Source organism: Musa acuminata, chromosome BXJ1-2 (assembly GCF_036884655.1).
Source record: "Musa acuminata AAA Group cultivar baxijiao chromosome BXJ1-2, Cavendish_Baxijiao_AAA, whole genome shotgun sequence".
Taxonomy (NCBI): domain Eukaryota; kingdom Viridiplantae; phylum Streptophyta; class Magnoliopsida; order Zingiberales; family Musaceae; genus Musa; species Musa acuminata.
This window is the reverse complement of record NC_088328.1, coordinates 4,538,710-4,682,888: the sequence shown is the minus strand read 5'-3', so window position 1 is coordinate 4,682,888 and position 144,179 is coordinate 4,538,710. Positions and strand designations below refer to the sequence as shown.

Sequence of the window (144,179 nt, the reverse complement as noted above, 5' to 3'; positions counted from 1 at the left end):
AATTGATTTTTCTTTCATCTTTCGAAACTCCCTTATATTCATTTAGTGTATATCTCATCACCCAATTAATTTTTGATATTTTTCATGTGATGATATGAATGCATGAAATACTCATGATATTGTGTTGATGTTCTAAAATGATATAAATTTGCTATATCATTTATGATATGATAATTGATTTATTTTTAGTATCATGCATAGAGTAAGGATGATATGTAATGTTTTAAAATTGTGCATGTCGTAAATTGAAAATGTAATGATGCACAAAAATATTAAAATAATGATTGGAATATTGATGTAATTATAAATGATGATTTGGCATTATGCATGTAATACTTTAACTTATGATAATGATGCATGCAATGATGAAATATTCATGATGAAAATTTGTTTTAACATTCATGACTTGATTTTTCATCTTTGATTATTCATCATTTGTCATGATTTGAAAATTATTGTAAAGAAAAAAATAGATACAAGATTGTATTCTTTCCTTCATTTTGACAATAACAAAGGGGGTGATAGCTAGCTTGCTAGTTAGCTTACACAAGTCAAGAAGATGCAAAAACTTGCTTGCTTGCTTGCACATCTAAAGAGAAGATGCAAACGTACTTCATGTAGCTTGCTTCATGTAAAACATTGTATCTTGCTAGCTTGTTATATTATTTTTTAAAAACTTGCTAGCCTTCATACTACAAAGAAAAGTAACACTTGCCAAATTGCTAGCTTGATTGTTATAAAATAATGTAAAATTTTGCTAGCTTGCACTTTGCCAAGGAAGCAAAAATGACACTTTTCAAAAGAGAAGAAAGAGCTTGCTATCTTGAACATCACTATCTTGCCAATCTCAAGAAGCAAAACTTGCAACTTGCACATTGCAATAGGAAGCAAGAATCGCTAGCTTACACACCTCAACAAGAAAGCTATCTTGCATTTGCTTTCGAAATTTTTGTTAGCTTGTATGTTGTAAACTTGCTATCTTACTACCTTGCATATCTAAAACTTGATAGCTTGCATGATGTAACACTTGCTAAATTTTATAGCTTACAAATTGCATGATGATAAAACTTGATATTATGTTTTTCATGCAATGATTTGAACTTATATCTCAAACACTTGATAGTTGGAACTTCTCCTTTTTGTTGATGACAAATGGGGAGAAGTATGATCATATTATGTATGATGACATGTTGCAAATATTCATGATGAAATTTGCAACGACTTGAATTTAGCTTGAATTCAAGGTTCTATCAATATGGCATATTGATAGAAGGAGTTTGTTTAAACTCCGGGAGTTACGGTTAACTCCGTCATCAATTAGTTGTCATCATAAAAAAGGGGGAGATTGTTGAATCTTGGATTTTGATGATGAAATGTTAGAACCCTTGCAGATTCTAAACTTGGGGTTGATCTCTTTAGGGGATCGGCCTCCTTGGAACTCTATAGGGGTTCCTCCCTCCAAGTTGCTACTCAAAGGCTGCAGAAAAGATTCATCTATTGCTTATCAAAAGAGGAGGAATACATGACTATTTATAGGGCTTCTAAACCCTAACTCCTAATAGGACTCCTACTCAAGACTCTTACTCCTAACCAACTCCTAATAGGACTCCTACTCAAGACTCCTATTCCTTTACAACTCCTTATTCTTCTCTAAGAAACAACCTCCTAACCCTAGCCGGCCTCTTCACCTCTTTAATAGGGGTCAGCTTAGGTAGGTTTTACATGAATGTCCCTCTCAATTAGGACTCTCCAAGCTAGAGTCCTAACATGAAACCAATTGATAGTATTTATGATTTGATCTGCATTTTGAGTGACGCAGGATGCTTCAATCAGGGAGAGACAATTAAAGCAGGAAGAATCATGTTGGGCTGGAGGAAAACATGTCAGAAGATTAGACGTGGGGCCGGAGGATCAGTCAACGTATCGATAGAAGGCTTCGGGCCATGGATTCGGGCATCGGGCCAAGAAGAGCGGATATTGCGCCAAGGATATCGGAGTTGCGGAGATCAATTGGCCGATTATGCAATAGGCCGCAAGATCGGACTATGCGCCGAAGAATCGGACGAAGCGTCCAATGACATGCCGGACAACATGATTCATGCTTAGTAATAATTGTTTAGATCGAAGTGTGTTTTTGTGTATGCAGGATTAACTACGATAGCAAGACATAAAGCAAAATGAAGTCCCGGAGTCAAGAATGTGATTTCGTGGGAGTTCGAGAGTTCGTCGGAAGTTCGGATGTTCGTCGAAAGTTCTACTGGAACCAACCGAGAAGTCCTAGATCTTGCCAAAGATGTTCGTCGGAACTCGCCAAGAAGATTATCATGAAGTCTAGGAGCTTGCCAGGAGACCTCCGGAACATTGCCGAGAGATCGTTGTAAGTTCCCCGGAAGATCGTAGGAAGCTCGCCGGAAGAAACCGGACTTGTCTTGCTTAGATTATGTCTTAAGAATCGTAGTTAGCACATAATTGGAGTTGGGATTGGGAGGTAATCCCATCAACTCTGTTAGGGTTCAATTGGGCCCGAAGTTGGGCTGGTTTGGGCCAGATTCAAGGCCCGACAAGGGTGCTGAAACCCTGACCGGCGGTGGCACCGCTAGGGCCAGCGGTGGCATCGCCTAGGAAACAGCACCCCATGTATTCTGAGCAGTGATATCGCCTAGGCTGGGTGGTGGTACCATCGGCAGTAATGCTACCAACGGTGGTACCACCCCTATCAGGCGGTGGTACTGCCTAATAGTAGATCCTGCGGCGATAGTACCGCCCAGGAACGACGGTGGTACCGGCAATACCCAGGAAACCTGGGATGAGACCTTTTTAGGCTCCGAGTTTGAATCAACTTGGAGCCTATAAATACCCATCTCATCCTTGGTTAATACACATAAGTATAGAGAGTTTAAAAGTGAGAAAACGCTGTAGAAATCTCTTGAGAAATCCCCTCCTCTAGCTTAAACTTAGAATTCTGTTTAGAGAAGAGTGTGTGCATATAATAGTTGTCTCCTAAACTTATGAACATGAGAAGAGGAATGTAAAAAGGAAGTTAATCTTCGCCTATTAAAGGAAGATCGATAGTGGATGCTGATGGCCTCAATGAAAGAGGAATTGGTGGAGTGGATGTAGGTCACGATAACCGAACCACTATAAAAATTTGGTTTGCTTTTCTTTTGTGCAACTTACCTTACTGCAAACCTCCTTACTTGCTTACTGCTTTCAACATGTTTACGAATACGCTTTTAAGTTGAGCAAGTTTCCGAAATCGGTTTTATGGTACGAAACGAAAGAAATTTTCAGAACCGACGTAATTTTACCGCTGCACTAATTCATCCCCCCTCCCCTCTTAGTGCTGACTCGTTCCTAACAAATCTCTTGAGCATTAGTCAATTATGTGATAAAGGATACATCATTAGATTTGAATCCAATGCTTGCATCATTGAAAAACCATACAAAAACACATCCATGATTGCCCTAAAACAAAATAATATATATACTATTGACATTGATGATCTTTATAATGAAATGTGTTTTTCGATTTTGAATGACGATGCTTGGCTTTGGCATAGGAGATTAAGTCATGATAGCATGAAACTAATCTCTCAAATCTCATCTAAAGAATTTGTAAGAGGTATATCTAACTTCGTTAAAGACAATGTGTGTAATGCATGTCAATTAGGAAAACAAATAAAAGGTAGTTTCAAACTAAAGAATCAAATAAGCACCTCTAGACCATTGCAATTGATTCATATGGATTTATTTGGACCAATTAATACATCAAGCCTAGGAGTTAACAAATACGCTTTTGTCATTGTAGACGATTATAGTAGATACACTTGGACATACTTCTCGTCACACAAAAGTGATTGCTTTAGGTATTTTTCTAAGTTTTGTAAACTTGTTCAAAATGAAAAAAAGCTTTATGATTTCATCAATTCGAAGTGATCACGGTGGCAAATTTCAAAACCGTGAATTCCAAAATTTTTGTGAATCTAATGGATACAACCATAATTTATCTACTCCAAGAAATCCTCAACAAAATGGAGTAGTAGAAAGAAAAAAAAAAAACTTACAAGAAATGACAAGAACCATGTTAAACGAACATAGCCTACCCAAATATTTTTGGGTTGAAGTCGTTAATATGACATGCTATGTCATGAATAGGGTTCTAGTAAGACCATCACTTTCCAAAACTCCATATGAATTGTGGAATAACAAAAAATCTAATATTTCATATTTTAAAGTTTTCAGTTGTAAATGTTTTTATCTTGAATGAAAAAGATGTCTTAGGAAAGTTTGATGCAAAATCTGATGAAGGAATTTTTCTTAGCTATTCTTCTATTTCTAAAGCATTTCATATTTTTAAAAAAAGAACTTTGGTTATAGAAGGGTCTATTCATATTTTATTTAATGAAATTTTCGATCTTAAGAAAAATGAGCTTGATGATGATCTTAATTTTGATGCTTTGAATTTAAATGAACCTTCTCCTTCAACTAGCAATTTGGAGGCATCTTATTCCGAAACATCCTTACCCAAGGAATGGAAGTACGTAGATGCTCATCTTAAGGAGCTAATAATAGGAGACACATCAAAAGGGGTTCAAACTCGTTCTTCTCTTAAAAATTTTTGTGTCGCTGCTTTTCTTTCTCAAATTGAACCTAAATGCATTAACGATGCCTTGAAAGATGATTCATGGGTTATCGCAATGCAAGAAGAGTTGAATCAATTTGAGAGGAATGAGGTGTGGAAACTTGTTCCTAGGCCAAATGACCATTTAGCTATTAGTACTAAATGAGTCTTTAGAAACAAGCAAGATGAATTTGGTATCTTGGTTCGAAATATGTATAGATTAGTGGCTAAGGGTTTCAACCAAGAAGAAGGTATCGATTATAAAGAAACCTTCGCTCTTGTGACACAATTAGAAGTCATAAGGATGCTCCTTACCTATGCTAGTAGTAATAATTTTAAGTTATTTCAAATGGATGTCAAAAGTGTTTTTCTTAATAGCTTTATTTCCGAAGAAGTATATGTTGAACAACCTTTCGGATTTGAGAATGATAATTTCCCTAATCATGTGTTTAAATTAACTAAAGCTCTCTATGGATTGAAACAAGCCCCAAGGGCTTGGTATGAGAGACTTAGCTCATTTCTGATTCAAAATAATTTTTAAGACAAAGTCGATACCACATTATTTATTAAAAATTTTGAAAATAATTTTTTTAATATTTAAATTTATGTTAATAATATTATTTTTGGTTCTACAAATGAATCTTTGTGCGAATCATTTGCCAAAAGTATGAGCCAAGAGTTTGAAATGAGTTTAATGGGCGCACTAACCTTCTTTTTAGGATTATAAATCAAACAACTTAATGATGACATTTTTGACTTGCTAAAATGGTTTAAAATAGATAGTTCAAAGGCTATCAATACACTTATGAGTACCTCCATTAAGTTAGACATTGACGAAAGTGGAGAAAACTTTGATAAAAAAACTTATAGGGGTATGATAAGTAGTTTACTATACCCCACCGCAACTAGACCAGACATCATGTTTAATGTAGGACTTTGTGCTAGGTTTCAATCTAATCCTAAGCTATCTTATCTTAAAGCAGTTAAAAAAATTCTTAGATATTTTAAAGAAATCACTAATCTAGGATTATGGTATCCAAAATCTGAGAACTTTGAACTAATTACATCCACTTCTAGCTTCCTCCACCGACGAGGTCATCGACGTCCACTAAAGGCCTTCCTTCAATAGGCGAAGGCCAACCACCCTTTTACAGTTTCACTCCTTTTGACGGGTTTAGGAGACAACCCTTATAGAATTTTCTCTCCACTCTTGAAAGATCAGAACTTGGAAGAAAAGAGGGAGAATAACTTTTGGCCTTTACAACACTTTTGAGCTCTAAAAATCACAAAATAAGATCAGAATTTCGGTGTCTTTGGGTTACCTTTTCATTGCTGAAAGGGTGGGGTATTTATAGGCCCCAACCCAATTTGAATTTCGAGCTCAAAACTATCATCTTCCGGAATTCCGGGGTCTGGCGGTTGCACCGCCTGACTAGGGCGGTTGCAACGCCTAGCAGAGCTTGAAGATTGAGCCTCTAGGCGGTGCCACCTCTTGTCAGGGGCGGTTGCACCTCCTGCCAGAGCTCAGAGACCGAGCTCAGGCGGTTGCACCTTTGTCAGAGGCGTTGCAACCACCCAGCCAGAGCTCGAAGACTGAGCCCTGGGCGGTGCCACCGCCGACCCAAGCGGTGCCACCTCTGGCCAAGAAATCTGGGTCCGAATGGGCTGATCCATTCGGCCCAATTTGGGTCTGTCAAGGGCCCAATTGCCCCAAGATTAAGTTAATGGGATCACCTCCCATTTCTAACTTAATCATCGTGCTAACTACGAATTTCTTAAGACATTTACTATAGCTTGCTCCGGTGCGTCAATCGCTTCTTTCGGCGAGCTTCCGGCGAACTTCCAGTGAACATCCGATGAACCTCCGGCGATGCTTCGGCGGACTTCCGGTAAGCTCCTGGACTTCTCGGATTTGTTCCCGCAGAACCTCCGATGACCATCCGGACTTCCGTTGAACTCTCGAACTCCCAATGTGATCATAGTCTTAACTCCGGCGTAACTCCTACTGCATGTCTTACTTTCATCGTAGTTAATCCTGCACATGTAAAACAAAACTTCGATCGAGACAATTAATCCTAAGCAATTAACCAAGTTGTCCGGTATGTCATTGGTCCCTCGACGCTTCATCGGATTCTTCGGCGCATCGTCCTCTCTTGCGGTCTATTGCCCAATCGGTCAGTTGACTCCGTAACTCCGATATCCTTGGCACAATACCTGCTCTTCTTGGCCCGATGCTTGAGTCCATGACCCGAAGCCTTCTGTCGATACGTCGACCGATCCACCGGCCCGACGTCCAATCTTCTGACATGTTCCTCCGGCACAACATGATTTTTCCTGCTTTAATTGTCTCATCCTGATCGGAGCATCCTGCGTCACTCAAAACACAGATTAAAACATAAACACATATCAAGTGGTTTCATCATCAAAATACGAGATCAACAATCTTCCCCTTTTTGATGATGACAACTACTTGATGATGGAGTTATCCTTAACTCCCGGAGTTTAAACAAACTCCCCCTATCAATATGTCATATTGATAGAACTTTGAATTCAAACTGAATTCAAGTCATTGCAATATTCATCATGAATACTTGCAATACGTCATCATGAACTTATGCATAAACTTATGCATAACATCATACTTCTCCCCCTTTGTCATCAACAAAAAGGAGAAGTCCAACTATTCTTGTGTTTGGAATATAAGTTTAACTCACTGCATGAAAAATAGAATATCAAGTTTTATCATCATGCAGTTTTGAAGCTAGAAAATTTAGCAAGTGTTACATCATGCTTAGAACATTCAAGCTATCAAGTTTTAGATATGCAAGTTGTACAACATACAAGATAGCAAATTCAAAGATATGCAAGTTGGCATATTTGCTTTTCTTTGCGATATGTAAGATAACACTTTTGCTTCTAGAAATATGCAAGTTAGCAGTCTTTGCTTCTCTTTTGAGATGAGCAATTTTTTGCTTCCTTTGCAAAGTTTAAGCTATCAATTTTGCTTCCGTTGCAAAGTGCAAGTTAGCATGTTTTGCATCTTGAGATAGGCAAGATAGCACATTTTTGCATTTTCTTGAGATTTCAAGTTAGCAATTCATGTTCAAGATAGCAATTTCTTCTCTTTTGAGAAGTGCAATTTTTGTTTTCTTCTTGAATTGTGCAAGCTAGCTATCTCCCCCTTTGTCATTGTCAAAAAGAAGGGAAGACCCTTTATGTCAATTTCTAAATCATGACAAAGGTGAGTAATCATTCTTATTTCAAAATTTCATAATTGAGATAAACCTTGAATTCAAATTAAGGCAATTTTAATCATCATTTACATCATATGCAATACATCACATACATCATAAAAAACATAAGTATTGCATGCATCATTTTAGCAACAAATCATAGCATTTCATCACATGGCAAGATATCAGCAAGTAAAATTACGATGCAAGTTATTGATATCTTAACATGATTCAAACATTTCAAGTATTTAGCAATCATAGCATTTCATCTATTTCTCATTCAAATAGAGCACTCATAGTATCATTTCATATTTTTCTCCCCCTTTGTCATCAACAAAAAGGAGAACGATATAAGCAAGTTTTAAACGTAAGTGCGGTAATGATTCATGCCATAACTAGGTTTATGTTATTTTTCAATAATGAGTAATAGGATATCAATTATACAAACACCTTAAGAAAAACATGACATGGAGATAGCTTTCATTACTTTTTCCTCTTTATTTGTTATTATCTTTTTTGCATGAAGGAGGAAAGTCACTAGTGAGCTTACTTGAATGAAGTTAAAATTGATAGGATATTAAAGCACACTTCATTTTTACAAGGATCAAGATATGTGTGTGAATCAAATCCTTGCACGTAAAACTATCTCTAAAGATATAAGAAGGAATCATCAAATCCATTTCTCGAAAGATATTTTTCACAAGATAAGTCTATGAGAGATGCATTTGCTAGTTGATTCCATATGTCAAAAATCAATGATATGAATCAAACTCGATATGACATATGTTTATTAAGTCCGAAAGAGAATAATATATCGAGAAAATCCAAAAATATCAATTGTTAGGATCAAGAAAAATGAAATTTAACACTTTCATGCATTCGGACATGGTTTTGCTATAGATTTTCAAACACAATCATGAAGATAAAACATGCTCATGATCATGAAAATTTTTGTATCCAAAACACATAATTTCCAACATGTTATTAAAGCATGTAATAGTGTAGAGTTCTCATTATAGCAATTTAGTGAGTGAACTAAGGACGTCCAAAAAAATGATTTTAATACGTTCATGCATTCGGACACATTTTTGCCATATGTTTTTCAAATACATTCATGAAAATAACATATGCTTATCATTATGTATAACTTAAAATTTCACGCATAAAATTATCAATCATAGTATCAAAATATTTAATATTACATCATTATGCATTTCTTCAAGCATGATTTTATTTAATCAAAATCAAGAAATAATAATAAAAATCAACATGATACACATTATTACTTCTTAACCACATATATCATGATATTAAACTTCTTAATATTTTCATTAAGACATTAAGCATGGTTTTAATCAAAATCAGAAATAATCAAAATACACATTTTTTCTTCTTAAGAAAAACATACATATGATCATTAGATTTAAATCTAACATTTTATTTCATTAACATGAAACATGTAATTTTCATTATTATTTTCAAATTATAAGCATGATCATATTCTTGTATTTTCAAAAAAAAAATTTAATATGCAATTTTTAAAAATAATTATTCTGAAAAAAGAAAATGCATCATGAAAAACATCAAGTAATTTCAAAATAAATTAAGGGGGTTTCGATTACCTCATCGTTGAATGCCGTTAAGGCGTAGTTTGCCACCTCGCCTTTCTTGATTTTCTCCTCGTCTTCGGAGGAGCTCGATTCATCCCACTTTGTGTTCTTCTTCTTGCGTTCAAAGCAAGTAGTTTCGTTCTTTTTACTTTTTAATTTTTGTTTCATTTGTAGTTTAAGTTCACCATCACTTGAGCTTATGCTCGAGTGGTCTTCAAATGTTCTATGTCCAAAATCCTTCCTATTCTTTAGAAGGTTGTTTTGTTCATCCTGTTCATCATGTGCATTGTGCACCATTTCATATGTCATTAATGAACCGATAAGTTCTTCAAGTGGAAAAATATTTAAATCTTTTGTTTCTTGTATTGTCGTTATTTTAGGATCCCACCTTTTTGAAAGGGATATTAAGATCTTGCTTACGAGATCAAAATTTGAAAAAGATTTACCAAGAACTCTTAGATTATTGACGACATCCGTGAAACGGGTGTACATGTCGCCTATAGTCTCGCTTGGTTGCATTCGAAAAAGCTCAAAATCATGCAATAAAATGTTAACTTTCGAGTCTTTGACTCTACTAGTTCCCTCGTGCGTGATTTCAAGTGTTCGCCAAATATCAAAAGCCGTTTCGCACATAGAAATCCGATTGAACTCATTTTTGTCCAAAGCGCAAAATAAGGCATTCATAGCCTTTGCGTTTAAAGAAAAATACTTCTTCTCCAAATCCGACCATTCGTTCATCAGTTTAGAGGGAAGTTGAAAACCGTTTTCAATAATATTCCATAAATCCAAATTCATAGAAATCAAGAAAACTCTCATTCGAGTTTTCCAATAAGTGTAGTCCAATCCGTTAAATAACGGTGGACGAACAACCGATAAGCCCTCTTGAAAGCCATGAAGAGCCATTTCTCTCGGGTGTAAATCCAAAATGAGAAATACCGAGCTCTGATACTAATTGTTAGGATCAGTAGCACTAAGAGGGGGGGGGGGGTGAATTAGTGCAGCGGAAAAACTTTCGACGATTAAAACTACGTTCGTACGATAAAAGCGATTTCGATAGAAAACCCGATTCGTAAATCGCTTTAACTTGTGATCAAGCGAGATGCAGTTAAAGCGAATATATGAAGGCAGTTTGCAGTTATGATGGAAATCAGAATGTAAGGGCAAACTGAAATATGATGTTTATACGATAAAACTGATTTACGTCTAAACACCGATTCAAAAAAATACTGAACTTTGAAACACGATCGTAAATGTGCAGAAGGCAGTAAGCTATTGAGGAGGTTTGCAGTAAAGATAATATGCTCAAAGTAAATGCAAACCAGAGAGCACCGCAATTTTAGAGTGGTTCGGTCAATCTTGACCTACATCCACTTTTGGCTTCCTCCACTAACGAGGTCACCGACGTCCACTAGAGGCCTTCCTTTAATAGGCGAAGTCCAACCACCCTTTTACAGTTTCACTCCTTTTGACGGGTTTAGGAGACAACCCTTACAGAATTTTCTCTCCTCTCTTGAAAGATCAGAACTTGGAAGAAAAGAGGGAGAAGAACTTTTGGCCTTTACAACACTTTTGAGCTCTAAAAATCACAGAATAAGATCAGGATTTCGGTCTCTTTGGGTTACCCTTTCATTGCTGAAAGGGTGGGGTATTTATATGTTGAATCTCGTATTTTGATGATGAAACCACTTGATATATGTTTATGATTTAATCTGCGTTTTGAGTGACGCAGGATGCTTCGATCAGGATGAGACAATTAAAGCAGGAAAAATCATGTTGTACCGGAGGAACATGTCAAAAGATTGGACGTCGGGCCGGTGGATCGGTCGACGTATCGATAGAAGGCTTCGGGCCGTGGACTCGGGCATCGGGCCAAGAAGAGCGGGTATTGTGCCAAGGATATCGGAGTTGTGGAGTCAACTGGCCGATTGGATAATAGGCCGCAGGAGAGGACGATACGCTGAAGAATCAGATGAAGCGTCGAGGGACCAATAACATGCCAAACAACTTGGTTAATTGCTTAGGATTAATTGTCTCGATCGAAGTTTTGTTTTACATGTACAGGATTAACTATGATGGAAGTAAGACATGCAGCAGGAGTTGCGTAGGAGTCAAGACTATGATCACGTTGGGAGTTCGAGAGTTCGACGGAAGTCCGTACGGTCATCGGAGGTTCTACGGGAACAAATCCGAGAAGTCCAGGAGCTTGCCAAAAGAATCTCGTCGGAACTCGCCAAGTGGATCATCGCAAGTCCAGGAGTTTGCCGGAAGTCCGCAGGAGCATCACCGAGGGTTCATCGGATGATCGATAGAAGCTCGTCGGAAGAAGCGATTGACGCACCGGAGCAAGTTGTAGTAAATGTCTTAAGAAATTCGTAGTTAGCACGATAATTAAGTTAGAAATGGGAGGTGATCCCATTAACTTAATCTTGGAGCAATTGGGCCATTGACAGACCCAAATTGGGCCGAATGGATCAGCCCATTCAGACCCAGATTAATTGGCCAGAGGTGGCACCGCCTGGGTCGGCGGTGGCACCGCTCAGGGCTCAGTCTCCGAGCTCTAGCTAGGCGGTGCAACCACCTCTGACAGAGGTGCAACCGCCTGAGCTCAGTCTCCGAGCTCTGGCAGGAGGTGCAACCGCCCCTGACAGGAGGTGGCATCGCCCAGAGGCTCAGTCTTCGAGCTCTGCCAAGCGGTGCAACCACCAAACCCCGGAATTCCGGGAATTGACAGGTTTGAGCTCGGAATTCAAACAGGGTTGGGGCCTATAAATACCCCACCCTTTCAGCAATGAAAGAGTAACCAAAAACCACCGAAATCCTGATCTTACTTTATGATTTTTAGAGCTCAAAAGTGTTGTATGAGTTAAAAGTTCTTCTCCCTCTTTTCTTCCAAGTTTTGATCTTTCAAGAGAGGAGAGAAAATTTTGTAAGGGTTGTCTCCTAAGCCCATCAAAAGGAGTGAAATTGTAAAAGGATGGTTGGCCTTCGCCTATTGAAGGAAGACCTCTAGTGGACGTCGGTGACCTCGTCGGTGGAGGAAGCCAGAAGTGGATGTAGGTCAAGATTGACCGAACCACTCTAAAATTGCGGTGCTCTTTGGTTTGCATTTACTTTGAGCATATTATCTTTACTGCAAACCTCCTTAATAGCTTACTGCCTTCTACGCATTTACGATCGTGTTTCAAAATTCAGTATTTTCCGAATCGGTGTTTAGACGTAAATCAGTTTTATCGTACGAACATCATATTTCAGTTTGCACTTACATTCTGATTTCTATCGTAACTGCAAACTGCCTTTGTAGATTCGCTTTAACTGCATCTCGCTTGATCACAAGTTAAAGTGATTTACGAATCAGGTTTTCTATCGAAATCACTTTTATCGTACGAACGTAGTTTTAATCATCGAAAGTTTTCCGCTGCACTAATTCACCCCCCCCCCTCTTAGTGCTCCTGATCCTAACAATTGGTATCAGAGCCCAGTTTTTCTCATTTCGGATTTACATCCGAGAGAAATGACTCTTCATGGCTTTCAAGAGGGCTTTTCGGTTGTTCGTCCACCGTTGTTTAACGAATTGTACTACACTTATTGGAAAACTCGAATGAGAGTTTTCATGATTTCTATGAATTTGGATTTATGGAATATTGTTGAAAATAGTTTTCAACTTCCCTCTAAACCTATGAACGAATGGTCGGATTTGGAGAAGAAGTATTTTTCTTTAAACGCAAAGGCTATGAATGCCTTATTTTGCGCTTTGGACAAAAATGAGTTCAATCGGATTTCTATGTGCGAAACAACTTTTGATATTTGGTGAACACTTGAAATCACGCATGAGGGAACTAGCAGAGTCAAAGACTCGAAAGTTAACATTTTATTGCATGATTTTGAGCTTTTTCGAATGCAACCAAGCGAGACTATAGGCGACATGTACACCCGTTTCACGGATGTCGTCAATAATCTAAGAGTTCTTGGTAAATCTTTTTCGAATTTTGATCTCGTAAGCAAGATCTTAAGATCCCTTCCAAAAAGGTGGGATCCTAAAATAACCGCAATACAAGAAACAAAAGATTTAAATATTTTTCCACTTGAAGAACTAATTGGTTCGTTGATGACATATGAAATGGTGCACAATGCACATGATGAACATGATGAACAAAATCACCTTCCAAAGAACAGGAAGGATTTGGGACATAGAACATTTGAAGACCACTCGAGCATAAGCTCAAGTGATGGTGAACAAGAACTACTCACTAAGAAATTTAAAAAATTAATGAAACGAGATTTGAAGAACAAAAGGAATAGAGCTACTTGCTTTGAACGCAAGAATAAGAACACAAAGTGGGATGAATCGAGCTCCTCCGAAGACGAGGAGAAAATCAAGAAAGGCGAGGTGACAAACTACGCCTTAACGACATTCAACGATGAGGTAATCGAAACCCCCTTAATTTATTTTGAAATTACTTGATGTTTTCCATGTTGCATTTTCTTTTTTAGAATAATTATGTTTCTTGAAAATTACATATTAAAAAAAATTGAAAATGCAAGAATATGATCACGCTCATAATTTTGAAAATAATAATAAAAATTACATGTTTTATGTTAATGGAATAAAATGTTAGATTTAAATCTAATGATCATATGTATGTTTTTCTTAAGAAGAAAAAATGTGTATCTTGATTATTTCTGATTTTGATTAAAACCATACTTGATGTCTTAATGAAAATATTAAGAAGTTTAATATCATGCTATATGTGATTAAGAAGTAATAATGTGTATTACATTGATTTCCATTGTTATTTCTCGATTTTGAATAAATAAAATCATGTTTGATTTGAAGAAATACATAATGATGTAATATTAAATATTTTGATTGATAATTTTTTGCATGAGATTTTAAGCTATACATGATGATAAGCATGTGTTATTTTCATGAGTGTATTTGAAAAACTATGGCAAAAATATGCCCGAATGCATGAACTTGTTAAGATTATTTTTCGGACCTTCTTGATTCAATGATCAAATCACTTAATTGCCATGATGATTTTACACTACTACATGCCTTAATAACATGTTGGAAATTATGTGTTTTGGATACAAAAATTTTCATGATCATGAGCATGTTTTATCTTCATGATTGAACTTGAAAATCTATAGCAAAACCTTGTCCGAATGCATGAAAGTGTTAAATTTCATTTTCGAATTTTCTTGATCATAACAATTCATTTTTTAGAATCTATTGACCTTGATGGTTTTATGATGAAATTCATTTTTCGATCCTAAACATTGATGCATGTTTTTATTTAACATAAATGAAAAGGTATGCTAACATGAAATCAATCACTTAAAATAAAATACTTAAAAAAAAAGGAGGAAAATATATTATCAATGAAATCATGAATCTACCTGTGTTATGAATTTTGTGAACCATAAAAGTGATTTTGATGATTTGAATTTGAAATGAGTTTTATCAAAATCATGATATTGATTTCTTGGAATAACATGAGATTACCTTTGATGATCATTTTGATTTATGGAATTTTAGATTCATGACTTGGTCTTACATTTGTTTATGATATGGTTGAAATCTTTGTACCTTTGAATTATTCCCTTCTCCTTTTAAACTTTGAATTTATGCATGTTATATGTCAAACATTTGAAACAATGTTTTGGTATCATGCATATCTAAGAAATGTTGATTTGATAAATTGAATGAGTTGAAAATGAATGATGATTTTTCTCTTGAATATAACTTGTGATATTTTTTATATAAATCATCATTTTGAATTCTCGACATTCGATACATGAGATTTTATTATGAATCAAAATTTCCCATTAATCGATCTCCTACTATTCTACTTGATATTTTCATTAGAGGAGATTTTCTATATGAAACATGATTTTTCCTTGTGAGTTCTTAGATTTATTACTTGATTTTCTTTTAAAACAAGATCTCTTCTTTGTACTCCTATGATTTTTCTTGATATTTTATTTAAAGAATATATTTACTATATGAATCATATCTTTTGGTATTCAAATGATTTATCCTTCATGACATGATTTCTTTATATTTATGGCTTGCATGGCTTGAAATGTTTTGGAATGATGCATGCAACACTATGATTTTTCCCTTAGATAAAAAGGCATGCAATACTTTGATTTTTTTTTTGAAATAATATGAAAATCAATAATTATCATTTTCTGATAGAATGATGATTTGGAATCATGCATGTAATGATGATGTTATATTCTATATACATGATGATTTGGCATTATGCATGCAATACTTATGTCTTTTATTATGATGTATGTAATGTATTACATATGATGTGAATCATGATTAAAATTACCTTAATTTGAATTCAAGATTTATCTCAATTATAGAATTTTTAAATAAGAATGATTACTCACCTTTGTCATGATTTAGAAATTGACGCAAAGGGTCTTCCCTTCTTTTTGACATTGACAAAGGGGGAGAAATATCGCTAGCTCATCTTGCAAAATTTAGAAACATGCACTTTGCAAAGGAAGCAAATATTTGCTAGCTTACATATTGCAAGGAAAAGAACTTGATATCTTGAACATCACAAAAATTTGCTACCATGCATGATGTAAAATTTGCTAGAATTGCTAGCTTGTGATCTAAAGAGAAGCAAAAAGTTGCTGTCTCAAAAGAGCCAAACTAGCTAGCTTGCACAATTCAAGACGAAAGCAAAAATTGCACTTCTCAAAAGAGAAGAAATTGCTATCTTGAACATGTTGAATCTCATATTTTGATGATGAAACTAATTGATTGTGTTTAGATGTTTAACTGCATTTTGAGTGATGCAGGTCTACTCGATCAGGATTAGACAGTTAACACAGGAGGAATTGACGTTGCGCCGGAGGAGATCACGTTACGATATTGGATGGCAGAAGGCTTCGGACGTCGAGCATCAGGCCAAGAGCGGAATTGCGCAAAGGATATCGGGGTTACGGAGGTCAACCGTCGATTGGGCAACAAGCCGCAAGAGAGGACGATGCGTTGAAGAATCGGACAAAGCGCCAACCAATGACGTGCCGGGCAACAGAATGTCAATTTGCGTTGTAATAATTGTCTAGATCGGAGTATAGTTTTGGCTTGTGTGTGCAGGATTAACTACGATAACAATGAAGACATAAAGCAAAACAAAGTGTCGGAGTCAAGCGCGAAGGATTTGTTGCAAGTTCGAGTGTTCGACGGAGGTCCGAAGGTTTGTCGGGAATGCTGCCGGAACTAGCCGAGAATGAGTAGGGAGCTTGCCGAAGGGTTTTTCGGAAGCTCGCCGGAATGTTCGTTGGAAGTTCGCGGAGCTCGCAGAGAAAGATCGGAGCTTGCCGACGAAGCTCGTTGGAACTCGCCAAGATCAAATCATGAAGTCTAGGAGCTTGCCGGGAGTCTGCAGAATGGTTTCCGAGAGTTCGTCGGAAGACCGTCGGAAGTTTGCCGAAAGCTCGCCGGAAAAAGTCTTGACTTGCGGACTTTGTAATAGATTAGGAAATGTTTTTAAATTCGTAGTTAGCACGTTAATTAGGGTTAGGATTAGATGTTAATCCTATAACCCAAGTAGGGGCCAATTGGGCCCGAGTTCGGACTGGTTTGGGCCAAGTTTGGAGCCCAACCAGTGAGCTGAAATAGTGTAGGCGGTGGCACCGCCAGATTAGGTGGTGGCACCGCCTAGAACCCGAGAGCCAGGCGGTGGCACCGCCCAGCACCCGAGAGCCAGGCGGTGGCACCGCTTGGCTGGGCGGTGGCACCGCCAATCCACTGTCAATGTCAGACACTGACAGGTGGTGGCACCGCCACTGACAAGCGGTGGCACCGCCAGCATCGGGAACCAAAGAGAATTCAAATTTTGGAGCCCAAATTTGAATCCTCTTGAGGCCTATAAATACCCTTCAATTCTCAGTTGAGATTACAACTTTTTGTGAAGCAATTGATTGAGAGAAGGGTCTTAGAAAAGTCTTAGCAAGTCTTGTTTTCAATTTGTTAGAGTGTTCACCCCCTTCTTTCTTGCTGAAAATTTGTAAGAGTGTGAACCACTTGTAAAAAGTTGTAAGAGGGGTATTTTCCCTTCCCCTTCAAGAGATTTGCTAGTGGAAGGTGGGAGCCTCATCGAAGAGGGCCTCGCAAGTGGATGTAGGTCATTTGACCGCACCACTTTAAAATCGGCGTGATCTCTGATTTGCATTTTATTATCGCTATTTACATTACTACAAACCTTCTTACGTGCTTTATTTCCTTATTACCTTTGCTACACACCTTTACGAACACGCGTTCAAGTTAAGCTTTTCAAGTTCGGTTTTTATTGTATGAAAGATTTGTCGAAACCAACGTTTTAATCCGCTGCACTAATTCACCCCCCCCCCCCCTCTTAGTGCCGCTCCGATCCTAACAATTGGTATCAGAGCCCGATATTTCTCATTTCGGATTTACACCCGAGAGAAATGACTCTTTATGGCTTTCAAGAGGGCTTATCAGTTGTTCATCTACCGTTGTTTAACAGATTGGACTACACTTATTGGAAAACTCGAATGAGAGTTTTCTTGATTTCTATGAATTTGGATTTATGGAATATCGTTGAAAACGGTTTTCAACTTCCCTCAAAACCGATGAACGAATGGTCGGATTTGGAGAAGAAGTATTTTTCTTTAAACGCAAAGGCTATGAATGCCTTATTTTGCACTTTGGACAAAAATGAGTTCAATCGGATTTCAACGTGCGAAACGGCTTTTGATATTTGTCGAACACTTGAAATCACGCACGAGGGAACTAGTAGAGTCAAAGACTCGAAAGTTAACATTTTATTGCATGATTTTGAGCTTTTTCGAATGCAACCAAGCGAGACTATAGGCGACATGTACACCCATTTCACAGATGTCGTCAATAATCTAAGAGTTCTTGGTAAATCTTTTTCGAATTTTGATCTTGTAAGCAAGATCTTAAGATCCCTTCCAAAAAGGTGGGATCCTAAAATAACCGCAATACAAGAAACAAAAGATTTAAATATTTTTCCACTTGAAGAACTAATTAGTTCATTAATGACATATGAAATGGTGCACAATGCACATGATGAACATGATGAACGAAATCACCTTCCAAAGAATAGGAAGGATTTGGAACTCCGAACAAATGAATACCACTTGAGCGATGACTCAAGTGATGAGGACAATGATGAACTTAAACTTCGAACACTAAATCTTAATAAGTTTATTAAACATAAATCTAAAATAAACAATGAACTTGAACGGAGGAAGAGGCCAAAAAAGAGGAAGGCAACCAAGGATGAATCAAGAACTTCCAAAGGTGAAATAGCGAATTGGGCTTTGACGGGCTTCGACTACAAGGTAAGTAACTCAACTCTCTTGAATTATTTTGAAATTACTTGAAGTCTTTCATGAGTGCTTAATTTAGAATAGGAAATAAAAAATTGTTTTTCAAAAATTATATCATGTTTTTCTTTTTTGCATCTTTGAAAAATTTAAAATTTGATCATGAAAAGTATATTGCTAAGGTTTCATACATGTTATGTTTTGAAATGTTGAATGATGTATGCAACATTAGGGATGATAATTATACGATATGTGATAGTGCTTAGGATTAATCCGTGCATGTGTATCTTGATGATTCTACACTATTACATGCCTTAATAACATGTTAGAAATTATGTGTTTTGGATATAAAAATATCCATGATCATGAGCATTTTTAACTTCATGATTGAATTTAAAAATCTATAGCAAAACCATGTCCGAATGTATGAAAGTGTTAAATTTTATTTTCGGATTTTCTTGATCCTAACAATTCATTTTTGAGAATCTATTGATCTTGATGGTTTTATGATGAAATTCATTTTTCGATCCTAAACATCGATGCATGTTTTTATTTAACATAAATGAAAAAGCATGCTAACATGAAATCAATCACTTAAAATGAAATACCTAAAAAAGGGAAAATATATTATTAATGAAATCATGAATCTACTTAAGTTACGAATTTTGTGAACCATAAAAATGATTTTTGGTGATTTGAATTTGAATGAGTTTTATCCAAAATCATGATCTTGATTCTGTGATATTTACAAATTAAGATTTATTATGAATCAAGATTATTTCATTAATCGATCTCCTAAGATTTTCTTTTGATTAATTATGAGTAGGTTTTTTTCAAAAAGAAATCATGTCTTTTGGTATTCACATGTTCTAATCTTTCATGATATGATTTTTATGTAATTCCTTGTATTCATTAAATGTTTATCGCATCACCCAATTACTTTCTTCTTGATATTCCTTATGTGGTGATATAAAATTATGCATGAAATACTCTTGATATTATTTTGATGCATACAAATGAAAAGTTATGATTACGAATGGTACGATGAAATTTGACAAGTTAATACCATCATGATTTGAAACATTTATGATTTGAAATTATGCATGCAATTGCTTTTTATTATGATGATATATTCAATATGAAAAATGGTATCAAACATGAAAATAGTGATAAATATTTTGAAAATAAATGTTTGTATCATGTTAGATGATTTTACATTTTGTGCATGATGAGTTATAGTGATGATTGAAACAATGATTGAAATGATATGAATGATGATTTGGAATCATGCATATAATGATGAGTTTATATGTTTTGAAAATATATATGATGATTTGGTATTATGCATGCAATAATGATGCACGCAGTGATGAAATATTCATGATAAAATTATTATTTTGATATTCATAACTTGAATCTTCCTTTCTTTTTGCCAATGACAAAGGGAGAGAAAGAGTTGCTAATATGCTATCTTGAATTGATGTAAAGGGTCATCTCAAAGAGAAATTAGCTACCTTGCACAAGTCAAGAAAATACAAAAACTTGCTTACTTTCTTGCACATCTAAAGAAAAGATACAAATGTAACACTTGCCAAATTGTTTGCTTGCCTCATGTAAAACATGGTCCCTTGCTAGTTTGGTATTTTGCTAAGGAAGCAAAAATGACACTTCTCAAAAGAGAAGAAAGAGCTTGCTTTCTTGAACATCTTTAATTTGCTAGCTAGCATGATGTACGATTTGCTATCTTGAACATTACAAATAAATACTATCATGCACATTGCAAAGAAAAGCAAATATGCCAACTTGCACATCTTTAAATTTGCTAGCTTCTATATAGTAAAACTTGCATATCGTAAAAGTTGCTAGCTTGTAGAGAAGCAAAGAATTGCTATCTCGAAAGAAGCAAAAAATGCAAAACTTAGAAAAATTACAATATAATTGCTCTTGCCGTGCTTTGTATCAAAAATAGGTTGACATCCTTAAAAGCATCGCATTAATTTTTTTAGTATCGCAATGTATCACATGTTTCGCAAATTGAAATTTTTGAGACTATTATCATATCATGTTTAACAATTGATGTCTTTCATGACATGATTTCTTTGCATTTTTGTCTTGTATATATCATGTGATGATTGAAATATTGATTGATGCAAATTCATAATTTATGTAAAAGTCTAAATCATTGGTTCCTCTCCTTCATTTCGGCAATGACATAGGGGGAGAAAGATTGCTAGCTCAAGGCAAATGCTGGCTAGCTTGTACTCTTCCCTTCTTTTCGACAAAACCAAAGGGGAGAAAGCTTTTGCTAGTTAGAACATGCAAAGAAAAGCAAAGTGCAATCTTGCACAAGAAGCAAGTGTTGAATTGCCATGATTGAACTTAAGAATCTTGCTATGCTTTTATGTTTATATGTTGTGATGAAAATCTAGCTTCATGTTGCAAAAATTTGCATATCTTTTAAAATAGCTAGAACTACTTCTCCTTTTTGTTGATGACATAGGGGGAGAAGTATATTGATGACTTCATGCATTGAATTGAATATTTTATATATATCTGCATGATGGTTTAAATATTTTTCATAACATGTGATGAATGTTACTTGGATTTGGGATAATCCAAGTGTTCTATCAATGACATATTGATAGGGGGAGTTTGGTTAAACTCCGGGGAGTTAAGGTTAACTCCGTTAGTCATCAATTAGTTGTCATAAAAAAAAAGGGGGAGATTGTTGAATCTCGGATTTTGATGATGAAACTAATTGATTGTGTTTAGATGTTTAATTGCATTTTGAGTGATGCAGGTCTACTCGATCAGGATTAGACAATTAATGCAGGAGGAATTGACGTTGCGTCGGAGGAGATCACGTTAGGATATTGGATGGCAGAAGGCTTCGGACGTCGGGCATTAGGCCAAGAGCTGAATTGCGCCAAGGATACCGGGGTTGCGGAGGTCAATCGCCGATTGGGCAACAAGCTGCAAGAGAGGACGATGCGCTGAAGAATCGGATGAAGCGCCAACCAATGACGTGCCGGGCAACAGAATGTCAATTCGCGTTGTAATAATTGTCTAGATCAGAGTAGAGTTTTGGCTTGTATGTGCAGGTTGAACTACGATAATGATGAAGACATAAAGCGAAACAAAGTGTCGGAGTCAAGCGCGAAGGATTTGTTGCGAGTTTGAGAGTTCGACGGAAGTCCGAAGGTTCGTCGGGAATGCTGTCGGAACTAGCCGAGAATGAGTAGGGAGCTTGCCGAAGGGTTTTTCGGAAGCTCGCCGGAAGGTTCGTTGGAAGTTCGCGGAGCTCGCCGAGAAAGATCGGAGCTTGCCGAAGAAGCTCGTTGGAACTCACCAAGATCAAATCATGAAGTCTAGGAGCTTACCGGGAGTCCGCAGAATGGTTTCCGAGAGTTCGTCGGAAGACCGTCGGAAGTTCGCCGAAAGCTCACCGGAAAAAGTCTTGACTTGCGGACTTTGTAATAGCTTAGGAAATATTTTTAAATTCGTAGTTAGCATGTTAATTAGGGTTAGGATTAGGTGTTAATCCTATAACCGAAGTAGGGGCCAATTGGGCCCGAGTTCGGACTGGTTTGGGCCAAGTTTGGAGCCCAACCAGTGAGCTGAAATAATGTAGGCGGTGGCACCGCCTAGAACCCGAGAGCCAGGCGGTGGCACCGCCTGGCTGGGCAGTGGCACTGCCCAGCACCCGAGAGCCAGACGGTGGCACCGCTTGGCTAGGCGGTGGCACCGCCAGTCCATTGTCAGTGTCAGACACTAACAAGCGGTGGCACCGCCACTGACAGGCGGTGGCACTGCCAGCATTGGGAACCAAAGAGAATTCAAATTTTGGACCCCAAATTTGAATCCTCTTGAGGCCTATAAATACCCCTCAATTCTCAGCTGGGATTACAACTTTTTGTGAAGCAATTGATTGAGAGAAAGGTCTTAGAAAAGTCTTAGCAAGTCTTGTTTTCAATTTGCTAGAGTGTTCACCTCCTTCTTTCTTGCTGAAAATTTGTAAGAGTGTGAACTGCTTGTAAAAAGTTGTAAGAGGGGTATTTGCCCTTCCCCTTCAAGAGATTTGCTAGTGGAAGGTGGGAGCCTCATCGAAGAGGGCCTCGCAAGTGGATGTAGGTCATTTGACCGAACCACTTTAAAATCGGCGTGATCTCTGGTTTGCATTTTATTATCGCTATTTACATTACTGCAAACCTTCTTACGTGCTTTATTTCCTCATTACCTTTGCTGCACACCTTTACGAACACGTGTTCAAGTTAAGCTTTTCAAGTTCGGTTTTTATTGTATGAAAGATTTGTCGAAACCAACGTTTTAATCTGCTGCACTAATTCACCCCCCCCCCCCCCTCTTAGTGCCGCTCCGATCCTAACAGAACATCACCGATAATTGCTAGCTTGAAATCTCAAGAAAATTCAAAAATGTTCTATCTTGCCTATCTCAGGATGCTAAACATGCTAAACTTGCACTTTGCAATGGAAACAAAATTGCGAGCTCAAACATTGCAAAGGAAGCAAAAATTTGCTAGCTTGCAAACTTGCCTATTTCAAGAAGCAAGAGTTGCTTTCTTGAACATCTCTAATTTGCTAGCTTGCATGTTCTAAAATGTTATAACATTGCTAGCTTGCGTGATGTAGAACTTGCTATCTTGAACATTACCAAAAGTGCTATCTTGTATGTTGTAAAACTTGTATATCTAAAACTTGATAGCTTGAATGTTCTAAGCATGATGTAACACCTGCTAAATTTTCTAGCTTCAAAACTGCATGATGATAAAACTTGATATTATGTTTTTCATGTAATGAGTTGAACTTATATCACAAACACAAGAATAGTTGTACTTCTCCTTTTTGTTGATGACAAAGGGGGAGAAGTATGTTGATGACTTGACATGTTATGCATAAGTTTATGATGACATGTTGCTTGGATTTTTGAATCCAAGAGTTTCTATCAATATGGCATATTGATAGGGGGAGTTTGTTTAAACTCCGGGAGTTAAGGTTAACTCCGTCATCAAGTGGTTGTCATCATCAAAAAGGGGGAGATTGCTGAATCTCGTATTTTGATGATGAAACCACTTGATATATGTTTATAATTTAATCTGTGTTTTGAGTGACGCAGGATGCTTCGATCAGGATGAGACAATTAAAGCAGGAAAAATCATGTTGTACCGGAGGAACATGTCAGAAGATTGGACGTCGGGCCGGTGGATCGGTCGACGTATCGACAGAAGGCTTCGGGCCATGGACTCGGGCATCGGGCCAAGAAGAGCGGGTATTGTGCCAAGGATATCGGAGTTGTGGAGCCAACTGGCCGATTTGGTAATAGGCCACAAGAGAGGACGATGCGTCGAAGAATCAGACGAAGCGTCAAGAGACCAATGATATGCCAGACAACTTGGTTAATTGCTTAGTCTTAATTGTCTCGATCGAAGTTTTGTTTTACATGTGCAGGATTAACTACGATGGGAGTAAGACATGCAGCAGGAGTTGCGCCGGAGTCAAGACTATGATCACGTTGGGAGTTCGAGAGTTCGACAGAAGTCCGGACGGTCATCGGAGTTTCTGCGGGAACAAATCTGAGAAGTCCAGGAGCTTGCCAAAAGAAGCTCGTCGGAACTCGCCAAGTGGATCGTTGCAAGTCCAGGAGTTTGCCGGAAGTCTGTAGGAGCATCACCGAGGGTTCATCGGATGATCGACGGAAGCTCGCCGGAAGAAGCGATTGACGCACCGGAGCAAGTTGCAGTAAATGTCTTAAGAAATTCGTAGTTAGTATGATAATTAAGTTAGAAATGGGAGGTGATCCCATTAACTTAATCTTGGGCAATTGGGCCCTTGACAAACCCAAATTGGGCCGAATGGATCAGCCCATTCGGACTCAGATTACTTGGCCATAGGTGGCACCGCCTGGGTCGGCGGTGGCACCACCCAGGGCTCAGTCTCCGAGCTCTGGCTGGGCAGTGCAACCACCTTTGACAGAGGTGCAACCGTGTTAGAACCCTTGCAGAATTCTAAACTTGGGGTTGATCTCTTTAGGGGATCGGCCTCCTTGGAACTCTATAGGGGTTCCTCCCTCCAAGTTGCTGCTCAAAGGCTGCAGAAAAGATTCATCTATTGCTTATGAAAAGAGAAGGAATACATGGCTATTTATAGGGCTTCTAAACCCTAACTCCTAATAGGACTCCTACTTAAGACTCGTACTTCTAACTAACTCCTAGTAGGACTCCTAGTCAAGACTCCTATTCCCTTACAACTCCTAATTCTTCTTTAAGAAAACACCTCCTACATGAATGCCCCTCTCAATTAGGACTCTCCTAGCTAGAGTCCTAACAGAATGTCCCTCTTAATTAGGACTCTCCTAGCTAGAGTCCTAACAGTTTTACATGAATGTCCCTCTCAATTAGGACTCTCCAAGCTAGAGTCCTAACAGACCCGCCCTCTTCAAATCAGCATTGTCCTCGAGGCTAATGATTCGTGAATTCTGGGAATTTGATCTTCAAGTCGTCATAGTTCTCCCAAGTGGCATCTTCTATTGGTAGGTTCGCCCACTGTATTAGCACTTCATTAGTGGGTCATCGTCGTCGAGTCACGATCCGTCGATCAATAATGACACTTGGCTGGGTTTGGAGTTCTCTTTGGGTAGTCATATTTGGTGGGTGGCTTTGGGCTGTCTCCAAGCACCTATTTAAAACTTTCGTCTGGCCGTCGGTTTGTGGGTGATATGTCATACTCCTTTTCAATTTAGTACCCTGCATATGGAATAACTTTGTCCAAAATCTGCTCGTGAAGATGCAAGTAGAATTTATCATAAGCACAATGCGTCCCTTATAGTGTAATTCTTTTGAGTCCCAATTGTAATGAGCCATGGGGCTTCCTCCAATTTTTTTATAATCTTACTAGTCTCTGAATCTTCCTGTCATTCCATCTTAATATCCTTAAGAAAGTTGTTGGTCGGAAGTGAAACGCCCGAAACTTCAACTTGCTCGGGTAGCTGCGAAAGCGCATATGCAAGAACATTCTCTTTCCCCTTTTTGTAAGTTATTTCATAATCAAATCCAAGAAGTTTTATTACCCTTTTTTGCTGCTCAGGGGATGATATTTTTCGCTCCAAAAAGTACTTGAGGCTTTTATGGTCGGTTTTAATTTGAAATCGTCGGCCAATCAAGTGGTGTCTCCACCTCGTTGCTGCACGCACAATGGCGAGCATCTCCTTATCATATGTTGACTTATTTTGATGGGAGGGAGATAATGCCTTGCTAGTGTATATGAGTGGTCGACCATCTTGCATGAGAATGGCTCCAATTCCGACTCCAGATGCGTCGGCCTCAATAATGAAGGGTCGGTTGAAATCTGGTAGTGTTAGCACCGGCGTCGTCGTCATGGCTGCCTTAAGTTTGTCGAAGGCAGCGGAGGCTCTATCCGACCATTGGAAGACATCTTTTTTCAGTATGGAAGTAAGTGGTGCACTGATCTCTCCATAGTTTTTCACGAACTTGTAGTAGTAGCCTGTTAAACCCAGAAAGCCATGTAGCAATTTTATGTTCCATGGGGTCAGCCAGTTTTGCATTGCTCCAATTTTGAAGGGGTCTACTGCCACACCTTCCTCTGATATGATATGCCCAAGATATTCCACCTTCTTATGAAGAAAGCAAAAATTTGTAGTGGTTGTTGTGTGTTCAAAAGGTGGTTTTCGGTATGTCTTCTTCGCATACTCGTATTTGATGATACCCAGATCGAAGGTTCAGCTTTGTGAAGATTTGTGCTCCCTTAGCAACTCATCTACTACTGGAATAGGGTATTTATCCTTGATGGTTATGCCATTGAGAGCTCGGTAATCAACACATAATCGCCATATTCCATCCTTCTTTCGTATGAGGAGCACTAGTGAAGAGTAGGGGCTGCAACTTAGCCGAATAACTCCTGTTTTGAGCATCTCTTTTACAATCCTTTCTATTTCATCCTTTTGGAGATGTGGATATTGATATGGCTGAGCATTTGCTGGAGATTTGCCTGGAAGAATCATTATACAATGATCATGCCGACGGGTAAGAGGTAGGTTGCACGGTTCGTCAAATATATCTGAAAATTCAGCAAGCAAAGGAAGTAGATTTAGATCTTTAAATTTTGTTGGCTCTCCCTTAGTTTGTTGCTCAAGTTGTACCAAAAAGCCGCTGCATGCTTTATGCAAAACCTTCTCCATTTGTTGTGTGCAAATCGTCGTTACGTCGCCCTCACGTTTCCCGTGCAGTATCACCTGTTTCTCCTTACTGTAAAATTTTATAATTAGTTGCATAAAATTCCAAGAAATATCACCTAATGTCATCAACCATTTAATTCTGAGTATGGCCTCATGATCATCAAGAGGGAGGAGGAAGAAATCTGCAATTATCTCTTGGTCCTGCAGCAACAGTTTCACCTGCGGGCACCTATGTTCACCCTTCAAAATCCGTCCGTTGGCGACCTTAACGACAAACCTACTGCAATTCTCAATAGGTAAGTTCATATGGACAGCAACCTTACTGTTTAGGAAGTTATTAGTGCTGCCCGTGTCGATGAGAACAGTGATCGGTTGTTGTTTGAGAAGGCCTCCAACTTTCATCGTTTGCGGGTTTGAGTAGCCAGCTAGTGTATGTACCGTAACTTCGGTCGGTTGTGGCTCTTCTTCTACATCTTTTTCTTCATGTTCAAGGCTCTCTTCTGAATGTTCAATGACCTCTTCTTCTATCGGTTCAATCATAAGAAGTCCCCCTTTACTACAGCGATGCTCACGGCTCCACGGCTCATCACAATGCCAACATAACCCCTTCGCATATCGCTCCCGAAGCTCTTCTCTTGTTAACCTCTTTGGTGTAGGGACTTGGTCGAAAGTAGGGGGGCTAAGGGCTTCAATATTACTGGTTGAGGAGTGACCCTAGTCCTCCGAGCTTCATGGTTCAATTGCTCCTCTTGATGTCGTGCGGAAGAGATGGCTGCCATAAGCGTATACGGTTGTCGCGCTTTAACTTCTCCTCGGATCTCCGGCTTCAAGCCCTCAATGAAGGTTCTCAATAGCTGTTTTTGAGACCAATCATGAGTTTGATTAGATAACCTTTCAAACCTGGTTTGGTACTCCTGAATGGTAGAGGTTTGTCGGATCTTTGCTAGTTGTCCGTCAATATTCTCATAATCGGTTGGTCTGAAGCGGATCAGCAGTCCTTCTTTGAATTATCGCCATGAAAGGACTCCATAAGTATGTTCAAACTAGTCAAACCACTGTATAGCATCCCCTTCAAGATATATAGCTGTAATTTTCACCATAGATGCATCCGTGATTTTATGGTACCGAAAATATCGCTCCGCGTGCGAGATCTAACCAATTGGGTCTCCTTCTTCCCATCTAGGGAAGTCCACTCTCATGCATGGATAGTTGGGGTTGGTCATAGAGCTTCCCCTCTCTTGGAAGTCATATCTTTGGGCTTGGTGTGATTGGGCAAAGCTCTCTCCTTGATATGATTTCTTCGGGCTTAGTGGTCGGCCCAATCTGAGTTCGGTAAAGAGCGTCCGAATCTTATCCTCCATTCGCGCCTCCAAGGCTTCGAATTTAGCATTGATTACCTCCTTAGATGCCATAGTATATGCCTCCAAATCTATGATGTTAAGATCTCTCTTTTGTTGTTTGGTTAAAGGCATGTATAGGTTGAGAGAAGTGATGATCGAAAGGGTTGGTGGATCGGTGGATGTAGGCTACGATTTAGGCTTGTTTTGTGGCAGTTTTGGGTGCAGTTTGAGGGTGTGGTTTAGTGGAGTTTTAGGGCTATGGATGTAAGTTTTGGATCTGTGGTAGATGGCAGCAAAGGTTTTATAGAAATCAGTGGAAGTTGCAGCAAGTATGTGCTGTCTTGTAAGAGTAGAATTGTTGTCGAAGAAACAATGGTTTCTCGATGTAATTTCTACCAAAAACTTAAGAGAATTGAGGAGGGAATTCATAGCAAAATCACATATTATATGACAGCAAGGATGTCTAATTTAATCAAGAGAATTTCAGCAGTATAACAGCAAGAAAATTGGTGCAAGTTGCGATAGCAGAATTGTCGTCGAAAAATTTCAGCGGGTTACGATGAAAATTTGCAGCAACACAAAATTATTTTTAGAGATGAATTCCTTAATATATCAATCTTAGATGGAAGCCAAGATGATCTATGAAGTGTATAAGAAATTTCATTCAAAAAAGATTACAAATAGATGGGTTAAGGCAACAATATGCGGCTGAAATTTTCTGCAGCACAGATTTTTAGGTATAGCAGATTGGACGTAAAAGATCAGTGGTTTATATTGAGACTTTTTTGATGAAACCAAAGGTAAATCCACTGTTAGGAAGTGTCAAAGCTATCATAAAAATTTCGTAGAGATTTGGATATAAATAATATAGTATCAAGATCAAACAAACAGTGCTATGCGGCTGAAATTTTACAGTGCAGATTTTCAAGTATAGCAGATTTGACGTAAAAGATCAATGGTTTATATTGAGAATTTTTTGAAAAAACTAAAGTGAAATCTGCTGTTAGGAAGTGTCAAAGATGTCATAAAAATTTCATAGAAATTTGGATAGAAAAAGCACAGTAGCAAGATCAAACAGATGGTGCTATGCGGCTGGAATTCTGCAATGTATCTTTCGTCGTAGAGATGAAAACTTTGTGACGAAAGGTTTATGCAGCAATATAGGAACAGTTTTTTTTTTTTTGTATTTTCGAATAAGGATAACTAAATTGCAGCGGCAGTAAGGTAAGAAACCAGAACCTGTTGCAATTCACGGGGAGATCAAAGGATGATCCACGGTGGTGGAGATGATGGCGGAATTCGGCGACGATCTTTTAAGCAATTGTGGGAATTGCTTTGGGAGGTTGTGGAGGGCTGATGGATGGCAATGGAAGGTCAACGAGATGCCAAGAACATTGCTCTGATACCAGGTGTTAGAACCCTTGCAGAATTCTAAACTTGGGGTTGATCTCTTTAGGGGATCGGCCTCCTTGGAACTCTATAGGGGTTCCTCCCTCCAAGTTGCTGCTCAAAGGCTGCAGAAAAGATTCATCTATTGATTATGAAAAGAGAAGGAATACATGGCTATTTATAGGGCTTCTAAACCCTAACTCCTAATAGGACTCCTACTTAAGACTCTTACTTCTAACCAACTCCTAGTAGGACTCCTAGTCAAGACTCCTATTCCCTTACAACTCCTAATTCTTCTTTAAGAAAACACCTCCTACATGAATGCCCCTCTCAATTAGGACTCTCCTAGCTAGAGTCCTAACAGAATGTCCCTCTTAATTAGGACTCTCCTAGCTAGAGTCCTAACAGTTTTACATGAATGTCCCTCTCAATTAGGACTCTCCAAGCTAGAGTCTTAACAAACCGCCCGAGTCAAGCGGTGGCACCGCCTGAGCTCGGTCTCCGAGCTCGGGCAGGAGGTGCAACCGCCCCTGACAGGAGGTGGCACCGCCCAGAGGCTCTGTCTTCGAGCTCTGCCAGGCGGTGCAACCGCCCCAGTCAGGCGGTGCAACCGTTAGACCCCGAAATTTCGGGAATTGACAGTTTTGAGCTCGGAATTCAAACTAGGTTGGGGCCTATAAATACCCCACCCTTTCAGCAATGAAAGAGTAACCAAAAACCACCGAAATCCTGATCTTACTCTTTGATTTTTAGAGCTCAAAAGTGTTGTATGAGTTAAAAGTTCTTCTCCCTCTTTTCTTCCAAGTTCTGATCTTTTAAGAGAGGAGAGAAAATTCTGTAAGGGTTGTCTCCTAAGCCCGTCAAAAGGAGTGAAACTATAAAAGGGTGGTTGGCCTTCGCCTATTGAAGGAAGGCCTCTAGTGGACGTCGGTGACCTCGTCGGTGGAGGAAGCCATAAGTGGATGTAGGTCAAGATTGACCGAACCACTCTAAAATTGCGGTGTTCTCTGGTTTGCATTTACTTTGAGCATATTATCTTTAATGCAAACCTCCTCAATAGCTCACTGCCTTCTGCGCATTTACGATCATGTTTCAAAGTTCAGTATTTTCCGAATCGGTGTTTAGACGTAAATCAGTTTTATCGTACGAACATCATATTTCAGTTTGCGCTTACATTCTGATTTCCATCATAACTGCAAACTACCTTTGTAGATTCGCTTTAACTGCATTTCGCTTGATCACAAGTTAAAGTGATTTACGAATCAGGTTTTCTATCGAAATCGCTTTTATCGTTCGAACGCAGATTTAATCATCGAAAGTTTTTCGCTGCACTAATTCACCCCCCCCCCCTCTTAGTGCTCCTGATCCTAACATTATAGGCCCCAACCCAATTTGAATTTCGAGCTCAAAACTGTCATCTCCCGGAATTCCGGGGTCTAGCGATTGCACCGCCTGACTGGTGCGGTTGCACCGCCTGACAGAGCTCGAAGACTGAGCCTCTAGGCGGTACCACCTCCTGTCAGGGGTGGTTGCACCTCCTGGCAGAGCTCGGAGACCGAGCTCAGGCGGTTGCACCTCTGTCAGAGGCTGTTGCACCGCCTAGCCAGAGTTCGGAGACTGAGCCCTGGGCGGTGCCACCGCCGACCCAAGCGGTGCCACCTCTGGCCAAGAAATCTGGGTCCGAATGGGCTAATCCATTCGGCCCAATTTGGGTCTGTCAAGGGCCCAATTGCTCCATGATTAAGTTAATGGGATCACCTCCCATTTCTAACTTAATCATCGTGCTAACTACGAATTTCTTAAGACATTTACTACAACTTGCTCCGGTGCGTCAATTGCTTCTTCCGACGAGCTTCCGGTGAACTTCCGACGAACATCCGACGAACCTCCGGCGATGCTCCAATGGACTTCCGGCAAGCTCCTGGACGTCTCGTATTTGTTCCCGCAGAACCTCCGACAACCGTTCGGACTTCCGTCGAACTCTCGAACTCCCAATGTGATCATAGTCTTGACTCCGGTGCAACTCCTACTGCATGTCTTACTTTCATCGTAGTTAATCCTGCACATGTAAAACAAAACTTCGATCGAGACAATTAATCCTAAGCAATTAACCAAGTTGTCCGGCATGTCATTGGTCCCTCGACGCTTCGTCCGATTCTTCGGCGCATCGTCTTCTCCTGCGGCCTATTGCCCAATCGGCTAGTTGACTCTGCAACTCCGATATCCTTGGCATAATACCCGCTCTTCTTGGCCCGAAGCCCGAGTCCACGACCCGAAGCCTTCTGTCGATATGTCGACCGATCCACCGGCCCGACGTCCAATCTTCTGACATGTTCCTCCGGCACAACATGATTTTTCCTGCTTTAATTGTCTCATCCTGATCGGAGCATCCTGCGTCACTCAAAACGCAGATTAAAACATAAACACATATCAAGTAGTTTCATCATTAAAATACGAGATTCAACATCTGGAACATGTCAATTCTTAGGTCATGCACTTATCTCTTGGTCTTTCAAGAAACGAAACTCGGTTGCACTATCTACAACCAAAGACGAATGCATAGCTTCAACTGCATGTTGTGCACAAGTTGTGTGGATGAAAAATACTTTAGAGGATTATAAGATTCACCTTAAGAACATTTAAAAAAAATGTGATAACACAAGTGCAATATGTTTAACAAAAAATCTCATTCAACACTCTAGAACTAAACATATTGACATTAGACATCATTTCATAAGAGATCATATTAATAACCATAACATATCTTTAGAGTTTATTGATACGAAACATCAATTAGCCGATATCTTTACAAAACCTTTAAATGAAGAGAGTTAGGGATGTTAAATTGTCCGAATGCATGATCGTTGATGTATATCTTTTTTGAACTTTCTCGTTTTCTTTTTGGGCTTTCATGAAATCCGAAATATAAAAAAACTTAATGATGTTTGATACATGGAATTCATTGACAAATGCATCCTTCACGGATTTAACTTTTGTGAATTTTTAATGAGAAATGGTTTTGAATTATGAAGTTTTATTTGTAAATTTCTTTTGATACTCCTCTCCCATGAATTCTTTCTTAATCTTCTTATGAAAGATGAATTTTATGAATTCCGATGAATATCTTGATCCTTGAAAGATGAATATTAGTGTGTGGTGATTACTTGCAAGAATGACGATTTGATTTCATATGATGTTTTGAATCAAATCATTTCACAAATTCAATTCTTAATGAATTCCCTCCTTACCTTCCTTCCTCTTCTTCATGCAAAGTCTTGATGACAAGGAGGAGAATCTATCTCTTTAATGTTGATAACTGTTGATGTTGCTGTGATCGCTTTAACGTTGATAACTTTTGATGTTAAGAACTTTTGAATGTTACCATGCAACGATGCAATATTGATTGGATAAATTAGTGTGAAACTTGCTTGAATTTTTATCATTGCATTGTTGAATTGTTCTCCTTTTTGTTGATGACAAAAGGGGAGAAATGATACTAAAATATGGAAAAATTGATGACTAATTGGCATTGGCATTGTAAATATATGCAATGTATCTTATCGTAAATATGCTTGTATCTTATCATAAATGCTTGAAATATGATTGGTATCGTCAAATACAAATATTTGAAAAATATCAAATATATCGTAATGTGGCATAATTACTTATGTGGCATGATTACTTTTAAATGTTTCATTCCTAGTATCATGCTTGATTTCGTATCAAATTGTTATGATGACGTATCATGAGCTTAACTTGCTATTTACAATTGATATCATGATGAATTTGTTAGGATCAAGAGCACTAAGAGGGGGGGGGGGAGTGAATTAGTGTAGCGAAAAACTTTCACTATTAAAATCGAAAGCTGCGTTCGTTTGATAAAAACGATTTCGATGTAAAAGTCGATTCTAAGATTACTTTAACTTAAGATTAAGCAAGATGACGTTAAAGTAAATCTACGAAGGCAATTTGCAGTTTATGATGAAAATCAGAATGCAAGCGCAAACTGAAATGCGACGTTCGTACGATAAAACCGGTTTACGTCTAAATGCCAATTTTGAGGATACTGAACTTTGAGATACGTTTTATAAATGCGCAGAAGGAAGTTTGCAGTTATGATTGAAATCAAAACGTAAACGTAAACTGAAATGTAATGATCGTACGAAAAAGCCGATTTACGTCTAAATGCAGATTCGGAAAGCTCTGAACTTAGAAACTCGTTTGTAAAAGCGCAGAAGCCAGTAGCTATTTAGGAGGTTTACAGTAAAGATAAAATGCTCAAAGTAAATGCAAACCGAGATTTAGAGTGGTTCGGTCAATCTTGACCTACTCCACTTTTGGCTTCCTCCACCGACGAGGTCACCGACGTCAACTAGAGGCCTTCCTTCAATAGGCAAAGGTCAACCACCCTTTTACAGTTTCACTCCTTTTGACGGGCTTAGGAGACAACCCTTACAGAATTTTCTCTCCTCTCTTTACAACTCAAAACTTGGAAGAAAAGAGGGAGAAGAACTTTTGGCCTTTACAACAATTTTGAGCTCTAAGAATCACAGAAAAAGATCAAGATTTCGGTGTATGTCTGTGTTCATTCAGTGCTGAATGGGTGGGGTATTTATAGGCCCCAACCCAGTTCAAATTTGGAGCTCAAAATTATCAATTCCCGGAATTCCGGGATCAGGCGGTTGCACCTCCTGACTGGAGCGGTTGCACCACCTGGCAGAGCTCGAAGACTGAGCCTCTCGGCGGTGCCACCTCCTGTCAGGGGCGGTTGCACCTCCTGCCAGAGCTCGAAGACTGAGCTCAAGCGGTTGCACCTCCTGACTGAGGCGGTTGCACTGCCTGCCAGAGCTCGAAGACTAAGCTCAGGCGGTGCCACCTCTTGTCAGGGGCGGTTGCACCGCCCAGTCTCGCTCGGAGACTGAGCCCAGGCGGTGCTACCTCCTGGCTGGGGCGGTTGCACCGCCCAGTCTTGCTCGGAGACTGCCTCCTGGGCGGTGCTACCTCCTACCCTGGCGGTGCTACCTCCTAGCACTATTTCAGGTCCGAATGGGTTGATTCATTCGGCCCAATTTGGGTCTTTCAGGGGCCCGATTGCCCCAAGATTAAGTTAATGGGATCACCTCCCATTTCTAACTTAATCATTGTGCTAACTACGATTATTTCCAAAGACATTTACTGTAACTTGCTCCGGTACGTCAATCGCTTCTTCCGGCGAGCTTCTGGCGAACTTCCGTCGATCATCCGATGAACCCTCGGTGTTGCTCCTGCGGACTTCCGGCAAACTCCTGGACTTGCGATGATCCACTTGGTGAGTTCCGACGAGCTTCTTTGGCAAGCTCCTGGACTTCTCGGATTTGTTCCCGCAGAACCTCCGACGACTGTCCGAACTTCCGTCAAACTCTCGAACTCCCAACGTGATCATTGTCTTGACTCCGGCGCAACTCCTGCTGCATGTCTTACTTCCATCGTAGTTAATCCTGAACACTTAAAACAAAACTTCGATCGAGATAATTAATCCTAAGCAATTAACCAAGTTGTCCGGCATGTCATTGGTCTCTCGACGCTTCGTCCGATTCTTCGGTGCATCGTCCTCTCCTGCAACCTATTGCCCAATCGGCCAGTTGACTCCGCAACTCCGATATCCTTGGCACAATACCCATTCTTCTTGGCCCGATGCCCGAGTCCACGGCCCAAAGCCTTCTGTCAATACGTCGACCGATCCACCGGCCCGACGTCCAATCTTCTGACATGTTCCTTCGGCACAACATGATTTTTCTACTTTAATTGTCTCATCCTGATCGAAGCATCCTGCGTCACTCAAAACGCAGATTAAATCATAAACATATATCAAGTGGTTTCATCATCAAAATACGAGATTCAACAATCTCCCCCTTTTTGATGATGACAACCACTTGATGACGGAGTTAAACTTAACTCCCGGAGTTTAAACAAACTCCCCCTATCAATATACCATATTGATAGAACCTTGAATTCAAACTGAATTCAAGTCATTGCAATATTCATCATGAATACTTGCAACATGAACTTATGCATAAACTTATGCATAAACTTATGCATAACATGTCATGTCATCAACATACTTCTCCCCCTTTGTCATCAACAAAAAGGAGAAGTACCACAATCAAGTGTTTGTGATATTGGTTCAACTCATTGCATGAAAAACATAATATCAAGTTTTATCATCATGCAGTTTTGAAGCCAGAAAATTTAGCAAATGTTACATCATGCTTAGAACATTCAAGCTATCAAGTTTTAGATATGCAAGTTTTACAGCATACAAGATAGCACTTTTATAACATGCAAGCTAGCAATGTTGCAATATTTTAGAACTTGCAAGCTAGCAATTTAGAGATGTTCAAGAAGGTAACTCTTGCTTCTTGAAATATGCAAGTTGCAAGCTAGCAAATTTTTACGATATGCAAGTTTTGCTTCTTGAGATAGGCAAGATAGCACTTTTGTAATTTTTGTTTGGCAAGCTTGTGATGTTCAAGATAACAAGCTCTTTCTTCTCTTTTGAGAAGTGTCATTTTTGCTTTCTTTGCAAAGTGCAAGCTAGCAAAATGCCAAACTAGCAAGAGATAATGTTTTACATGAGGCAAGCAAACAATTTGGCAAGTGTTACATTTGCATCTTCTCTTTAGATGTGCAAGAAAATAAACAAGTTTTTGCATTTTCTTGACATTTCAAGCTAGCAATTATCGGTGATGTTCAAGATAGCAATTTCTTCTCTTTTGTAATTTTTGCCTTTTTCTTGAATTGTGCTAGCAATCTATCTCCCCCTTTGTCATTGTCAAAAAGAAGGGAAAAACCCTTTACATCAATTTCTAAATCATGACAAAGGTAAGTAATCATTCTTATTTGTGCATCATTATAGTTTCAATGCACAAATTCATTAACATTACATTTCATTTTTTTTTTATGCATGATACCGAAAAATCAATCATCATCATGAGCATATCAAACATGATATTCAAGCATTCATGATATATCATTTTGGCAACATGATCATAGATATTCAAACGATGGTATCTAAATGTCAGAATTCATTACATCCTATTATGCATGATCATTAACTCCTCATTTGTATTTCATGCATTATTTCATTTCATCTCATAAGGAATATCAAGAAGAGTTATTGGATGATGAGATAAATATTTTATGAATACACGGAATATCATAAGTGTTTCATGTATTCATATTATCACATGAAGCATATTATCATTTTTAAGATTCATAACATGAATAACTTTATTACGATTTCATCAAAGTCAATTTCGAGATTCACACAATATCATGAAATCATTAATCTCGATAAGATGGGAAAAGCATTTTCTTTTTAAGTGATTCTTTTAACACATCATAAAAAAACTCATTCATAATTCAAGTGATTTACAAGATATCATAAATGAATTTATCACTTGTATTTCATCAAAATCGAGAACTCTAGAGATAGAAAATGATTGAAGCATTTAATCTGATTGAAGCATGATTCATATTTAAAGTGTATCTTATGTCGTAAATACGAATCAAGCATTTGTCAAATCTGAAATCATCCTTAAAATTACATTCAATAAATTCATATATGACAAGCATAGATTTATTGAAAAATCAATAAGATAGAGGATTACATTTCAAGTGTTCATCAATTGTAGCATTTCATCACATGGTAAGATATCAACGCGTAAAATTACGATACAAGTTCTTGATATCTTAACGCATGATACAAACATGGCATAATGCAAATTTGGCAATCATAGCATCAATTCATATATCTCTTGATGATGCAAGCATGGGATAATCATAGCATAGTGTTTATAGCATCAATTCATATATTTCTCCCCTTTTTTAAGTGTTTCATCTTAAGTGATCGATATCATGTTAGCATGCCTTTTCATTTATGTCAAATGAAAACATGCATCAACGTTTAGGATCGTAAAATGAATTTCATCATAAAACCATCAATCACAAAAATCATCATGTATAACTTTAAAATCTCATGCATAAAATCGTCAAATCATAGTATCAAAACTTTAATATTTTTATTGCAACATTAAGCAAGGTTTCATTGAACATAATTTTGAATGATTCTTATAAATGCCTAAAACTTCTTTAGTTTTAATTTATATGATTGACTTTATAATAGCATGCTCAAATCTTTATTCTTATGTCAAAACCATACATCATACTTAACAAACAAAGACAATGAAAAATATCAAGCCTTCCAGACAAAAGTCATGTATCGTCATTGAAAAGCAATATGAAAATCATCAAAATATACATTCTTGCTTCTCAAGCACATAAATAAGATTAATCTCACTAGGTGTACAATCATTAGATTTTTATCTTGCATTAACATAAGACATGCAATTTTCATTATCATTTTCAAAATTACAAGCATGATCATATTTTTGCATTTTCATTATTAAATTATTAAAAATGTAATTTTCAAGAAAATTTAAAGAAAAAGAAAAATGCATCATGAAAAGCATCATGTAATTTCGAAGTAAATTAAAGGCATTTTGATTACCTCAGCGTCGAAAGGCGTAAAGGCGTAGTTTGCCACCTCGCCTTTGTTGATTTTCTCCTCGTCTTCAGAGGAGCTCGATTCATCCCAATTTTTGTTCTTCTCCTCGTCTTCAGAGTAGTTCCATTCTTCTTACTTTTTAATTTTTGTTTCATTTGTAGTTTAAGTTCACCATCACTTGAGCTTATGCTCGACTGGTCTTCAAATGTTCTATGTCCCAAATCCTTCCTGTTTTTTGGAAGGTGGTTCTCAAGTTCTTCACGTGCATTGCACGTCATTTCATATGTGATCAAAGAACCAATTAGTTCTTCAAGTGGAAATTGGTTCAAGTTTTTCGATTCTTGAATAGCAGTTACTTTTGAATCCCAAAGTTTAGAAAGTGAGCGCAAAATCTTGTTTACGAGTTTAAAATCCGAAAAACATTTTCCAAGAGCTCTTAAACTATTGACGACATCCGTGAAACGGGTGTACATGTCGCCTATAGTCTCGCTTGGTTGCATTCGAAAAAGGTCAAAATCATGCAATAAAATGTTAACTTTCGAGTCTTTGACTCTACTAGTTCCCTCGTGCGTGATTTCAAGTGTTCGCCAAATGTCAAAAGTCGTTTCGCACGTAGAAATCCGATTGAACTCATTTTTGTCTAAAGCGCAAAATAAGGCATTCATAGCCTTCGCGTTTAAAGAAAAATACTTCTTCTCCAAATCCGACCATTCGTTCATCGGTTTAGAGGGAAGTTGAAAATCATTTTCAACGATATTCCATAAATCCAAATTCATAGAAGTCAAGAAAACTCTCATTCGAGTTTTCCAATAAGTGTAGTCCAATCCGTTAAACAACGGTGGACGAAAGACCGATAAGCCCTCTTGAAAACTATGAAGAGTCATTTCTCTCGGGTGTAAATCCGAAATGAGAAATACCGGGCTCTGATACCAATTGTTAGGATCAAGAGCACTAAGAGGGGGGGGGGTGAATTAGTGCAGCGGAAAACTTTCACTATTAAAATCGAAAGCTGCGTTCGTTTGATAAAAATGATTTCGATGTAAAAACCGATTCTAAGATTACTTTAACTTAAGATTAAGCAAGATGACGTTAAAGTAAATCTACGAAGGTAGTTTGCAGTTTATGATGAAAATCAGAATGCAAGCGCAAACTGAAATGCAACGTTCATACGATAAAACCGGTTTACGTCTAAATGCCAATTTTGAGGATACTGAACTTTGAGATACGTTTTATAAATGCGCAGAAGGCAGTTTGCAGTTATGATTGAAATCAAAACGTAAACGTAAACTGAAATGTAATGATCGTACGAAAAAGCTGATTTACGTCTAAACGCAGATTCGGAAAGCTCTGAACTTAGAAACTCATTTGTAAAAGCGCAGAAGGCAGTAGCTATTTAGGAGGTTTGCAGCAAAGATAAAATGCTCAAAGTAAATGCAAACCGAGATTTAGAGTGGTTCGGTCAATCTTGACCTACTCCACTTTTGGCTTCCTCCACCGACGAGGTCACCGACGTCAACTAGAGGCCTTCCTTCAATAGGCGAAGGCCAACCACCCTTTTACAGTTTCACTCCTTTTGACGGGCTTAGGAGACAACCCTTACAGAATTTTCTCTCCTCTCTTTACAACTCAAAACTTGGAAGAAAAGAGGGAGAAGAACTTTTGGCCTTTACAACAATTTTGAGCTCTAAGAATCACAGAAAAAGATCAAGATTTCGGTGTATGTCTGTGTTCATTCAGTGCTGAATGGGTAGGGTATTTATAGGTCCCAACCCAGTTCAAATTTGGAGTTCAAAACTGTCAATTCCCGGAATTCCAGGATCAGGCGGTTGCACCTCCTGACTGGAGCGATTGCACCGCTTGGTAGAGCTCGAAGACTGAGCCTCTAGGCGGTGCCACCTCCTGTCAGGGGCGGTTGCACCACTTGCCAAAGCTCGAAGACTGAGCTCAGGCGGTTGCACCTCCTGACTGAGGCGGTTGCACCGCCTGCCAGAGCTCGAAGACTGAGCTCAGGCGGTGCCACCTCTTGTCAGGGGCGGTTGCACCGCCCAGTCTCGCTCAGAAACTGAGCCCAGGCGGTGCTACCTCTTGGCTGGGACGGTTGCACCGCCCAGTCTCGCTCGGAGACTGCCTCCTGGGCGGTGCTACCTCCTACCCTGGCGGTGCTACCTCCTAGCACTATTTCAGGTCCGAATGGGTTGATTCATTCGGCCCAATTTGGGTCTTTCAGGGGCCCGATTGCCCCAAGATTAAGTTAATGGGATCACCTCCTATTTCTAACTTAATCATTGTGCTAACTACGATTATTTCCTAAGACATTTACTGCAACTTGCTCCGGTACGTCAATCGCTTCTTCCGGCGAACTTCCGTCGATCATCCGATGAACCCTCGGTGATGCTCCTGCGGACTTCCGGCAAACTCCTGGACTTGCGACTGTCCACTTGGCGAGTTCCGACGAGCTTCTTTGGCAAGCTCCTGGACTTCTCGGATTTGTTCCCGTAGAACCTCCGACGACTGTCCGAACTTCCATCGAACTCTCGAACTCCCAACGTGATCATTGTATTGACTCCGGCGCAACTCCTGCTGCATGTCTTACTTCCATCGTAGTTAATCCTGCACACTTAAAACAAAACTTCGATCGAGACAATTAATCCTAAGCAATTAACCAAGTTGTCCGGCATGTCATTGGTCTCTCGACGCTTCGTCCGATTCTTCGGCGCATCGTCCTCTCCTGCAGCCTATTGCCCAATCGGCCAGTTGACTCCGCAACTCCGATATCCTTGGCACAATACCCGCTCTTCTTGGTCCGATGCCCGAGTTCACGGCCCGAAGCCTTCTGTCGATACGTCGACCGATCCACCGGCCCGATGTCCAATCTTCTGACATGTTCCTTCGGCACAACATGATTTTTCTACTTTAATTGTCTCATCCTGATCGAAGCATCCTGCGTTACTCAAAACGCAGATTAAATCATAAACATATATCAAGTGGCTTCATCATCAAAATACGAGATTCAACAGAATTGTCATTAGTATCATCTTTTAAAATTTGAAATGGATACGTGGTATCATATTTTGAATCGGTGAATCATGATAAGTATCATGTTGTGCATGATTGAATAATAACTCATCAGTTTGATGCTTGAATTCAAAATCCTTGAATTTAAAAATGTCTTTTCTCAAAATATAATATATAGATAGGGGGAGTTAAGGTTAACTCCTTCACCAATTGGTTGCCATCATCAAAAAAGGAGAGATTGTTAAATCTCAGATTTTGATGATGAAATCAATTGGTCAATTGTTTGACCTAATCTATATGTTGAGATAAGTGTGTAGGATTAATTACGATAGCAGTAAGGCATAAAGCAGATGATGGCTAGAGTCAAAGATTCGGACGATGTGCCGGAAGTGTGTTGGGAGCTCGCCGAGAGTTCGTCGGAAGTTCGTTGGATGCTCGTCGGAAGATCGTCGAGAGTTCGTTGGAAGATCGCCGAGAGTTCGCTGGAATTTTCGCTGAAAGAAAAATCGACATACCGGACTAATTGCATGCCTTAATCATAGTTAGAAAATTAGTTGAGTTAGGATCGAGAGGTAATCCCACTAACTCGGTCAGGGGCCAACAGGGTCCTTAATAGGACTGAATTGGGTCGGATTAAACAGTCCATTCAGCACTTGAAATCATGGCCAGCGATGGCACAGCTAGAGCCGGTGGTGGCTGTTGAATCTCGGATTTTGATGATAAAATCAATTGATAGGTTAATTGATCTAATCCATATTATTAAGTTAAGTGTGCAGGATTAACTACGATAACCAGAAAACATAAAGCAAGAATATCGGAGTCAAGTTCGATGGACGTTTAAGAGTCCGAAGAATCGTCGGAGATGCTGCCGGAACCAACCGAGAAGAAATCAGGAACTTGTCGGAATTTTTGGAAGTTCGCTGAAGAGATCGTCGGAGGTTCGCGGAGATCACCGAGAAGGCTCGGCTACTCGTTGAAGTCGTTACAAGATCGGGAGCCTGCTGGGAGTCCGTCGGAAGAAATCCGAGGGCATATCGGAAGTCCGCCGGAAGTTCGTCAGAAAGCTCACCGGAACAAGACTCGACGTTCGCGGTTGAAAACTTGCTTGGGATGTTTTTAGTTATGTAGTTCATATGTAATTAGGATTAGGATTAAAAGAAAATCCTATATCCTGGTTAGGGGCCAATTGGGCCCAAAATTAGACTTGGTTTGGGCTGAACTTAAAGCCCAACCAGTGAACCGAAGGATCTGGCGGTGGCACCACTAGACTAGGCGGTGGCACCACCCAGCACCCGAGAGCCAGGCGATGGCACCGCTTGGCTGGGCGGTGGCACCACCAGTACACTGTCAGTGTCAGACACTGACAGGCGGTGGCACCGCCAGCATCGGGAACCAAAGAGAATTCAAATTTTGGAGCCCAAATTTGAATCCTCTTGAGGCCTATAAATACCCCTCAATTCTCAGCTGAGATTACAACTTTTTTAGAAGTAATTGATTGAGAGAAAGGTCTTAGAAAAGTCTTAGCAAGTCTTGTTTTCAATTTGCTAGAGTGTTCACCTCCTTCTTTCTTGCTAAAAATTTGTAAGAGTGTGAACCGCTTGTAAAAGGTTGTAAGAGGGGTATTTGTCCTTCCCCTTCAAGAGATTTGCTAGTGGAAGGTGGGAGCCTCATCGAAGAGGGCCTCGCAAGTGGATGTAGGTCATTTGACCGAACCACTTTAAAATTGGCGTGATCTCTGGTTTGCATTTTCTTATTGCTATTTATATTACTGCAAACCTTCTTACGTGCTTTATTTCCTCATTACCTTTGCTGCACGCCTTTATGAATACGCGTTCAAGTTAAGCTTTTCAAGTTCGGTTTTTATCGTATCAAAAGATTTGTCGAAACCAAAATTTTAATCTGCTGCACTAATTCACCCCCCCCCCCCCCCCCCCCCCCCCTCTTAGTGCCGCTCCGATCCTAACAATGGCATCGCCTGGCAGATCCGGTCTCCCAAGTGTTCTGGGCGATGGTACCGTCGGCAATTAATGCTACTAGTGGTGGTACCGCCCCTGTCAAGCAATGGTACCATTAGAGCTCGGTCTCCAAGCTCTGCCAGGCGGTCGTACCTCCCAGACTGGGCGGTGTTACTGCCTAGTAATGGCGGTGGTACCGCCAGTACCCTGGAAAACCGGGATGAGACACTTTTTGGCTCCAATTTTGAAGCCATTGGGGCCTATAAATACCCCACCCTTTTCTACATGAAAGGGCACGAAAGGCATAATCTTGAATCTTTGAAATGTTAAAGTGTTGTAAAAGTACTATAGTCCTCCTCCACCCTTTCTAAGTGTTGAGATCATTCAAAAGAGGTGTGAGACTTGTAAGGGTTATCTCCTAAACCCGTGAAAATGAGAAAGCACTGTAAAGAGGTGGTTGGTCTTCGCCTATTGAAGGAAGACCATTAGTGGATGCTAGTGACCTCGACGGAGGAGGAATCGGAAGTGGATGTAGGTCACAACGATCGAACCACTCAAATTCTGATTTGCTTTTCTATTTGTGTAATTTACATTACTGCAAACTTCCTTACCATTCTCTTTGCACTTTTACGAAAGCTTTCAAGTTCAATTTTTTTCTGAAATGGATTGAATCGAAACGAATATTTTTCGGAATCAACGCTTTTTTCGCTACACTTATTCACCCTCCTCCCCCCCCCCTACCTCTTCTTAGTGACACTCTTGATCCTAACAATCGAAACAATCCACCAAGCATACTCAATTTTAATATTAAAAATAAATAATTAAATAATTAAAAACTTATAAAATAATTAAAAGTCATCTTGGGATTTTAACCGGTGATAAGAATTTATTTTTCCAATATTGGGAAAGCTGATTGCGCAGAAAATTGAAGTCATAATATATTTTTGATCTCTAAAACATATCTCATAATTCAAGTCATAAAATTAATGTGAAATAAGTATTAAAAGTCTGATTTATTAAAAAACTAAGAAAATGACTATTTTGACTTCTTTTTATTCAGTGTTCGGAGACTCGTCGTCAATAATAAAAAATTCATGATAAAAATTCAGCTAATATGATCAAACATTATGAATTAAACAACATAATTTACAATTAAGTGGCTTAAATATATTTGGCGCACCGAAAGTAAGATATTTGTTTGTGTATTAAATGGTTAATTAGAAGGAAAAATAAATAATAATAAAAATAAGGCAGTTGGACTTGCACCAGCAGGGCTGTCATCGTCCCACCGGATTGATGAGCTGAGAGAACACTGCACTATTGGTTATATCATCCGAGTCCTCGCTCCCTACGCCGGTACTTCCGGACTGGTGGCTGCCACCACCATTCACCCCTGACGCAGCTCTGTCACTAACCTCCTCTGAGACCGGTTTCCCACTTTCGAAGTTGTCTTGCAGTTGCAGTGCGAACTCGAGGTTCCACAACACATCCCCCATGGAAGGCCTATCAACTCCATGATCCAACAGGCACTTCTCAGCCGTCTCTGCAGACTTCTTCAAGCACTCGGGGCTACTTTTTCCTTCCAGGTGAGGGTCGATGATGTCCGCCAGCACTCCCTTCTTCTAGCAGTGTAATGCCCAGTCGGCGAGGCTGACCTGCTCCTTTGGAAGATTTGGGCTCAGTGCTGCTCTTGCACACAACACCTCGAAAAGAACCACCCCGAACGAGTAGACATCGGACTTATCGGTCAACTGCTGCCGCCTGAAGTACTCCGGATCCAAGTAGCCGAAGCTTCCTTTGACCATGGTGCTCACATGGGTTTGATTCATCGTGGGACCGGTCTTGGATAGCCCGAAATCTGAAACCTTGGCCATCCATTTCTCGTCCAGTAGAATGTTGGTGGTCTTGACATCCCTGTGGATTATGGTGTACTTGGCACCGGTGTGGAGGTAGTGAAGCCCCCTGGCTGCTCCGATGCAGATCTCCAACCTTTGTTTCCATGACAATGGAGGATTGTTGGTCTTGTACAGATGCTCCCTGAGTGTGCCATACGCCATGTAGTCGTAGACCAAGATCATCTCACCGTTTTCTTCGCAGAAGCCGATGAGAGAGACCAAATGCTTGTGCCTCAGCTTTGAAAGCATCTCGATCTCCGTTTGGAATTCATTAACGCCTTGTTCCGAGGACGGATTGGATCTCTTGATTGCCACTTTGGTGCCCTCGTCGACCACTCCTTTGTAGACTTTCCCGAACCCTCCAACTCCAATGACCAGCGACTCGTCGAAGCTCTTAGTTGCCTTCTTTATCTCCGCAAACGAGAAATGCCTGCACATAGCCGTTAAATTCGACAGGTGGCTGCTCGCGCAACTCTTGCCGGAGATGGTTGAGCTGCTGGCCGAGGTATGAGAGTTCCCACCGTAGATAGGCAACCAAGCCGAGACACCGGTGGACTCGTTTCCAACCATCCTCTTCTTGCGCTGATACATCACAACGCAGAGGACGAAGGCTACGCTGGCAGCTACAACGCCACCTGCTGCACTGCCGATAAGTGTTGGGTCCAGCCCATATGTGGGCTTTGACAATTGGGCCTATTGAGCCCAAATCAACAAATGAAAAAAATTAAAAAGAGGAGAGAGAAGGTGAGAAAAAGAGAGCAGATTGCAGCGTGCAGCGGGTGCATAGGAAAGAGGAGAGAGAAATAGAGAGAGAAAGATTATGTTTCTGAGTTTTCTACTTGACGATCTGTGGCCAAACGTTGTCAGTTTCGGCCCAAATTTTATGTGGAGAATCTTTGCAGCAAACTCTATAATCCTAATGGTGTTGATCTGCAGTTTACCCTCTCTAAGGTACTTTCCTACGATATCCACTCTGTAAGATCTAGAATTCTCTTTTGAGGACATCCATCCTACATGATGAAGATATGCTGTTGTTGAGCCAAGATCTATATTCTTGATGTTATTCTGATCCTCTAGTTATTCTAGAAAAGACCTACTGTAAACCTGTTATCATTATTATTGATAGTGGAAGTTTGAGGTGGACTACGATCCCGTGGTTTTTCCCACATTGGGTTTTTCACGTTAAAAAGATTTGGTCTCACTGTGTGATTGATATCTGGTTGATATTTTCATTTGGATATCAAGTTGGTATTTTGATTAGGAACCTATTTTGATACACAAAAAGGGAAAGAATTATTCCGCTTTAATAGATTTTTCCCAACAAGTGGTATCAGAGCATCAGGTTGTTTGGTGCTAGTTTTTCTTGTGTGATTGAAATGGAGCAGTCAGATTGAATGATTAAATTGAACTCATCAAATTATTCCACTTGGAGGCGTCTGATGGAAGATTTGCTATATTGCAAACATTTGTATAAGCCTATCAAGGTTAAAGATAAACCTTCTACTATGGACGATAAAGAATGGGAAGTTCAACATAGAAAAGTCATTGCCTATATTAGAAGATGGATGGATATAAACTTGCATTAACATATTTCTGATGAAACCAGAGCTGATGTTGTTTGGCAAAGGTTAGAAAACCTCTTTGCGAAAAAGACAATGGGAAATAGAATTTCTCTCCTCAGAAGGCTTGTAAATTTGAAGTATAAAGATGGCGGTAACATTATTGAGCACATAAGCCTATTTCAGAGTCTTGCAAACAAGTTAGTTGCTATCAAAATGAATATAGATGATGAGATGCAGGAATTGTTACTTCTCAGCTCTTTACCAGAAAGTTGGAAAACGTATGTGGTGACTATTTGTAACTCCACGCCAGAGGGGACTCTAACTATTGATATGGTTAAAGACAGTTTGCTAAATGAAGATGCCAAAAGAAAAGAACAAGGTGAATCTTCTTCTAGTGCATTTGTTACTGAAAAACAAGAAAGACGTGGAAGAAGTCATAGTAGAAATCCACATGAATATAGAGGAAGATCTAAGTCTAGAAGAGATATCAAATGTTTTCACTGTAATAGGCCAGGTCACATGAAGAAAGAGTGTAGGTTTTGTAAGCGAGAACAGAATGAAATGAAGAAAAATGAGATAGAGACCAATACAGTTGCTGCTGAAGGTAATACCACTATTGTTTGTGATAAAGGTTGTGTTAGTCTTATAGCTCAGGAGGGTTATTGGGCAATTGACTCTGGTGCTTCATTTCATGTTACTTCTCATGGTGATTTCTTTAGATCTTACACTGTTGGTGATTTTGGTAATGTTAGAATGGGAAACAATAGTACATCTAAGATTGTGGGTATTGGAGATATTTGCTTAGAGACCAGTATTGAGAGCAAATTAATACTCAAAGATGTAAGGCATGTTCCAGATATTCGTCTTAACTTGATATCTACAGGTAGACTTGACGATGAGGGCTTTGCACATTATTTTGGTGAAAGCAAATGGAAACTCACTAAAGGTTCTCTGATTGTGGCAAAAGGAAAAAAGATTAACTCTTTTTATGTCATGGAAGCTAAGCTACACAAAGGAGAGATTAATCTTTGGCATAAGAGGCTTGGACATATCAGCGAGAAGGGACTTCAAACTCTTGCTAGAAAGCAGTTCTTACCTGAGTTGCAAGGTACATCTCTTAAATCTTGTGATCATTGCTTAGCTGGAAAAACACATAGAGTTGCATTTCAGACATATCCATCATCTAGAAGATCAGATGTTATTGATTTAGTTTATATTGATGTTTGTACTATGCAAACTAGAACTATTGGAGGTGCTCTTTATTTTGTTACTTTTATTGATGACCATTCTAGAAAAGTGTGGGCTTTTGCTTTGAAATCTAAAGACTAGGTACTCGATATTTTTAAGGAGTTTTATGTCAGTGTTGAAAGAGAAACTGGCAGAAAACTAAAGTGTATTCGATCAGATAATGGTGGTGAGTACAGGGGTCCTTTTGAGAATTATTACAGATTTCATGGAATCAGGCTTGAGAAAACAGTTCTTAAAACTCCTCAGCAGAACGGTGTAGCAGAAAGGATGAACAGAACCATTGAAGAATGGATTAGGTGTATGCTTTCCCACGCCAAGTTACCGAAGTCATTTTGGGGGGAGGCTATGAGAACTACAATTGACCTGATAAATCTTTCTCCATCAGTTCTCTGAAAGATGATGTTCTAGAGAGAGTATGGAGAGGAAAAGATATATCTTATAATCACTTAAAAGTCTTTGGGTGTAAAGAATTTGTTCATATTCCCAAAGATGAGAGGTCCAAGCTTGATAGTAAAGCCAAAGCATGTATCTTCTTGGGATATGGTCATGAAGAGTTTGGTTACAGATTATGGGATCCAGTGAACAAGAAGATTATTAGAAGCAGAGATGTTGTGTTTCTTGAAGATCAATTGTTTGATGATGGTGATAATGTTGAGAAGCCAGAAACCTCTGTTTATATTCCTTAGAGTTTGGGTCCAGTTCCTTCACTTGTAGTTCATGATGATCATGGGGGAGATGAACAAGAAAATTGTGGTGAGAATACCAGTGATGATACACCTAAGACCAATTGTTTGATGATGGTGATAATGTTGAGAAGCCAGAAACCTCTATTTATATTCCTTGGAGTTTAGGTCCAGTTCCTTCACCTGTAGTTCATGATGATAATGGGGGAGATGAACAAGAAGATTGTGGTGAGAATACCAGTGATGATACACCTATAGTTGATGATGCTGAACTAACTGAACAGCTACCTCCACCACCAGTTGAGATTTCATTGAGAAGATCCACTAGAGAGCGACAACCCTCTACCAGATATCCTCCACATGAGTATGTTATGCTTACTAACGGGGGAGAGCCAGAAACTTACCATGAAGCTATTCTACATGAGAATAAGAATGAGTGGGTTAAAGCCATGCAAGAAGCGATGAGATCCTTACTTGAGAATCACACCTATGACTTGGTAAAGTTGCCTAAAGAGAAGAAAGCTCTCAAGAATAAGTGGGTTTATAAATTGAAGACTGAAAATAATACCTCACAACAAAGATACAAGGCACGACTAGTTGTGAAAGGATTCAGTCAGAAGAAAGATATTGACTTTGAAGAAATATTTTCTCCAGTTGTGAAAATGTCCTCTATCCGAGTTGTTTTTGGTTTGGCTGTCCGCTTGAATTTAGAAGTTGAGCAACTTGATGTAAAAATAGCATTTCTTCATGGTGACTTAGAAGAAGAAATTTACATGGAGCAACCAGAATGTTTCAAAGTCAAGGGAAAAGAAAATCTGGTATGTAAGCTTAAGAAAAGCTTATATGGACTCAAACAGGCACCTAGACAGTGGTATAAGAAGTTTGATTCCTTTATGATGTGCCAAGGGTATGATAGAACCACATCTGATTATTATGTGTTTATAAAGAAATTTTCAGATGATGATTTTATTATTTTACTGCTATATGTTGATGATATGCTGATTGTTGGCCATGATATTGAAAAAAATTTGGAAAGCTTAAAAGAGAGCTAAGTCTTTTGCCATGAAAGACTTGGGATCGGTGAAACAAATATTTGGCATGAAGATTCTTCGTGATAAGAAGAAAAGGAAGATTTGGCTATCTCAGAAGACTTACATTGAAAAGGTTCTTGAAAGATTCAACATGAGTAAAGCCAAAACAGTTTGTTCCCCACTTGCAGGTCATTTCAAGCTTTATTCGAAATAATGTCCTACAAGTGAGAAAGAAATAGAAGAAATGTCCAGAGTGCCTTACTCATCTGCAGTAGGCAGTTTGATGTATGCTATGGTTTGTAGTAGGCCAGATATAGCTCATGTAGTTGGAGTTGTTAGCCGATTTCTCTCTAATCCTGAAAAGAAATATTGGGCAGCAGTGAAATGGATATTAAGATATCTAAGAGGTACTTTCAGGTTGTGTTTATGTTTTGGCAGTGATGAACCTGTGTTAGAAGGCTACACAGATGCATACATGGCAGGTGATACTGATTCCAGGAAGTCCACTTCGGGATTCTTGATGACATTTGCAGAAGGAGCAGTCTCTTGGCAGTCTAAGTTACAGAAGTGTGTTGCTCTATCAACCATAGAAGCATAATACATAACAGTTACTGAAGCCTGTAAGGAAACTTTATTGATGAAAAAGTTTCTACAGGAATTGGGCTTGAAACAGGAAGTATATACTGTTTACTGTGATAGTCAGAGCGTCATTCACCTCTCCAAGAATTCAACATACCATTCTAGATCCAAGCATATTGATGTGAGATATCACTGGATTCGTGAAGTGCTTGAGATGAAAGAATTATAATTGGAAAAAGTGCATACCAATGAGAATAGTTCAGATATATTAACAAAGTCTTTGCCTAAAGAGAAGCTTGAAGCATGTAGGCAAAGAGCGGGCTTGGTACAACCCACCATATGAGCTGGAGGGGAAGAATTGTTGGGTCCAGCCCATATGTGGGCTTGGACAATTAGGCCTTTTGAGTCCAAATCAGCAAATGAAAAAAATTAAAAAGAGGAGAGAGAAGGTGAGAAAAAGAGAGCATATTGCAGCGTGCGACGTGCATAGGAAAGAGGAGAGAGAAATAGAGAGAGAAAGATTAGGTTTCTGAGTTTTCTGCTTGACGATCGGTGGCCAAACGTTGTCAGTTTCGACCCAAATTTTATGTGGAGAATCCTTGCAGCAAACTCTACAATCCTAATGGTGTTGATCTGCAGTTTACCCTCTTTAAGGTACTTTCTTACGATATCTACTCTGTGAGATCTAGAATTCTCTTTTGAGGACATCCATCCTACATGATGAAGATATGCTATTGTTGAGCCAAGATCTATGTTTTTGATGTTATTATGATCCTCTAGTTATTCTAGAAAAGACATACTATAAACCTGTTATCATTATTATTGATAGTGGAAGTTTGAGGTGGACTACGGTCCCGTGATTTTTTTCACATTGTGTTTTCCACGTTAAAAAGATTTGGTCTCATTGTGTGATTGATTTTTGCTCTATTGTTTATGCTGTGCTGATTGATATTTTCATTTGGATATCAAGTTGGTATTTTGATGAGGAACCTATTTTGATACACAAAGAGGGAAAGAATTATTCCGCTTTAACATATTTTTCCCAACAATATGATGCACCTTGCTTTTGAATTCCGACGAGAAGCTAGGCTGCGTCGCGTCCAGTTCGGCTTCGGCAAGCATCGATTAAGGCTCGGGATTGGGTTCTGCCAGGTTCCCGGCAGTGTCATTCAGCTTAAAGATCTCCATACCATTAAGAACAAGTCGTAATATTCGGGCTTTGCGGCTGCCGAAGGATGCAGTGCCACAAACAGCTACTCATCACCAGGGCCATCAGTCACATACACGGCGTAGTCCTTGTAGACTGGCACGGCTTTGGAAGAAGTCCACGCGATGACATCTGCTTGAGCTTGCGCAGTTTGGATGTTGACAAAGATGTCGAAGACCCTCTGGTTGACCTTGGTAAGCTGGAGCTCGCAGAAATGGAGCCTGACAACGTAGGTGAAATTGGCATCGACTTGGAATATCCAGGTGAGATTGTAGTTCATGTTGACCTTCGGATCAGGGCCCATCGACCTCGTCGTTCGATAGACGTCGGTGGGTGCAATGTACTCCGGCGTCTCCTCCGGATAGTTGATCTTGAGCTTACTGCTCGCCGAGAAGGTGACGCCGAACCCAGCGCCGTAGAGGTAGGGGGAGTCATCGTATCACGACCTGGTAAGGCCGGAATCGTTGCTCGGCGGCAAGTACTGCCCTCCAACGTTGACCCTATACATCGTCAGCGACGCGGAGCTACCAACCTCAACGTTCTGGTCGGAGAAGCCGACCAGCAGTGCGGGCTCGCTGAAGATGTCGGGCATCGATATGATCTCGATACCATTGACAAAAGCGAAAGAACCGTTGTACTTATCTGACGGCGTGAAGGTGAGGCTTATACTTCCGCCGGAGGTGGGCAGGACCGAGAACTCTTTGACGATGTAGGCTTGTGTGAGGGCCTTGGCGGTGATGTAGGCGCCGAAGTTGCTGAGGAGGGTGATGCCGTCGGAAGTGGAGACGGAGAAATAAGAGGTATCCGGGGCGAGGCCGTTGTAGGTGGAGGGATAGAAGTGGAGGCGGACCCAGTGGCGTTCGCTCTTGTTGACGGCGAACTTGAAGGTAGATTCCGACGTGAAGACCCGCGCCGTCATGTAGGGGACAGCCGAGGGGAGAGACGGGTCCTGATACAGGGCGGTCGCAGGGGCCGAGTTCCTGGAGGAGAGGCTGGACTTTGAGGTCGTGTCCGCCAGCCATTTCCGGCCATCGGAGTCAGTAGCATCCGAGGAAGATCCGCAGTTCAGGAGGATCGAATCGGAGGGGACATAAGCGGCCTCCGAGGCGACGGAGGAGGAACAGCCAAGGATAAGAAGGGAGATGAGAAGAGATAGCAAACAGTGGCGACGGGAATTCATGGTGTCGAAGCTGCTTCAAACTGCTGTCGGATTGGGCAAATCTCCATGGAGATGCGAAGAGTGTTACGGAGATAACAGAGAGCAATTCCTTACTTCCTCAGCTTTCTCTCTGTTGGCATTCTTTGCCTTCTCTTCCTCCAATGTTTTCTTTGCCTGGGACAGGAATGAAAGGCGGAGGAATTCAGATACTGGTTTGTGGCGGGAGACAATGCTAATGTTGGAAAATGATGTCGTGTCAGTACATGCCAATGTTTGTACGTAGAATATGATAGCAGGAGTAATTCATACAGCTCATGGACAAAGTAGAATAGCAAATTGTAGAATACTGTTGCGTAGTTAATTGATGTAACGATCGAATCCATTTGAAGAATCTCTTGTCTTCGGTTTAGTGTAATTGAAAAAAATTAATTAGAAATAAAGTTTATATATGGCTTATATTTTTAATATAAAAATGGAGGTCTCCAACAGTTCCCATTGGAACGTTCATACAGGATATGAATCGTAACTAAAATAATGGCATAAATTTTAATATGCTTGAGCTTGAACTTAATAAATTACTTAAAACATAAATCCTGTTAGTTTTATATTTCTATATTAAAATTCATCCAAAGTCCAATTAAAAGTCATCCACACTTAAATTAAACAGATCAAATTAACACTAATATCTATAAATAGGTGATTTTTTTTCAATATTATTCACAAGTCATCTACTTCAAGTAGATTAATTTTATATTTAGAAAAAGAATGATAAAATTGCACATATGTAGTATATATAATACGTAAATAAAATATATATGTTACTAAGATTAATTTTAATAAATTCATTAGATGACACAACAATATGGAATCAACATCATAATTTCCTTGTTCCTAAAAACACTCCATAGAGGATTAAGAATTCGAATTTTTTCAACTCTCATCCCTGTTTCAAGTAGGGGTAATGTAAAAGTAAAAAACAATCATTTCTAGGGCTAGAAATCCATACATTCATCACTATACAGCTAGTTCAGCTATGGTTAAAAGAAATAATCTTTACGGTAGGATGATGGGATGGGATGGGATTGTCATTATCAAACAGCAGCCGTGAAGGTTTTTTTAAGCTCTTTGCTCACCCTTCAAGAAGTGATTAGTCTTATTAAAAATTTTATTAGTTAAAGTCGAAATATAAATATACCTGTTTGCATTCAAACCAACCAAAATATCAAGACTCGAAGGTTCGAAAATCAGTAATATGAGAGACTTAAAAATCAGTAAAAGATAAATATTAATCTTTCAATACTGCAAATCATATATAAATTTTTCAATGTTCGTCATGATCTCATATGTTTAGGGACTCTGTGTCTATTTGATTTGCATCTATATTATTCTTCCTGAGGAGGAACTGGTTATTCTTCCTAAGTCACCCTCGCACTCATCGTTAAAGGTACGGGAATGTGTGCTGCCCGCGAGGTGCCCTTGTTCTCAGTCGCTTCTTGCCTCCTATCGCAAGGGTCGCCTCCCTACCTCTTCTCTATATTATTCTTCCTAAGGAGGAACTATTAATTCTATAAGGATATAATGCTTGTTTTTTTCTCACTCACTGCTATCCCTCTAACGTTGTTTTTTATATTTACCCCCCTCTAAATCTGAGTCGAGCATTTATATCCTTATAGATATTCTCTTGTAGCTTAAAAATCCTTGACTGTTAGCACAATGACATCAAAGCTATATAGTTGATTTTAATTAATTAATATTCATCAAAATGATTTAGCTCCTCTGAGGACTGCGATATTCTTTTGTGATTGATGACGATCAAATTTAAACCTTCAATCCTTTTCAATTATTCAATGTGGTATGTTGCTATAAATTTAAGTTTATTCCTTCCTATCCTCTGCAGAACAGCTTCAAGCTTGCAATTGTCCAACCAAAACCACAAATTCCCATATATTGTCCTCCAAAATTGAGGGAAAAGTTAATCCGTCACCGGACAATGTTCAAGTAATCTTTGGCTTGCATAAGAAAGCAGTATTGGCTACGAAAGAAGAAGATTAACCCCACCATGACCTATTACATTGATCAATCATTTCTTTGCATGTAATAATAACATATTTTGCTTAAGAAATTGCATATGCCTGCTAACATTAACTCACCACTTAGGGTTGGCGTACCCCTGGCACACAATAAATGCTACTGTGAGAAGAAAGTAACCTTGCATATTTATAGAAATATTGCATCTGCATAGGTCATATACTTCCTCATAATAGTAGTTTCTACAGAGACAAGTATTGATTAAGACTATCTAGAAATAAAATTCCTAATGAATGCTATGCCTCTGCTAATTTAATTTTCTTATCAGAACAACTGGGCGCCTTCTTTTCTGTATATTAAACTAGTCTGAGCAACGTTTCAGAACCAAAGTTATAATAGTTGATGCCGTCCAAAATGCCTACACGAGCAACAGTGGTTACGAGAAGAGTATATGTTGTATGTGTCAGAGAGACCTTAACAGAAACGAAACAGGAAGAGAAGATGAATAAAAGCTAGGCGTGGCAAACCGAATCGGACGGTTATGATCGCATCAGCGCTACCCTTTTGCTTTTCTTCCACTTCTATAGGCAGAAGAAGCGGCGTTCACGTGGTCGACGGATACGGCTATTCCGACTGCGGGGATGGAGGCGGAGGGATAGACGTCCATGTGGACGGTGACGCCCCGACTGCGCCCGATGCGGCTGTGGTGGAGGAGGTCGGGCTGATGGCGTTGATGGAGATGTGCTTCCGCTTGGACCTCGGCCGCCCTTTCAAGATCTCGAAGTCAGCGGCCGGCGCGCTCCTCCCGCGCCTCTGATGGCGCTCTCTGCGTGGCGCGACGGATGGAAGGACGGCCGCTGGCGAGAAGCCACCGATTCCGTCGGCTGGGACCTCGAGCTCGTGCACGACCACGGCACCGGACCGAGGATCGAGAGTGAGGAGTGATCGGACATGGCACTCCTCCCAGCCGATGTCGGTGAGGTCGGCGACGACCTCGTCGGCCAACAAGAAGGCACGGGACGTGACGCTCTTCTCGAGGGTCTTCCTGGCCGGCGACATCGTTTCGATGGACTCCAAGCATTCGATGATATGCCTCTGCTCACACAACAACATATTTGCACCCAAACCCCTCATATCCCAAGAAAGAGATGAAACCGGGAGATTAAGAAAGACTACAACAAACATTATCATTATAAATCTTGTGTCATCAAAGCCAAACAGAGAAGGAGATGCAGAGAGAAGTTTACCTTGGGACAGTTATGGAGCTGGTTCAAACCGTGCATGGTGACGATCTGGGAAGGTGGAGAGTAATGAGAGAGAGAGAGAGAGAGATGAGGATAGAAGGGAAGAGGGTTCTTGAGCGGGACGGAGTACGAGCAGGGAAGAGGAAGAGGGGACACGCACCTGCTTGAGATGGGCGAGAGAGGCGTAGGAACGGCCTGGATCCAAGTAGAAGTGGACATATTGCTCCAGTTCTATCTTCCCTGCCTTCGCCTTCATCTTTTTCTTGGAGAGAGTGAGTGGTTTTGTTCCCACTCGTTCTACCTTCTTATACAGACAACTGCCGCGTTCCCTTCTGTGCGACGATATCATCCTCATTTCGTCCGAGAACTAACTGCACTTGTCCTCATTTCCTGTTACCACATCGTTTATGTAGAAGGTAAAGAGGTTGAGTAGTTAATTCACGGAGAAACTTAGATGTTTATTCCCTTTAAAACTTTTTAAGACAATATTAAATATCACAATAAATAATAAGGTATGATTTCACTAATAAGATCAATGGTAGTCTTTTGGTATGTATTAAAAAAAAAAAGGGATCTATTCGGACTGTTCAAAGCATTGGCTTCCAACGAAATCTTTAACTTTATGTGCAAATCAGTGTCGAGCATCCCAAAATTTTTCGTTTCTTCAACAAATATTTTGTAAATGAATTAATAGTATATTGCGCAAATTCTTTAAAACGCTTTTAAGTTTGAAAAATTTTCAAATAGCACCTCAAATTTAAAAATTATTCGTAAAACGCTTTTAATCATATAAAAAAAATTATTTTATCCCTGGTAAATTTAAAAAAATATTTTTTTCTCGAACCTGTCATTGTCTTTGTCTTGCATCGCCACACGCAACTCTTGTTGTGTCGCATGTAGCCCTCACATGAGAGAGGGTTGTCATCACTTATAACCCTAGCTACCCCTCTATGTCTCATGACTGATTGTCCCCCTCCACCCACAGCCCTCGTCAGAGGGCCCACTTTCATCTATTGGTCCAGCTCATATGTGGGCTTGGATAATTGGACATATTGAGTCCAAATCAGCAAATGAAAGAAATTAAAAAGAGAAGAGAGAAGGTGAGGAAAAAGATATCAGATTGCAGCGTGCGGCGTGCAGAGGAAAGAGGAGAGAGAAAAATTAGGTTTCTAAGTTTTCTGCTTGACGATCGGTGGTCAAAAGTAGTCAGTTTCAGCCCAAATTTTATGTGGAGAATCCTTGCAGCAAACTCTACAATCCTAACGGTGTTGATCTGCAGTTTACCCTCTCTAAGGAACTTTCCTACGATATCCGCTCTGTGAGACCTAGAATTCTCTTTTGAGGAGATTCATCCTACGTGATGAAGATATGCTATTGTTGAGCTAAGATCTATGTCCTCTAGTTATTCTAGAGAAGACATATTGTAAACATGTTATCATTATTATTGATAGTGGAAGTTTGAGGTGGACTACGGTCCCGTGGTTTTTCTCACATTGGGTTTTCCACGTTAAAAGATTTGGTCTCACTATGTGATTGAAGTTTTGATCTATTGTTTATGCTGTGCTAGTTGATATTTGCATTTGGATATCAAGTTGGTATTTTGATGAGGAACCTATTTTGATACTGATATGGCAAAAAATGGTAAACCCCACTCCCGGCGACGTCCCCCGCCCCAGGGAGAGCAACAAGGGCAACGGTCTGCGTACGGGCGTCAGCTTCACCGAGCCCACAGTCCCTCAGTTGACCCAGCACAGTGGGACGAGACAGGAGTAGGTAGCGGTTGAAGCTCGCCCATACCCTGCGATTCCCCATTCCGATACGCAAGGTTCTCGGCGATGTCGGACGCCATCAGAGATACGGCCCCGACCGACGGGAGGGCGCGCCCGATAGTGCCGAGTTCCTCCTATAAACGCCCTCAAGCCAGAGGGAAGGAGGTAGGCTGAAATCCCCGAACAACCGCCACAGCATCTCTCTAACTTAATCGTCGGAGGGGTCGGGTCAAGCCGACCCGACCTTTGTGCAGGTATCAAGCCGAGGACTCCCGTCTGGGACGCGCAACCAAGGAGTCCCCACCTGGAGGAAGTCACTGCATCGCCCCAGGGAGATCCCCGCCATTCGGACCCCCGAATGAGCCGAGACGACCTTTCGGGTCACGGCTAAGAAAAAGGTGTTTACACTAACATAATGGCGCTAGAAGGAGGGCCGGTCCGAATGTCAAGCGATCAACAGGCCCACTCTGACGAACCCCCAACCGTCCGGTCGCACCCGACCGACGCGGCGGAAGAACATCCCCAACAGGAGGGGGTTCGGGACGAGCGCCTCGCTATGATCTCGGAGCGCTATTGGCGATTGTTCAACGATCCGGGACTATCGCCGCCCATCGCCAATCCCGGTGGCCCGTCACCCGTGCCACCCGAAGCCTTCTACGACCTCACACACCAGGTCCGGGCTCTTACGGGAGTGATGCAGACCATCATCCCGCTGGTCTCTCCCCCGACGTCTTCACACTCAACCCTACCTCCACCACGGCAACGGCCCGCCGCTCAGAACCCCGCGCCGCTCCCCGAGTCTCCCGCTTCGCCTCCGGTCCAATCGACCCAACCCGGGAGCCGAGGAGCGGAGGAACCAGCGGCGCACCCGACGCCCGCAGCCCCGCTTTCAGATCCGGCCGAGGGCCTGTGGGCCCAGCTACGTCTCGTAGGCCGCCGACTAGACGAGGTGCAGCGTGAGGTTCGCCGAACCAGGGAAGACCCGAGGGCCGAACAATACCAAGGGTCCCCCTTCACCCCCGAGATTCAAGAGTAAGCAATCCCGCCGCATTTTCGGCTCCCTTCATTAGAGGCCTATGAGGGTGCCACTGATCCTGCGGACCACGTGGCCGCTTTCCGCGCCCAAATGGCGCTATACGGGACCTCCGACGCCCTGATGTGCAGGGCGTTCCCGACAACCCTGCGGGGCCCGGCCCGAGCGTGGTACAGCAATCTGAAGACCGCGACCATCGCCTCTTTCGACCAATTGGCCAGGGACTTTGAGCTCAACTTCCTGGCTTATGCCAAGCCGAAACCGTCGGTGGCGATGCTCCTCGGGCTCAACCAGAGGGAGGATGAGCCCCTTTCTCACTTTGTGAACCGCTTCACCGCACAAATCCGCGGGCTGTCTGATGCTCACCCTTCTTTGATGATGCAGGCATTTATGATGGGCCTGCGCCCCACCCAATTCTTTTGGTCTCTGGTGGAACGACCCCCCACTTCGGTCCCCGAAATGTTGCAGCGTGCGAACTAGTACATTGCGGCCGAGGCCTGGATGGTCGGGAAGCGCGACGAGCGCAAGAGGGTCAAGCCAGAGTAGTCCCAACAACAACCGCCTGCTACCTCCCGGCGCAGGGCCGGCGGCCTCAACGATGCGGTACCTAGGTCCCCTCCCCCGGGCCTGAACTCCTCTCGGACCGAAATATTTCTCCATATTAAGGAGAAAGGCCTTCTCAAAGACCCCTACCCGATGAGGAGCCCGCGCGAACTCGCGGACCGCTCTAAATACTGCCGTTTCCACCGGCAGCCCGGCCACGACACCGAGGAATGTCGAGAATTAAAAAGGCAAATTGAGGAGCTCATCCGCCGAGGGCACCTCGGCTCATACCTCCGACCAGATAAAGAGCTCTCGCCACGCCCGGAGGGCCCCATCGAGCGGCACATAGAGGTCATAACTGGCGGGCCGACGTCCGGAGGGAGCTCCATGGCGGGCGGAAGGGCGTACGCCAGGGCCTCCCGAGCTGAAGCTTCCAAACCCGCAAAGGGCCCCGAAGTCACCTTCCCGACCGGGGAACCTGAACCACCCGAACATGATGACGCGTTGGTGATATCAGCCAGAATAGCCAACGCGCAAGTGGGGAGGATCATGGTCGACACTGGGAGCTCGGCCGATATACTTTATTGGGACGCCTTCCAAAAGCTCGGCCTGGTAAAGGAGAACATGAAGCCGGTATGCTCAACACTCACGGGGTTCACCGGCGCCTCGATCTCGTCACTAGGGGTCATCACCCTGCCCCTAACTTTGGGAGTCTTCCCGAAGGCAAAAACGGTGATGACCTCCTTTCTGGTGGTCGACCTCCCCACGGCATACAACGCCATCCTAGGACGGCCAACCCTCAACAAGACCCGAGATGTCATCTCAACTTACTACCAAACCATCAAGTTCCCAACCCACGATGGGGTAGGGGAAGTGGCGGGGAACTCCTGGGAGTCCAGGCGCTGCTACTTGACCGCTGTGTCATTAAACAAGAGAGCGAGGGTCCAATCCCCGCTGGAAGACCCCCGGGAGGGAAAAAAACCGACCCCCCGCCCCGAGCCGAAGGAATCCACCATTGACCTGCCACTAATTGAAGGAAGGCCCGACCAAACAGTCAAAATCGGGTCGGGATTGCCCGAACAGGAACAACGGCAGCTCGTCGGCCTTCTGCAAGCCAACGCCGACATTTTCGCTTGGACCCCAGCTGACCTAGCGGGAGTCCACCCGGAGGTCGCGCTGCACCACCTGAACATCTCGTCCGACGCCCGCCCGGTGAAACAGAGGCCCAGGCGGCAGGCCCCGGATCGGCAACTGGCCATCCGAGAAGAAGTAAACCGGCTTCTGGCGACCGGTTTCATAGAAGAGGCAAGGTACCCACAGTGGCTCTCCAATGTAGTCCTTGTCAAAAAACCTAATGGAAGCTGGCGGATGTGCGTTGACTACACCAGTCTCAACAATGCTTGCCCAAAAGATTGCTACCCCCTGCCAAAGATCGACCAGCTAGTCGACGCCACGGCCGGCCATGCCCGGCTCTCGTTTATGGACGCCTTCTCCGGGTACAACCAAATCAGGATGGCACCCGAAGACCAAGAACACACCGCCTTCCTCACCGAGCAAGGGATATATTTTTACAAGGTTATGCCGTTCGGGTTAAAGAATGCCGGAGCAACCTACCAGAGGACAGTGAACAGGATGTTCGCCCACCAGATTGGACGAAACATGGAGGTATATGTCGACGACATGATCGTAAAGAGCCGAACGGCGGAGACTCATCCTTCCGACCTGGCTGAAACATTCGACACTCTGCGGAAGTTCGGCCTGCGTCTCAACCCCGCCAAGTGCGCCTTCGGCGTGACCTCGGAAAAATTCCTCGGATTCATCATACACGAGAGAGGGATTGACGCCAACCCGGAAAAGATACAGGCCATTATTAACATGCAGCCTCCTCGGACGATCAGAGACCTGCAGCGCCTTAACGGGAGGCTAGTCGCTTTATCACGTTTTCTCTCCCGATCGGGAGATCGATGCCACCCTTTCTTCCAGGCCCTGAAGGATCCGAAGAACTTCCGATGGACGGCGGAATGCGAAGGGGCCTTCGAACAGATGAAGCTACACCTGGCCAGCCTCCCTCGACTCGCCTCGGTCTCCCCGGGGGAGAAATTGAGTCTTTACCTTGCCGCCTCCCGGCACGCGGTCAGTTCGGTTCTAGTCAAAGAAAACTCTGGCGATCAACTGCCGGTCTACTACGTCAGCCACATGCTGAGCGGGCCAGAAGAACGCTACCCGCCGATCGAAAAGCTGGCGCTGGCACTCGTCCTGTCGGCGCGGAAGCTCCGCCCTTACTTTCAGGCCCACCCGATAGAGGTAATAACTGATCAGCCGCTTCGGCTTGTTCTGTCCAAATTCGACGTTGCAGGGCGTCTCCTCAAATGGGCAGTGGAGCTCGGCGAGCACGACATACAGTACATGCCTCGGACCGCCATCAAAGCCCAGTCCGTGGCAGACTTCATTGCGGAGCTGACCCCGAATACAGGCGAAGAACTCGAGCCACCGCGTGACACGTGGACCCTACACGTAGATGGCTCGGCCAACGCGAAAGGCGCCGGCGCAGGGCTGGTGCTGGTAACACCTGACGGCCGCTCGATTGAGCGCTCCCTCCGCTTCGGGTTCAGGGCCACCAACAACGAGGCAGAATACGAGGCTCTCCTGGCGGGGCTCCAGTTGGCACTGGAAATGCAGGTAACCGACATACGCGTCATCACCGACTCACAGCTGGTGGCTAGGCAACTCGACGGCGAATACGAAGCCCGGGACCCGACTATGGCAAAGTATCTGGCACAGGTAAAAAGCCTTGCCGCCAAGTTCGCCTGTTTTGAATTGTCGAATGTCCCCAGGAGCGAGAACCAGCGAGCCGACACCCTAGCAAAGCTGGCGTCCGGCCCGGCCCCCTGGGCTCGGCCCGAAACCGAAGAACTCCCCCGCCGAGCCATAGAGGTCGTCGCCACCGTCGCTCACGGCACGCCGGCAACTTGGGTACAGGAGATGCTACGCTTCAAGCGGGACGGGACCCTGCCCGACGATCCAACTACAGCTCGACGCTTGCGTCGGACGCAGGCGTGGTACACCGAGGAAGGAGGACGGCTGTACAAGCAGTCTTTCTCGCGCCCCTTGTTGCGCTGCCTGGAGCCGAGCGAAGCCTGGACGGTTCTGTCCGACATGCATGAAGGGGCCTGCGGAGAACACATGGGCGAGCGAGCCCTGGCGCACAAGGTACTCCAACAGGGGTACTACTGGCCGACCATGCGCCAGGACGCGAAAGCTTTCGTGCGGCGGTGCAGCTCGTGCCAGGAGCACGCCCGCACCGCCCGACGGCCGGCGGTCCTATTCACCCCCGTCGACTGCGCCTGACCATTCGCGCAGTGGGGACTGGACATACTCGGGCCTCTTCTGCCCGCCTCCGGCCAGCGGAAGTACATCATCATGGGAGTGGACTACTTTACCAGATGGGTCGAAGCCGAGCCCCTAGCAACCATTACGGAGTCGCAAGTGGAAAGGTTCGTGTGGAGAAACCTCATAACTCGGTTCGGCCTGCCCCAGTCCATCGTCACCGACAATGGACCTCAGTTCGCCGGCAGAAAATTCCAAGAGTTTTGCGCCAAACACAAAATTCAGCTGAGGTTCAGCTCGGTGGCTTACCCCCAGGCAAATGGGCTAGCCGAAGTAACCAACCGGGCCCTCGTCGACGGCCTCAAGAGACGGGTATCCGCTACCCGATCGGCTTGGATCGACGAGCTCCCAAGCGTCTTGTGGGCGCTTCGCACCACCCCCAAGACCCCGACCGGGGAGTCTCCCTATAGCCTCACGTTCGGGACCGAGGCCGTGCTACCACCCGAAGTAGCCGTCCCGACTCCGCGGACGACAGACTACAGCCGAGAAGCCTCGGGCGAAGGGCTCCGATCCAACCTGGACCTGCTCGAGGAAAGACGGGCCAACGCACACCAGAAAGCTCTTTCTTACAAAAGAGCCGTGGCGAGGGTCTACAACCGGAACGTACGACCCCGATCGATAAAGTTAGAGGACCTGGTCCTGCGCAAAATCGAAGTCAGCCACCCAACCCAAGTAAGGGGGAAGCTGGCCCCGAAGTGGGAGGGACCCTATCGGGTCATCGGAGTATCCCGACCGGGGACGTTCCGACTCGCAACAATGGGTGGCGACCCCGTGCCCCGGACTTGGAACATACAAAACCTTAGGAAATATTTCGTCTAAAGACATAGACACTACGCAAACACAGAAAATCGGAGGAAAAGATCATCTTATTAAAAAGGAGGGGATACACACAAAACCCATACACCCAAAACCCTCACACCCTCGACCCCGACATACAAAAAACGACCCTCACTGCTCCTCCGGAGTCTTCGGACGGTCGTCGAACAGCACGTCTTCTGGCATATCCACCTCCAGGTCCACGGGGTGAGAGGCGAACGGGTCCCTTTCCACCTCGGAGCCGGGAGGGCACGAGTCGAAGCGACCCAGGGCGATTCTGTATCCGTACTCGTAGGATACTCGCCCCATTCGGGTCAGTCCGAGCTCAAAGTTCTCGGATTTCTTGTAGGCTTCGATCGCCTCCTGGTCCTTTGACGGGCGGAGGCGAACCTCCTCAGCCAACGCCTCGGAAGCAGCGCAGGCTTCGGCCTCGGCCTTCTCCGCCCTCTTGAGGAGACCAAGCGCCTCCGACTTCGACTAGCGGAGCTCGGCCCGATCCAAACGGAGGAACTCCTAGAGCTCCTTGACCGAATCGCCCGACCGCTCGAGCTCTGCTCGTAGGTGCGCCACCTCTTCCTCGGAATCGGTCGCGCGTTTTTCCGCAGCCGCTACCGCCTCGGGGCCCGACCCAGCCCGGATCTCCTCTAGCTGACGACACAACTCGGAGTTGCGCTCGCTGAAGTCCCAGATTATCTGGCCAGCGTCGCGCACTCGGTCCATCAGCGCCGTCGAATAATGGAGGCCCTGTCACAAGAAAAATAAGGGTCAGCGCACAGTCGCAGGGATGCCCGGAGTTAGCGAAATGCTTACCAATGTCAGAAACCTCCCCGCCTTATTGAGCATGGTCTCCGAGGGCAGGGTATACAGGTCCCGAGCCAGGTCGGGGTGGAGCACGCCTCGAAGAAAGGCGGCCGAGGGATCTCCCTCGGCCCATACCTTGTCCCCTCGGGACAGCCCCTTCCATCGGGCGACCAGCGGGTCGGAAGCCTCCCCTGTTGGAAGCTCGCCCATCACCGCTGCCCATAAGGGCTCGTCGGCCCCCGTGCGTAACCCGCACAGATCATCCACCGTGGGCAGGTCCGCCCTCTTCCCGGCCGCCCCCTGGCTGGGCCCATCAAACCGGGAAGGCCCCTCGTCCCGAGTGGTCCGCTTGGCCCCCACGATTGTTGAAGGAGTGGTCCCCGCCTTGGTTTTCCCAGGACCTGTCGTCCTCGCCTTCTTTGACGGACGTCCCTCGGGGATCTCCAATGGGGCACCCGCCGAACCGGGCAGTGGGTCGGCCGAGGAACACGGGGGGGAAGCAGCGGACTGGCGCGGGGAAGAAGCCGACGAAGAGCGACCACCACGGAGGGACAGGAGCTTCATTCCTATGAAGGAGACAAGCAAAACCATCACAAACTGTGAAAACAAATAAAACGTGGAGAACACCCTCTATAAACATACCCCCGAAAGCCGGGCTAAGACCCGCCTCGGCTAGCCACTCCTCGGTCATAGCTCGGATGGCCTGAGAACCGGGAAGGATTGCCCGAAGCCTCTTCAAATCCCGACGCTCCTTGTCGTTCAAGTCCGGGACTGTGTTGTCTATCACCCTCACCGCCCACCGAACTCCGAAGCCCCAATCCCTCGGCCAGCTAACGTAAAAAAACCGCCCCTTCCACCCTTTATTATTCGAAGGGGCTCCCCGACGCGAAAGCCAGCCCGGGCTGACACGAAATAGCCCTCCGGCCCCTTGAGAAGGCGGAAACATGAGAGAAAGAGGTTTCGGGTAGGGGTGATGTTGGCATAGTAACACTCCCCTAAGAACGCTACCAGGTACCGCCATGAGTTAGGCGCCACCTGGGAAGGCGAAATCCGCCAGAGAGATAGGCAGGAAACAATGAGGGGGTGAAGGGGAAGGCGCAACCCAACCTCTAGGGCATCTTGGGTCAGCGCAAAACCTCGGGGAATCGGGTCGTATGACCGCTGCCCCGGATCAGGGGCAAACAGGACGAACTCCTCCGGGATGTAATAACGCTCCCGGAGCTTTTCCAGCGACGACCCTCTCACCACCGAGTCGAGGTCGTGCGGCCACATTAGAGCCTCAAGGGCTCGCGCCGCCTCCTCGTCCGGGGAAGACGGAGGCATGCTCTCCCGGACTCTGTCAAGGGACGAAGGCGAAGAGACAGGTGAGAAGGACATTCCTTACCGGCTTTTGGAACGAACAAGAGAGACGACGAGGGAGCGACTGTGGGATGGTGGCGTAGGAGAGGAGAAGGTGCGATGGCAAAAAGGAACAACGAGGTTCGAGACCCAGCAGTAGAAATCATAAAACGGGCAGAGTACGCCATTCATGTAAGAAAAAAAAAAAAAAAAAAAAACCCGCCAAAAGAGACGTCCCTTCGTCTCCCCCTAGCGGCTGACAGCTCATCCACACACCCACTCGCATCAGGGAAGACCAACAAACACCCCATCATAAATACGGACCCAAATCCGCTGCAGGAAACGACGTGGAAAACGGCCACTACGACTTCTCAACGCCTAAAAAGAACGACGATCTTGCCTCATGTTTCCTGAGACGTGCTCCTCGGCTGCATGTTCCCGAGACGACCTCCTCGGCGCGGCCAGCCCGCCCGAGACGTGCTCCTCGGCCGCGTGCTTCCCGAGACCACCTCCTCGGCACGGCCAGCCCGCCCGAGACGTGCTCCTCGGCCGCATGTTCCCGAGACCACCTCCTCGGCGCGGCCAGCCCGCCCGAGACGTGCTCCTCGGCCGCATGCTTCCCGAGACCACCTCCTCGGCGCGGCCAGCCCGCCCGAGACGTGCTCCTCGGCCGCATGTTCCCGAGACCACCTCCTCGGCGCGGCCAGCCCGCCCGAGACGTGCTCCTCGGCCGCATGCTTCCCGAGACCACCTCCTCGGCGCGGCCAGCCCGCCCGAGACGTGCTCCTCGGCCGCATGTTCCCGAGACCACCTCCTCGGCGCGGCCAGCCCGCCCGAGACGTGCTCCTCGGCCGCATGTTCCCGAGACCACCTCCTCGGCGGGGCCAGCCCGCCCGAGACGTGCTCCTCGGCCGCATGCTTCCCGAGACCACCTCCTCGGCGCGGCCAGCCCGCCCGAGACGTGCTCCTCGGCCGCATGTTCCCGAGACCACCTCCTCGGCGTGGTCAGCCCGCCCGAGACGTGCTCCTCGGCCGCATGCTTCCCGAGACCACCTCCTCGGCACGGCCAGCCCGCCCGAGACGTGCTCCTCGGCCGCATGTTCCCGAGACCACCTCCTCGGCGCGGCCAGCCCGCCCGAGACGTGCTCCTCGGTCGCATGCTTCCCGAGACCACCTCCTCGGCGCGGTCAGCCCGCCCGAGACGTGCTCCTCGGCCGCATGCTTCCCGAGACCACCTCCTCGGCGCGGCCCGCACGCCCGAAACATATTCCCCGGCCTCATGCCGCGCTAAAGCGCCTATGAAGCGCGGCCTACTTACCGCGGACCTGTGCCTCAATTGTGAGCCTCGAAGAACACCGCCGCTTACCGATCAAAGCCGCGCCTCGAATCCCCACCGTCCGATGCCGAGCCGTGGCTTCCTTTGGGGGGGGGATATGATATGGCAAAAAATGGTAAACCCCACTCCCGGCGACGTCCCCCGCACGTGGACAGGCCCGGCGCCCCAGCGAGAGCAACAAGGGCAACGGTCTGCGTACGGGCGTCAGCTTCACCGAGCCCACAGTCCCTCAGTTGACCCAGCACAGTGGGACGAGACAGGAGTAGGTAGCGGTTGAAGCTCGCCCATACCCTGCGATTCCCCATTCCGATACGCAAGGTTCTCGGCGATGTCGGACGCCATCAGAGATACGGCCCCGACCGACGGGAGGGCGCGCCCGATAGTGCCGAGTTCCTCCTATAAACGCCCTCAAGCCAGAGGGAAGGAGGTAGGCTGAAATCCCCGAACAACCGCCACAGCATCTCTCTAACTTAATCGTCGGAGGGGTCGGGTCAAGCCGACCCGACCTTTGTGCAGGTATCAAGCCGAGGACTCCCGTCTGGGACGCGCAACCAAGGAGTCCCCACCTGGAGGAAGTCACTGCATCGCCCTAGGGAGATCCCCGCCATTCGGACCCCCGAACGAGCCGAGACGACCTTTCGGGTCACGGCTAAGAAAAAGGTGTTTACACTAACAGATACACAAAGAGGGAAAGAATTATTCCGCTTTAACAGGTTTTTCTAATGGAAGATTTGCTCTATTGCAAAGATTTGTATAAGCCTATCAAGGTTAAAGATAAACCTTCTACTATGGACGATGAAGAATAGGAAGTTCAACATAGAAAAGCTATTACCTATATTAGAAGATGGATGGATATAAACTTGCATGAGCATATTTTAGATGAAACCAAAGCTGACGTTGTTTGGCAAAGATTAGAAAACCTCTTTGCGAAAAAGACAATGGAAAATAGAATTTCTCTCCTCAGAAGGCTTGTAAATTTGAAGTATAAAGATAGTGGTAACATTGTTGAGCACATAAGCCTATTTCAGAGTCTTGCAAACAAGTTGGTTGCTATGAAAATGAATATAGATGATGAGATGCAGGGATTGTTACTTCTCAGTTCTTTACCAGAAAGTTGGGAAACGTATGTGGTGACTATTTGTAACTCCACGCCAAAGGGGACTCAAACCATAGATATGGTTAAAGACAGTTTGCTAAATGAAGATGCCAGAATGAAAGAACAGGGTGAATCTTCTTCTGGGGCATTTGTTACTGAAAAACAAGAAAGGCGTGGAAGAAGTCATAGTAGAAATCCACATGGTTATAGAGGAAGATCTAAGTCTAGAAGAGATATCAAATGTATTCACTGTAATAGGCCAGGTCATATGAAGAAAGAGTGTAGGTTTTGGAAGCGAGAACAGAATGAAATGAAAAAAAATGAGAAAGAGACCAATACAATTACAACTAAAGGTAATATCACTATTGTCTGTGATGAAGGTTGTGTTAGCCTTGTAGCTCAGGACAGTAATTGGGTAATTGACTCTGGTTCTTCATTTCATGTTACTTCTTATGGAGATTTCTTTAGATCTTACACTACTGGTGAATTTGGTAATGTTAGAATGGGAAACAGTGGTACATCTAAGATTGTGGGTATTGGAGATATTTGCTTGGAGACCAGTATTGGGAGCAAATTGATACTCAAAGATGTAAGGCATGTTCCAGATATTTGTCTTAACTTGATATATATAGGTAGACTTGATGATGAGGGCTTTGCACATTATTTTGGTGAAAGTAAATGGAAACTCACTAAAGGTTCTTTGATTGTGGCAAAAGGAAAAAAGATTAACTCTTTTTATGTCATGGAAGCTAAGCTACACAAAGGAGAGATTAATGCAATTCGAAAAGGTGAAAGTATAGATCTTTGGCATTAGAGGTTTGGACATATCAGCGAGAAGGGACTTCAAACTCTTGCTAGAAAGCAGTTTTTACCAGAGTTGCAAGGTACATCTCTTAAATCTTGTGATTATTGCTTAGCTGGAAAAACACATAGAGTTGCATTTCAGACATATCCATCATCTAGAAGATTAGATGTTATTGATTTAGGTCATACTGATATTTGTACTATGCAAACTAGAACTCTTGGAGGTGCTCTTTATTTTGTTACTTTTATTGATGACCATTCTAGAAAAGTGTGGGCTTTTGCTTTGAAATCTAAAGACCAGGTACTCGATGCTTTCAAGGAGTTTCATGTAAGTGTTGAAAGAGAAACTGGCAAAAAACTAAAGTTATTCGATCAGATAGTGGTGGCGAGTACAGGGGTCCTTTTGAGAATTATTGCAGGTTCCATGGTATCAGGCTTGAGAAAACAGTTCCTAAAACTCCTCAGCAGAACGGTGTGGCAGAAAGGATGAACAGAACCATTGAAGAAAGGATTAGGTGTATGCTTTCCCACGCCAAGTTACCAAAGTCATTTTGGGGGGAGGCTATGAGAACTACAGTTGACCTAATAAATCTTTCTCCATCAATTCCTCTGAAAGATGATGTTCCAGAGAGAGTTTGGAGAGGAAAAGATATATCTTATAATCATTTGAGAGTCTTTGGGTGTAAAGCATTTGTTCATATTCCCAAAGATGAGAGGTCCAAGCTTGATAATAAGGCAAAAGAATGTATCTTCTTGGGATACGGTCATGAAGAGTTTGGGTACATATTATGGGATCCAGTGAACAAGAAGATTATTAGAAGCAGAGATGTTGTGTTTCTTGAAGACCAATTATTTGATGATGGTGATAATATTGAGAAGCCAGAAACATCTGTTTATATTCCTTGAAGTTTGGGTCCAGTTCCTTCACCTATAGTTCATGATGATCATGGGGGAGATGAAGAAGAAGATCATAGTGAGAATGTAAGTGATGATACTCCTACAATTGATGATGCTGAACCAACTGAACAACTACCTCCACCACCAGTTGAGATTCCATTGAGAAGATCCACTAGAGAGCGACAACCATCTACCAGATATCCTCCACATGAGTATGTTATGCTTACTGATGAGGGAGAGCCAAAAACTTACCAAGAAGCTATTAAAATGAGAATAAGAATGAGTGGGTTAAAGCCATACAAGAAGAGATGAGATCCTTGCTTGAGAACCACATCTATGACTTGGTAAAGTTGCCTAAAGAGAAGAAAGCTCTCAAGAATAAGTGGGTTTATAAATTGAAGACTGAAAACAATAGCTCACAACAGAGATATAAGGCACGACTAGTTGTGAAAGGATTCAGTCAGAAGAAAGGTATTGACTTTGAAGAAATATTTTCTCCAGTTGTAAAAATGTCTTCTATCCGAGTTGTTCTTGGTTTGGCTGCCCGCTTGAATTTAGAAGTTGAGCAACTTGATGTAAAAACAGCATTTCTTCATGGTGATTTAGAAAAAGAAATTTACATGGAGCAACCAGAAGGTTTCAAAGTCAAAGAAAAAGAAATCTGGTATGTAAGCTTAAGAAAAGCTTATATGGACTCAAACAGGCACCTAGACAGTGGTACAAGAAGTTTGAATCCTTTATGATGAGCCAAGGGTATGATAGAACCACATCTGATCATTGTGTGTTTATGAAGAAATTTTCAGATGATGATTTTATTATTTTACTGCTATATGTTGATGATATGTTGATTGTTGGCCATGATATTGAAAAAAAATTGGAAAGCTTAAAAGAGAGCTAAGTAAGTCTTTTGCCATGAAAGACTTGGGATCGGTGAAACAAATACTTGGTATGAAGATTCTTCGTGATAAGAAGAAAAGAAAGATTTGGCTATCTCAGGAGACTTACATTGAAAAGGTTCTTGAAAGATTCAACATGAGTAAAGCCAAAACAGTTTGTTCCCCACTTGCAGGTCATTTCAAGCTTTATTCGAAACAATGTCCTACAAGTGAGAAAGAAAAAGAAGAAATGTCCAGAGTGCCTTACTCATCTGCAATAGGCAGTTTGATGTATGCTATGGTTTGTACTAGGCCAGTTATAGCTCATGCAGTTGGAGTTGTCAACCGATTTCTCTCTGATCCTGGAAAGGAACATTGGGCAGCAGTGAAATGGATATTAAGATATCTAAAAGGTACTTCCAGGTTGTGTTTATGTTTTGGCAGTGATGAACCTGTGTTAGAAGGCTACACAGATGCAGACATGGCAGGTGATACTGATTCCAGGAAGTCCACTTCGGGATTTTTGATGACATTTGCAGGAGGAGCAGTCTCTTGGCAGTCTAAGTTACAGAAATGTGTTGCTCTATCAACCACAGAAGCAGAATACATAGCAATTACTGAAGCCTGCAAGGAAGTTTTTTGGATGAAAAAGTTTCTACAGGAATTGGGCTTGAAACAGGAAGTATACTGTTTACTGTGACAGTTAGAGTGCCATTCACCTCTCCAAGAATTCAACATACCATTATAGATCCAAGCATATTGTTGTGAGATATCACTGGATTCGTGATGTGCTTGAGATGAAAGAATTACAGTTGGAAAAAGTGCATACCAATGAGAATGGATCAGATATGTTGATAAAGTCTTTGCCTAAGGAGAAGCTTGAAGCATATAGGCAAAGAGCGGGCTTGGTATAGCCCACCATATGAGCTGGAGGGGGAGAATTATTGGGTCCAGCCCATATGTGGGCATGGACAATTGGGCCTATTGAGCCCAAATCAGCAAATGAAAGAAATAAAAAATGGAAGAGAGAAGGTGAGGAAAACGAGATCAGATTGCAGCGTGCAGCGTGCGGCGTGCAGAGGAAAGAGGAGAGAGAAATAGAGAGAGAAAGATTAGGTTTCTGAGTTTTCTGTTTGACGATCGGTGGCCAAACGTTGTCAGTTTCGACCCAAATTTTATGTGGAGAATCCTTGCAGCAAACTCTATAATCCTAATGGTGTTGATCTACAGTTTACCCTCTTTAAGGTACTTTCTTACGATATCCACTCTGTGAGATCTAGAATTCTCTTTTGAGGACATCTATCCTACATGATGAAGATATGCTATTGTTGAGCCAAGATCTATATTCTTGATATTATTTCGATCCTCTAGTTATTCTAGAGAAGACCTATTGTAAACCTTTTATCATTATTATTGATAGTGGAAGTTTAAGGTGGACTACGGTCCCGTGGTTTTTCCCACATTGGGTTTTCCATGTTAAAAGATTTGGTCTCACTGTGTGATTGAAGTTTTGCTCTATTGTTTATGCTGTGCTAGTTGATATTTGCATTTGGAGAGAAAAAATTATTCTGCTTTAACAGATTTTTCCCAACACCATCGTTAGTAACTTGTCACTCCTCTTTTGTCGTAGCTCTTGAGTAACGGCTCGTTGTCACACCTTCATTGTTGGCCGCAAAAGGGGCCGTGCAACCTCAGGGGGGTCGGTTCACTCTTACCCATAGCCTCCATCATTGGTTGTGCAGGGGTCGTGGAGGTTATACCTCCAACGTTTCTTTTTAAGTGATAAGGCAGACATTTCCTTGATTGCTACTGCAAGCTTTGTCATTAGTGGCATATAGCGGATGGGAGAAAGTAATTGACAGAATAAGGGAGTTGCCGGGCAGCTGGATGGCTTATTCAAGTGGCTTTTCCGATTTATTTTATACTTTGCACAGTTTATTTTCCATCTGGATGGTTCATTTATTTATTATATTATTTATCAGTTTATTTTATACTTTGCACAGTTTATTTTCCATCTGGATGGTTCATTTATTTATAATATTATTTATCAGTTTATTTTATACTTTGCACAGTTTATTTTCCATCTGGATGGTTCATTTATTCATTATATTATTTACCAGTTTAATTTCCATCGGGATGGCTCATTTATTCATTATATCATTTACCTTTTTATTTATTTTATACGCTTTTCCGGTTCCCGGGCAGCTGGATGGCTTATTCAGAGTTTATTTACCCGTGAACGAGACGCTATACAATGGTTTATTCATTATATTAAGTTCATGCAGACTATGAGACTAAACATCGAGAGAAACTCTGAAATCAACATGTTAGATCCAGCACACCACACACACACGCGCGCTCTCTCTCTCTCTCTCTCTCTCTCTCTCTCTCTTCATCGAGGTCAATTCAACTTCATGAGATTTGACTGAATTACCCATCGTTTGCTTCAAACAAAATCCTTCGGCATTCTATCGTCTATCATGATGCAGATGGAACACAAACCTTGCTTGCTCACAGATCAAGGCACAAGAATGAGCTGCAGAAGTCATTCAAAGATCTCGTCGAGTGCCGTAGAAGCGGAGCGGTCATCTAGTGACATGGACGGAAGGAGCCTTCACTCTGATACTCTTATCAATTAAGTGAAATGAATGAGCCTGCATGAGTTCAAGTCAGCACTCCATAGCGGTCACAACACCAAGTGCAAACAAATCTGCAGAGGGGAATTAGTCGTTCAGAACAATTGCTCAGAAGACTGCTTTAAGCATCATTCCTAGTCATTCCTGATGAAGCAAAGGATCATTCTGACCCATCTAAGATGATTTCAGCCTCTTTCATTTTCATCTCCGCAACCTCTATGTCATTTATGTCATTCAACAAGGCACAGCTGTTCATCAAGATTCCGTACGTAAATTTATCAGGTGAGTGTTGGGCTGATAGCCCATATTCAGCCCATGTGGGCTAGGACAGTCCACAGCCCACATCCCCTCTTAACCTAACCCTAATTAAGATTAGGGGGTGTGGTGGCTATAAAAAGGCAGCAACGAGGCAGATCTTTAGGGCCACGAGATTCCAAAGAGAAGAAGGAGAACAAGGCAGAAAAGGAAGAGAAAGAAAGGGAAGAAGACAAGGACAACGCAGAGAGACTGTTCTCAATCATCTAGCAAGCAGTGTTCTCATCTCAGGTTAGATCAAATCTATAGTAGACTCTTGCTGTGATTACTTGGGGAGGTTTTAGATATTGTGGGCAGTGACGTGATCCTTGTATCCCAATTATTCTCTTGTGGTTGTTGCTAGGGTTTAGGATAAGAGATTGAGATTTGTATATTCATTATTCTCATAGTGGATTATTTCTAGTTTTCCCCGTGGATTTTACCCTTCACATTGAAGGGGTTTTCCACGTATATCTTGGTGTTATGTTTGATAGTGTTTCTATTTAATTCCACTGCGTATTATGGTCTTCTAGTATTTGTTCATATACAAAGGTTATTCCTCTTTATATCCCCATCAATTGGTATCAGAGCGGGGTTTTGGTGATTTAATTTTTGTATTTGAACATGGAAGCCAGTAATATTTCTCGCATGATTAGTTTGAATGGAAATAATTGGATGATATAGAAACCAAGAATGGAAGATCTCTTGTATTGCAAAGATTTGTATGGACCTTTGCAGGGGGATAGTGCAAAACCTACAACTATGACAGACGATAAGTGGAAGAGGTTAGATCAAAAAATAATTAGGTTTATTAGACAGTGGCTTGATGATAGTGTCTTTCACCATGTTTCTACTGAAATTTCTGCATATTCTCTTTGGAAAAAATTGGAAAGTCTCTATGAAAGAAAAACAGCTGGCAACAAAGCTTTTTTGATCAGAAAACTTGTGAACCTAAAATATAAAGAGGGTGCTTCTATTGTTGAGCATTTGAATGAAATGCATAGTATTACTAACCAGTTATCCTCTATGAAAATGTCTCTTGATAATGAGTTACAGGCATTGTTACTTCACAGTTCATTACCAGAAAGTTGGGAGACACTAGTGGTTTCCCTTAGTAATTCTACACCAGATGGTATTGTTACTATGAGTCAAGTAACAAGCAGTTTGTTGAATGAGGAGTTGAGAAGAAAGAGTTCAGCAACATCTCAGAATGATTCACAGGCACTTATCTCAGAGAACAAAGGAAGGTCAAAGTCTAGAAGCAGTTCACGTATGGGTAGGAGCAAGTCAAGATCAAGAAAAGATATTGTTTGCTATAACTGTGGTGAGAAAGGACATTACAAGAACCAATGTAAGCAACCTAAGAAGAACAAGAAAAAGTGAAAAGAAGTGGAGTCTATAGAGTCAAAGGATAATACTACAGCTATAGTGCAGGGTGGTGATTATTTGATTTTGTCTCCTTCTGATGATATTTTTTCTTGTGTGTGTCAGGATCTTGAGTGGGTGATTGACATAGGTGCTTCTTATCATGCTACACTACGGAGGGAGTTTTTTGCTACATACAGGTATGAAAACTTTGGTGTTGTCAAGATGGGCAACTATGGCACAGCAGACATCATTGGCATGGGTGATATCCATTTAAAGACCAACCTTGGCTGCAAGTTGGTGCTTAAGGATGTGAGGCATGTGATTGACTTGAGGTTGAATTTAATTTCAGTTGGAAGACTAGATGATGAAGACTATGAAAGCAGATTTCACAGAGGGTAATGGAAGCTCAGTAAGGGTTCTCTTGTTATAGCTAGTGGAAAGAAATGTCATACTTTGTACAGGTTGCAGGCTAAAGCTTATGGTGAGCAGTTAAATGCTACAGAGAAAGACTTCAGTATGGAGTTGTGGCATAGACGATTGGGACACATGAGCGAAAAGGGGCTGCAAGCTCTTTCCAAGAAAGATGTATTACCAGATCTCAGAGGTATACATCTGAACCCTTGTATTGATTGTTTGGCTGGTAAACAACATAGAGTTTCATTTGCTAGTGCTGCTTTGTCTAGAAAAATGCATGCCTTAGACTGTGTTTATACAGATGTATGTGGTCCTTTGAGGACAAAAACTCTTGGTGGATCTGTTGATGTTCTTGGTATAAGTGGTGCACTTTATTTTGTCACTTTTATAGATGATTTTTCCAAGAAAGTTTGGGCCTATGCTTTGAAGACCAAAGATCAGGTTATTAATGTCTTCAAAGAGTTTCATGCCAGGGTTGAAAGGAAGACAGAAAGGAAATTGAAATGCATAAGATCAGATAATAGTGGTGAGTATATAGTATTGTTTAATGACTATTGCAGGTCACATGAGATCCAACATGAGATGACAGTTCCTGGTACACCTTAGCATAATGCAATTGCAGAGAGGATGAACCGCACCATCATGGAAAAAATTAGATGTATGCTTTCACAGGCCAAGCTACCCAAAAGGTTTTGGGATGAGGCTTTGAGGACTGCAGTTGATGTGATCAACTTATCACCATGTACAACCCTAGATAGTGATGTTGCAGAGCATGTATAGTCAGAGAAAGATGTTTCCTACAGGCATTTGAGAGTATTTAGTTGTCGCACATTTGCACATATTCCAAACAATGAGAGGTCCAAGCTGGATGGTAAGTCTAAAGAATGTATTTTTCTTGGTTACTCACACGATCATTTTGGTTACAGGCTTTGGGATCCAGAAAAGTAGAAGGTATTCAGAAGCAGAGATGTAGTCTTCTTTGAGGATCAAACCTTTGAAGATTTAAAGAAGAAGACACAGGCCAAGACTTCTGCAGAAGGATTAGCAGATTGTGACCCAGTTATTCCTGCAGTATATCATGGTGATGGGGGAGATATGCAGGAAGATAATGTAGAGCCTGATGTTGATCTACCTGCAGGACATGTTGAGCAAGAAGAAGTAGGAGAGCAAGTTCCAACAGAATCTCAGTTGAGAAGATCTTCTAGACAACGTCAACCTTCCAGAAGATACTCTATAGATGAGTATGTGATGCTTACTGATGCAGGTGAACCAGAGAGTTATCAGGAAGTAGTTGAAAGTGAGCAGAAAGAGAAGTGGTTAGTTGCTATGCAGGAAGAGATGGATGCTCTTCAGAAGAACCACACTTATAATTTGGTGCTGCTACCAAATGGAATGAAGGCCTTGAAGAACAAGTGGGTTTTTAGGTTGAAGACTCAAGAATATTATTCTCAACCAAAGTACAAAGCTAGATTGGTTGTGAAAGGCTTTGGTTAAAAGAAAGGTATTGACTTTGAAGAGATTTTCTCTCCTGTTGTTAAAATGTCTTCTATTCGTGTTGCTCTTGGTATTGCTGCTAGCCAAGACTTGGAGGTTGAGCAGTTAGATGTGAAGACAGCTTTCTTTCATGGTGATTTGGAGGAGAAAATTTATATGGAGCAACCAGAAGGCTTTAAAGTCAAAGGTAAAGATAATTTTGTCTGCAAGTTGAAGAAGAGCTTGTATGGGCTAAAGCAAGCTCCAAGACAGTGGTACAGAAAGTTTGATTCATTTATGATAGAAAATGGATACAAAAGAACAACTTCAGATCATTGTGTGTACATCAAATGGTTTAGTGAGGATTTTATTATTCTCTTACTTTATGTTGATGATTTATGTTGATGACATGCTTATTCTTGGGAAAGATATGTCTAAAATTGACAGGTTGAAGAAGGAACTGAGTGAGTCTTTTGCAATGAAGGACATGGGGCCAGCAAAGCAAATACTAGGCATGTAGATTTCCCCTGACAGGAAAAACAAGAAGATTTGGTTGTCACAGGAGAAATACATCGAGAAGGTATTGGAAAAATTCAGTATGAGCAACACAAAACCAGTTGGTTCTCCTCTTGCAGGTTACTTCAAGTTGTGCTCAGAACAAAGTCCGTCAAGTGATAAGGAGAAGGAGAAAATGCAAAAGGTTCCTTATGCTTCAGCAGTTGGAAGTTTAATGTATGCAATGGTATGTACGAGGCCGGACATCGCATATGCAGTGGATGTTACTAGCAGATTTCTTGTAAATCCAGGCAAAGAGCACTGGGCAGTAGTGAAGTAGATTTTTAGATATCGGAGCTCTAAGGTTTGTTTAAGCTTTGGAGGTGGACCACATGTGTTGACAGGTTACACAGATGTAGATATGGCAAGAGATATAGATACGATAAAGTCTACTTTAGGTTATGTACTTTCTTTTGCAGGGGGAGCTGTGTCATGGCAATCCAGGTTGCAAAGGTGTATTGCTCTCTCTACCACAGAAGCAGAATATATTGCTGCTATAGAGGTATGCAAAGAAATGTTATGGATGAAAGAATTCTTACAAGAATTGGGGCTGAAATAGGAAAATTATGTGGTGCATTGTGACAGCCAGAGTGCCATCCATTTGTGTAAGAACTCAATGTTTCATTCCAAATCAAAGCATATAGATGTTAGATACCACTGGATTCGAAATGTATTTCAAGAGAAACAGTTGCAGCTTCAAAAAATTCATACAGATGACAACGGAGCAGACATATTGACGAAGACCTTACCAAAAGAAAGACAAGAGATATGCTGACAGCTGGTCGGCATGACTTCACATTGAGGAGTAATGGGACAGCCTCCCTTATGGGCTGAAGGGGGAGGTTGTTGGGCTGATAGCCCATATTCAGCCCATGTGGGCTAGGGCAGCCCACAGCCCACAACCCCTCTTAACCTAACCCTAATTAAGATTAGGGAGGTGTGGTGGCTGCGTTTTAGAAGCAGAAAAATGCTATAAAAAGGCAGCAACGAGGCAGATCTTTAGGGTCACGGGATTCTAAAGAGAAGAAGGAGAACAAGGCAGAAAAGGAAGAGAAAGAAAGGGAAGAAGACAAGGACAACGTAGAGAGACTATTCTCAATCATCTAGCAGTGTTCTCATCTCAGGTTAGATCAAATCTACAGTAGACTCTTGCTGTTATTACTTGGGGAGGTTTTAGATATTGTGGGCAGTGACGTGATCCTTGTATCCCAGTTATTCTATTGTGGTTGTTGCTAGGGTTTAGGGCAAGAGATTGAGATTTGTATATTCATTATTCTCATAGTGGATTATCTCTAGTTTGCCCCGTGGTTTTTACCCTTCACATTGAAGGGGTTTTCCACGTATATCTTGGTGTTCTGTTTGATTGTATTTCTATTTAATTCCGCTGCGTATTATGGTCTTCTAGTATTTGTTCATATATAAAGGTTATTCCTCTTTATATCCCCATCAGTAAGATATATTGTTTACCTTCGTTCCTCCGAATAAACCAGGGATCTTCTCAGGTTGATCCAGCTTCATTAAACCATTCTGAACAAGAGTACTCCCGAGAGAAGTTCAGTTCTTTCATCTTTTCATAAAGAGAAATGGCCTTGCTTCCCATTTTCTATGTCTGCAAGACTGGAAGAGTAACTCTCTGCCATATCGATTCCCCTGCCTTTTTCTGATACGAGATCCAAGCGAACAGCATGTTTGCTTGTCGACATATTCATGCCTCTCTTTTCCATCCAATCCATTAGCCGACGATTAAAAGGATTTGCAAATATTAAGCAATAGTAAAAAATCGATCACTTGCATTTAGTTGGAACATTCCAACTTGTAATTGTCGATGTTGTTGAAATATTTCTGAAGCTAATGCTAATCGATGAATAATGGCCATGTATCAAAGCCGGAAAGCTAGGACTTGCACGTTAGGAAGAAGAAAAGGAGGAAAAGAAAAGGTGCAGAAGAAAATTACCTTAGATCGGTGACCAGAAAACTGATTAAACTTCAAAACATGAATGCGTCTAAAAGAGGCTTCCCAATCGAAGTCCAACATGCGACTAACATGAGCTGATGACTTAATGCTATATAGCATGATTAGTGGCTCAAAACTACTTGCTACAAAACCCCTGAAAAGAGACGAGAATAGAAGAGAAGAAGAAAGGAGGCGGAAAGAAGAAAAAAAAGCATAAGAAAGAAGACGCAAAGAGAAAAGAAGAAATAAAACATTTTATTATTTATTGCAATAAGTTAAATAGTACAAATTTACTTTTTTTAACTCAAATATTTCTGGAAAAAAAAAATGTTGTCCTTAAATATAGACAACATATGCAGAGATGCATCCCAAGAACGTGTGACCTTTTTTATGTTTAAACCATGCGGTCCAAAGCAGGACTTAACCCAAATCCAGATGTGATTAGTGAAATACATGAAAAATCCTTGTTTGGTTCACTAATCAAACCTAAGCAAGATCACTCTAGACTATGTAGCTCAGCTGCCTTAAGGATATTTCAACCAGGGACCCATTTGCTATAAAATTTTACGATCAGGAGATAGATCGTAAAATTTTCATTAAATTATAGCAAATGACTTTTTTTGACTCGGGTTAAATTGAATTGAAGTCAATGGATTCCTTGAAAGGCATTTAAAAAAAAAAAAATTTGTGTATCACGAATGGGAAGATATTATATCTAATTCTCAACACTGACTAACAATTGACATTTTACATCTTACTTAGTTATTATGATAGCATGTAATTTTATCCAAAGACATGCATGTTGATGTGCCACAGTAATGCTATTCTAGATACGTACATGGAAAGGATATGTTCCCTTTCCACTTACCCGACAGACACATGGTATTGTATTTTATACTTGACACATGCACGTATTACAGAATCAGAATCAGCACGCATACAACAATTAAGGACATTGCACTACCACTAGATAGACGGGAATAATAGGACAGTAATGCTGGGATGAGGTCATCTCAGATCTGCGTAGGATGTTATGTTGGGAAAAATATGTTAAAACAGAATAATTTTTTTTATTCTGTGTATCAAAATGGGTTCCTTATCAAAATATCAATTTGATATCAAAATAGAAATATCAACCAGAATAATATAAACAATAGAGCAATAAATCAATCACATAGTGAAACCAAAATTTTAATGTGGAAAACTAAAAAACCACGGTATTGTAGTCCACCTCAAACTTCCATTATCAATAGTAATAATAACAGGTTTACAGTAAATCTTCTCTAGAATAATCATAGGATCACAATAACATCAAGAACATAGATCTTGGCTCAAGAATAGTATATCATCATCAAAATAAAATTCTAGATCTTATAAAGTAGATATCAAAGGAAAGTATCTCAGAGAGGGTAAATTATAGATCAACACCGTTAGGATTGTAGAGTTTGTTGCTGTCACGCTCCCTGAATTTAATTTTTATCTAGGAGGTGTGAACCTAACTCAAAATTGATAATATTATAATTCAACAAACAATCTAGGATCCAATGATACATTTGAGGCCACTAAGAAAACATTCAAGTCAAAATTCACTTATATAATCCACAATTCATAAAACCTGTGTAGTTTATAATCATTCCATCGTATCACTTAATGATTCACAAAATCCAAAACCAATTTAACTAAACTATAACCACATCATAAATATATAAGCGTGACATTCTATACAATCACAAAACCAACATATACCACAAGTTTATATCATTACACAACTTAAACTTAAACAATCCCAAAATCCTGACATGAGAGATATTTTCCAAATATTTACAAGATACATCAATCTAGATTTGTCATTGATATTTCATTACACTCAAAAGGAACTTATACAACATCAACCTATTAAGTACGAAATATTTGCCCCAAAATCTTCTAGCTTTCCACTACCTCAACCCAATTTACACATTTTAGCGAGCGACAAGTTATCTTGAAAATTTTATATAGCAACATGGTGAGCATATAAAGCTCAGCAAGTGACTAACATATATATAGCAAAGATGACAGTTTTCAAATAAATAAGGTATCAAAATATAAAGTAGAGATACAAGATGAAACAAAAGCATGTTTTGTTTATTCAATCGAGGAAAGATAATTAGAGCATATCATTAGCATAAGGAGCATATCCATGGCATATAGTATTTTTCAAGGCATAACAAAGACATATAAAAATTAAGGAACATATCAAAGAATCAAAACATGAACAGAAGCTCAAATGTCACATGACGTTGCATTCATTTCATTCTTATCCAAAGCATGTATAGAAACACAACCAAAGATTTGGATATCATGTCAAACATATAGAAGGTGAAGTGGGATCTCAAATATAATATGGTACATCCATTTTAGAATGACCACGAAACATAATCTAGAGCATCGAGGGCTCTAAGTACATACCCTTTACTATTTCTATCAAAGGTCCAGACAACCTCTTTACCAATTTCCGGCAAAGGTCCAAATAATCCCACAAACACTAGAGTACAAAAGGTATTGTGAGTAATAAATTGGGATATATCGGAAACACATGCGAAACAATGGAATGCATGTGCCTATATGAAACATTACGATACAAACATAAATTTTACATAACATATCAAGGTATGCAATAATGTAAAGCTTGATTCTGATAGAATTTAAAGCTTGCATATCAAGGTATGCAATAATGTAAAGTTTACATATACATTAATTTAAAGCAATAATGTAAAGCTCAACTGAAGTAAGGATTTTAGCTGAAATCAATTTCCAAAGATATGAAACAAGAATATGCAAAATCGATCAAAGCTTGATTCTGATAGAATTTAAGAGACACATTGCATGAATTATTTGGATGATCAATTATGCTCCAATTTGCATAAAATAGGAGTCATTCGAAAGATGCATCAATTTAGTTTTTGATAAATTAATTTTTGTATGAATCTGAGTTTTTAGCAAGGAGTTATAAATAATTTAGTAACCAAAGGTCAAAGAACATTATCTCTATTTTGCAGAATTCATAGAGTTAATTTGAACTGATAATTCAATAGGTAATTTTGCTCCAAATCATTCAAATCAGATATGAACAGAAAGCTTTATAAGTTAGATTCCAATAAATCTTATTTTGTATGAATTTGAGTTCCCAGAAAGTTATAAGTAGTTAAGTAATAAGAGGACAGAAAGTACAGTCTCTATTTTATAGAATTTATAGGAAACAAAAGTCATAGTAGGCATTTAAACTCCAAACCATTCAATCTCTATGTCAAAATAAAGATCTTTATGTCTACTTTCAAAAGGATTAAGATTTGCCTAAATCAGAGTTTATTGCTAAAAGTTAGGTCCGAAAGAGTGCATAGAGGTCAGATTACCAAAAAATTACAGATTCATGGTTTTGTATCAAAATGAAGGAAAGGTTTGGTGCATTGAAATGTTTCGAATTATGTATAATTAAAATAAAAATAGAGATTAGGATTTTCTGTGGGATGGGGTTAGAATACTTGCCTTAGAAGAGTTTGATTCCCAAATGTGGGGTGTTGATGCAAAACCTCAAGCAAAGTTTCCTCTTTCTCTTCTTTTTCTTCTTCTTCTTCTTCTTCTTCTTTTTCTTCTTCTTCTTATTCTTCTTCTTCTTCTTCCCTTCTCTTCTTAAACTAACATTAGTTGTAGAAACATAAGTTTTTTATTTAATCCTTCATCTAACTACTTGGGTTTGGCTAATATAAGGGTTGCAAGATGTCAAACACGCATGAAAGAGCTTATGTGTCATCCTTAGAGTAAACATAAGTGGCACTAACCTTAGGTTAGCTAGTGACACATGTCCACCATGTTTTTTTAAACTTAAATCTGAATCTTGCATAAATCATATCAAATTTTTAATATTCACATTTAGGTCCCTAGCCATAAACTTCTAATATAAAATTATTTAATACAGAAGTTATTAGCTAATCCTCATATTTATAAACAAGTATCTATAAAATTTTTTAAAAAATGAGAGATGTTACACTATCCTCTCCTTAAAAGAAAAATTTAGTCCCCTAATTTATCATATCTCATTCGACGAAAAGATGAGAATAAGCTTTCTTCTTCAAAGGGCAATCTTTTATTTTATGATCTAACTTCCCGCAAGCAAAACAGGCTCCTGTTATCTAAAAACATTGACTTGTTTCATGATTTAACCCACATCTTGTACATGATTGAGTCCTCTGTGGTAACTTTTCTTCCTCAAATCTGGATGTCTTGACCCTCTTATAACTTATTTCAGATTCATTTCTTTTAGTTTTGCTAATAAACTTCTCCTTATCTTTCTTATCCCTAATTTTCTAAATTTCCTCTAAGGCTCTTTTAATTATCAAAGCTCTTTCAACCACATCGGCATAAGCTTGAGTTTTAACACTGATATCCGACTTCTTATAGCTGGCCTTAGGCCCCTTTCAAATTTTTTTTCTTTTCTAATTTCATCATCAGTTATATGAGTGACATATCTAGAGAGCCCAGTGAATTTAGATTCATACCTTGCAACTGTCAAATTTCCCTGGATGAGATCCAAGAACTCCAATTCTTTCTGCTCTATAATGTAATCTGGAAAATATTTATCATTGAACTTTTCTATAAATACCTTCTATGTGATTAGCTCATGTTTGATTTCAGAAATCCTTTTAATCATTCTCTACTAGTGCTCAGTCTCTCCTTCAATATAAAAGCTGCAAGAGAAACCTTCTGATCATCAGGATAATTTAAGACATCAAATATTTTCTCTATCTGCATCATCAATCATTCTGCTACCATTGGATCAGGCTCACAAATAAAACTAGGAGGACTAAGCTTCTTAAACTGTTCAATTCCCAACCAGTCTGGTTTGATATTCCTGTTCTATCATTTCTTCCTTGTTGGACTTGTTGTTGCATCACTTGTGTCTTAGTCTCCAGAATTCTCATAATTCCACTCAATTGATCAATAGTAGATACAATAGGAGAACCAGATGACCTCGTCATCCTCGCTTCCTAAAAACAACAAAAGAGAATTTTTTTGATCAATCTCTGAATAAAAGTCACTAAACCTCCAAAATTTTTTATTGTGCATCTAGCATATAAAAAAAAAATCTTAATGATCCTCAAATCATGCTATGATACAACCTCTGTCATGCCCTCTAAATTTAATTCTTATCTAGTTGGTGTGAACCTAACTCAAAATTGATAATATTATAATTCAACAAGCAATCCAGGATCCAATCACACATTTGAGGCTACTAAGAAAACACTCAAGTCAAAATTCACTTATATAATCCACAATTCATAAAACCTATACAGTTATAGTCATACCATCGTATCACTTAATGATTCACAAAATTCAAAGCCAACTTAACTAAACTATAATCACATCATAAATCCATAAGCGTGGTAATTTATATTAGAATGGGAGCGGCACTAAGAGGGGGGGGGGGGTGAATTAGTGCAGTGGATTAAAACTTGTAAGTTTAAAACCGAATTCGTAAATGCCAAGAGATTTTGATTCGACAATAACTTGAGTAAGGTGAGAAGATGAAAGGAAAGCTTGCTGCAGTGTAAATAACAATTTTAGAAAGGTAAGTACTCACACATTCAAGGAACACACCAATTTAAAGTGGTTCGGTCAAATGAGCTTCATCCACTTGTGAAGCCTTCTTCGATGAGGCTCTCAACTTCCACTAGCAAATCACTTTGAAGGGGAAGGATAAATACCCCTCTTACAACTTTTATAAGTGGTTCACACTCTTACAAGTTTTCAACGAAAAGGAAGGAGGTGAACACTCAAGCAATTGAAAATAAGGCTTGCTAAAAACTTTACAAAGGCTTTTGTCTCAATCTATTGCTTCTCAAAAGTTGTTTTCTCTGTTGAGAATTGAGGGGTATTTATAGGCCCCAAGAGGATTCAAATCTGGGCTCCAAATTTTGAATTCTCTTGGGTTCTTGATGTTGGCGGTGCCACCGCTTGTTAGTGTCTGACACTGACAGTGTACTGGCGGTGCCACCGCCCAGCCCGGCGGTGCCATCGCCCGACCTCTTGGGTGCTGGGCGGTGCTACCGCCTAGTCCAGCGGTACCACCGCCCGATCCTCGGGTTCTGGGTGGTGCCATCGCCTGGACTGTTCCAGCTCACTAGTTGGGCTCCAAACTTGGCCCAAATTAGTCCAAATTCAGGCCCAATTGGCTCCTAACTAGATTATAGGATTAACTCTTAATCCTAACTCTAATTACATGCAAACTATGAAGTTAAGACATAGTCCTAAGCAAATCTTATAACCGACAATGTCGAGTTTCCTTCCGGCGATCTTCCGATACACCCTCGGATTTCTTCTGGTGGACTCCCAGTAGACTCCCGATCTTGTGGCGAGTTCAGCGAGTAGCTGAGCCTTCTCGGTGATCTTCGTGAACCTCCGACGATCTCTTCGGTGGACTTCCGAAAACTCCGACAAGTCCGCGATTTCCTCTCGGTTGGTTTCGGCAGCATCTCCGACGAATCTTCAGACTTTCGAACACCCATCAAACTTGACTCCAGTAGATTTGCTTTATGTCTTCAAGCTATCGTAGTTAATACTGCACACTTAACTCAATAGTATGGATTAGATCAATTAATCCATCAATTGATTTCATCATCAAAATCCGAGATTCAACAATATATACAATCAATCACATAACCAACATATACCACAAGTTTATATTATTACACAACTTAAACTTAACATTCCCAAAATCCCGACATGAGAGGTACTTTCCAAATATTTACAAGATATATCAATCTAGATTTGTCAATGATATTTCATTGCACTCAAAAGGAACTTATACAACATCAACCTATCAAGTACGAAATATTTGCCCCAAAATCATCTAGCTTTCCACTGCCTCAACCCAATTTACACATTTTAGCGAGCGATAAGCTATCCTAAAAATTGTATATAGCAACGGGGTGAGCATATAAAGCTCAGTAAGTGACTAACATATACATTGCAAAGAGGATAGTTTTCAAACAAATATGGTATCAAACTACAAAGTAGAAATACAAGATGAAATAGAAGCATGTTTTGTTCATTCAATCGAGGAAAGGTAATTGGAGCATATCATTGGCATAAGGAGCATATCCATGGCATATGGTATTTTTCAAGGCATAACAAAGACATATAAATATTATGGGACATATCAAAGAATCAAAACATTAATAGAAGCTCAAATGTCACATTACGTTGCATTCATTTTATTATTATCCAAAGCATGTATAGAAACACAACCAAATCTTTGGATATCATGTCAAATATATAGAAGGTGAAGTAGGATCATAAACATAATATGGTCCATCCATTTCTGAATAACCACGAAACATAATTTAGAGCATCGCGGGCTCTAAGTACATACCCTTTATCATTTCTGGCAAAGGTTCAGACAATCCCTTTACCATTTTCGACAAAGATCCAAATAATCCCATAAACACCAGAGTACAAACGGTATTGTGAACAATAAATTGGGACATATCGAAAACACATGCGAAACAACGAAATGTATATGCCTATATGAAACATTACGATACAAACATGAAGTTTACATAACAGATCAAGGTATGCAAATACTCATAGGATAAGAGTATACATTAATTTGAAGCAATAATATAAAGCTTAACTGAAGTAAAAATTTTAGCTGAAATTAATTTCCAAATATACGAAATAAGAATACGTGAAATCGATCAAAACTTGATTCTGACAGAATTTGAGAGACACATTGCATGAATTATTTGGATGATCAATTATACTCCAATTTGTATAAAATTAGATTTTTCGAAAGATGTATCAATCTAGTTTTTGAAAACTTAAGTTTTGTATGAATCTGAGTTTCCAACAAGGAGTTATAAATAATTTAGTAACCAAAGGTCAGAGAACATTATCTCTATTTTATAGAATTCACAGTGTTGATTTGAACTAATGATTCAATAGGTAATTTTGCTCCAAATCATTCAAATCAGATATGTGCAGAAAGCTTTATAAGTCTAGTTTCCAATAAATCATGCTTTGCATGAATCTAAGTTGGCAGTAGAAAGTTATAACTAGTTAAGCAACAAGAAGTAAGAAATTACAGTCCCTATTTTACAGAATCTATAGGGTTAATTGAAATAGAAGTCTTAGGAGGTATTTAAACTCCAAATCATTCAATCTCAGTATCAAAATGAAGATTTTTGAGTCTACTTTCAAATGGTCTAGGATTTGCCTAAATTAGAGTTTATTACTAAAAGTTAGGTCTCAAACAGCACATAGAGGTCAGATTACCGAAAAATTACAGATTCATGGCTTTGTATCAAAACGTAAGAAAGGTTTGGTGCTAAGCTAAAATCTTTCGAATTACGTAGAATTAAAACTAAAATAGAGATTAGGATTTACAATGAGATGGGGTTAGAATACTTGTCTTAGAAGAGTTTGATTCCTAGATGTGGGGAGTTGATACAAAACCCCAAGCAAAGTTTCCTCTTCTTCTTCTTCTTCTTCTTCTTCTTCTTCTTCCCTTCTCTTCTCAAACTAATGTTGGTTGCAGAAACATAAGTTTTTTCTTTAATCTCTCATCTAATTACTTGAGTTTGGCTAATATAAGGGTTGTAAGGTGTCAAACATGCATGAAAGAGCTTATTTGTCATCCTTATAGCAAACATAAGTGGCACCATCCTTAGGTTAGCTAGTGACACATGTCCATCATTTTTTTTTTAAACTTAAATTTGAATCTTGCATAAATCATATGAAATTTTTAATATTTACATTTAGGTCCCTAGCCATAAACTTCTAATATAAAATTATTTAATACAAAAGAATTATTAGCTAATCCTCATATTTACAAAAAAGCATATATAAAATTTTTTAAAAAATGGGAGATGTTATACTCTCCCCTCCTTAAAAGAAAAATTTAGTACTATAAATTTATCATATCTCATTCGACGAAAAGATGAGGATAAGCTTTCTTCTTTAAAGGACAATCTTTTATTTTATGATCTAACTTCCCGCAAGCAAAACAAGCTCCAGTTACCCAAAAACATTGACTTGTTTCATGATTTAACCCACATCTTGCACATGATTGAGTCCTTTGTGGCGACTTTTTTTCCTCAAATCCGGATGTCTTGACCCTCTTATAACTTATTTCAGATTCATTCTCTCTCTTATTTTTGCTAATAAACTTCTCCTTATCTTTCTTTTCCCTGATTTCTTGAATTTCCGTCAAGTCTCTTTCAATTATCAAAGCTCTTTCGACCACATCGACATAAGCTTAGAGTTTTAATATTGGTATCCGACTTCTTATAGCTGGTTTTAGGCCCCTTTCAAATTTCATTGCTTTTCTAATTTCATCATCAGTTATATGGTGGCAAATCTAGAGAGCTTAGTGAATTTAGATTCATAACTTACAACTATAAAATTTCCCTAGATAAGATCCAAGAACTCCAATTCTTTCTGCTCTATAATGCAATCTGGAAAATATTTATTGTTGAACTTTTCTTTGAATACCTTCCATGTGATTGGCTCATGTTTGATTTCAGAAATCCTTTTAATCATTCTCCACTAGTGCTCAGCCTCACTTTCCAATATAAAGGCTGCAAGAGAAACCTTTTGATCATCAGGACAATTTAAGATGTCAAATATTTTTTCTATCTGCATCATCCATCGTTCTGCTACCATTGGATCAGGCTCACCACTAAAACTAGGAGTACTAAGCTTCTTAAACTATTCAATTCCCAACCCAGTCTGGTTTGATGTCCCCATTATATCATTTCTTCCCTGTTGGACTTGTTGTTGCATCACTTGTGTCACTCTCTAGAGTTCTCATAATTCCACTCAATTGATCAACTGTAGATGCAACAAGAGAACCAGATGACCTCATCATCCTCGCTTCCTAAAAATAACAAAAGAAAATTTTTTTATCAATCTCTGAATAAAATTCACTAAACCTCCAAAATTTTTTATTGTGCATCTAGCATATAAAAAAAAATCTTAATGATCCTTAAATCATGCTCTGATACCTCCTCTATCACGCCCCCTGAATTTAATTCTTATCTAGGAGGTGTGAACCTAACTCAAAATTGATAATATTATAATTCAACAAACAATCTAGGATCCAATCACACATTTGAGACTACTAAGAAAACACTCAAGTCAAAATTCACTTATATAATCCACAATTCATAAAACCTATGCAATTTATAATGATACCATCATATCACTTAATGAGTCACAAAATCCAAAGCCAACTTAACTAAACCATAACCACATCATAAATCCGTAAGCGTGACAATCTATACAATCACAGAACCAACATATACCATAAGTTTATATAATTACACAGCATAAACTTAACATTCCCAAAATCCCGACATGAGAGGTACTTTCCCAATATTTATAAGATACATCAATCTAGATTTGTCATTGATATTTCATTACACTCAAAAGGAACTTATACAACATCAACCTTTGAAGTACGAAATATTTGCCCCAAAATCTTCTAGCTTTCCATTGCCTCAACCCAATTTACACATTTTAGTGAGCAATAAGCTATCCTGAAAATTTTATATAGCAACGGGGTGAGCATATAAAGCTCAGTAAGTGACTAGCATATCCATAGCAAAGAGGACAACTTTCAAACAAATACGGTATCAAGATACAAAGTAGAGATACAAGACGAAACAGAAGCATGTTTTGTTCATTCAATCGAGGAAAGGTAATTGGAGCATATCATTAGCATAAGGAGCATATTCATGGCATATGGTATTTTTCAAGGTAAAACAAAGACCTAAACATTACAAAACATATCAAAAAATAAAAAAATGAATAGAAGCTCAAATGTCACTTGACGTTGCATTCATTTCATTCTTATCCAAAGCATGTATAGAAACACAGCCAATGCTTTGGATATCATGTCAAACATATAAAAGGTGAAGTGGGTGTTGGGAAAATCATTGGGGCAACATCACATGCGCAGTAGAAGAATAAGAAAATAAAATCCCCGATTCCCAAAGAGATGTTCGTCGTCGTGCGATGATTGGTGCGTAAAATCCACGAAACTGAAAAATTACGTATAGAATAGATTGTGTTACCTAGGGAGATCGTATATCCCTATTTCCTTGCAGATCCTTAGGAGAGGGTGAAGGAGGTCAAGTGTCCTCCTCTCTAGCGGTGATCCACACAGTAGGGCTGCGACGACGCTCCTCAAAACTCCAAGCCTGCTCTGAGGTGGAGAGGGGAAGAAGAATAGGAGAGGCAAGCAAAGGCTCTAGCCTATGAGTCCTTAAATCCCTCCTATTTATAGAGGTCCCCTGTCAAACCCTAATGGATCCTCGCCTAATGGGTATTGGATCTGCATCCAATAACCCAAGCCTTTTAGATCAGTGGATCTCTATCCAATAATATCTCATGGGCTCTTATTGGATCTCGTCCATAGGATCCAATAATTCAGGGGTTTATTGGATATCCAATTAGACAAGGGCTCCATCGGATATCTCATATCTGAACCTCTACTCATCGCAATGCCTACCATATGTGTGTGACCCTCTAGGCCCAATATCGAGCTGGCCATGAGTCATACCTGTCAGAACTCCTTCTAACTCAGTGAATTATTATCTTTGTAATAATTCACTTGACTCATCGACTACGGACGTACTAGGCCACTACGCCATAGTCCCCAAACGATACAGGGGAATCCAATCCATTGGACCTGTCTATCCTCAGTTACCGTGTACATATAGTCCCTCATTCATCTAATATCCCAGAGACCGTATATCAAACATAGTGCTGTCAAACCCATACGGTTTCTACTCGAGTATCGCTTTAATCGGATTCTCCCAGAGAACTCTTTCTCTCTCAACCCGAATGACCCTAGCTAGGGATTTGTCTGAGCAAGAACACATGCGATATTCCTCTCATGATGCCGAGAGTGGATGATCCTCTATCGACACTCAATAGCCCTCGTAAGGTCGACTACCACTCCCAATGACCAGTTGTACTAGATCTGGGACAGCCAAACCTATAAGTCTAGTATCAAAGAGTGGAGCACTCATACAGGACATCCTTGGTGTCCCAAGTCTAAGGACCAGATATACCACTAGGACTAAGGAATCATTGTCTAACATTAAGGCATCATCAACCATCCAACATTCCGTAAGCGGATCAATAAGTGAACTCATTCTCCAATGAGCACCTGTACTGTATCCCTAGTGTCCCTACACGAGCAGCTATGAGACCCGCTGCATCCATCATATGGATGGGTATACAGCACACTAGTCTGTCTGGTTATCACGATGTCCCTCTCGAGTAACCTATGACCGGGATTATTTAGGATATGTGTTTAAAGGTGAATCGATCTCATTTTCGTGATCTCATCACGATCCGATTCCCATTGCACAAATCCAAGGACATCACAATATATATATATATATATATATATATATATATATATATATATATATATATATATATATATATATATATATATATATATATATATGCAATAGTTATAAAGTGATATATGCTAAAATATAATAAGCAAAAAAGGATTCTGTATCAAGTCACACGTGCCATCACTCACGTGATTGGCTTGCTGGGCAACTATGACTAGCAATCTCCCACTTGACCTAAAGCCAATCACCTATGTGTTTGATCCCCATCAGACCCCTGTGACGCTCAAAGACAATATGAGACAACGGCTTTGTCAGTGGATCTGCAATGTTATCTTCGGATGGAACTCTTTCCACTGCTACATCTCCTCGGGTTACAATCTCTCTGATAAGGTGGAACCTCCTCTAAACATGCTTAGATTTCTGATGAGACCCGGGTTCCCTTATTTGAGTAATCGCCCTATAGTTGTCGCAATATAAGGAAGTCGACTTCTCGCTATCCGGAACGACTCCCAAATCTGTAATGAACTTCTTCAACCAGACTCCTTCCTTTGCTGCATCTGATGCAGCAATGTACTCCGCCTCTGTGGTCGAGTCAGCAGTAGTATCTTGCTTGGAACTCTTTCAGTACACTGCTCCTCCATTCAAGGTGTACACGTACCCCGAATTCAACTTGCTATCATCGACATCAGACTGAAAACTTGAGTTTGTATAGCCTTCAACCTTAAGGCTACTACCTCCATATACTAGTAAAAGATCCTTAGTCCTTCTCAAGTACTTACGGATACACTTTACTGCTTTCTAGTGCTCCAAGCCTAGATCCGCCTGATACCTGCTCGTGATACTCAGAACATGCGCTATATCAGGCCTAGTACATAGCATGACATACATGATAGACCCTATTGTTGAGGCATAAGGTATCATATCCATGTTCGCCCTTTCTTCTGGAGTCTTTGGGGACATACTCGTAGAAAGCAATATCCTATTTCTCATCGGTTTGAGACCTATCTTGGAATTTTCCATGCCAAACCTTTTGACAATGGTTTCTATGTACCTAGATTGGGACAAGCCAAGCATCCTCTTGGATCTATCTCTATAGATTCTAATCCCCAAGATATAGGATGCTTCCCCTAAGTCCTTCATGGAGAAGTGTCTAGATAACCAAGCCTTTACTATGGATAGCATTCCTACGTCATTCCCAATGATCAGGATGTTATCCACATATAACACCAAAAAGGTGATAGCGCTCCCACTTACCATCCTGTACACACAAGGCTCATCTTCGTTCTTAACGAAGTCATAAGATTTGATTGCCTCATCAAATCTTATGTTCCAACTTCGGGAAGCTTGCTTTAGTCTATAAATGATCTAAGCAACCTACACACCTTATCTGGGCAGTTCTTGGACACAAATCCCTCAGGTTGCATCATATACACCTCCGCCTCGAGGTTCCCATTGAGGAATGCGGTTTTCACACCATCTACCAGATCTCATAATCATAATGTGCTGCAATAGCCAATAGAATTCTGATGGATTTTAGCATTGCTACGGGTGAGAAGGTTTCATCGTAGTCAATACCTTGCCTTTGACGATACCCCTTAGCCACTAGCATTGCTTTATAGGTCTCTACCTTTCCATCTACTCCGATCTTTTTCTTAAAGATTCACTTGCAACCGATAGGTACAATACCTTCGGGCGCATCAACTAGGTTCCAAACCTTGTTGGAGTATATAGAATCCATCTCAGAATTCATGGCTTCTTGCCACTTCCCGAAGTCTATACTCATAATAGCCTCCTCGTAGGTTTGAGGATCAATATCCTCAACATCCTCTCCTCTAATATGTCCCACATATCTCTCAAGAGGATGAGATACTCTATTAGACCTACATAAAGTTGAAACTTGTGTATTAGGTACCTGAACATACTCGGGCTGTAGAGTGGTGCTTGAGCTTGGTTCTCCAACCTCGCTCAACTCTATCATTCTCCCACTATCTCGGCCAAGAATGTGTTCCTTCTCAAGGAACACTGCTCTCTTAGCTACAAAGACCTTTTGTTCCTCGAGATGAAAGAAATAATACCCACAAGTTTCCTTGGGGTATCCCATAAATTTATATCGCTCTGTCCTTAATTCTAACTTATCGGGGTTGTGTCTTTTAACGTGGGCAGGATAGCCCCAAATCTTAACAACCTTAAGATCAGGCTTCTTCCCTTTCTATATCTTATATGGTGTAGATACTACCGACTTAGTTGGAACTATGTTCAGAAAGTAAGTTGCGGTTTCTAGGGCATATCCCCAGAATGAGATGGGTAGGTCAGCGAAATTCATCATGGACCGTACCATGTCTAATAGCGTACGATTTCTCCTTTCAAAGACACCATTGAGCTGAGGTGTATAAGGAGGTGTCCATTGGGATAATATCCCATGGTCCTTGAGGAACTGAGTAAACTCTGTACTTAAGTACTCACCTCCTCGATCTGATCGAAGAGTTTTGATTCTCTTTCCAGTCTGGTTCTCCACCTCATTCTTATACTCTTTGAATTTCTCAAAGGCCTCAGACTTGTACTTCATTAAGTACACATATCCATACCTTGAGAAATCATCAGTAAAGGTAATGAAGTAGGAGTAACCATGAATGACATGAGTTGACATGGGTCCACATACATCACTATGTATGAGTTCCAATAGCTCAGTGGCTCTATCTCTAGTTCCACTAAATGGAGAGTTGGTCAGTTTTCCACGAAGGCAAGGCTCACAAGTTGCATATGACACATAGTCGAATGGATCTAGATATCTATCATTTAGCAACTTTTGAATTATTTTTTCATGGATGTGACCTGGCCTACAATGCCACAGGTATGTACTGTTCATCTCATCTCGTTTCCTCTTGGACACATTTACATTCATGATATGTGGAGTAGTGTTTAACATAAATAAACCATTATGCAATGTTCCTTTCGTGATGATCTTATCATCTAATAATATCGAACAACCATTGTTCTCAAAAACTAATTTATATCCACTAACTATCAAATATGAAATGGAGATAATGTTTTTGATAATAGAAGGAACAAAATAACATGCATCTAATGCAATAAAATCTCCACTAGGCAGATGTAGGGCGACCTCGCCAACAACTACTACAACAACTTTTGCTCCATTACCCATCTCGAGGTCCATCTCGCCTCTCTCTAGTCTCCTAAGCCTTGCCAGAACCTGCAACAAATTGCATATATGATAAGCACTACCGGTATCCAATACCCATATGTTATCATAAGAGTCTGACAAATGGAGACTTATCATGAATGTACCTGAAACTTCATCAAGCTTTTGTTTCGCCCTTTCTGCAAGGTACTCTTTGCAGTTCCTCTTCTAGTGCCCATCTTTACCACAGTGGAAGTACTGGCCTTTGTCCTTTGTTGGGTCTCTCTTAGCAACCTTTGCTTTACCTGGTCTGCCCTTGCCTTTTCCCTTCTTAAGGGACCTTTCTGCTTTCCTTTTCTTTCTGGTCTCATCAATGTAGAGAACTGGCTTTTCTTTCTTAATAGTACTCTCTACCTCCCTCAACATATTGAGGAGCTCTGGGAGAGTCACCTCAAGCTTGTTCATATTAAAATTCATCATTAACTGTGAAAAGGAATCTGGTAGGGACTAAAGCACAATGTCCACACACAAGTTATCCTCTAGGACCATTCCTAAACCTATGAGTTTCTCTATCCACTCAATCATCTTTAGGATATGGTTCTGAACCGATGTCCCCTCAGTCATCCTAACGCGGAAGAGGCTCTTGGATATCTCATATCGCTAAGTCGTTCTCTATTCCTCAAACAATTTATGAACATATAGAAGAATGGATCTAGCATCAATCTTTTCATGTTGTCTCTATAACTCAGGAGTCATAGAGCCCAACATATAGCACTGAGCAAGAGTGGAGTCATCAATGTACTTCACGTAGCGAGCGATCTCATCCTCGCTTGCCCCTTCTTCGGGCGCAAGCATCACTGTATCAAGGACGTACACGATTTTCTCCGTCGTGAGAACAATTCTCAAGTTACAGAGCCAATCCGTATAATTTGGACCAGTAAGGCGGTTGACATCAAGTATGCCACGTAAGGGATTTGAAAGCGATATTATCTAAAAATAAAGATGTAGCAGAAATGAATAATATGCAGATTTTACAAGAAATAAACTATCAAGATATTGACTTCTATCTTAATATGCTCCCACTATTTTACTAACGAGTCATGCGACACCCTCAGCACGTGAAACGGAAGTTTCCGGCAGACTTCTAGTGGGGATCAGGATCCAATCAGTGTCTTAGTGTAACCTCAAGGGACTCGATCAATCACATTAAGCCTAAAAGGTAGGCAACTCTTGCCGATCACAACTCCTTGTGATTCCCGTCCTGTTCGGCCTTCGAATCACCATGGTCTCGAGGGACTCGACCAACCATGATGCTCGGTTAAGTCAACACCTTCGTTACAAGATGAGTCTGATTTGATGATATACCCTCGAGGGACTCGACCAAGCATACCATGTCCTCAGGTCACCAGTGACATCTCTATGCCGTAAGCAAGATAGTGAATCGCGATATAGGTGAGTCTCGAGGGACTCGACCAACTCAACCTACACTGGGAATCGGTTCCTACTTATAACGATGGAAGGTCACGTGGGTCAATCTAATTGCCTCACGTTTTCCGACTTAATATTATCGAGAGAGATGTTTCTATGATTTGGTCTCCTAATATGATATGTCACACATAAACATATTTAATATATATCTACATCGCATGCAAATATATATACACATCTAGTATGTATATAAGCAATCACACTAGATGATCATGGACCACAACCTAATGTGATTAGGCCCGAGCCAGTAGGCCTAAACACTCACATCAAGATCTATGTGTGCAACGGTGCATCTCCATGCCTTGTGATCATCCATCTCGTCCTTGTCGATTCTGTCGACATCTCGATGCATTTTCATGCATCGCGATCATCCGTCTCGTGGGTCCCGTTATCGCATCCACGCTCTCGCTGCGCCTCCTCATGTGATTACAACTTAATCATAGACACGCAGGCCCGATAATAAACGAGAAATATAATGGAGGCTCGCAGACTCCAATAATAATAATCATAAGTACACACATCACACGGTTAATGATCATCCGTCCACATATCATACATCACATGTATAAATAATCATCATCATGTAGGACTACTAGATAATAATAAAAATAATAATCAACTAAACTTTTTAATTAATTAGTATTTTATGAAATCAGGGATATATAGGGAATTTCTTAATTCCTAGGGGTATTTTCGTAATTTAGAAAAAAGACAGAAATTAGAATTTCTCAAATTCCAAGGGGCAAAACTATCTTTTGCCTAGAAAACCCTAATGCTCTCCAAATCTTTAGAGCAAAAACAATTGCTGCCAATTCCAAATCATGAGTTGGATAATTCAGTTCATAACCTTTTAGTTGTCTCGAAGCATAAGCAATCACTCTCCCTTCCTGCATCAAAACACATCCAAGACCCTTTCTTGAAGCATCAGTAATAACTACAAATCCCTCACTACCACTTGGAATAGTGAGAATAGGGGCACTAGTGAATCTTCTTTTTAACACTTGAAAACTTTGCTCACAATCATCATCCCCTACAAATTTCACATTCTTCTTAGTGGGTTTGGTGAGAGATTGAGCGATTCGAGAAAATCCCTCCATAAATCTCTTGTAATAATCTATCATGCCTAAGAAGCTTCTAACTTATGTTACATTTGTTGATACTTCCCATTTAACTACATCTTATACTTTCTTTGGATCAACATATATGCCCTTCCTTGAAATCAAATGGCCTAAGAAAGCAACTTTATTCAAACATAATTCACATTTGTTGAACTTTGCATACAACTTCTTTTCTCTTAGTATGGACAATACATTTCTCAAGTGTTCCTCATGCTTTAGATTACTCCTTGAATACACCAATATGTCGTCAATGAATACAATTACACAGCCATCCAAGAGCGATTGAACTATCCTATTCATTAGTTCCATAAAAGCTACAGGGGCATTAGTCAAACCAAGAGGCATCACCAAGAATTCATAGTGACCATATCGAGTTCTAAAAGCTATTTTTGGAATATCCTCCTCCTTGATCTTCAACTGATAGTAACCTGATCTGAGGTCAATCTTAGAGAATACTTGTGCACCCTACAATTGACCAAACAAATCATCAATTCTGGGTATGGGATACTTATTTTTTATGGTCACCTAATTCAACTGTCTATAATCAATACAAAGCTTCAATGTTCCATCCATCTTTTTAACTAACACCAGAGCACCCCATGATGAAATATTAAGCCAAATAAAATCTTTATTTAATAGTCCTTATAGTTTCTTTTCTAATTCCACTTACTCAAATGATGTCATTCTGTAGAGAGGATTATATATTGGGATTGTCCCAAAGACCAAATCAAAATCAAAATCACGTTTTGGAGGTAATTCGGGCAAATCATCCTGGGATACATTAGGCAAGGAGATAAATCATGTCCAATACTTTCAAAATAAAGGATGGGCTGATCTAATATGCAAAAAGTGATCATTTGTTATATAACAATCCATACTGGTATGATAAGAAGATAGTCAATCCATACCAAATATAATATCAAAACTCCAAATCTCTAGGAGAACTAAATCAGCAAAAAGTTCAAGTTCTTCAATAAAATCAAACAAGAGGACCAGATTCAAGTCCGTTATCAAAGAATCTCCAATGATCGTATTTACGTATAGCACATAATGCAGTAATCTAGGTTGAATGTGTCACGCCCCCCCAGAATTATCACATTCAGGAGGTGTGACCCTATCTAAAATCAAAAATATTATAATTCATCATCAATTCAATCCAGGATCCAATCTAACAATTTGAGGATACTAAGAATCATTCAAAATCAACATTCACAATTCATAAACCTGAACGTTACGTAAATCATAATCCACTTCACTTAGAGATTCACAAAATCTAAAGGCAACTCAACTAAACATCAACCACAACACAAAATCCATAAACATAGAAGTATATACAATCACAAAAAGATGATTATTTACCATGAGTTCTTATCCTTATACAACTTAGACTTATCATTCCATACACATGAGCGGTCCTTTAAACATTTTTCAACACATAAGTATCAACAGATCCTTAACATTACATCAGAAGTAAAGTTTCCTATACAACAAAAAAACCATCATCCAACAAAGATTAGCTCAAAAATCTTCTAGCCTTTCACTGCTTTAACCCAATTCTAGCTTTTCAGTGCGTGACAAGCTACCCTGAAAAAAAATTATATAGCAACGGGGTGAGCATAAAGAGCTCAGCAAGTGTCTAACATATCCATGGCGATAGGAGAAGTTCAAGCAAGCTTAGTATCAAAATACAAAAGTAGAAATACAAGTGTTCATTTGAAGTCATCTCATTTGATATAAAATCACAAAGGTTTACCTCGTTCAAAAACAGGCATTAGACATAACAATAGGAGAAAAGGAAATTGGAGCATTTCATTGGCAAAAGAAGCATTTAGGCATGTATCAAATGACACATGAAGCATTTAGGTACATATCAAAGGAATAAGAGTGTTTGAGAGCATAACAATGACATACGAAACACTTCAAGGTATAACAAGTGAACCGAGTAATAAACACAAGCTTGTATGTCATTTTTGATGTAACATGCATTCCATTTTTATCCAAAGCATAATATGAACTCATAAACAAAACTTTGGATATCATATCAATAAACATAGATGGCGCTGTGGGACCAATACATAATGTGATTCATCCATTTCTGGATGACCACCAATCATAAGTCTCCCACGTCTGGGAGCTCCATCCACCCACGTCTGAGTGAAGTCAATGGGGCCGGCAGAGCAATCGCGGGCTCTAAGCATAACTCCCTTTACCATTTCTGGCAAAGGTTCACAATATCCCACAAGACACCAGAGTACAAAAGGGTAGTATGAACAATAACATTGACACATATCAGAAGCACAAGCGGAACAACGAAGATATGCATGTGCCTTTATCAAACAAGGAAATGCAAACAAAACATTACATAATAAATTTCAGATATTCAATAATTTCAGGATGAACAATACAAGAACTTCAAAGGACTAATATAAAGCTCAATTGAAGAAGAATTTAGCAGAAATCATATTTCCAATAGGATGAAAATTGAATAGGCAAATCCCAACAAAGTTTTCAATTATGATAGGATTTGAATGGTATAGTTTCTGAATTATTTGAGTGACCAAATATGCTCCAAATCACTAAAAATAGGTGTCATTGGAAAGCTGTATCAATCTATTTTCCGATGAACTCAGATTTATAATTTTTTGAGTTCTTAACAGGAAGTTACAACAAATAGAGTAAAGGAAGGTCAGAAATGATCATCCCTGTTTTGCAGACTTGATAGAATCGATTTAAACAGAAGTTTCAGAAGGCAAACATACTTCAAAATTTCCAACTAGGTGTCAAAAGAAAGATACACGAATCTAGTTTCCAAAGAACTAAGTTTTGCTTAGTTCAGAATTTTCTCTAGAGAGTTATGAGCAATTTAGTAACAGAAGGTCAGAAATTTCAGTCCCTATTTTGCAGAATCTGTAGGGTTAATTCAAACAGAAGTCTTAGTAGGCATTTGAACTCCGAATCATTCAATCTTAGTGTCAAAATAAAGATATTTGAGTATACTTTCAAATGGAATAGGCTTTGTCTAAATCAAAGTTTATTACAAAATGTTATGACCGAACCATTGAATAGAGGTCAGATTACCGAAAAAATTTCAGATTCATGGATTTGTATCAAAAGGAAAGAACGGTTTGGTACTAAGCTGAAATCTTTTGCATTATGAAGAATTAAAAGGAAAAAAAAGATTAGGAATTCTGTAGGAAGAGATTAGAACACTTGCCTTAAATAAATTTGATTCCCAAATGGGGGGAGTTGATGCAAAACCTCAATCAAATCTTCTTCTTCAATTCCTCTTCTTCTTCTTCCCTTCTCTTCTCTTCTTAAACTCACGTTGGATGCAGCATCTGAAGGTTACATTTAGTTTCTCCTTTAATCTCTTACTTAATTACTTTTGGTTAACACAAGAGTTGCAAAGTTTCAAGGTGGCAAGCATGCATGAAAAGTGCTAGGTGTCATCCTTAGGGCAAACTTAGGTGGCATCATTAAGCTAGCTAGTGACACATGTCCACTAATTTTTATTTTATTTTATTTTTATTTACTCAATTCTGAATATTCTATAAATCATATCAAAATTTTAATATTTACTCTTAGGTCCTTAGCCATAAACTTTAATATTATTTAATATAAATAATTATTAAAGAATCCTTATTTTTACAAACAAATATTTTACTAAATTTTCAAAAATGGGGGATGTTACACTCTCCCCTCCTTAGAATAAAATTTAGTCCTCTAAATTCGTCATATCTCTTTCAGCGAAAAGATGAGGATAAACCAGATTTGTTGTCAAGGAATCCCCAACAACAGTAGTTACGTGTAGCAAATAATCTAGTGGTTTAGGTTGAATGCCCAAGTGACAAGCAAAATATTGTGAAACAAAAGACAAGTTGGAGCCAGGATCAAACAAAACTTTTGCATTTCTATTAGAAACATGTAGAATACCTTCAACCACTGATTTAGAGGCTCTGGAATCTTGTTCTGTGATAGCATATACTCTAGCATGGGCTGTCGGCTTAGGGAGTAGTGGCTCTTTCTTCTTGTTTAGTGGGCAGTCTCTGACTTTATGATCTAACTTTCCACAGGCAAAACAGGCTCCAGTCACCCAAAAACACTCACTTGTTTCATGATTACGTCCACATTTTGTACATGATAGAGTTCTTTGCGATGGAGTTCCTTTCTCAAATCTAGGTACCTTTACCTTCTCGTTACTTCTTTCTGCTTCATTTCCTCTCTTACTTTTACCAACAAACTTATCCTTGCTATTCTTGTCCCTGATTTCTTGGATCTCCATCAAGTCTTTTTCAAGTATGAAAGCTCTTTCTACTACATCAGTGTATACTTGGAGTTTCAAAGCTGATATCCGGCTTCTTATTGCCGGCCTTAATCCTCTTTCAAATCTTCTTGCTTTCCTATATTCATCATCAATCATATGTGTGGAAAATCTAGAGAGCTCGGTAAATTTAGACTCATATTTGGCTACTGTCAAATTTCCCTGGATGAGATTCAGGAACTCCAATTCTTTCTGCTCTCTGATACAATCCGGAAAATATTTATCATTGAACTTTTCTGTAAATACCTTCCAAGTGATTGGCTCCTGTCGAGCTTCAGAAACCCTCGTCATGGTTCGCCACCAGTGCTCAGCCTCTCCTTCTAGCATGAAGGTAGCAAGAGAAACCTTCTTATCATCTGGGCAATTTAAAACATCAAATATTTTCTCCATCTGCATCATCCATTGTTCTGCTACCATTGGATCAGGCTCACCACTAAAACTGGGAGGACTAAGCTTCTTAAATTGTTCAATTCCCAACCCAGTCTGGTTTGAATTCCCAACTTCATCATTTCTTCCTTGTCGGACTTGTTGTTGCATTACTTGTGTCATCGACTCTAGAGTTTTCATAATTCCACTCAATTGATCAGAAGTAGATGCAACAGGAGAACCAGATGACCTCGTCATCCTTGCTTTCTAAAAATAACAAAAGAAAGCTTTTGATCAGTCTCTAAATAGAAATCACTAAACCTCAAAATTTATTACACATCTAGCATATCAAAATTCTTAGAAATCCTCAAATCATGCTCTGATACCACTCTGTCACGCCCCGCAAGAATTATCACATTCAGGAGGTGTGACCCTATCTAAAATCAAAAATATTATAATTCATCATCAATTCAATCCAGGATCCAATCTAACAATTTGAGGATACTAAGAATCATTCAAAATCAACATTCACAATTCATAAACCTGAACGTTACGTAAATCATAATCCACTTCACTTAGAGATTCACAAAATCTAAAGGCAACTCAACTAAACATCAACCACAACACAAAATCCATAAACATAGAAGTATATACAATCACAAAAAGATGATTATTTACCATGAGTTCTTATCCTTATACAACTTAGACTTATCATTCCATACACATGAGCGGTCCTTTAAACATTTTTCAACACATAAGTATCAACAGATCCTTAACATTACATCAGAAGTAAAGTTTCCTATACAACAAAAAAACCATCATCCAACAAAGATTAGCTCAAAAATCTTCTAGCCTTTCACTGCTTTAACCCAATTCTAGCTTTTCAGTGCGTGACAAGCTACCCTGAAAAAAAATTATATAGCAACGGGGTGAGCATAAAGAGCTCAGCAAGTGTCTAACATATCCATGGCGATAGGAGAAGTTCAAGCAAGCTTAGTATCAAAATACAAAAGTAGAAATACAAGTGTTCATTTGAAGTCATCTCATTTGATATAAAATCACAAAGGTTTACCTCGTTCAAAAACAGGCATTAGACATAACAATAGGAGAAAAGGAAATTGGAGCATTTCATTGGCAAAAGAAGCATTTAGGCATGTATCAAATGACACATGAAGCATTTAGGTACATATCAAAGGAATAAGAGTGTTTGAGAGCATAACAATGACATACGAAACACTTCAAGGTATAACAAGTGAACCGAGTAATAAACACAAGCTTGTATGTCATTTTTGATGTAACATGCATTCCATTTTTATCCAAAGCATAATATGAACTCATAAACAAAACTTTGGATATCATATCAATAAACATAGATGGCGCTGTGGGACCAATACATAATGTGATTCATCCATTTCTGGATGACCACCAATCATAAGTCTCCCACGTCTGGGAGCTCCATCCACCCACGTCTGAGTGAAGTCAATGGGGCCGGCAGAGCAATCGCGGGCTCTAAGCATAACTCCCTTTACCATTTCTGGCAAAGGTTCACAATATCCCACAAGACACCAGAGTACAAAAGGGTAGTATGAACAATAACATTGACACATATCAGAAGCACAAGCGGAACAACGAAGATATGCATGTGCCTTTATCAAACAAGGAAATGCAAACAAAACATTACATAATAAATTTCAGATATTCAATAATTTCAGGATGAACAATACAAGAACTTCAAAGGACTAATATAAAGCTCAATTGAAGAAGAATTTAGCAGAAATCATATTTCCAATAGGATGAAAATTGAATAGGCAAATCCCAACAAAGTTTTCAATTATGACAGGATTTGAATGGTATAGTTTCTGAATTATTTGAGTGACCAAATATGCTCCAAATCACTAAAAATAGGTGTCATTGGAAAGCTGTATCAATCTATTTTCCGATGAACTCAGATTTATAATTTTTTGAGTTCTTAACAGGAAGTTACAACAAATAGAGTAAAGGAAGGTCAGAAATTATCATCCCTGTTTTGCAGACTTGATAGAATCGATTTAAACAGAAGTTTCAGAAGGCAAACATACTTCAAAATTTCCAACTAGGTGTCAAAAGAAAGATACACGAATCTAGTTTCCAAAGAACTAAGTTTTGCTTAGTTCAGAATTTTCTCTAGAGAGTTATGAGCAATTTAGTAACAGAAGGTCAGAAATTTCAGTCCCTATTTTGCAGAATCTGTAGGGTTAATTCAAACAGAAGTCTTAGTAGGCATTTGAACTCCGAATCATTCAATCTTAGTGTCAAAATAAAGATATTTGAGTATACTTTCAAATGGAATAGGCTTTGTCTAAATCAGAGTTTATTACAAAATGTTATGACCGAACCATTGAATAGAGGTCAGATTACCGAAAAAATTTCAGATTCATGGATTTGTATCAAAAGGAAAGAACGGTTTGGTACTAAGCTGAAATCTTTTGCATTATGAAGAATTAAAAGGAAAACAAAGATTAGGAATTCTGTAGGAAGAGATTAGAACACTTGCCTTAAATAAATTTGATTCCCAAATGGGGGGAGTTGATGCAAAACCTCAATCAAATCTTCTTCTTCAATTCCTCTTCTTCTTCTTCCCTTCTCTTCTCTTCTTAAACTCACGTTGGATGCAGCATCTGAAGGTTACATTTAGTTTCTCCTTTAATCTCTTACTTAATTACTTTTGGTTAACACAAGAGTTGCAAAGTTTCAAGGTGGCAAGCATGCATGAAAAGTGCTAGGTGTCATCCTTAGGGCAAACTTAGGTGGCATCATTAAACTAGCTAGTGACACATGTCCACTAATTTTTATTTTATTTTATTTTTATTTACTCAATTCTGAATATTCTATAAATCATATCAAAATTTTAATATTTACTCTTAGGTCCTTAGCCATAAACTTTAATATTATTTAATATAAATAATTATTAAAGAATCCTTATTTTTACAAACAAATATTTTACTAAATTTTCAAAAATGGGGGATGTTACAGAATGCCCAAGTGATAAGCAAAATTTTACGAATCAAATCATAGATGGGACCCCATGGTCAAACAAATATTTACATTCTTTCATAAACATGAATAATACCTTCGACCACTAATTCAGAAGTTTTAGAATCATATTCAGTGATAGCATATACTCTAACATGGGCTGATGATTTATGAGGCAGTGACTCTTTCTTCTTGTTCAAGTGGCAGTCTTTTATTTTATGATCCAACTTTCCATAAGCAAAATAGACTCCAGTCACCCGAAATCACAAACTTATTTCACAATTTAACTTGCAATTCACACGTGATTGAGTCTTTTGTGGTGACTTCCCATTTCAAATCCAAATGTCTTACCCTCTTGTTATTACTTTCTGATTCATTTCCAATCATATTTTTATTGGTAAACTTGTCTTTATCATTCTTGCCACTGATCTCCAAAAATTCTTTTCATTGTTCCCATTAATAATAAGTCTTTACTTCCAAAATAAGGTGTCAAAAGAAATATTTTGATCATTAAAATAATTTTGTACATCAAATATCTTCTCCGTTTGTATCATCCATTTTTCTACCACTAATGAAATTACGTTCACCATGTTTTCATTGCGCTACTTTGATTTAGTATCCTTGATAAACCCTTTCATCCCCCTTAATTAATCAGAAACAAATGAAATAGGAGGACCCAAATGTCCTCATCATCCTAGATTCCTAAAATGCATCAAAAAAATTTCCACCAATCACTATAGTTCATTAGACCTCAATATATTTTGTACGTCAACATATCAAATATTTCAGTGATCCTCAAACCATGCTCTGATACCACCTCTGTCACGCCCCTTAAAATATCAATAATATTAAAAAATTTTCAACACAAATCCATCCAGGATCCAATTACACATTTGAGGTCACTAAGAAAACATTCAGATCAAAATTTCACCTCTATAATCTACAAATTTATAAACCCTGTGCAGTCATAAACTTACAACACATCGCTCGATGATTCATAAAATCCGAACCCAACTCACCAAAATAATAACCACAACATAAATTCACAAGTGTGGGAGTCTATACAGTCACAAAACCAACATTTACCAAAGGTTTATGTCATTACACGAATTAAACTTAACATTCCATAATCCTAAACATGAGAGGTCCTTTAAACTTATATAAAATCCACAAGTTTAGATTCATCGTCAATATTTAATTATATGCAAAGTGTGCTTATACAACAAAAACATATATACTAATAAAGATCTGCCCAAAATCTTTTAGCTTTCCAGTGCCTCAGCCCAATCTTAACATTTAAGCGAGCGACAAGCTATCCTGAAAAATTTATACAACAACGGGGTGAGCATATAAAGCTCAGCAAGTGACTAACATATCCATGGTAAAAGGGGACAATTTCTAAACAAATAAGGTTTCAAAATCCAAGGCAGAATATAATAATTCATAGACGTAATCTCATTAGGGCAGAATCACAAATGTCATCTCAATCAAACATATTTGGTTCATAACAGATGGAGCATAGAGTAAGTGGAGCATATCAATAGCATATGAAATGTTCCAGAGCATATCAACAACATATGGAACATTTCAAAGCATAACAATAGCAAATGAAACATTTTGGAGCATATCAAAGGCGTACGAAATGTTTCAGAGCATATCATTGATAAATGAAATATTTCGGAACATATCAATGGCGTATGGACCATTTCAAAGCATTTCAAAGACAAATACGAAACAGAAGCTCAAACGTCGAATTTGACATTGCATTCATATCATTCTTATCCAAAGCATGTATAGAAACACATAACCAAAGCTGTGGATACCATATCAAACATATAGAAGGTGAATTGGGACCATAACATAATATGGTACATCTATTTCTGAATGACCACCAAATATAAGTCTCCCACGTCTGGGAGCTCCATCCACCCACGTCTGAGTGAAGTCATAAGGGCCGGCAGAGCATCACAGGCTCTATACATAACTCCCTTCACCATTTCTGGCAAATGTTCACAATATCCTACAAACACCAGAGTACAAAAGGATAGTATGAACAATGAATAGCACATATCGGAAGCACACGCGGAACAACAAAACATACATGTGCCTTTATGAGTCAATACGAAGTAAGCAATAATCTTTCACAATTGTATTCAAATTTGAAAGGAAATGAAAGCAAGAGCATTCAAGGATTCCAAGCAATCATATATAACTCAATTCAAATGAGAAGGTTAGATGAATTCAATATCCAAAGGAATGAAACTGGAATAGGCACGTATCGAAAGCAAATGCGAAATAATTGGATATACATGTGCCTATATGAGTCAATACGATATAGCATAAACGTTACACAATAGTTTTCAAAAATACAAATAATTTTAAGGACAAGAGCATACAAGAGTTTAAAGCAGTAATATAAAGCTCAATTGAATAAGAAAGCTAAAGGATATCAATTTCCAAAGGAATGAAACCAGAATATGCGAAATCAACCAAAGCTCGATTTCTGGTAGAATTCAAGAGGCACATTGAATAAATGATTCAGGTTGTCAATTATGCTCCAATACCCTCAAGAAAGCTATTGTTGAAAGATATATCAATCTATTTTCTGATGAAATAAATTTCATATGAATCAAGGTTTCCAACAAGGAGTTAGCATTGATTTAGTAACCAAAGGTCAAAAGCAAAATCATTGTTTTGCAGAATTCATAGGGTCAGGTTCAACAGATAAGAGGATAGGCATTTGAATTCCAAATTTTTCAATCTATATGTTAAAAGAAAGGTCTACAAGTCTAATTTCTATTGAAATTAGTTTCGTATAAATCAGAATTTCCAACAGGAACTTATAGGTATTTTAGTATCGAAAGGTCAGAAATTTTGATCCCTGTTTTGCAGCATCTATAGGCTCATTTGAAATAGACGTTTAGGTAAGTATTCAGTGTCCAAAATCTTCAAAATCAGTGTCAAAAGAAAGATATCAGAATCTAATTTCAAATGAACTGGGTCCTGCCCAAATCTACTTTTGTTGCTAAAATTATAGCTGAAACAGTGTATAGGGGTCAGTTTATCAAAAAATTTTAGATCCATGGTTTTATGTCTAAAGAGAGAAATATCAGGTTCTAAGCAGAAATCTTTCAGATTATTTAGAATCAATATAAGAATATAGACTAATATTTCTATAGGATGGGGTTAGAACACTTGTCTTTAAGAATTATGACCCTAATTGAGAATATTTGAGTAAGAAACCTCAAAGCCCCAAATTTTTTCTTCTTCTTCTTCCCCCTTTTTTTTTCTCTTCTTCTTTCTTTCTTTCTCTGTTCTTCCATGCAGCTGCCTTCTCTGGTTCCTTAAGAATGAAGGCAGAGTGGCTTAAATGGTGGGATTTGTAATTTTGTATATTTTACAGTTTAGTCCTTGTATTATTATATTTACGATTAGGTCCTCAGGGTTTACATATAGGTCCTCAGATTTGTTTTTGAACAAATCCTCCAAATCTTATGAATAAGTTCTCGGATTCATAATTTGACTCTTTTATCAAATTTAAAATAGATACTTACATTCCAACTAGAAACTTATACGAAAATTCAGAAATGAGGGATGTTACACTCTCCCCCCCTTAAAAGAAAAATTTAGTCCTCTAAATTTATCATACCTCTATCGATGAAAAGATGGGGATAAACCTTTTTCAGTTCCTCCTCTAGCTCCCAGGTTGTTTCCTCTCCAGAATGATGTCTCCAAATTACTTGAACCGGAGGGATGACCCGATTCCTTAGGATCTTTTCTTTCTGATCAACAATCTGAATGAGCTCTTCCACATAAGATAAATCTTTATCGATCTCCATCAGCTCATACTTAATGATATGAGAAGGATCAGATATATACTTTCTAATCATCGAAACATGGAATATATTATGGATATGGCACAACGATGGTGGCAAGGCAATCCTGTAAGTGACATAACCAACCCTCTCAAGAACCTCAAAAGGTCCAATAAATCTTGGGCTTAACTTTCCTTTCTTCCCAAACCTTATAATGCCTTTGGAAGGGGAGACATTTAAGAATACAAAATCTCCGATTTCAAACTCGATATCTCGTCTTCTTTTGTCAGCATAATTCTTTTGATGACTCTGAGCAGTTTTTAACCTTTTCCTTATAACTTGAATTTTCTCGGTAGTTTCTTGTACTTTGTCTGGTACTAATAACTTTCTATCACCAACTTCCTCCCAAAATATAGGTGTTATGCACTTTCGCCCATATAAAGCTTCATAAGGAGCCATCTGAATACTTGAATGATAACTATTATTTTAAGTGAACTCAATAAGTAAAATATCTTTATCCCATTCACCTTTTCAATCCATAACATAGGCTCTAAGCAAATCCTCAAGTGTTTGAATTGTTCTTTCTGATCGACCATCAGTTTGAGGATGATATGCAGTACTAAGCTTGACTTTAATGCTCATAGATTCCTGTAATCTGCTCCAGAATCTAGAAAGAAATCTGGAGTCTCTATCAGAGATGATCTCTTTTGGAATATCATGAAGTCTTACTATTTCATTGACATATAAATCTGCAAGTCTATCAAGCGAATAAGTCATATTAATTGGTAGGAAATGTGCAGATTTTTTTAACCTATCAATGATAACCCAAATAGCATCATGCTTTCTAGAGGTTCTAGGTAATCCTGAAACAAAATCCATGGTAATACATTCCCATTTCCATTTAAGGATATCTAAAGGTTGCAACAACCCTCCAGGTCTTTGGTGTTCTACTTTGATTTGCTAACAAGTCAAACATTTTGAAACATACATTGCAATTTCCTTCTTAATGCCTTCCCACCAATAAAGACTTTGGAGATCTCTATACATCTTAGTGCTCCCAGGATGCATGGTGTACTTTGAAGTATGACTTTCCTTTAGGATTTGGTTCTTAATATCTGGTTCATTTGGTACACACACTCTATTCCCAAATCTCAATAGGCCATCCTTTGTTACTTGAAATTTTGGCTTCAATTCCTTTTCTACTTTATTCCTCAAGTAGATTAAACGTGGATCTCGTAATTGTCCTTCCTTAATTTGTTGAATAAGATCATATTGCACCTGAATGGAGGTCATCAATATCATTGAGTCTTGTTCTTTCAACATAGCATTCAAATCAAAATTTTCTTCTAATAACTTCTATTGCTTCACGACTAGACTAGTCATAAAACATGTATATTTTCTACTAAGAGCATCAGCTACCATAGTGGCTTTGCCCGGGTGATAATGTTAGGATCGAGAGCACTAAGAGGGCGTTCGTTCAGCGGATATTTTTCAGCGATTAAAAAACGAAAGCTGCGTTCGTTCGATAAAGACTATTTTGATGCAAAAGCCGATTCTAAGATTACTTATGATTAAGTGCAGTTTACGTTTAAACACAGTTAGCGTCTAAACGCAGTTTGCGTCTAAATGCAGATTACGTCTAAACTCAGATTGCGTCTAAGCGCAGTTTGCGTCTTAGCGCAGATTGCGTCTAAGCGCAGATTGCGTCTAAACGCAGATTGCGTCTAAGCGCAGATTGCGTCTAAACACAGTTTGCATCTAGGAGCAGTTTAAGCAGAAGTATAAAGACAATGTGCTGCTGTTGTACAGCTCAAAAAGTAATCTGCAAAAAACAGATTTACGTCTAAACGCAGATTTACGTCTAGACGCAGATTTACGTCTAAACGCAGATTTACGTCTTAAACGCAGATTTACGTCTGAACTTTGAAACTCGTTTGTATACTCGCAGAAGGCAGTATGTAGTTGAAATCAAGACGTAAACGTGAACTGAGATCTGATGATTGTGCGAGGAAAGCCGATTTACGTCTAAATGCAGTTTTACGTCTAAATGTTGAAACTCGTTCGTAAAATTGTAGAAGACAGTTTGCAGTTATCAATAGGATCAAAATGTAAGTGTAAACTGCAAAGAAACTCGTTCGTAAAAGCACGGAAGACAGTTCTGCAGAATCAAACGTAAACGTAAACTGTAATGTACGAAAATACGAATTTACGTCTGAATGCAGATTCGGAAGAACAACACTTAGAACTTGTTCGTGAAAGCACAGAGAGCAGTAGTAATGATAAAGTGCTCAAAAATAAACGCAAACCAGAGATTTAGAGTGGTTCGGTCAGCCTTGACCTACTCCACTTTTGGCTTCCTCCACCGACGAGGTCGCCGACGTCAACTAGGGGCCTTCCTTCAATAGGCGAAGGCCAAACTGCCCTTTTACAATTTCTCTCCTTTTGACAGGCTCAGGAGACAACCTTTACAGACCTTTCTCTCCTCACTTTACAACTGAAAACTTGAAGAACAAAAGGAGGAGACTTAAAGGCTTTACAACACTTTTGAGCTCTTAGAATCACAGAAAAGATCAAGATTTCGGTGTAGGTCTGTATCTTTTCAGTGCTGAATGGGTGGGGAATTTATAGGCCCCAACCCAATTCAAATTTGGAGCTCAAAACAATCAAATCCCGGAATTCTGGGATCAGGCGGTTGCACCTCTTGACTGGAGAGGTTGCACCGCCTGGCAGAGCTCGAAGACCGAGCTCAGGCGGTGCCACCTCTCTGCCAGGGAGGTTGCACCGCCCAGTCTTGCTCGAAGACTGAGCTCAGGCGGTGCCACCTCTCTGTCAGGGAGGTTGCACCGCCCAGTCTAGCTCGAAGACTGAGCTCAGGCGGTGCCACCTCCCGGCTGGGGAGGTTGTACCGCCCAGTCTCGCTGGAAGGCCTAGCCCAGGCGGTGCCACCTCCTGGCCTGGGCGGTAGCACCTCCTGGTGCAATCAGGGTCCGAATGGTTCATTCCATTCGACCCAATTTCAGTCTTTCAGGGGCCCAATTGCCCCAAGATTAAGCCAATGGGATCACCTCTCATTTTCCAACTGAATCAACGTGCTAACTACGATTAAATCTAAGACAACTTCTGCAGCTTTGCTTCGGTGCGTCAATCGCTCCTTCCGGCGAGTTTCCGGCGAACTTCCGTCGATCTTCCGATGAACCCTCGGTGATGCTCCTGCGGACTTCCGGCAAACTCCTGGACTTTGCGACGATCCACTTGGCAAGTTCCGACGAGCTTCGCTTGGCAAGCTTCTGGACTTCTCGGATCTGTTCTCGCAGAACCTCCGACGACCGTCCGAACTTCCGTCGAACTCTCGAACTCCCAACGTGATCATGAACTTGACTCCGACGCAACTCCTGCTGCTTGTCTATCTTTCATCGTAGTTAATCCTGCACACTTATCTCAACACATAGATTAGACAACAAATGACAATTGACTTCATCATCAAAATCCGAGATTCAACAATCTCCCCCTTTTTGATGATGACAATCAATTGATAATGGAGTTATCCTTAACTCCCCCTGTCTATATGCCATAGTTGAGATAAGTCAACCTTGAATTCAAGACCTAAGAATTCAAGTGACGTATTGATAAGTTAGATCAGTTAAACTTATCAATACTCCCATCATGATACTCATCATGATGTATCTCTTCAAGGATGATGTCAGGGTTTGGCATACATCAATAAGTTTGTATGATTGTGTTTATAACTATTCATCATGTAGTTTGAACATTATCATATAAAGCTGTGAAACTTATTACATGATGCACACATTTGAAATATTCTAGCAAGTTTTGCATTTTCTTCACATGATAAGATATCAACTCAGGGCATAATGCAAACTTTAGCACATGTTCATATATCTCTTGGTGATGCAAGGATGGCATAATCATAGCAGTGTTTATAGCATCATTCATAGTATTTCTAATCATGGCAGTGTTTATCAATTCATATATATCTCCCCCTTTGTCATCAACAAAAAGCATAGTAACTATGATACCAGAAAATAATAATAGCAAGCTTATAGAGGAATTTTACATAGATTGCTTTAAATACTTCTTCCCCTTTGTGTTATAATCCATTGTAAAGATTTTGCAGGATGGAATACATACACATGAATCACTTTATCAAATCTATTTCAGAAACTCAATTTTCATGAAGGTGTATGAGAAAATCTGTTTCATAAATAAGATGCATTCGGACAAGATTTTGTTGCAGATTTTCACATATAATCATGGAAATCAAGTGATTTGATCATACAATATAGTCCGAATAGAAAATTATTTTAACAAATTTATCTGTTCGGACACATCAACATTCCTAGTTCTCTTCGAATGAAATCAAAACACAAGATTTTCAAAACTTTTAGTTTCAAAGCACAACATTCTTAATTTGGACACATCACATACCAAACAGTAATGATACCATAAAAATCTAAGATAACTTTTACCACAATAGATGTTTACAGCCAGTACATCAGAAGTGAGTATCATAAGAAGTTTACAACAACAACAGGTGTTCAATAAGTTCATTGATGAGGTGGAAAATTAAAGTGCCTAAACAAGGAGTCAAATTGACTATGAATTTGCTGCAACTCAGATAGGATTTGATCTTGTCTTTGTTCAATCCGTTCTTGTCTCTGTTCGAATCGATCCATACGAATCCCAATTTCTTCGATGGATGTATGAGTTTGCTCAACTGGATGTGTTTCCTCAAAGGGAAGGGTCGGAGGAGATTGAGTACCCCTAAATACTGGTGTTTCCGGTTCTGGTTCAGATTGAGGGTGATCAGTCCTTCTAGGGAGTCTAACCCAGTTACCGTTTCTATAGTAACATCTTAGTCGGTGAAGTAGATTTTTGTTTATTATGCTGAATCGATCTACTTTCATTACTTCTTCTTCTGGTGATATTAGAATGTCGTAAGCTTTTATTATTCTAGTGATTATACCACCATATGGGAGTATCATATCTTTCTTAGATAATTCTAACATATTTTGTTGAATAAGATAGCCAAGACAGATGTCATGTCCCTTCATGATTGAGTACATAGTTCCTAATTCTAGTTGACTTATTTCATCATGATGGTATTGTTTAGGAAGAATTATACTAGTCATGATATAATGAAGTATCTTAGTGTTCAAAGGCAATAGATGTTCACAACTTTTAGGAACCAATGCTATGTTAGGATTGGCAAAGATTGTTCCTAAGGCTTCAACATAGGATGTTCCAATACTTTCATCATCCCATGATCCTCTAAAGTAGAGTCCTATGCTTTTTATGGGAATGCCTATCATATCACAAATGAACCTATCAGTGATTGAGATGTGTTGTCCCAAAAGATAGGTGGACATCCTTCCTTCATCATCTATTTGTATGTTATTGTAAAATAATCTAACAAGCCTAGGATAGATGGGTTCGTTAATCTGCAAGATTGGAAGTAGACCTAGGTTTGCAAACCATTGGATGGTCTCTAAGTCTCTTAGTTCATTTAGATCTACGTATTTTCCCTTACTGATATATCTAAGTTCGAAAGAGGGAAATTTTTCAGCATGGTATTTCGAATCGAAAAGAGTGAAATCAAACTCTTCTACTAATCTCCTCTTTCCCTTGTCCCTTGAGGATCTTCTAGATCCCATAACTGCTGTTTAGAGGGATGATGATGAGCTAGAGTAAATGAAGAACAAAACAGAATTTAAGAGCTTCTTAGAGAGTACCTTTGTGAGATCTTCAAAAGAAGGAAGGATTCTTGATGTTTTGCTCCGAAATGGGAGGTATTTGGAAGGCTTAGAGGAGTGAAATGGGAATGGAGGAGACTTGGAAGAGTAGAGGAGGAAATGGGAGTGAGTTGGGGTCGGTTCCATAGCCGGCCCTAGTGTGGGTTTAAAAAGGCAGAGTTGCGGGCGGTTGCACCTCTGGCTGGAGCGGTGCAACCTCTGGCAACCCGTGATAGCTGGAGGTGCCACCGCCAGCTGGAGAGGTGCCACCACCTACAGCCAGTGAGCACCTAATATGATTTGATCAGGGAGCCTTTGCCTTGAGGAGAGTTTCAGAGCAATTAATGTTTGTTACACGATTTCGTATGAGTTTTTATTTAAGGAAGAAGCTCTTGTACGATCAAGATAGATCTTTTAACGTGCATACGTATGTTGATAGTTTGTTTGGTATCCCTTTTAAGATCATGACATATTTAGTTTCTTCATGATACAAGAATTAATTCGTAGATGATAGTGTTAACGGGTTTTGAAGATCAAGGGGGTATGTGAATTTGGATATCATATGTTTCTAATAAGGTTGTATCCAAATCGTATTTGTGATTTCATAACTTCCATTTGTTACTTAAGCGTTGGGAGTTTCTTTTTTATTCTTGGTTTCTGACCATCGAGAGTCAAGGAGCAGAATATTATTTCTTGCTCCGGCCTAAAATTTTAATATTTTTATAGGAAGGGATGATCTTTAGGAACCCATTTGCTTTTGGGTGCCTCATAAATAGATCTACATTTCTTATCATGTTGCATAGAATTTGTCATGGTTCCTTTAGGAACCCAGATTAGTTTGTTTGGACTTATTTTCTTGAATGGACAACAATGTGTCTTGTGTCCAGATTTGCAACAAAAGTTACACTTGGTTTGGTGTTGAACATGTAAGATGGAGCCTTTTATGAAGGTGGTTGGATTTTGGTGAGGACTTCTCACAAATCCAATTCCGCTCCTTTTTGGAATGTGACCCTTGTTTGCAAGGATCATGTTTAATGACTTGCTACCAACCTCGAATTTCTTCAAGGTGTCCTTGAGTAGCAGGTTTTCTTTTTGCAAAGTTTCTAAATCATGACATTTGATACATGAATTTAAACTATCATGATGTTCGACTTTTAACTTATCAAACTCACAAGTAAGACTATCATGCATCTTTTTCAGCAATTTATATTTTCTACTTATACTCTTGCATTCGTCAAATAAGTCATTGAAAGCATTTAATAATTCATCGAAAGATAAATCAGCATCTATTGAATTTGTTACCTCATCTTCGATGGCCATTAAGGCGTAATGAGCAACTTGCTCGGTGTTGGACTCCTCTTCCTCAGATGCGCTCGAATCATCCCATGTTGCTTGGAGCGCCTTCTTCTTTGTTGTTCTTTTCTTGACTTGGGGACAATCACTCTTGTAGTGTCCTGGCTTTTTGCATTCATAGCAGATTACTTGGTCCTTTTTGGGTTCAAGTTTATTTTTTGCATCATTCTTAAACTTGTTTCTTTTAAAGAACTTTTTAAACTTTCTTGTTAGAAGTGCCAAGTCATCATCACAGTCCTCATCACTTGAGTTTTCTCTCAAGTGGCATTCTGAAGTTTTGAGTGCCATATCCTTCCTGTTCTTTGGAAGGATGTCTTCTTGCTCTTCATGAGCTTTACAAGTCATTTCGTAGGTCATTAATGACCCGATTAGTTCTTCAAGAGGGAAATTTCGCAGATCTTTTGCCTCTTGAATAGCGGTGACTTTAGGATCCCAACTCTTAGGAAGGGATCTTAGTATCTTATTAACAAGCTCAAAATCCGAAAAGCTCTTTCCGAGTCCTTTTAGACCATTGACGACATCCGTGAAACGGGTAAACATGTCGCCAATGGTTTCACTCGGTTTCATCCGAAAAAGTTCGAAAGAATGTAACAGCAAATTGATTTTTGACTCTTTTACTCTACTTGTGCCCTCATGGGTCACTTCGAGCGTGTGCCAAATATCAAACGCAGTTTCACAAGTTGAAACACGGTTAAACTCGTTTTTATCAAGTGCACAAAATAAGGCATTCATAGCCTTTGCATTAAGAGCGAAAGCCTTCTTCTCCAAATCATTCCAATCGATCATTGGAAGAGAAGACTTTGAAAAACCATTCTCGACAAGATTCCAAAGATCAATGTCCATAGAAATAAGAAAGATTCTCATTCGGGTCTTCCAATAGGTGTAGTCCGTCCCATTAAACATGGGTGGACGTGTAATGGAATGACCCTCTTGGTTTCCGGCGTAAGCCATCTCTCTTGGGTTTTAATCCTTTTGAGAGTTAACCGGGCTCTGATACCAATTGTTAGGATCGAGAGCACTAAGAGGGGGGGGGGTGAATTAGTGCAGCGGATATTTTTCAGCGATTAAAAACGAAAGCTGCGTTCGTTCGATAAAGACTATTTTGATGCAAAAGTCGATTCTAAGATTACTTATGATTAAGTGCAGTTTATGTTTAAACACAGTTAGCGTCTAAACGCAGTTTGCGTCTAAATGCAGATTGCGTCTAAACTCAGATTGCGTCTAAGCGCAGTTTGTGTCTTAGCGCATATTGCGTCTAAGCGCAGATTGCGTCTAAACGCAGATTGCGTCTAAGCGCAGATTGCGTCTAAACACAGTTTGCGTCTAGGAGCAGTTTAAGCAGAAGTATAAAGACAATGTGCTGCTATTGTACAGCTCAAAAAGTAATCTGCAAAAAATAGATTTACGTCTAAACGCAGATTTACATCTAGACGCAGATTTACGTCTAAACGCAGATTTACGTCTTAAACGCAGATTTACGTCTGAACTTTGAAACTCGTTTGTATACTCGCAAAAGGCAGTATGCAGTTGAAATCAAGACGTAAACGTGAACTGAGATCTGATGATTGTGCGAGGAAAGCCGATTTACGTCTAAATACAGTTTTACGTCTAAATGTTGAAACTCGTTCGTAAAATTGTAGAGGACAGTTTGCAGTTATCAATAGGATCAAAATGTAAGTGTAAACTGCAAAGAAACTCGTTCGTAAAAGCACGGAAGACAGTTCTGCAGAATCAAACGTAAACGTAAACTGTAATGTACGAAAATATGAATTTACGTCTGAATGCAGATTCGGAAGAACAGCACTTAGAACTTGTTCGTGAAAGCGCAGAGAGCAGTAGTAATGATAAAGTGCTCAAAAATAAACGCAAACCAGAGATTTAGAGTGGTTCGGTCAGCCTTGACCTACTCCACTTTTGGCTTCCTCCACCGACGAGGTCGCCGACGTCAACTAGGGGCCTTCCTTCAATAGGCGAAGGCCAAACTGCCCTTTTACAGTTTCTCTCCTTTTGACAGGCTCAGGAGACAACCTTTACAGACCTTTCTCTCCTCACTTTACAACTGAAAACTTGAAGAACAGAAGGAGGAGACTTAAAGGCTTTACAACACTTTTGAGCTCTTAGAATCACAGAAAAGATCAAGATTTCGGTGTAGGTCTGTATCTTTTCAGTGCTGAATGGGTGGGGAATTTATAGGCCCCAACCCAATTCAAATTTGGAGCTCAAAACAATCAAATCCCGGAATTCTGGGATCAGGCGGTTGCACCTCTTGACTGGAGAGGTTGCACCGCCTGGCAGAGCTCGAAGACCGAGCTCAGGCGGTGCCACCTCTCTGCCAGGGAGGTTGCACCGCCCAGTCTTGCTCGAAGACTGAGCTCAGGCGGTGCCACCTCTCTGTCAGGGAGGTTGCACCGCCCAGTCTAGCTCGAAGACTGAGCTCAGGCGGTGCCACCTCCCGGCTGGGGAGGTTGCACCGCCCAGTCTCGCTGGAAGGCCTAGCCCAGGCGGTGCCACCTCCTGGCCTGGGCGGTTGCACCTCCTGGTGCAATCAGGGTCCGAATGGTTCATTCCATTCGGCCCAATTTCAGTCTTTCAGGGGCCCAATTGCCCCAAGATTAAGCCAATGGGATCACCTCCCATTTTCCAACTTAATCGACGTGCTAACTACGATTAAATCTAAGACAACTTCTGCAGCTTTGCTTCGGTGCGTCAATCGCTCCTTCCGGCGAGTTTCCGGCGAACTTCCGTCGATCATCCGATGAACCCTCGGTGATGCTCCTGCGGACTTCCGGCAAACTCCTGGACTTTGCGACGATCCACTTGGCAAGTTCCGACGAGCTTCGCTTGGCAAGCTTCTGGACTTCTCGGATCTGTTCTCGCAGAACCTCCGACGACCGTCCGAACTTCCGTCGAACTCTCGAACTCCCAACGTGATCATGAACTTGACTTCGGCGCAACTCCTGCTGCTTGTCTATCTTTCATCGTAATTAATCCTGCACACTTATCTCAACACATAGATTAGACAACAAATGACAATTGACTTCATCATCAAAATCCGAGATTCAACAGATAACAGTGTTGAATCTCGGATTTTGATGATAAAATCAATTGATGGATTAATTGATCTAATCCATATTATTGAGTTAAGTGTGCAGGAGTAACTACGATAACTAGAAAACACAAAGCAAGAATACCGGAGTCAAGTTCGATGGACGTTTAAGAGTCCGAAGAATCGTCGGAGATGCTGCCGGAACCAACCGAGAAGAAATCGGGAACCTGTCGGAATTTTAGGAAGTTCGTCGAAGAGATTGTCGGAGGTTCACGGAGATCACCGAGAAGGCTCGGCTACTCGTTAAAGTCATCACAAGTTCAGGAGCTTGCTGGGAGTCCGTCGGAAGAAGTTCGTCGGAAAGCTCGCCGGAACAAGACTCGACGTTCATAGTTGAAAACTTGCTTAGGATGTGTTTTGTTATGTAGTTCACTTGTAATTAGGATTAGGATTAAAAGATAATCCTATATCCTAGTTAGGGGCCAACTGGGCCCAAAATTAGACTTGGTTTGGGCTAAATTTGAAGCCCAACAAGTGAACCGAAGGGTCTGGCGGTGGCATCGCCCAGCACCCGAGAGCTGGGCGGTGGCACCGCCTCAGCTGGGCGGTGGCATCGCCCAGCACTGTCAATGTCTGACAGTGATAGGCGGTGGCACCGCCAGCATCGGGAACCCAAAGAGAATTCAAATTTTGGAGCCCAAATTTGAATCCTCTTGAGGCCTATAAATACCCCTCAAATCTCAACTGAGAACACAACTCTTTGAGCAGCAATTGTTTGAGAGAAAGGCCTTAGAAAAGTCTTAGCTAGTCTTGTTTTCAATTTGCTAGTGTTCACCTCCTTCTTTCTTGCTGAAAATCTGTAAGAGAGTGAACCGCTTGTAAAAAGTTGTAAGAGGGGTATTCACCCTTCCCTTTCAAGAGATTTGCTAGTGGAAGGTGGGATCCTCATCGAAGAGGGGCCTCGCAAGTGGATGTAGGTCACTTGACCGAACCGCTTTAAAAACGGCGTAATCTCTGGTTTGCATTTCATTACTGCTATTTACATTACTGCAAACCTTCTTACTTGCTTTATTTCCTCATTACATTTGCTGCACAACTTTGCGAATACGCTTTCAAGTTAAGCACTTCCGATTCCGATTTTTATCGTACGAAAGATTTGTCAAAACCAACATTTTAAGCCGCTGCACTAATTCACCCCCCCCCCCTCTTAGTGCCGCTCCGATCCTAACAATTGGTATCAGAGCTAGGCTCACTCTCATATTTGGTTTGATACCCAAGAGAGATGGCTTACTCCGGCATACATGAGGGTCATTCTATCACACGTCCACCCTTGTTTAATGGGTCGGATTATACTTATTGGAAGACTCGTATGAGGATCTTCCTCATTTCTATGGATTTCTAGCTTTGGACTATTGTTGAAAACGGATTTCAAAAATCTTCTCTTCCGAGGAGCGAATGGAATGAATCAGAGAAGAAGGTTTTTGCTTTAAACGCAAAGGCTATGAATGCCTTGTTTTGTGCACTAGACAAAAATGAATTTAATCGTGTTTCAATTTGTGATTCTGCTTTTGATATTTGAAGAACTCTTGAGGTCACTCATGAAGGTACTAGCCGAGTGAAAGAGTCCAAAATCAACATCCTTGTGCACTCTTACGAACTCTTCCGAATAAAACCAAGTGAGTCCATCGGAGACATGTACACCCGGTTCACGGATGTCATCAATGGACTCAAAGCTCTTGGTAAAGATTTTACTAACTTTGAACTAGTAACTAAAATCTTAAGATCCCTCCCTAAAAGTTGGGATCCAAAAGTTACGGTAATTCAAGAGGCTAAAGACCTTAAAACATTCCCTCTTGAAGAACTCATTGGGTCTCTAATGACCTATGAAATGACATGTCAAGCTCAAGACGAGCTCGAGAACTCCCTTCCAAAGAACAGGAAGGATATGACACTCAAATCACAAGAAGACCACTTGAAAGGAACATCAAGTGATGAGGACAGTGACAATGACATTGCACTTTTGACTCAAAAATTTAAAAAATATTTAAGAAAGAACAAATTTAAAAATAATACAAAAAATAAATTTGAACAAAAGAAGGACCAAGTGATTTGCTATGAATGCAAAAAACCGGGACACTACAAGAACGATTGTCCTCAAGCCAAAAAGAGAACATCAAAGAAGAAGGCGCTCAAGGCAACATGGGATGATTCAAGCGCGTCCGAAGAAGAGGAGTCCAACACCGAGCAAGTTGCTCATTACACCCTAATGGCCATCGGAGATAAGGTAACAGATTTAATTGATGCAGATTTACCTTATCATGAATTGTTAAATGCTTTCCATGAGTTATTTGATGAATGTAAGACAATTAGTAGAAAATATAAATTGCTAAAAAAGGAGCATGATAGTCTCACTTGTGATATCGATAAATTAAAAACTGAATATCATGATAGTTTAGCTCCATGTATAAAATGCCATGATCTAGAATCTCTCCAAAAGGAGAACTTGCTACTTAAGGACACATTGAAGAAATTCGAGGTTGGTAGCAAATCTTTGAACATGATCCTTACAAATAAGGGTCACGTTCCTAAAAGAAGTGGAATCGGATTTGTGAGAAGTCCTCACCAAAATCCAACCACCTTCATTAAAGGCCCCGTCTTACATGTTCGGCACCAAATCAATTGCAACTTTTATTGCAAATATGGACATAAAACTTATAAATGTCCATTCAAGAAAATTAGTCTGAACAAACTAATTTGGGTTCCTAAAGGAACCATGATCAATTCTATGCAATATGATGAACAAGTTTTTAAGGCACCCAAAAGAAAATGGGTACCTAAAAATAATCCCTTCTTGTAGAAACATACACCATCACAAGCTAGGAGCAAGAGATGGTATCTAGATAGTGGATGCTCAAGACATATGACTGGAGATCCATCTCATTTCTCTATGCTCACTAGCAAAGAAGAAGGGTACGTCACCTTCGGAGACAACAACCAAGGCAAAATCATTGGCAAGGGAACCATAGGTAACAAATTAAATTTTTCTATTGATGATGTCTTACTAGTTGATGGATTGAAACATAATCTCTTGAGTGTTAGTCAATTATGCGATAAAGGTTATATCGTTAGATTTGAATCAAATGTGTGTATTATTGAAAATCCAAACCATAACATAACTATGATTGCATTAAAACAAAATAATGTCTACACCATCAACCTTGATGAACTAAGTAATGAAATGTGCTTCTCCGCTTTAAATGATGATGCTTGGCTTTGGCATAGGAGACTAGGCTATGCAAGCATGAAACTAATATCTAAGATCTCATCTAAAGATTTAGTGCGAGGAATTTCAAATATAAAGTTTATCAAGGACAAAGTATACGATGCATGTCAACTAGGTAAACAAATAAAAACTAGTTTCAAACCGAAAACTCAAATTAGCACCACTAGACCATTACAATTGATTCATTTGGATTTATTTGGACCAATTGACACGACAAGTCTAGGGGGAAACAAATATGCGTTTGTAATTGTAGATGACTATACTAGATACACTTGGACCTATTTCTTAGCTCACAAAAGTGATTGCTTCAAGTGTTTCTCTAAATTTTATAAACTCACTCAAAACGAAAAAGGTTTCATGATTTCATCAATTCGGAGTGATCACGGTGGCGAATTTCAAAACCGTGACTTTCAAAATTTTTGTGAGGTTAATGGATACAATTACAACTTCTCCACTCCGAGGAATCCCCAACAAAATGGAGTAGTTGAAAGAAAAAATAGAAACCTACAAGAAATGGCAAGAACTATGTTAAATGAACATAGTTTACCTAAGTATTTTTGGGCAGAAACCATAAATACGGCTTGCTACATCATGAATAGAGTCCTAATAAGACCATCCTTATCAAAAACTCCCTATGAATTATGGAATAACAAAAAACCAAATATTTCCCATTTTAAAGTTTTCGGTTGTAAATGCTTTATTTTGAATGAAAGGGATGCCTTAGGAAAATTTGATGCTAAATCCGATGAAGGCATCTTTCTTGGTTACTCTTCCGTTTCTAAGGCTTTTCGGGTTTTTAACAAAAAAACGTTAGTAATAGAAGAGTCTATTCATGTAGTTTTTAATGAAATTTCTAATTTAAAGAAAAATAATTTTGACGATGATCTTGGTTTTGATAATTTGAATTTAAATGAACCTCCTCCTCAAAATAGCAACTTGGATGCACCTTCTTCCGAAATTTCCTTACCCAAGGAATGGAAGTATTTAGATGCTCATCCAAAGGAGCTAATTATAGGAGATAAATTAAAAGAGGTTCAAACTCGTTCCTCTTTCAAGAATTTTTGTGCTAACGCCGCCTTCCTTTCTCAAATCGAACCTAAATGCATTGACGATGCCATAAAAGATGATTTTTGGGTTATTGCAATGCAAGAAGAATTGAATCAATTTGAGAGGAATAAGGTATGGAAGCTTGTTCCTAGACCTAGTGACCATTTAGTCATTGGTACTAAATGGGTCTTTAGAAACAAGCAAGACGAAAATGGTATCGTGGTTAGAAACAAGGCTAGATTAGTGGCCAAAGGTTTCAACCAAGAAGAAGGTATCGATTACGAAGAAACGTTCGCTCCCGTGGCTCGATTAGAAGCCATAAGGATGCTCCTTGCCTATGCTAGTAGTAATAATTTTAAACTATTTCAAATGGATGTCAAAAGTGCTTTTTTGAATGGTTTTATTTCCGAAGAAGTATATGTCGAACAACCTCCCGGATTTGAAAATTCTCTTCTTTCTAACCATATATTCAAATTGACTAAGGCCCTCTATGGCTTGAAACAAGCTCCTAGAGCTTGCTATGAAAGGCTTAGTTCCTTTCTTATTTTAAATAATTTTACTAAAGGCAAGGTTGATACTACATTGTTTATTAAACATTTTGAAAATAATTTTCTTATTGTGCAAATTTATGTTGATGATATTATTTTTGGCTCTTCGGATGAATCACTATGTGAATCATTTGCCAAATGTATGAGTCATGAATTTGAAATGAGTTTAATGGGTGAATTAACTTTCTTTTTGGGATTACAAATCAAACAACTTAGTGATGATATATTTCTTAACCAATCTAAATATACATTAGAATTGTTAAAATGATTTAACATGGATAATTCAAAAGCAATAAACACCCCTATGAGTACTGTGACTAAGTTAGATATGGATGAAAATAGTGAAAATTTCGATCAAAAAACATATAGGGGAATGATAGGTAGTCTACTCTACCTCATCGCGACTAGACCGGATATTATGTTTAGTGTAGGACTTTGCGCTAGGTTTCAATCAAATCCTAAATTATCTCATCTTAAAAGTGTTAAAAGAATATTTAGGTATCTTAAAGGAACTCCAAATCTAGGACTGTGGTATCCAAAATCTGAAAATTTTGATTTAATAGCTTATGCAGATGCCGATTTTGGCGGATGCAGGATAGATAGAAAAAGTGCATCTGGAACATGCCAATTTTTAGGACATACACTTGTTTCTTGGACTTCCAAGAAACAAAATTCAGTTGCACTATCTACGGCGGAAGCCGAATACATTGCTACAAGTGCATGCTGTGCACAAGTTGTTTGGATGAAAAATACATTAGAAGACTATGGAATTCACTTTAAAAACATTCCCATAAAATGTGATAATACTAGTGCCATATGTCTTACTAAAAATCCAATTCAGCACTCTAGAACTAAGCACATTGACGTTAGGCATCATTTCATATGCGATCATGTCCTTAACAATGATGTTGTTCTAGAATTCATTGACACAAAGCATCAATTAGCAGATATATTTACAAAAGCTTTGAATGAAGACCAATTTGAATTCATTAGAAGGGAATTAGGTATGTTAAATTGTCCCTAAGAATAAACTTGTTTGAATGGATTTTCCGTAAAGTTTTTCATTCTCTCTCCGTTCCTCAGTGAATCTAATCCTTCTCTTTCGATTCTAAATGACTTGTTAAATTATCTTATCCTATCTTGAGTCAAACACCGCTCCCATCTGATCAAGATTAATGATTTTATGATATTTTGAATCTCGAAATTGATTTTGATGGCTTGATTATGAGTTTCAAGTTGACGAATTGAATTTGAATGGATTTGTATTTGAATTATGATCTTGACTTATTAGAGTTACTACTTGAAACTTTTTTTCTTATCCCAATCTCTTCTTTGTACATCTACAATTTTTGTTATTTATAGAAAGAAGAGATTTGATAATATGGATGAATGCTGAATTTTCCTTTAAGATGAACTCTGCGTAAATATTTTAGCATACTTAATTTTGAATGATAAAATCTTTGTATAATCAATGATAATATAGATGAATGATGTATGATCAATGATAAAATCTTTGTATGATCAATGATAATATAGATGAATGATGTATGATCAATGATAAAATCTTTGTATGACAAATTATGTTCTTCAAGTCACATTCCCTTTTTGTTGATGACAAAGGGGGAGAAAAGTGATGACTTGTATCATTTTAATAGCATGACTTATATGAATTACAAAAGCTTGTGTGATATGAATGTCTTATATGCCTTGCAAAATCCTTGAGAATATCGCAAGATTGATTGATCATATTGAAAGCATGCCTTACATTTATATCATGAAATTCATGTTGAAAATCTTTATCTCCTGCCGTAGTAAAAATTGTCTCTTATCATTCGACTTGAAAATGATTTTAATCGAAGTTGTGTATTTACTATTGCTTAATGAGAATAACGATAAATTCTACGGTTAGAACTTATCGGTTTATGCTTGAATTCAATGGATGAAATTCAAGTGTTTTCATCTTCTCATAATATGGCATATAGATAGGGGGAGTTATGTTTAACTCCGTCATCAATTGATTGTCATCATCAAAAAGGGGGAGATTGTTGAATCTCGAATTTTGATGATAAAATCAATTGATGGGTTAATTGATCTAATCCATATTATTGAGTTAAGTGTGCAGGAGTAACTACGATAACCAGAAAACACAAAATGAACCGAAGGGTCTGGCGGTGGCACCGAAGGGTCTGGCGGTGGCACCGCCAGACTGGGCGGTTGCACCGCCCAGCACTCGAGAGCTGGGTGGTGGCACCGCCCAGCACTGTCAATGTCTGACAGTGATAGGCGGTGGCACCGCCAGCATCGGGAACCCAAAGAGAATTCAAATTTTGGAGCCCAAATTTGAATCCTCTTGAGGCCTATAAATGCCCCTCAAATCTCAACTGAGACCACAACTCTTTGAGCAGCAATTGTTTGAGAGAAAGGCCTTAGAAAAGTCTTAGCTAGTCTTATTTTCAATTTGCTAGTGTTCACCTCCTTCTTTCTTGCTGAAAATATGTAAGAGAGTGAACCACTTGTAAAAAGTTGTAAGAGGGGTATTCACCCTTCCCTTTCAAGAGATTTGCTAGTGGAAGGTGGGGGCCTCATCGAAGAGGGGCCTCGCAAGTGGATGTAGGTCATTTGACCGAACCACTTTAAAAACGGCGTAATCTCTGGTTTGCATTTCATTACTGCTATTTACATTACTGCAAACCTTCTTACTTGCTTTATTTCCTCATTACATTTGCTGCACAACTTTGCGAATACGCTTTCAAGTTAAGCACTTCCGATTCTGATTTTTATCGTACGAAAGATTTGTCGAAACCAACGTTTTAAGCCGCTGCACTAATTCACCCCCCCCCCCCCCCCCTCTTAGTGCCGCTCCGATCCTAACAATTGGTATCAGAGCTAGGCTCACTCTCATATTTGGTTTGATACCCAAGAGAGATGGCTTACTCCGGCATACATGAGGGTCATTCTATCACACGTCCACCCTTGTTTAATGGGTCGGATTATACTTATTGGAAGACTCGTATAAGGATCTTCCTCATTTCTATGGATTTCGAGCTTTGGACTATTGTTGAAAACGGATTTCAAAAATCTTCTCTTCCGATGAGCGAATGGAATGAATCGGAGAAGAAATTTTTGCTTTAAACGTAAAGGTTATGAATGCCTTGTTTTGTGCACTAGACAAAAATGAATTTAATCATGTTTCAATTTGTGATTCGGCTTTTGATATTTGGAGAACTCTTGAGGTCACTCATGAAGGCACTAGCCGAGTGAAAGAGTCCAAAATCAACATCCTTGTGCACTCTTACGAACTTTTCCGAATGAAACCAAGTGAGTCCATCGGAGACATGTACACCCGGTTCACGGATGTCATCAATGGACTCAAAGCTCTTGGTAAAGATTTTACTAACTTTGAACTAGTAACTAAAATCTTAAGATCCCTCCCTAAAAGTTGGGATCCAAAAGTTACGGCAATTCAAGAGGCTAAAGACCTTAAAACATTCCCTCTTGAAGAACTCATTGGGTCTCTAATGACCTATGAAATGACATGTCAAGCTTATGACGAGCTCGAGAACTCCCTTCCAAAGAACAGGAAGGATATGGCACTCAAATCACAAGAAGACCACTTGAAAGGAACATCAAGTGATGAGGACAGTGACAATGACATTGCACTTTTGACTCAAAAATCTAAAATCGTGATAATCTTATCTAAATAATATCTATATTATTTCATTATTTAGAAAAAATATATTCTTTATTATTGATAGAATCATGATAATATATTATTATAAATTCTATAATTTAGAATTATGATAACATAATATAAAAATATTAAAGATATCATGTTAAACCATACCATGGTTTATCATTATTTAGTGATCACGATTTTTTGTTATACTAACTCATTCTAAAGAGATTTTTTGGAATGGATATAAATCACCAGACGTCATAAATTAATGGCATCAATGAGCATGACTCACTAAATTTTTACTAATAATTATTATAAATTTATATTCATAAATAAATATTATAAAAAATTATAATTATATTTTTTTATTTAAAAAATAATTATATAAAAAAATATTTATTAAATTACTTCATAATTTTGGAAATATTTTTTAGATCTAATCTTTATCAATGATATAATCAAGATAATATTTTAAAATTTAAAATTATAATAATATATTCTCAAAATATCGATGAGATCGTGATAATCTTATCTCAATGATATCTATATTATTTCATAATTTAGAAACGCATATTTTTTATTATTAATAAATTATGATAATATATTATTATAAATTCTATAATATATGATTATGATAATATAATATTAAAATATTAAGGAGATCGTGATAATCCCTTGATCGTGATCATGATTTTTTATTACACAAACTAATTCTCGATAGATTTTTGGTATGAATATAAAGCTCACCCTAAGAGACCATAAATTAATGGTACCAATGAGTATGACTCACTAATTTTTTATTAATAATGATTATAAATTTATATGCAAAAATAATAATTATAAAATATAATAATTATATATTTTATTTATAAAAAATTATAAAAATACTTATTAAATTATTTCATAAATCATTTTGAGATCTAATCTTTATTATTAATAAAATTAAGATAATATTTTATAATTTAAAATTATAATAATATATTTTCAAAATATCTATGAGATCCTGATAATCTTATCTCAATGATATCTATATTATTTCATAATTTAGAAAAACATGTTCTTTATTATTGATAGAATCATGATAATATATTATTATAAATTTTATAATTCAAAATTATAATAATAAAATATTAAAAACTAAGGAGATCGTGATAAAACATATCATGGTTTATCATGATTTAGAATCCTTTAGTCATGATATCGATTCTTTGTTACACTAACTCATTCTAGAGAGATTTTTGGTAATTGATATAAAACTCACAATAGGACATCATGAATTAACGGTACCGATAATTATCACTCACTATTTTTTTATTGATAATGATTATAAATTTATATGTATAAATAAAAATTATAAAAGTATAATAATTATATATTTTATTTTAAAAAATAATTATAAAAAATATTTATTAAATTATTTCATAATTTTGAAAATCATTTTGAGATCTAATCTTTATTATTGATAGAATCAAGATAATATTTTATAATGTAAAATTATAATAATATATTCACAAAATATCTATGTGATCGTGATAATTTTATCTCAATAATATATATATTATTTCATAATTTAGAAAAACATGTTCATTATTATTGATAGAATCTATCATTTAGGATTATGATAATATAATATTAAAATATTGAGACGATCATGATAAATCATATCATGGTTTACCATGATTTCGAATCTCTTAATCATGATCTTGATTATTTGTTACATTAACTCATTTTAGAGATATTTTTGGTAATGGATATAAAACTCACCCTAAGACGTGACGAATTAACGATACCGATGATTCTTACTCACTAAATTTTTATTTTAATGATTATAAATTTATATGAACAAATAATACTATAATTATTATATATTTTATTTAAATAATAATAATAAAATATTTATTAAATTATTTCATAATTTCATAAATCATTTTGAGATCTAATCTTTATTATTAATAGAATTAAGATAATATTTTATATTTTAAAATTATAATAATATATTCTTAAAATATTTTTGAGATCATGATAATCTTTTCTCAATAATATCTATATTATTTAATAATTCATAAAAACATGTTATTTTTTATTAATAGAATTATGATAATATATTATTATAAATTTTATAATTTATGATTATGAGAATATAATATTAAAATATTAATGCGATAGTAATAAATCATATCATGGTTTATCATCATTTAGAATCTCTTAATCATGATATCGATTTTTTGCTATACAAACTCATTCTAGAGAGACTTTTGGTAATTGATATAAAACTCACCCTAAGAGGTGGTACCGATGATTATCACTCAATAAATTTTTATTGATAATGATTATAAATTTATATGTATAAAAAATATAAAAAATAATAATATATTTTATTTTAAAAAATAATTATAAAAAATTATTAAATTATTTTAATATTTTCGAAAATCATTTTGAGATCTAATCTTTATTATTGATTGAATCAAGATAATATTTTATAATTTAAAATTATAATAATATATTTTTAAAATATCTATAAGATCGTGATAATTTTATCTCAATGATATCTATATTATTTCATAATTTAGAAAAAACATATTCTTTTTTATTGATAGAATCATTATAATATATTATTATAAATTTTATAATTTAAGATTACGATAATATAATTTTAAAATATTTAGGAGATCGTGATAAATCATGATTTAGAATCCCTTAATCATGATCTCGATTCTTTGTGGTACTGATGATTATCACTTACTAATTTTTTATTTATAATATTATAAATTTATATGCATAAATAAAAATGATAAAATATAATAATTATATATTTTATTTTAAAAAATAATTATTAAATAATTTCATAATTTCGGAAATCATTTTGAGATCTAATCTTTATTATTGATAGAATCAAGATAATATTTTATAATTTAAAATTATAATAATATATTCTCAAAATATCTTTGAGATCGTGATAATCTTATCTCAATGATATATATATATTATTTCATAATAAAAAATATATTCTTTATTATTATAAATTTATAATTTAGGATTATGATAATATAATATTAAAATATTAAGAAGATCGTATCATGGTTTGTTATGATTTAGAATTTCTCGATCATGATTTAGATTTTTTGTTGCATTGAATCGTTCTAGAGAGATTTTTTAAAATCATTTTGATATCTAATCTTTATTATTGATATAATCAAGATAATATTTTATAATATGAAATTTTAATAAAATATTTTTAAAATATCTACGAGATCTTGATAATCTTATCTCAATGATATCTATATTATTTTATAATTAAAAAAATTTCTTTATTATTGATAGAATCATGATAATATATTATTATCAATTTTATAATTTACAATTATGATAATATAATATTAAAATATTTAGGAGATCGTGATAAATCATATCAGAAATCTTTTTGAGATCTAATCTTTATTATTGATGTAATCAAAATAATGTTTTATAATTTAAAATCATAATAATATATTCTAAAAATATCTATGAATTCGTGATAATCTTATCGATATCCCTATCAATACTAACGGAATAGAGTGCGTAAGTATAAGGAAGTACTATAAGTAAATACTATGTATGAGAAAGTACAACTGTGTGAGGAAGATGAAGAAGCAAATCGGTTTGGTGATGATCGCGGTGGTGATGTTGTGTAGCTAATGTTTGATTAGCGTCGAAGCAAGACGGATCGTCAATCGTCGGAGTCGGAAATCTGCTCGCCAATGGGCTTGGGATGACTCCTCGGGGTTTTTTTTTTTTTTTTTTTTTTTGATAGATTCATGTAAATTTTTCTGATCATAAGATTTTTAAGAGCAGTTGGAACACTTGGAATCACTTTTATTGCGATATCAACGAGACTATAATTAGAGAATCAGGTAGAAATATATTGATGTGTTTTCTCTAACAAAAAATAAGTAGATCGGTTTATGACATGCTAGTGATGCTTTGTTTCGGTGTTATAGTGGATGCATTGGTGTCTACTGGGCTTGCTAAACTTGGATATCGATATGTCAACATAGGTATGTCTTTCACAACTTCACTCACAATTTCATTTTCTTTAGATTTAGATAGAGTAAATCTGATGAATTGTCTATGGTATGGACATGTAGATGATTGTTGGGCTGAGCATGATCGCGATTCAACGGTTTGTAAATGGGGTTTTATTGACTGATTTATGATATGATGCTTCAAGTGTATTGCTCATAAATACTTCAAGGCATCCGTTTTAGTGTTTCATCAACTCTCATGGTCATTCATGGATGTTTCTAGGGTTATATGGTGCCAAAAAGGTTGACGTTTCCATCAGGAATCAAAGCTCTTGCTGATTATGTTCATGGCAAAGGGCTTAAACTTGGTATTTACTCGGACGCAGGGTAAGTCTAGCAGAACAATAAATCCTGATCATCTCTTCATGACTGTCTCGATCTGTGAGTTCTTGAAATAAGACTTGTCGGGCATTGCAGGCACCAAACATGCAGCCAGACGATGCTAGGTTCGCTTGGTCATGAGAAGAAAGATGCTGAAACTTTTGCTTCATGGGTGAGCATGCATGGTCGAATTGTTGAAGCTTTCTCTGATACGAATTAGCTTGTTGATTCTTCTTATTCTTGTACCAGGGCATTGATTACCTCAAGTACGACAACTGTAACAATGATGATTTGAAACCGATGAAGCGATAAGGTTTTCTTTTTTTTTCGTCTCGGTGAGATTTCGTGTGTGCCATTGAAACAAGGAAGAACTGTCGATATAGGTATCCTAAGATGACTCGAGCTATGATGAGAACAGGCAGACCAAATTTTGTCTCTCTATGTGAATGGTAAAGAAGAAAAAGAATACTAGAGAATATGAGCAAACAATTCTTGCTTCTTCGCTGATCGACTCTGCTCTTGTTCTCTCTGATTCAGGGGAGACATGCACCCGACTCTTTGGGCTGACAAGTTAGGGAATAGTTGGAGAACAACTTTCGACATAAACGATTCATGGGAAAGGTACGGTCATTCATCTTTGTTTTTTCTTGATGTTCTTGATGTTCTTGTGTGGCATAATGTTTGTTGTTTCTTTATGTTACAGTATGGTCTCGAGGGCATATCAGAATGAGGTTTACGCTGAGCATGCAAGGCTCGGCGGTTAGAATGGTAAGTGCCTGCATAATTAGCCGATCCCATCATTTTTTGTGCAATTCGTCTGACATGTCGGCTTACGTCTATAGATCCAGACATGCTCGAAGTTGGAAATGGTGGTATGAGTAATGATGAGTACATCGTGCACTTCAGCCTCTGGGAATCTAATCCATCCTTGCAGGTTCCTCTTATTATCGGTTGTGATGTAAGGAGCATGACCAAGGAAACCTTGGCTATCCTTGGCAACGAGGAAGTGATTGCTATAAACCAAGGTAGGCATATGCGACGAGTTCGATCGATGGGGCTCTCAAGCGCATGGCTTTCACATATGGTTTGTTTTTTGATGAACAGATCCTCTCGGTGTTCAAGCTAAGAAGGTGTGAATGTATGGAGATTCCGAGGTTGGTAATTGGCATTGCAAGTTGTTCTCATATTCTGCCATCCCATGAAGCACGCAAGTCCTGAGATCATGGAAGTTTGGATGTAGGTTTGGGCAAGACCTCTCTCTGGATACAGAACTGTAGTTATTCTGTTGAACCGTTCTCTTGAATTCAGAATCATCACAGCCCAATGGGATGACATCGGTCTTCCACCAAACACGGTTGTGGAAGTCAAAGATCTTTGGAAGGTACTCCAAATGTTTCGCCATCTTCTCCTACACATTGCAGTCACCGATTGACAGTTGTAGTTAACATGGTTGTACATTATTGGTTGCTATAGCATGCGACACTAGAGAAGAGGTTTGTGAACGAACTGAGAGCTGACGTGCACCACCATTCCTGCAAGATGCCTCTTACACTATCAGAAGAGGATGAACCGAAAGTCTAGTCACTGTTCGGATGAATAAATACATATACAAATTCGATGCTTGAATTTATTGGTATTTTAATGAAGTAGATGGCTCATAGGATGAATAAATTCATGTACAAATTCGATGCTTGAATTTGATGGTATTTTAATGAAATTGAGGAATACGAGCTTTTTTTATTCATGATTTGTTTTCCCTAAGAAATCATATACTGTGATATTCTTTTTTATGCGCGTAAGCTATGGTTTCGATCGGGGATCGATTTTAACGGACGAGAAACCTTTCTTATTCGACCCCTAAGGCCTCCATTAATTACTGTTATAATTATTGATTGCTTGTATACTATTGGCTCATCTCATCCACTTCTCCTCTTCTCTTGTTTAGTATACTACCTTATTATAGTTTACCAATAAGTATACTATTTGAAGGCGATTTTAACGACGAGCGAGTGGGTTGCGGGGATCTCATCTCATCCTTGTGCCGAGTCATCCCGTCATCGTACGTGTCCCATTAAATGTGTTACGGACTATTTTTGAATTGCGTGCTTATAATTTTCGAAGTATTTTAGGAATTTATTTGTAGATTTGATCACTTTTCATTTGATTTTTGATTTTGATAGGGCAATTTGGTTGTTAAGAAATCTCACCGTCATAAATTATAAATAATTATAAATTTATTGATAATAATTATAAATTTATTATCAATAATTTTGAATTTATTGATAATAATTATAAATTTATATGCACAAATAAATATTAATTATATGATTTATTTCAAAAATAATTATAAAAAAATTATTAAATTATTCCATAATTTTGGAAATCATTTTGAGATCTAATCTTTATTATTGATAAAATCAAGGTAATATTTTATATTTTAAAATTATAATAATATATTCTTCAAATATCTCTAAGGTCATAATAATCTTATGTCAATGATATCTATATTATTTCATAATTTAGAAAAACATGTTCTTCATTATTGATAGAATCATAAAGCTCACCGTTATGAATTAACGGTATTGATGAATATGACTCGCTAAATTTTTATTAATAATGATTATAAATTTATATGCACAAATAAAAAATATAAAAAATATAATAATTATATATTTTATTTAAAAAAGTAAATATAAAAAATATTTATTAAATTATTTCATAATTTCAGAAACCTTTTTGAGATCTAATCTTTATCATTGATATAATCAAAATAATATTTTATATTTTAAAATTTTAATAATATATTCTCAAAATATCAATGAGATCGTGATAATCTTATCTAAATGATATCTATATTATTTCATTATTTAGAAAAACATATTCTTTATTATTGATAGAATCATGGTAATATATTATTATAAATTTTATAATTTAGAATTATAATAACATAATATAAAATACTAAAGATATCATGATAAATCATAACATAGTTTATCATGATTTAGTGATCAAGATTTTTTGTTATACTAACTCATTCTAAAGAGATTTTTTGGAATGGATATAAATCACAAGACGTCATAAATTAACTACATTTTTGCATCGATGAGCATGACTCACTAAATTTTTACTAATAATTATTATAAATTTATATTCATAAATAAATATTATAAAAAATTATAATTATATTTTTTATTTAAAAATAATTATATAAAAAATATTTATTAAATTACTTCATAATTTTGGAAATATTTTTGAGATCTAATCTTTATCAATGATATAATCAAGATCATATTTTATAATTTAAAATTATAATAATATATTCTCAAAAGAGATCGTGATAATCTTATCTCAATGATATCTATATTATTTCATAATTTAGAAAAGCATATTCTTTATTATTAATAGAATCATGATAATATATTATTATAAATTCTATAATATATGATTATGATAATATAATATTAAAATATTAAGGAGATCGTGAAACTCCATTGATCGTGATCATGATTTTTTATTACACAAACTCATTCTAGAGAGATTTTTGGTATGAATATAAAGCTCACTAGGCCATAAATTAATGGTACCAATGAGTATGACTCACTAATTTTTTAATAATAATGATTATAAATTTATATACAAAATAATAATGATTAAATATAATAATTATATATGTTATTTAAAAAATAATTATAAAATTATTTATTAAATTATTTCATAATTTCATAAATCATTTTGAGATCTAATCTTTATTATTAATAGAATTAAGATAATATTTTATAAATCAAAATTATAATAATATATTCTCAAAATATCTATGAGATCATGATAATCTTAATGATATCTATATTATTTCATAATTTAGAAAAACATGTTCTTTATTATTGATAGAATCATGATAATATATTATTATAATTTTTTTAATTCAAGATTATAATAATAAAATATTAAAATACTAAGGAGATCATGATAAAACATATCTTGGTTTATCATGATTTAGAATTACTTAGTCATGATATCGATTCTTTGTTACACTAACTCATTTTAGAGAGATTTTTTGTAATTGATATAAAACTCACCATAAGACGTCATGAATTAATGGTACCGATAATTATCACTCACTAAATTTTTATTGATAATGATTATAAATTTATATGGATAAATAAAAATTGTAAAAGTATAATAATTATATATTTTATTTTAAAAAATAATTATAAAAATATTTATTAAATTATTTCATAATTTTGAAAATCATTTTGAGATCTAATCATTATTATTGATAGAATCAAGATAATATTTTATAATATAAAATTATAATAATATATTCTCAAAATATCTATGTGATCGTGATTATCTTATCTCAATAATATATATATTATTTCATAATTTAGAAAAACATGTTCATTATTATTGATAGAATCTATCATTTAGGATTATGATAATATAATATTAAAATATTAAGAAGATCATGATAAATCATATCATGGTTTACATTGATTTAGAATCTCTTAATCATGATCTTGATTATTTGTTACATTAACTCATTTTAGAGAGATTTTTTGTAATAGATATAAAACTCACCCTAATACGTGATGAATTAATGATACCGATGATTATGAGTCACTAAATGTTTATTTTAATGATTATAAATTTATATGGACAAATAAAAAAATAATTATTATATATTTTATTTAAAAATAATAATTATAAAATATTTATTAAATTATTTCATAATTTCATAAATCATTTTGAGATCTAATCTTTATTATTAATAGAATTAAGATAATATTTTATAATTTAAAATTATAATAATATATTCTTAAAATATTTTTGAGATCATGATAATTTTTTCTCAATGATATCTATATTATTTAATAATTTAGAAAAACATTTTATTTTTTAGTAATAGAATTATGATAATATATTATTATAAATTTTATAATTTATTTTATTAGAATATAATATTAAAATATTAATGAGATAGTAATAAATTATATCATGGTTTATCATCATTTAGAATCTCTTAATCATGATCTCGATTCTTTGTTACACTCTCTCATTCTAGAGAGATTTTGGTAATGGATATAAAACTCACCCTAAGACGTGGTACCGATGATTATCACTCACTAAATTTTTATTGATAGTGATTATAAATTTATACATATAAATAAAAATTATAAAAAAATAATAATATATTTTCATTTAAAAATAATTATAAAAAAATTATTAAATTATTTTAATAATTTCAGAAATCATTTTGGGATCTAATCTTTACTATTGATAGAATCAAGATAATATTATGTAATTTAAAATTATAATAATATATTCTCAAAATATCTATAAGATCGTGATAATATTATCTCAATGATAATATAATATTAAAATATTAAGAAGATTTAGAATCTCTCGATCATGATTTAGATTATTTATTACATTAACTCATTCTAGAGAGATTTTTGATATGGATATAAAGCTCGCCCTAAGACTCACTAAATTTATATGTACAAATAAAAACTTAAAAAATATTTATTCATTAACTCATTCTATTAGTACCTATGTTTATGACTCACTAAATTTTTATTGATAATGATTATAAATTTATATGTACAAATAAAAACTTAAAAAATATTTATTAAATTATTTCATAATTTCGAAAATCATTTTGAGATCTAATCTTTATTATTGATATAATCAAGATAATTTTTTATAATATGAAATTTTAATAAAATATTTTTAAAATATCTATGAGATCTTGATAATCTTATTTTAATGATTTATATATTATTTTATAATTAAAAACATTTTCTTTATTATTGATAGAATCATTGTAATATATTATTATCAATTCTATAATTTACTATTATTATAATATAATATTAAAATATTAAGGAGATCGTGATAAATCATATCGGAAACTAATCTTTATTATTGATGTAATCAAGATAATATTTTATAATTTAAAATTTAATAATATATTCTAAAAATATCTATGAGATCATGATAATCTTATCGATATCTTTCCTAATAGAAAAATCTTATCGATATCTTTCTTAATAGAAAATCCCTATCATACTAACGGAATAGGGTGTCTTTGATTGCTATAAAGCTCTACGAAACTAACGGAATAGGGTGTCTTTGATTGCTATAAAGCTCTACGAAATAAATCAATTTGGTGATGATCGCGGTGGTGATGTTGTGTAGCCCACGTTTGATTGGTGTAGAAAGACCGATTGTCGAGCGTCGCATATATATGCTCGCGAATGGGCTTGGGATGACTCCTCTCATGGGGTATGTTTTTTTTTTTCATTTATTTGATAGATATGTAAATTTTTCTGATCATAAGATGTACTTTAAGAGTAATGTACTTTAAGAGTAGTTGGAACACTTGGAATCACTTTTATTGCGATATCAACGAGACTATAATTAGAGAATCAGGTACAAATATATTGATGTGTTTTCTCCAACAAAAAATAAGTAGATCGGTTTATGACATGCTAGTGATGCTTTGTTTCGGTGTTATAGTAGATGCATTGGTGTCTACTGGGTTTGCTAAACTTGGATATCGATATGTTAACATAGGTATGCCTCTCACAACCTTACTCACAATTTCATTTTCTTTAGATTTAGAGGGAGTAAATCTGATGAATTTCCTATGGCATGGACACGCAGATGTTGGGCTGAGCATGATCGCGATTCAACGGTTTGTAAATGAGTTTTTATTGACTGGTTTATGATATGATGTATCAAGTGTATTGCTCATAAATACTTCAAGGCATCCATTTTAGTGTTTCATCAACTCTCTCTCTCATTATCTTTCTGCGTGGTGAAGATTATATTTACATATTTCTTCACTCCAATCCAATCCATCCTTGTAAGCTCCTCTTATTATCGGTTGTGATGTAAGGAGCATGACCAAGGAAACCTTGGCTAACCATGGCAACAAGGAAGTGATTGATGTAAACCAAGGTAGGCATATTCGATGAGTTCGATGGGGCTCTCATGAGCATGGCTTTCACATATGGTTTGTTTTCTTATGAACAGATCCTCTCGGTGTTCAAGCGAAGAAGGTGCGAATGGATGGAGATCACGAGGTAGATCATGGAAGTTTGGATGTAGGTTTGGGTAGGACCTCTCTCTGGATATAGAACTGTAGTCGTTCTATTGAATCGCTCTCCTGAATTTAGAACCATCGCAGGCCAATGGGACGACATCGGTCTTCCACCAAACATGGTTGTGGAAGTCAGAGATCTTTGGAAGGTACCCCAAATGCTTTGCCATCTTCTCTTACACATTGCAGTCACCGATTGACACTAGAGAAGAGGTTCGTGAACGAACTTAGAGCACCACCATGCCTGTATTTTAATGAAATTGAGGAATACGAGCTTTTTTTATTCATGACATGTTTCTCCTACGAAATCGCATATTGTGATATTCCTTTTCATGCGTGTGAGCTACGGTTCCGATCGGGGATCGATTTTAATGTTCGAAGATCGCGCAACGAGCGAGTAACTGAGAGCCGACGTGCACCACCATGCTTGCCTGCAAGATGCAGTGTTTCTGTTGACGCCTCTTATACTATCGAAAGAGGATAACCAAAAGTCTAGTCACTACTTGGATGAATAAATACATGTACAAATTCAATGCTTGAATTTATTGGTATTTTAATGAAGTAGAGGGCTTCGAAGCATTATAGGATAATAAAGTACATAGTATTTGCAGATTTGATCACTCTTCATTTGATTTTGATTTTGATAGGGCAATTTGGTTGTTGAATTCTATTCTTTGTTATACTAAGTTATTCTAGAGAGATTTTCGTAAGACATCATAGATTATAAATAATTATAAATTTATAATTATAAATTTATTGATAATAATTATAAATGTATATGAATAAATAAAAATCATAAAATATAATAATTATATATTTTTTTAAAATTAATAATAGGTATAAATTTTTTTTTAATTATTTCATAATTTATGAAATCATATTGAGATCATAATCTTTATTATTGATAGAGTCATAACAATATTTTATAATTTAAATTTAATAAAATATTCTCAAAATATTGATAAGATCTTGATAATCTTATCTTAAAGATATCTATATTATTTCATAATTTTGAAAATCAAGATCTTTATTATTGATAGAATCATGATAATATATTATTATAAATTCTATAATTTAGGATCATGATAAGATATGATTTAGAATCAATCGATTGTGATCTTGGTTCTTTGTTACACTAAGTCTTCTAAATAGATTTTCGGTATGGCTATAAATTTTTATTGATAATGATTATAAATTTATATACATAAATAAAAATTATAAAAATATAATAATTATATATTTTATTTCAAAAATAATTATAAAAATATTTATTAAATTATTTCATAATTTCAGAAATTATTTTGAGATCTAATCTTTATTATTGATAAAATCAAGATAATATTTTATAATTTAAAATTATAATAATATATTCTCCAAATATCTTTGAGATCGTGATAATCTTATCTCAATGATATCGATATTATTTCATAATTTAGAAAAACATGTTCTTTATTATTGATAGAATCATAATAATATATTATTATAAATTTTATAATTTAAGTTTATGATAATATAATAATAAAATATTCAAAAGATCATGATAAATCATATCATAGTTTATAATAATTTAGAATCCTTTTATCGTGATCTCGATTCTTTACTACACTAACTCATCATAAATTAATGGTACAGTGACTCACTAATTTTTTATTGATAATGATTATAAATTTGTATGCACAAATAAATATTAATTATATGTTTTATTTCAAAAATAATTATAAAAAAATATTTATTAAATTATTTCATAATTTCGGAAATCATTTTAGGATTTAATCTTTATCATTGATATAATCAAGTTAATATTTTATAATTTAAATTATAATAATATATTCTTAAAATATCGATGAGATCGTGATAATCTTATCTCAATGATATCTATATTATTTCATAATTTAGAAAACATGATCTTTATTATTTATAGAATCATTATGAAATATTATTATAAATTTTATAATTTAATATTATTATAATATAATATTAAAATATTAAGTAGATCATGAAAAATCATATCATGGTTGAAAATGTTTTGGAATCCTTTAATCATGATCTCGATTCTTTGTTTTACAATAACTCACTCTAGAGATATTTTTCGTATGGATATAAAGCTCACCCTATGATGTCATGAATTAAAGGTATCAAAAGTATGACTCACTAAATTTTTATTGATAACGATTACAAATTTATATGCATAAATAAAAATTATAATAATATAATAATTATATATTTTATTTAAAAATTGTAAAAAATTATTAAATTATTCCATAATTTCGGAAATCATTTTGAGATCTAATCTTTATTATTGATAAAATCAAGGTAATATTTTATATTTTAAAATTATAATAATATATTCTCCAAATATCTCTAAGATCGTGATAATCTTATATCAATGATATCTATATTATTACATAATTTAGAAAAACAAGTTCTTCATTATACTATATTATTATAAATTTTATAATTTAATATTATAAAAATATAATATTAAAATATTAATGAGATCATGATAAATCATATCATAGTTTTGATATAAAGCTCATCGTTATGAATTAACGGTACTAATGAATATAACTCACTAAACTTTTATTGATAATGATTATAAATTTATATGCACAAATAAAAAATATAAAAATATAATAATTATATATTTTATTTAAAAAATAAATATAAAAAAATATTTATTAAATTATTTCATAATTTCAGAAACCTTTTTGAGATCTAATCTTTATCATTGATATAATCAAGATAATATTTTATATTTTAAAATTATAATAATATATTCTCAAAATTATCTCAATGATATATATATATTATTTCATTATTTAAAATACATATTCTTTATTATTGATAGAATCATGGTAATATATTATTATAAATTTTATAATTTAGAATTATGATAACATAATATAAAAATATTAAGGAGATCATGATAATGTTAGGATCGGAGCGGCACTAAGAGGGGGGGGTGAATTAGTGCAGCGGATTAAAACGTCGGTTTTGGAAAATCTTTTGTACGATAAAAATCGAACTCGGAAGTGCTTAACTTGAAAACGTTTTCGTAAATGTGTGCAGCAAAAGTAATGAGAAAGTAAAGCATATATGAAGGTTTGCAGTAAGGTAAATAGCAATAAGTAAATGCAAACCAGAGAACACGCCAATTTAAAGTGGTTCAGTCAAATGACCTACATCCACTTGCGAAGCCTTCTTCAATGAGGCTCCCAACTTCCACTAACAAATCTCTTTGAAGGGGAAGGACAAATACCCCTCTTACAACCTTTTACAAATGGTTCACACTCTTGCAAATTTTTTAAGAGAAAGAAGGAGGTGAACACTCAAGCAATTGAGAACAAGACTTGCTAAATACTTCTCTAAGACTTTTATCTCAATCTATTACTTTCTCAAAGGTTGTAATCTCAGTTGAGAATTGAGGGGTATTTATAAGCCCCAAGAGGATTCAAATTTGAGCTCCAAATTTTGAATTCTCTTGGGTTCCCGAGGCTGGCGGTGCCACCGCTTGTCGGTGGCGGTGCCACCGCTCAGTCCAGTGGTGCCACCGCTCAGTTCTCGGGTTTTGGGCGGTGCCACCGCCTACACTATTTCAGCTCACTGGTTGGGCTTCAAACTTGGCCCAAACCAGTTCGAACTCAGGCCTAATTGGCCCCTACTTGGGTTATAGGATTAACACTTAATCCTAACCCTAATTAACATGCTAACTACGAATTTAAAGACATTTTCTAAGCTATTACAAAGTCCGCAAGTCAAGACTTTTTCCTTCGAGCTTCCGGCGAACTTCCGACGGTCTTCCGACGAACTCTCGGAAACCATTCTGCGGACTCCCAGCAAGCTCCTAGACTTCACGATTTGATCTTGGCGAGTTCCAACGAGCTTATTCGGCAAGCTCCGATCTTTCTCGGCGAGCTCCGCGAACTTCCAACGAACCTTCCGGCGAGCTTTCGAAAAACCCTTCGGCAAGCTCTCTACTCATTCTCGGCTAGTTCCGACAGCATTCCCGACGAACCTTCGGACTTCCGTCGAACTCTCGAACTCACAACAAATCCTTCGCGCTTGACTCCAACACTTTGTTTCGCTTTATATCTTCGTCGTTATCATAGTTATTCCTGCACGCACAAGCTAAAACTCTACTCAAATCTAAACAATTATTACATTGCGAATTGACATTCTGTTGCCCGGCACGTCATTGGTTGGCGCTTCGTCCGATTCTTCGGCGCATCGTCCTCTCTTGCGGCTTGTTGCCCAATCGGCGGTTGACCTCTACAACCCCGATATCCTTGGCGCAATTCCGCTCTTGGCCTGATGCCCGATATCCGAAGCCTTCTGCCATCCAATATCCTATTGTGATATTGTCCGACGCAACGTCAATTCCTCCTGCGTTAACTGTCTAATCCTGATCGAGTAGACCTGCATCACTCAAAATGCAATTAAACATCTAAACGCAATTAACTAGTTTTATCATCAAAATCCGTGATTCATCAATCTCCCCCTTTTTGATGATGACAACTAATTGATGACTAACGGAGTTAATCTTAACTCCCCGGAGTTTAACCAAACTCCCACTATCAATATGCCACTGATAGAACACTTGGATTATCCCAAATCCAAGTAACATCCATCATATGTTATGAGAAATATTTAAACCATCATGCAAATATATATAAAATATTCAATTCAATGCATGAAGTCATCAATATACTTCTCCCCCTATGTCATCAACAAAAAGGAGAAGTAGCTCTAGCTATTTTAAAAGATATTCAAGTTTTTGTAACGTGAAGCTAGATTTTCATCACAACATATAAGCACAAAAGCATAGTAAGATTCTTAAATTCAATCATGGCAATTCAACACTTGCTTCTTGTGCAAGATTGCACTTTGCTTTTCTTTGCAAGTAACAATATTTATGATGTTTGATATAGCAAATTTCTTCATTACAATGATCGAGGTAGCAAATTCTTCATTCAAGTGTGCAAGCTAGTAATAACTTTCTCCCCCTATGTCAATGTCAAAAAGATGGAGAGGAAC

The 144,179-nt window shown here is 38.5% G+C and overlaps 2 protein-coding genes and 2 pseudogenes across 2 annotated transcripts; 2 read left to right on the top strand and 2 right to left on the bottom strand.

Annotated features, from left to right (window-relative positions):
* Positions 1-44,538: 44,538 nt before the first annotated feature.
* On the bottom strand, positions 44,539-52,646 carry LOC103974604 (receptor-like protein kinase ANXUR1; annotated as a pseudogene).
* Positions 52,647-55,054: 2,408 nt separating this feature from the next.
* LOC135612208 (uncharacterized) lies at positions 55,055-56,280 on the bottom strand. The gene is made up of 3 exons (XM_065108187.1): positions 56,058-56,280; positions 55,901-55,945; positions 55,055-55,748 (listed from the first exon to the last, which is right to left on the bottom strand). Exons 1-3 carry the CDS (start codon positions 56,250-56,252, stop codon positions 55,278-55,280), a joined length of 711 nt encoding a protein of 236 aa, XP_064964259.1. The 5' UTR covers positions 56,253-56,280; the 3' UTR covers positions 55,055-55,277.
* A 3,115-nt stretch (positions 56,281-59,395) lies between these two features.
* Positions 59,396-62,590, top strand: LOC103974602 (uncharacterized). Its single transcript, XM_065085081.1, has 3 exons — positions 59,396-59,854; positions 60,326-60,552; positions 60,631-62,590. The coding sequence occupies exons 1-3, from the start codon at positions 59,396-59,398 to the stop codon at positions 62,588-62,590; spliced, it is 2,646 nt and encodes an 881-aa protein (XP_064941153.1).
* A 4,658-nt stretch (positions 62,591-67,248) lies between these two features.
* LOC103975154 (alpha-galactosidase 1-like) lies at positions 67,249-133,784 on the top strand (annotated as a pseudogene).
* The last annotated feature ends 10,395 nt before the right edge of the window (positions 133,785-144,179 follow it).

Bases quoted from the DNA above. Each gene is read 5' to 3' on its own strand.
- LOC103974602 (XM_065085081.1), top strand. From the start codon at position 59,396: ATGAGGAGCCCGCGCGAACTCGCGGACCGCTCTAAATACTGCCGTTTC. The intron at 59,855-60,325 runs GTAAAGGAGAAC...TTGCCCGAACAG, and splicing joins CCTTCCAAAAGCTCGGCCTG to GAACAACGGCAGCTCGTCGG. The intron at 60,553-60,630 runs GTACCCACAGTG...TGACTACACCAG, and splicing joins GGTTTCATAGAAGAGGCAAG to TCTCAACAATGCTTGCCCAA.
- LOC135612208 (XM_065108187.1), bottom strand. From the start codon at position 56,252: ATGAGGATGATATCGTCGCACAGAAGGGAACGCGGCAGTTGTCTGTAT. The intron at 55,946-56,057 runs GTGCGTGTCCCC...CCACCTTCCCAG, and splicing joins CTCTCGCCCATCTCAAGCAG to ATCGTCACCATGCACGGTTT. The intron at 55,749-55,900 runs GTAAACTTCTCT...TTGTGTGAGCAG, and splicing joins AGCTCCATAACTGTCCCAAG to AGGCATATCATCGAATGCTT.